This window comes from Bos indicus x Bos taurus, chromosome 6 (assembly GCF_003369695.1).
Source record: "Bos indicus x Bos taurus breed Angus x Brahman F1 hybrid chromosome 6, Bos_hybrid_MaternalHap_v2.0, whole genome shotgun sequence".
Lineage (NCBI taxonomy): Eukaryota > Metazoa > Chordata > Mammalia > Artiodactyla > Bovidae > Bos > Bos indicus x Bos taurus.
Genome location: NC_040081.1, coordinates 108,357,343 through 108,501,521, shown reverse-complemented (window position 1 = coordinate 108,501,521; position 144,179 = coordinate 108,357,343). Strand labels below are relative to the sequence as shown.

Below are 144,179 nucleotides of genomic sequence, written 5' to 3'. Positions count from 1 at the left end.
CCGAAATAAAGGATTTAGAACTTGGACTTCATCTTTTAACCAGCCTGGGATCACTGAGGGTTTTAATCAGAAATGGGACAAGATCATACTTATATTTTAGAAAGATACTTTTTACAATTTTATTTATTTATTTTTGGCTGTGCAGGGTCTTCATTGCTGTGTGAGCTTTTCTGTAGCTGCGGTGAGCAGGGGCTACTCTTCATTGCAGTTTCCGGGATTTCTCATCGCGGTGGCTTCTTCTGTCATGGAGCACGGGCTCTAGGGTGAATGGGCTTCATCAGTGGCAGTTCTCAGGCTCTAGAGCACAGGCTCGATAGCTGTGGTGCACATGTTCAGTTGCTCCACAGCATGTGAGATCTTCCCAGACCAGGGACTGAGCCCATGTCTCCTGTATTGGCAGGCAGATTCTTTACCATTGAGCCGTCAAGGAAGCCTAGAAAGATAATTTTGTTGGCAGTGTGGATGCCTTAATAGAATAGAATTTAAAAGTTGCACTGGGTAATAAAGCAATGAATATTACATGTCAGGCATTGTACCAGGTTCTAGACTTGGAGGCACAAGGTAGAGAGAACTGTAAGAACGAAGAATAGCAGCCCCTAACCTCAAGACCACTGCAGAGTGGCTATGGAGGGAGACATACACAACGACAAAAGACAAATCAGGACTATACACTAAGTCAGGGCACGAGTTAAAGTAGGAACAAAATGCTGGAAGAATGCAAAGATGAAAACGGTTAATATGTGTCGCATTTCTGCATTTTCTTCCTGTGTTCTGCCAGTATCCTATAAGAAGGCAAGAGGTGGAAAGAGGAAATAGGCTCTGTGCAAAAAGCTGAAGGGAGGATGAGAAGTGGGAAACATCAGACCCAGGGATCACCACCCTTCCATGTAGGTCCACAGAAGACATCATTAATGAACTCCTCCTTCTGGACCCACAGAGACATCATCAATGAGCTCCCTCATACAGGCCAAAAGGTATCATTAATGAACTCCCCCTCTAGGCGCACAGGAATGATCAATGAGCTTCTCCATCCAGGCCACAGGTGTCATCAATGAGCTCCTCCATCCAGGCCCATGGGTGTCATCAATGAACTCCTCCATCCATGCCCACAGAAGACAATATCAGTGAATTCCTCTATCTAGGCCCACAGATATCGTCAATGAGATCCCCCATCCAGGCTCACAGGAGACATCATCAATGAACTCCTCCATCCAGGCTCACACATGTCATCAATGAACTCTTCCATCCAAGGTCACAGGAATCATCAATGAGTTCCTCCATCCAGGTTCACAGAGGACATCATCAATGAACTCCTCCATCCAGGTCCACATAGGACATCATCAATGAGCTCCTCCATCCATGCCCACAGAAAACAATATCAGTGAATTCCTCTATCCAGGCCCACAGGTATTGTCAATGAGATCCTCTATCCAGGCCCACAGGAGACATCATCAATGAACTCCTCCATCCAGGCTCACACATGTCATCAATGAACCCTTCCATCCAGGGTCACTGGAATCATCAATAAGTTCCTCCATCCAGGTTCACAGAGGACATCATCAATGAACTCTTCCATCCAGGTCTACAGGTATCATCAATGAGTTCCTACATCCAGGCCCACAAGAATCATCAAGGCACTCCTCCATTCAGGCCCACAGGTATAATCAATGAACTCCTCTATCCAGGTCCACAGAGGACATCATCAAGCATCTGCACCTTCTCAAACCAGGTTGGTTTCCAAATTAAAGCTATTCTTCCCTTGCCCCTAGAGGGCTCAGACTTCTGATGTGAGGTGAACGGTTACAAGGGTAGGCTACATTAGAATGAGAAAGAAAACAGGTTTCCATCTTCAATTTATCCTGGTGCTGTTCCAGGTAAGCACAAACTATAATGTACTTGATCATATTTTCATTTCAGTATTTGTGACTGGTCTGTTCATGTTTTCTGTTCTTTCCTGATTCATGCTTGGAAGGTTGTACTTCTCTAAGAATTTGTCCTTTCTTCTAGGTTGTCCATTTTACTGACATATACTTACTGGTAGTAGTCTCTTACAATTCTTTGTATTTCTGTGGTGTCAGTTGTAACTTCTTTTTCATTGGAAAGTACTTGAAAAATGCTGTTTCGATCATGGGTGAGAAAAATAATTGCCCTTTCTCTGTCCCAAGCAGGACAGCCAAGCAGATGTCCACAGTGCCACTTACTGGTCATGGGCAGTGACCGTGCCCAAGGCCTAACAGCTTAAAAACTGCACAATCATCTGAGGCTGACTGTGTATGGGAAAAGATGGGGGAATGATATTTTGATTAAAGAGTGCTGATATAAAGCCACTTTCAAATCCTTTCTGCCCTCATGTAACTTCTATGGGTATAATATACAGTGTGTTCATTTCCTCAGGTTTGTCCAACTCTTAGCGACCCTATGGACTATAGCCCACCAGGCTCCTCTGTCCACAGGATTTCCGAGGCAAGAAAATTGGAGTGGGTTGCCATTTCCTCCTCAGGGTATCTTCCAGACACAGGGATCAAACTCCTGCCACCCGCATCCCCTGTATTACAGGCCGATTCTTTACTGCTGAGCCACTAGGGAAACCCAGATGTGATCGTAATGGACTTCCCCTGGCAACTGCCTCCTCTAGAAACCTCCAGGAACTATAATTGGCCGGAGAAGAGAAAGAAGCTCCCGTTGTAACCCTTCAGGAGCTGCCTATGTAGTCCTTCTGGCATATTTGTGAAGTTGGCATGAACATCTCCATTGAATAGATGAGAAGAACAAAGGACGGATTATTTTGGTAACTTTTGCACAGAAGCCCAGCTCTTTGACAAGACCAGGATGTGAACTCAGGTCTGTTCATCCAAAAGGATGCTCCAGCCTCTGCACCTTGAACTCTTCGCATGGATAGAGCCACACTTTAGTAAGTTCTGTCCAGGAGGCCTGGCCAGAATGCTGGGCCCACTGACCTTCACTTAAACCTGTTCCAGGCAGCAGAAATAAGGCCAGCAGGAGAACTTCACACAGTTGGCCCCTCTGTGCAGGAAAGAAGCGGGAAAATCCAGACGTAGCCCTTGGGAGCAAGCAAAGGAAGCCAAGGTGTCTTTTATCAATAATCTCCTTCAACTTAACCCAAAAAACCCACATTATAGTTTGTTATGATTCTGGCAGGTTGAGACTAACATTGGCTTTTTGTTTTTTTAATAACATCACAGGCTCAAGTAATACTTTGTGGCAGAACTGAAGTCAGCCAGGATAATCCTGTTTGGTTAATGCCCTTATCTGCATGGACTGGGTGAACGCGGCCTGCTGAAAAGATTGATGAAAGGTCTGCCAATGTAAGGGAGTGCCATCTCATCCTTTCATTTACAATCATGTTCCGCAGAAAGAAAATGAAGCTTTAAAAAGAGAGATTTTCTTATATGCCTTATCATCCTTCCCTGCTGTCAAAAACAGACTTTGGTCCAAAAAAAGGATGGCCCAGTTGGAAGCATAAGAGAAGTAACAGTTTGTTCAATGGTTTTGAGCTATAGTGAGTTCAGGTCAGATGATTTCAGCAAAATTGAAGGGGTTCCTTCCCTATGCTTTTCTCTCAAGTTACCTTTAACTGTAACAGATTTTCATCTTATATGTTAATTCTAGAATTTTTAACTACCCCCCCATTCCTACCCCAATTCCCATGAAGATGAAACTCCACTCGTGTCTTCAAGAGAAGTGGATGGATTTGAGAGTTCTGCAGAAGTAGATTCCAGGACTTGGTAGAGGATGAGATGTTAGGAGGAAGAGGATAGACTCTATGATGACTCCCAGGACTCTCTACAGAGTTCTTCCTCTTCTCATTAGTGTATCAAGAAGAAGCAATAGCTCCAGTTCTACACAGGAAATTGCCCTCAAAAAAAAAAAAAAGCCATTTCCCCTTGTTGGTCCAGAAGCTAAAAATACACAAATCTTCACACAGTCAACTAAAGGAAGAACAATATGAACATGAGTTTGCAGCAGAAAAATATATGGATAGAGTCCTGACTTACAGCGGGAAGACTCAACAAAAGATAGCCCACTGGACTTCCAGGTCATTCCAATCCCAGGTATTTCTTAGTTAGAAAAACTTGTGCAGATAAAGGTAAAAGTTGTGGATAAGCACTTGGTTTAACTTCTTTTTGCTTTGATGTACTCAGTGTGTTTGCAACTTTGAGAATTCTCAAGTATTTCTTACTATATACACCTCCTCGTTCTGCACGAGTGTACTCAGTCTTGTCCAGCACTTTATAACCCCATGGACTGTAGCCTTCCAGGCTCCTGTGTCCATGGGATTCTCCAGGCAAGAATACTGGAGTGGGTTGCCGTTTCCTTCTCCAGGGTATCTTCCCAACTCAGGGATCAAACCCAAGTCTCCTGTATCACTTGCACTGCAGGCAGATTCTTTACCTGCTGAACCAGGAGGTTCAATACATATGCTTCTTTGTCCGTCCTAAAAGTAACCTCCCTATATAGGTTTTTTCTTTTGTTTATAAAAGCAGACACCAACGCACAGTTTAAAATTCACGCAAAAAAAAAAAAAGTGTCAGTTTTTTCTTTTCAACTTTGGCTATTATAAAAGAGTTAACGAAAGTTTAACATGTGCCTATAATGTGAAGCCCTGATATAAGCAGATAGGTTAGGGAGTCCCCAAAGAGAAAGAACCAGGAATAACTTTCTTGACATAGGAGAACCCATTTTTGCCTCTGTCATTTTCTGATCTAAACTTGGCCACAGCGCTTGCCCTTGAGCAGGTCTCAGTAATCAATGATCTTAAGGAAAACAAAAGAATGCAGGGACAGAGAAAAGGCAGTCAAACAATAGTGCAGTGATAAAGCAGAGTCCTGTTTCCTCTTCAAGGGATATACATAGTAATATATTTTTGAGTTCTTCAGTAACAAAGGCCCCCATGCAGGTGGCAGACATGATGATATTGACCCTCCAGACTTTAATCAGCTAAAGCTTGGATTCTGTCCACCTTTACTCAGATTCTAGCTGACTTCTCCTCTGCTCAAGCCCTTTCATGAATATGCATGTATACTTAGCTTAAAATTTCCCCAGTGTTGCTTTGGGAAAAATTTTCCCCAATTTTGCTTTGGGAAAAAAATCTCCAGTGTTCTCTTTGCTGCCAACTAATGCTGCCAAAACCTTGGCTCTCTATGCTCCAATGACAAACAGAAATATGGAGACAGCGTTATGGAGGAAACAGAGCAGCTTTATTGCTTTGCCAGGAAAAGGGGGAACACAGTAGGCTAGCACCTCAAGAACTGTGTGCCCCTCCCTGGTTAGTATCATTCTCCTCCACATGCCCCTCCTATCCAGGCTGGTACATAACATTGAGCAGAGTTCCATGTGCTACACAATAGGTCTTTGTTGGTTATCCATTTTAAATATAGTAGTGTGCACATGATTTTCCCAAAGTCCCCAACTATCCCTTCTCACAATCCTTCCCCTTGGCACCCATAAGTTCATTTTCTAAGTCTGTGAGTCTCTTTCTATTTGTAAATAAGTTCATTTGTATCATTTCTTTTTAGATTCTACATATAAAGGGTGTCATATAATATTTCTCCTCTGTTTGACTTACTTCACTCAGTATGACACTCAGTATGACACTCTCTAAGTCCATCCACGTCACTGCAAATGGTATAATTTCATTCTTTTTAATGGCTGAGTGATATTCCATTGTATATATGTACCACATCTTCTTTATCCGTTCCTCTGTCAATGGACATTCAGGTTGCTTCCATGTCTTGGCTATTGTAAACAGTGCTGCAATGAACATTGGGGTGCTTGTAATTCTTGGGGCCATGTTTCTCTCTGGATCTATGCCCAGGAGTGGGATTGCAGGGTCATGTGGTAACTCAATTTTTTATTTTTTTTTCAGGAACCTGCTTGCTGTTCTCCATAGTGGCTGTACCAATTTACATTCCCACCAAGAGTGCAAGAGAGTTCCATTCTCTCCTTACCCTCCCCAGCATTTTTTGTTGGTGGATTTTTTTTTTTATGATAGCCATTATGACCAGTGTGAGGTAATATCTCATTGTAGGTTTGATTTGCATTTCTCTAATAACTAAAGATGTTGAACATCTTTTCATGTGCCTATTGGCCATCTGTATATCCTCTTTGGAGAAATGTCTATTCAGTTCTTTTGTACAATTTTTGAGTGGGTTGTTTGTTTTGATGCTATTAAGCATCACAAGCTGTAAATTTTGGAGACTAATCCCTTATGGGCCACATCATTTGCAAATATTTTCTCCCAATCTATGGGTTGCCTTTTTGCTTTGTTTATTGTTTGCTTTGTTGTTCAAAAGCGTTTGAGTTGAAGTAGGTTCCATTTGTTTATTTTTGCTCTTATTTCCATTATTGTAGGAGATGGATCTAAAAAGATGTTGCTGTGATTTATGTCAGAGAGGGTTCTGCTTGTGTTTTCCTCTAGGAGTTTTGCAGTGTCTGGTCTCACATTTAGGTCTTTAATCCATTTGGAGCTTATTTTTGTGCATGGAATTAAAGAATAATCCAATTTGATTTTTTTCCATGTGGCTGTCCAGTTTTCCCAGCACCATGTGTTGAAGAGACTGGTCAATTAATCTATGACAAAGGAGGCGAGACTATACAATATTGGAAAGATAGTATTTTAAAATTCTTAATAAAACATTTTACATTCTGTCTCTCTTTTTCTTTCATTCTAAGTCCTCAAAATCCAGTATGTGTTTTCTGTTCATAGAACCTCTCAAATCAGACTAGCCACACTTAGGAGTTCAGTAGCCACATGTGGGTAGCCACCACATCAGTCAGGGCTTGTAGTTCTAAGCACTATGCTAAATACTTTGCAAGTATTATTTATTTAAATGTCATGACGACCTGAAAGAAGATAGCCTGTGTTCGCATTTTTCAGATGAAGAAACTGAGGCTTCAAAAGTTACATAAATTACCTAAGGAAAAGGAGCTAATGATTGGCACAGCCAGAAATCAGATATTTTTGATAGGATCCTATGCTCTTAATTTGTATACTACATTGCCACCCAACCTGGATACATGGATGGGTGGATGAATGTACAGTTCCTCTGAGGTCATTCTTTGGATTCTTGGTTTTGTATTTGCTTTTTTCCTAGTCACTCCCTCCCAACAAGCAAGTACATGTACATACATATACACAGACACACACACACAAGCATACCTATGTATACACACATACACATACACTTATATTCTGGACCAATACTTTTCAACCGTTCTCAAATTAGTTACTACCTGAATCAAAATTACATGGACTCAGATTCCCCAAATCCACCCCACATGATTCTCTTCTAGTAGACTATGAAATGTTCATGAATCCACACTATTTGTTTCCCAGATCTGTGATTTGGATGCCCACTAAAGCAGTGTTCACAACCTTGGCTAATATTAGAGTCACTTTGAGCTTTAAAAGCGCCATATTTGGGCTCCATCCACAAACGCTCTGATATAACCAGGTTGAGATAGGACCTGAGCAGCAATTATTTTAAATGGACAGCTGAGGTAGAAAATTCTGCATTGAAGTTTGAGATCTACTCTCATCACGCTTCTGTGTTCCTGGCCAGTCTGGATAATTATGCATAATAATGTTGAGAAGAATCCAGAGAAATGAATTTAAAGTTTTGTGCGTCCAGGTGTCCAGGTGGTCAGTTAGGACAATGAGCCAAACTGGAAGTAACAGCCTTTATTCACTCTGCAACAATGCGAGCAAGAGGCGGAAAAGGGATTCTGGCTCCCCAGTGCTCCGTTTTCCCCCAGAATGGCACCAGACGAGGGCCAGGCAGATACAGCACAGACGGAGCACTGATTAAAAGGCTCCTGACATGTGGGCCAGAGGGATGTAGGGGGTTGGTGTGTGGCTGGAGATATAAAGGTATTGAGTCAAAGTGGAGAAAGGAGGCCCTGCCAAGGCCCCCATAAGAAGGCCTCTGAATGGAAGTGCCTGCCTAGGAATGCAAATATGCATTTATGAGAATGGAAGTCTGGGTCAGAGGGAGAGTCCTGATCCTTGACTGCTTCTCCCTCCAGAAAACAGCATTGCAGGTCTGGGGTGAGGAGGGCAGCTTTCCCTACTTCCATGAGGTCTGCCAGGTAAAGCCTTGCAATTGCCTCTGGTCGAGCCCATAAGTTCACTAGTAGGATTCTGGCAAGGAACCAGACCCCTCAAAAGCATCTATTATGCTTAGAGCTGTGTTGAACATCATGAGTCAATCTATATGACCTGAATTCTCTATGTAGATCTGTTCTGAAAAGCAAGCCAGCTCCTGGCCACTGTATGTTAGGTGAAGTTAGCCATGTACCATCATTGCATTCCACTCTACTACATCATGCCTCAGATCCTCAGGTTTCAGCTCCTTCAGCCAGTCCAACTACTCGTTAGGGATTTGTGTCAGTTGAAAATGACAGGAAACCAATGTAAACTGGCTGAAACCATAAATAAATAAATCACTTGTTACAAGCTGCTAAGTGGTCAGACCAAAGAAAGGGCTGACCTTAAGCGTGGTAAGATATGCAAATTCAAATATGGAGATACAATGATTCAGGAATCGTTCCTTCAAATGCTCTTTCATTCTGCTTTCCATTATGGGCCATCGTCCTCAGGAAGGTCTTTAATGCACAAAGCATTGAAGATAGCCACCAACCATTCCAGGCTTCGCCTTGCTCACCCAGTGCTCTGTGAGAATGCTGCTCCTAACCCACCAGTGAGCACAGCAGATTCAGGCAAAGACCACGATTGGCTCTTCTAGGGTCACATCCACAATACAGGAGACCCCAATTCGATTCCTGGGTTGGGAAGTTCCCTTGAAGAAGATCATGGCTACCCACTCCAGTATTCTTAGAGGTCCCTGGTGGCTCAGAGGGTAATGAATCTGCCTGCAACGTGGGAGACCTGGGTTCGTTCCCTGGGTTGGGGAGATCCCCTAGAGAAGGGCATGATGACCCACTCCAGTATTCTTGCCTGGAGAATTCCATGGACAGAGGAGCCTGGGAGGCTATACAGTAGATGGGGCCACAAAGAGTCAGACACGACTGAGCGACTAAGCACACAGCACAGCACAGGGTCACATAGCCATCCCTGGACCAATCAATATGACAAAGAAGTCAGAGTGACATGATTTTCAGCCCCACCAGAAACACACAGAAAGAGGAAAGAGAGTTCCTGGAAGGAAGCGATATGCTCCTGGCAGAGTATATAAAAGAAGACCAACTAAACTGCATGCTATTGAAGCTTGATGTGAGGAGATAACTTTGAAAATGTGTTTTTAAAAAACTGCTATGTTTGCTGATCCTGTGTTCTTGAGGAGCATAAACCACTTCAGAAAAAAAATAAAGTTTTCAAAGAAAAATGTTTCTTTTCCCAGAAAGTTTTAACAGGAATCAAGTCATTGACCCAAAAGAATGGTGAGAAAAAAGGGAAGCTTCTCACTGGGGACTGACTGTAGGAAAGACCTAGGCACTGGGTCTGGCATTTCAAAGAGACCACTTCATCAAAGCCTCAGAAGCCCAATTCTGCAGCATGAGAAAACTAGCATAAAATTACATGAGGTACCTGCCCCAGAATCCAGAGCTAGTAAGTGTCAGAGCAGCTTTTGCACCCCAAGTCCACCCTCTCATGAAACACTGTGTTGTTTTCCTGTGTTGTTTTGGTAGTGTAATCAGCTGGCTGTATTTCCACCACACAATTACATGTGTCATTTCATTTGACCTTCACAAAAGCCAGTTAAAAAAAAATAAGGCAGGCATAAGTGTTTGGCAATGTCTCCTTGAGGTCAAGCCCTAGAGAAATAATTGTAGTTCTAGCCATCAGGGGAAGAGGATTTAAGAGCATCCACAAGGAATTCCTGGTACAGTTGGCCCTCCACACCTGCATGTTTCATGCACTGTGATGCAAAATATGAAGGAAAAAAATAAAATTCCAGAAAGATCCAAAAAGCAAAAGTTGAATTGGTCACATGCCAGAAGCTATGTGGGCTTCCCAGGTGGCTCAGTGGTAAAGAATCTGCCTGCCAATGCAGGAGACTCAGGAGATGTATTTTCCATCCCTGGGCCAGAAAGATCCCCAGTGACAGGAAATGGTACCCACTCCAGTATTCTTGCCTGGGAAATCCCATGAACAGAGGAGCTTGGCGGACTACAGTATATGGGGTTGGAAAGAGTTGATTCAAACATTATTTAGCAACTGAGCATGCCTGCGTGCAGAAGCTGTTTACATTGTACATGACTGTTTACAAAGCAGTTGCATTTTATTAGGTATTACAAGTAATCTAGAGACAGTTTAAAGTACACAGGAAGATTACACGGGTTATATGCAAGTACTATGCAATTTTTTATAAGGGACTTGAGAGTCAGCCAATTTTTATATCCCCTGGGGGTCCCAGAACCTACTACCACAGATACCAAGGGACAGATATCTTGTACCTCTGAACATCACACCAGCCATTCGGGAGACAGGGTAGTGCCATTTCCAGCTTCTCACACCTCCTAAAACAACAGGAACCTAGAGTTTCCCTCACTCCCTACTCACCTCCCATAGAATCTTTCTGTAGGAAACCAAGGGGACTGAACCCAGCCCAGGGCTATTTGCATTCCTAAGCACAATAGTCGATCACAGCTGGACAAGTTCAAACTGCCTATAAAACCAAACTACTTTGATCTACTGCATTAATAGTGGGCTTCCCAGGTGGCACTAGTGGTAAAGAACCTGCCTGCCAACTCAGGAGACGCAAGTGATGGGGATTCGATCCCCGGGTCAGGAAGGTCCAATGGAGGAGGGCCTGGCAACCCACTCCAATATCCTTGCCTGGAAATCCCATGGACAGAGGAGCTTGGCAAGCTATAATAATCAGTAGAGTAGCAAGAGTCAGACATGCCTCATTGACTAAACAACAGCAACCACATGATGACTTGAATCCTGTCTAATGTATCGATAATTTCCAGCACACAGTTGGTGTCACTGTTAAGCTCTTTCTCTTTCCCACCTGGACAGTTCAGTTCAAATGTAATGAACGAAATGGAAGCAAACTTGAACAAGAAGCCAGAACATTTGTATTCCAGCCCTCTTCTCCCTGTGCTACTCATTTCCTCCGTGACCTTGTTAAGGTGATGTAGGCTCAATGTTTCTTGGATTGCTCATTCCTCAAATGAGAATAATAATGCCAGTCTCACTTGCCTCCAGACTATTGTGGGGATTAAATAAATGAATGTTCATGAATTCATTGTGAAAAGTCTAAAGAGCTATCCAAATATTAGGGACCACTTTGGGCCGTAGCCCTCATCAATAATCTCTGGGACAGCCTTTAGGGAGCAAGAATGCTGGCAGAAAGAATACAAAGTGGCTGTTTCCTTTTGCAAGGTCACCGCTGTGCTACAGACATTGACAAGCCTGGAGAAAATAGAGGTCGAATACTAGAAAAATCCTTCATGCAACAGAAGATTTTTGTCAGCAGAGCTGAGCAGAATGCCAAGTCACAGACGGTTCCCTAAAAGCATGGTTAACTTCCTGATCAACCTTTTGAAGCACTTTAGGAAAGTCATCCCAAACCCTAGACTCCCAGAAATTCAGAATCAGAAGACAACCTCAGAGAAGCCATGAGTCCAAATGCTTCATTTTCCAGGTGGGGAAACTTGGGCCCAGATTCACCCAGCTACTTTAAATCCACATTTCTTTCTCCTATACCAAAAATTTCTTTGTGATATAAATTAGGAATGAGAATCCTGGAGAAGGGAATGGCAACTCACTCCAGTATTCTTGCCTAGAAAACCCATGGACAGAGGAGCCTGGGGGGCTATAGTTCATGGGGTCATGACTGAGCACAGAAATAAAAAACTGTCCAAATCTCCAAACATCTCATTTAACTAGATTCTTTACTACACAGAGCCCTTCAGCCTGGACTCCAGAGAGGGTTGAACCTCCGTAAGATTCAGAAATCAGGAAGAAACATGGACAGGATATGGAAGCCCCAGAGACAGCATAATTATAAAATTAGTGCAGCATTTGAGGCACTTCAGATTAAAGTCACCACAGAAATGCCCAACTTTTCATGAAATTACTAAAAGGAAAAAAGTATTTCACATTATATTACAGCTTGTGAGGTTTCCATTAAATTTCAAAGCTGCCGTGTTAAGAGTTTGGGCTTTTCTGAAATGACTAATTCCAGAGCTTCAACTTTTTTGTGGTAATTTTAATAGGACCCTGTAAATGTTTCCCTTCAGGCTGGAAGCAGGGTTTCATCACAGAAGAGGTATCACCAGAACCAGGAAGGCCCTAGCCTAGGAGTCTTGTGATTCCATTAGGAGGCAGGAAGTTTCTATTCCTTTATTCCTTGGAACACTATAATCCCGTCAGAACACTGAGAGAGTTGTGCTCAGTCAAACAAACGAAGGTAGCTCACAGACAGCGTGCTTGTAAACACATGTCCTCACACAACTAGTATGAAATTGAAGCTGGGGCCCCTCTTCCCATCTGCAAAGGAGACACTTACAGCAGCTCCTAACCAGACTTTATTTTCATGGGCTCAAAATCACTGCAGACAGTAACTGCAGCCATGAAATTAAAAGATGCTTGTTCCTTGGAAGAAAAGCTATGGCAAATTTAGACAGCAGATTAAAAAGTAGAGATATTACTTTCCCAACAAAGGTCTGTATAGTTAAAGCTATGTTATAGTTAAAGCTGAGCACTGAAGAACTGATGCTTTTGAGCTGTGGTGTTGGAGAAAGCTCTTGAGAGTCCCTTGGACTGCAAGGAGACCAAACCAGTCGATCCTAAAGAAAATCAGCCCTGAATATTCATTGGAGGGACTGATGCTGAAGCTGAAGCTCCAATACTTTGGCTACCGGATGCTAAGAACTGACTTATTGGAAAAGACCCTGATGCTGGGAAAGATTGAAGGCAGGAGGAGAAGGGGACGACAGAGGATGAGATGGTTGGATGGCATCACTGACTCAATGGACATGAGTTTGAGTAAATTCCAGGAGCTGGTGATGAACAGGGAGGCCTGGCGTGCTGCAGTCCATGGGTTCGCAAAGAGTTGGACATGATTGAGTGACTGAACTGAACTGAACATGTCTCTGGGCTTCCCTGGTAGCTCAGCAGTAAAGAACTCGTCTGCCCAATGCAGGAGATACAGGTTCTATCCCTAGTTTGGGAATATACCGTGAAGAAGGGCATGGCAACCCACTCCAGTATTCTCGCCTGTGAAATCCCATGGACAGAGGAGCCTAGCGGGCTACAGTCCGTGGGGCTGCCAAGAGTCAGACATGACAGCAGCTGAGCATGCACGCATGTAACCAGTCTTAGGCCTGGCTAATCGTTAGAGATAAGGGCCAAGCTTTCATAAATGGGTACCCTTTGATACATTCTCTTATAATTTGAATTGTGCTCCCTCTCCCCAAAAATATATTGGAATGCTGACCCCCAGAACCGTATAATGTGACCTTATTTTGAAACAGTGTCCTAATAAGAAGAGGTGACAGACACATACACAAGGAAAACACCTCATGACAATGGAGGCAAAGATGGCAGTAATTATCCACAGCCAATGAATGTCAAGGTTCACACTCAACCCTAGAAGCCAAGAGCGGGGCATGGAGCTGACAGTCCCCTGGAGTCTTCAGAGAAAGCCCGGCCCCACTGACACCTTGATCTTGAACTTCCAGCCTCTGGAACTGTGAGGGGGTAAATTTCTGTTGTTTTCTGTTTCTTGGATGCCCCAGGTCTTGTGCTGTGCTGTGCTAAGTCGCTTCATTGCAACACCATGCGCTGCAACACCAGCTCCTCTGTCCTTGGGATTCTCCTGGCAAGAGTACTGGAGTGGGTTCCTGACACAGAGATCACACCCACGTCTCTTACATCTCTTGCGTCGGCAGGCAGGTTCTTTACCACCAGCACCACCCGGGAAGGCCTGCCCCAGGTCTTAGTTAATTTAAACTTTCCCTGGTGGCTCAGAGGGTAAAGAGTCTGCCTGCAATGTGGGAGACCCGGGTCTGATTCCTAGATTGTGATTCTCATCCCCTGGAAAAGGGAATGGCTGCCCATTCCAGTATTCTTGCCTGGAAGATTCCATGGACAGAGGAGCCTGGAAGGCTATAGTCCGTGATTATAACTTATAAGTTACAGTGAGTGATTAACACTTTATCTTTCTCAGGTCTTAGTTGCAGCATGTGGGATCTATTAATAGTTCCCCAACCAGGGATTGAACCCCAACCGCCTGCATTGGGAGCTCGGAGTCTTAGCCACTGGACCAGGGAAGTCCCTTTTGGTTGTTTTAAATCATCTAGTTTGTGATACTTTGATCTGACAGCCCTAGAAAGCAAGAAACACCTTCCAAGTTCAAGGAGGACAAAAACCTGAGTCTGGGACAAGAAAGTGCTTCCCTGGTGGCTCAGCTGGTAAAGAATCTTCCTGCAATACGGGAGGCTTGGGTTCGATCCCTGGGACAAGAAAATGCAGAGAGAAAGGAACAAGAAGAACTGGGCAAATGTTCAGGGCCTCCCTGGCCTGGAGAGCTGGGCCTTCCTCAACTCATTTGAAAAAATGAAAAAACGGTCTGTCCTGTTATGCAGCTGTGGAGGAAAAACAGAGCAGGAAGGCCACCTTTACTGCTGACCTGGCGTCATAAAAATAATTAGCAAATTGCCACAAGGTGCTTCCGGAAGGTGATTCAGACGTCACCTCTGTTCAGCCTGAAAGAGAACGAGCGACCGGCCAGCCTGCCAATGCATCATTTTGGAGGAAACGGCTGTGTTTATTAGCAGATATTACTCTAAATTGTTCTCCACAGCACAGAACATCGTTTCTGCACCGGGGACATCCGTACTTGGCTGGCAGAGAACACTCTCAGGTGTGGGAAGAAGGTCATGTCGGTCCTCTGAAGTGGACGTGGCAGTTCCGACCAGGTTCCAAAGCTGCCGGTCAGCCCACAGGGACCAGGAAGCCCTGTCATGCAGCTTCCCAGAAACAGGCTTTTGTCCAGGAAGTTCAGCGTACACAGGGCGCAGACCTCAAAGTCAGAAACTGTAGAGCTTTGTGGGCAGGTGAGCATCTAGGAAAGGAAAACTTCAGCGCTTTGCTCTAAGTACATTTAGTAAGACATTCTCAAACTTGGTCTCCAGCTCCTCATCAGGTTCTAATAATGAAGGCTCAAGGCCCTTATTCCACAATTTAAACCAAAGTATGCTCTATTTTGGGGTTTCTCCATGGTAAAGAATCTGCCTGTCAGTGCAGGAGCCATGGGAGATGAGGGTTCAATCCCTGGGTCAGGAAGATCCCCTGGAGCAGGAAATGGCAAACCACTCCAGTATTCTTGCCTGGAAAGTCCCATGGACAGAGAAGCCTGGTGGGCTACAGTCCACAGAATCAAAGAGTCAGACACAACTGAGCAACTGAGCACGTGTGAAGCTTTATTGTATGTATATATGCAAGAGATCATCTTAGAGCTCTCACTTTCATTTTCTATTATTCATTGAGAAGATAAACATTGACTTTGAACCTGGAAACAATCGATCCAGGTGGGCAAGGTAAGTAACAGTCTTTGCCACTGTTTGTTACCCCCTTCACATTCCAGGCACTGTGCCTAACTCTTCAGCTTTGTGATATCTTCTTTCATCCTTGCCCAAGCCTCTGAGTCAGGACCTATGAATATTCCTCAGTACCCAATGAGGTCCATGGTTTCCGTGGATTATCTACCCAGCATCCCACAAGTCAGGGCAAAGGTGTGATTCAAGCAGAGGTCTGTTTGCCCTCAAAGCCTGTGCAACATATCCTGTCTCATCTTTGCAATGGAAAACAATTCCAAAGCCTGAGTTATGATTCCAACACTCTGTCTCTCCCTGGACCCCAGAGACGTTCTCTCTCTACCTTTCCCAGGGCAGTAGGATTGTAAACTGTCAAGTGTCATCCTCAAACAATGAACAAGCTTATCTTTGCCTTATCTGGCAATACTTGGCAAGTGGCCAGCAGGTACTTTTTCTGCTTCAGGAGAATTTTGAGCAAAGCAGGTGTGGGAAGGGACAATCAGGGAGTGAGCCACAAAAGTCAGGCAACAGGAGCAAGCAGTTGGAAGTTATGGTGCCACTGACAGCAAGGGGGAAAGGCACAGAATGAAGCAGATTCTCCACTGGTGTGAGAACAGGAGAAGAGGGAAGGAAGTCTCTAGACAAAGATGGTGATTAAATCAACACGAGCAGGGTACAGAACTATCTTTTTCTCCCTTGTGAGAGCCTCTGACCCACAGAGGGACAAATAAACTGAACAAAAAGTAACTCATTTAGGATTGGTGATCTCCCCTGCTCCCTTTTGGGACATATAAAAGGTCTCGTTTGTCTGCTTTTAAATTTAAAAATAAGGAATTTCCACATGTGGTTAAACAAGGGCTTCCCCAGTGGTTCAGCACTAAAGAATCCACCTGCAATGCAGGAGATGCAAGAGACACGGGTTCGATCCCTGGGTGGAGAAGATAGCCTGGAGGAGGGCATGGCAACCCACTCCAATATTTTTGCCTGAAGAATTCCATGGACAGAGGAACCTGGTGGGTTACATCCAAAGGGTCACAGAGAGGTGGACACTACTGAAGCTAGTAAGCATGCACGCATGGTTAGGGACTGCGGTACAGCACAGACTGGGGTAGCATGGAACACATGTATACCTGTGGCGGGTTCATTTTGATATTTGGCAAAACTAATACAATTTGTAAAGTTTAAAAATAAAATTAAAAAAAATAAAGTCTTTATTGAATCTGAAAAAAAAAAAAGGAGTCAAATTTTCAACACACATCAAAACTACAAAGAGGTATCACCTTACGCTGGTCAGAATGGTCATTATTAAAACATCCAAAAATAATTTAAGTGCTAGAGACAGTATGGAGAAAAGGGAACTCTCCTACGCTGTTGGTGAGAGTGTAAATTGGTACAGCCACTATGGAGAACAGTATGGAGGATCTTTAAAAAAAACTAAAAATAGAATTACCGTGTGACCCAGCAATATCACTCCTGGGCATATATCTGCAGAAAACTGTAATTCAAAACATACATACACCCCAATATTCATAGCACTATTTACAATAGCCAAGACATGGAAGCAATCTAAGTGTTGATTGACAGATGAACGAATAAAGAATATGTGATACAATATACAACTGAAGATTACTCAGCCATAAAAAAGAATGAAATAACACCATCTTTAGCAACATGAGATTATCATACTAAGTGAAGTAAATCAGACAAAGACAAATATCGTATGATATTACTTACATGTGGAAACTAAATTATGATACAAATGAATTTATTTACAAAACAGAAGGAGACTCACAGACTTAGGAAACAAACTTAAAGGGATTCCCAGGTGATCCAGTGGTTAAGACTCTGCGCTTTCACTGCTGAGGGTGTGGGTTCAATCCCTGGTCAGGGAACTGAGATCCCACAAGCTGCCAGTGCAGCAAAAAAAGAAAGGAAAAAAAAAAGAGAGAGAGAGCAAGAGAAAGAAAACAAACTTACAATTACCAAAGGGGAAGGGGGAGGGATAAATTTGTAGTTTCAAATTAGCAGATATGAACTACTGTATATAAAAATAGACAAGCAAATTCCTACTGTATAGCACAAGGAACTATATTCATATTGTAATAAAATACAATGCAAAATAATATATGTATACATATATGTATGTGTGAATATATGTGTACATATATGTATGTGTGTATATATGTACGTATAACAAATCACTTTGCTATACAACAGACATATAACACTGTAAATTAACTGCACTTCAATTTTTTAGAAGTCATATTTTCAAGATTATCTAATGCCATGATACAAAGCTCCCAAGAGAGGGTAAAGCATAAATATCAGGAATCCTGACTTTATATGTGTGCTCTTATATATGTGCCTCTACAATAGATCCTATTTCTTTAAAAAATATGTAATTTCCATGGATTTAAATGGAAAAAAGACTGGAAAGAAATATACCCAAATTGTCACTGGTGGTCATCTCTGCGTGAAGAGATAGTAGTTGATTTTTATTTTTCTTCTTTACAGCTTTCTGCAATTTAAAATATATTCTACAAGGGCCATATACTATTTTATAATGAGACAAAATAATATTTGCTTTTGACAAAACTTGAGTAAGAATAATGATGAGTGAAGAGCAAAAGTCAAGTTTCCATTTGACTCTACTTCTAATCCCTCCCCTAACCCTATGCCCCAGTGTCCTCACCCTGCAAAGACAGAGGTTGCCCTTAATATATTGGGTTCAATGCTTCTGTTATACATTGTAGCCAACTTGTGAAGGTAGGAGAGAGCCAGAGAAATATGCAAGCCATTGAAGGCAATCAGAGATAGAGAGGAGTGAAACAGAGACGAAACAGAAAGCTGAGAAGAGAGGGAAACAGACAAAGCAAATGTGACGCAGATGATTTTTGAGTTGATTTTAAGTCACAGCCTTCTGTTCATGAGGCCGCTGTTTAAAAGTCATAGTCCTTTGAAGCTTTGATTATTCACAGATCTTCATCTGCTTTAATTAGCAAACCTCTAAACATCTCACAGGAGGATTTCATCACACCAGGATAGAAGTTAATCTCTATGTTAAAGCAGAATGTGATGCAATCAAACTGGAATCTGGCTTTAGCGCCACAGGCTTGAAATGACTCACCCTTGAAATAAAGCAATTATTCCTGTTATCTGCCCACTTCACCTTTAGCCTCTGGTCTAGGTGGAAAACAATTCAGTTAAAAATGGTACTGTTTAACTCCATCCCATCAAAACACTCACATGCCCTTTCTCTCCAGAATCCCAGGCGCTAGTGATCTGGGGACAAAACTTCCTCCCATGGGCATCCAGGGCCCCAGTGTTCTGAGCACAAAGAGGGAACCAGTTGCTTTCACTCTGCTGAGAAAATCGGTATCTCCATTTTCTTTAACTGTCCTGGGCTTCAGAGAATCCTGCTGTTTGAAGCACAGAACATAGTCAATAAATGCCTTAACTCTAGGATGGTCATATCAGTCAAGTGCAGAGAACTTCATGAAATATCAGACAGCCATAAAAGAAAAAGTGTGGGGACAAGTTGTGGCAGATCTTTGTTGAAGCCACAGAATGGCTGGACATTTGTACTTCCCTGGTGGCTCAGAGGGTAAAGCGTCTGCCTACAATACGGGAGACCTGGGTTCAATCCCTGGGTCAGGAAGATCCTCTGGAGAAGGAAATGGCAACCCACTCCAGTACCCTTGCCTGGAAAATCCCACGGACGGAAGAGTGTGGTAGACTACAGTCCACGGGGTCGCAAAGAGTTGGACACGACTGAGTGACTTCACTTTCACTTTGTACTGCTGGAAGATATTTTTTCCATTTCTTACAACTACACACCGGGCTTCCCTGATGGCTCAGCCAGTAAAGAATCCGCCTGCAATGTGGGAGATCTGGGTTCAATCCCTGGGCTGGGAAGATCCCCTGGAGAAGGGAAAGGCTACCCACTTCAGTATTTTGGCCTGGAGAATTCCATGGACTGCATAGTCTATGGGGTCGCCAAGAGTCAGACACGACTGAGCAGCATTCACTTTCTTTCACGCAGATATGGTGTCTCATAAAGGAAGCCAGATGAAAACCTATACATATGTCTGACTCCCCAGAATAAACTTAGAGGCAAAATTAATCAATAATGACCAAAGGCAGAATTGTGACCAACCATCCTGGTTTGCCCAGTTCTAACAGTGACAGTTCCAGGCAAAGTGTGACAATTTGTCACCTTGAAGATGACCCCAGAAGAGGAGGCTACAGACTAGGAAGAGACACAAGGGAAACTCCTAGAGCACTAGGAGTGGAGAATTTGACTAGGGAGGAGGTTGGCTGTGTTGTTTCGCTGTTTAGTCACTAAGTCATCTCCAATTCTTTGCGACCCTCTGGACTGTAGCCCACCAGGCTCCTCAGTCCATGGGATTTTCCAGGCAAGAGTACTGGAGTGGGTTGCCATTTCCTCCTCCAGGGGATCTTCCTGACCCAGGGATGGAACCCAAGTCTCCTGCATTGCAAGCAGATTCTTTACTTACTTCTGAGCCAGCAGGGAAGCTCACACAGCTGTTACAAGTGTGGAAATCATTATGCTCAGCACCAAAGATTGGAGCATTTGATGCAATTTACGGTATTAATACTTTCTCTGTGCTTCGTTTAAAAAAAAATTCTGATGATATACATATTTAATTAATTAAGATAAAAATAAAACAATTATATAAATATGTATATTGTCGACTAAAAAAGATGTACAACTTGAGAGTTGCGAGTTAAATTTTATTTGGGGCAAGATGAGGACTGCAGCCTAGGAGGCAGCATCTCAGATAGCTCTGAGATGCTGCTCCAAAGCAGAAGTGAGGAAAAGTCAATATATAAGGTTTTGGTGAAGGGGGAGTTCAGTGCCTTGAAGCACTCATTTTACAAAAGGTTTTCGTTAGTCATGAGGATCTGATATCACCATGAAGCGATTTAGTGCTTCTCTAGATATGAAGAGATGCAAGAATGGAGATCATAGAATCTGTTCCTAAAAACATCCAACTATCTAAATCAGTCTTGAATATTCATTGGAAGCACTCATGCTGAAACTGAAACTCCAATACTTTGGCCACCTGATGTGAAGAACTGACACATCTGAAAAGACCCTGATGCTGGGAAAGATTGAAGGTAGGAGGAGAAGGGGACGACAGAGGATGAAATTGTTGGGTGGCATCACTGACCCAATGGACATGAGTTTGAGTAAACTCTGGGAGTTGGTGATGGACAGGGAAGCCTGAAGTGCTGCAGTCCATGGGGTCGCAGAGTCAAACACGACTGAGTGACAGAACTGAACTGATCTAGAGACCTGTCCCACCAGATTCCCTGGAGCACAGAGGGCCTCACTCCATTCTGAACTCCCTCAGGGGGTGTTTCAGGTCAACAGCTATAGGAGCATGGGGTTCAATCTCCAAAGAGACAAATGGCAAACACCTTTGTTGTTCAGTCACTGGCAATGCTCTTGGCAAGTGCCAATTTGTAGCTGACAATATTTAAAAGATATCTAGAAGAAGATCATGAAGCATCCTCGACAAGCCTGCACACAGTGGGGGGTGTTGATGACTTGGACCCAACTTCTCAGTTTCTCTTTCAATGCTTCACGGTCAAGCAGTTTGGAGGTGGTCTGGGAGGACGCTGAGTCCACCACCCCAAATTGCTGGCATTCTTATTAAAGGTAACTTTCCTTTCTGCCACCCCCTCCCCGCTCCCCCCAAAAATGATCTGGACTAGAAAGGAGAGCAGTTGGAAAAGTGAAGCGGTCACCAGTGCAGGAGACAGCACCCAAACGGGGTATTTCCCTCCCAGGCTCCCTATAGGTTCCTTCATCCCCTCTCTTCTTTGTCTCCCCTCACATCTGACCACTGGACCCCAGGCTCTGGGACCACATCTGTCCTTAAGGAAGGGAGAGGGTGGTCGAAGGAGCCAGAATTCAGCAATGCAACCTGGCGGCAGCACACCCCCACCCAGCCTCAGAGGCTGCACCCCATCCAATCAGGGAATCCTGAGCCGCCTGATCTAGGCAACACTCACTTGCTCTGTCCCCTTTCTCTCCGGCTTTGGTCAGCTTCTCGTAGACCTGGTTCCCACCTCTGCCCAGCCTCATCAGCCACACAATATGTTTGGCTCTTTCAAGCCAGCATCACCTCTGGAAACATTTGGAAGAAGCTGAACTTGATCTCCAGACCCAATGTGTCTAACCCTTTCCTGCACTATCACAGCCATTGCTTCTACCACAAGAGAAATTTCCTGTGGCCTTGAGAATCCAGTCTCCAGCCTTCTTCTTCCTTCAGAGAATTAGGGCAGCAGTGGTGAGAAACTGGGCTTCCCCGTTCTCTCAGCAGTAACGAGTCCACCTGCAGCGCAGGAGATGCAGGAAACATGGCTTCAATCCCTGGGTCGGGAAGATTCCCTGGAGGGCACAGCAACCTGCTCCAGTATTCTTGCCTGGAGAATTCTATGGACAGAGACAACAGTCCACAGGGTCACAAAAAGTCAGACCCAAATGAAGTGACTGACCATGCATGCACGGTGAAGCCACTACTTGGCATACACACCTCCTATCCACCCTTCCCTACCCTCAGCAGACATCACTAATCAATGCTGATTTTCCTCTTTGGATGAGGTCTTGGACTCCTCATTAGTCAAGTTCTTCATGTGAGATTCATGGATAAGAGAAAAGGAAACCTATCTGCTATCCCCACACGGGGTTCTGAGTTCACAGAGGGACTTAATTAGTTCTGTACTTGATCAGAGAAGCCAAAAGCATAGATGGTACCTGTATTCTAGTCAGTCTATCTGCTCCTCAGAAATGGCCTGGGCCTCCCAAATACTTTCAAACAGTTTGGCCACCCCTCTGAGCAATAGGTCTGTCTGGGGTAGGTTTGTGATCCTGCGGTCTTATCACTGCAAGTCTGATCTGCTCCACTACCCAGTTCATGTTAATTTGCCAATAAGACACGGGCAGAATATTTCTTCTTCTCCCTTTTTACTTTTTTGAAATTATTTATATTATTTTTATTGATGTGCTGATATCAATAAAATGCACCCACCTTAGGTGTTCAACTTGATGAATTTTGCCAGTTCTACACCTCCAATGCATTCACCACCCAAAACAACGCACAGAACATTTTTCATCTGAAGTTCCCTTGCTAGTGGGACAGTTCTCATCGCAGAGAAGAGCCAGCAAAAAGTTATCTGTTTCCTCTACGTGGATGGGGTCAGATTCCTAGCTGGCTTGTTAAATTGCACTCTAGCAAAGGACTACTCCAGCTCCAGCTATAACTTCAAACAGCGCCTTGTAATTTTCTCTCTAAAACAAAGAAAACTCCATTTCGTTTCTGTCCCTGAACTATTGAGTTTTATCTCCCCAGGCTTCGTTGACCTTCCAAAGGTTTTTTATATGTTTTCTTATGTCCTGGTTCCTCCACTTATCTTATTTATTGAAGTACCAGTTTTTCAGAATAGACTGTGCAAGTCCTTTTATAGCAGCGGACCACAATCTTATATATTAGATGTCTGGTGGGAGGGCTGTAAACTCAGGAGATGGTGGTAGGTATGGTGCTCGGACTTGCTGTAATATTTTTTTCTGTCTCTCTCCCTGTAATATCACACATTATTAGAGTCTAAACCTTGACATCCATCTGGTTCTCAACCTGTGGGATAGGCAATGTGTTCCATAACCTTTCCACACTACTCCAAATTTTTATCAAATTTTTCAACCCCAGAGAAAGGAAACGTGTTTGTTAGAAATGCGGCAAAGACTTATGAACTGGCTCCCACTATTAATAAGGCAGAGTCATTCTGCCAGGTAATGAAGGATGTGTCAGGTTCTGTTGTTCTAGATATTTGTCAGTCTCTGCACCCAAGCAAGGTACAAATAAAACATTTCCAGGTATTTCCATGTACTAGCCAGCAGTGACCTCGACAGCGTAATTGTGAAAGTCATCCACTTGATTCATCAGAAAGGAAGCAGATGTAGCCAAACGTGTGCAGTAGAGAGCCATGAGGTCTTGTCCCTGCCACTTCCTCCTACTACGGCGATATTGTTCAGACCCTCACTGCTTCTTGCCTGGATTATTTCATCAGCCTCCTAACTGGTCCCCTGCCACCAGTCTCACCCGACCTTCAGCCTCAATCCCAGTGAGAGCATCAGCTTTCTCAGTCATTCTCTGATTAAACAGCTTTCTGGGTAATTCTGCAATGAATTCCCTATGCCTGGGGAATGATGTCCACACTCCAATATGCTCCTCAAGGATCTCCATGGAGTAACTCACTCTGCTCCTGCCTCTGAAGCTGAATCTGGCCCCTGTACCGTGACACCGAATTAAATCTCAGAGACAGGGTTTTGGATAAAATAGAAAAGAATTGCCAAATAAAGGGGGCCACAGCCAGCTAATGCCCTCCAAACTGAATCAACCTGGGGGGTTAGTGAGGAGTTTTATAGTAGCAGTTCAAAGAGGACATGATCAGCTTGTGGACATTCTTCTGGTGGGTTGGTGGTGAGGTAAGTGCAAGTCAGCACCATCAACCTCTGGTTCCAACTGGTCTGGGGTCTGCATACTTGTGGGTAGCTTCTAATTACTTTCTCCTACCTGGTGGGGGTTGCAGTATCTGCAGAACAGCTCAAAGGCATTCCTGTGTGTCTCCCTTGATAGGGAACCAGGACCCTGCCCTGGGCTGCACTGATGTTTCCCTTGACTGTTCCTCCCTGGTCTCTGCACCACCTTCCTTCCCTAATTAGCTTCCATTTGAACTTGCTCTTCAGAATTCAGGGAAGGGCGTGGAGGCTAAATGAAGGTTATATCCTGTCTTCAAGAAACAGGGACACAGAAAGGCTTTTGTCCCCAGGAGCCCCACAAGGTCCTGCTCCATATCACCTCCGCACCACTCTTCTGTGCACACCCAGGTGTTCCCTCCTGCCCTTCTACAGACCATGTCCAGCCCAACTCATAGTTATTCTACAGCATCATGAATTAGCTTAGTATTATACCCTCCAAAACTCTTTCCAAGCACTTCTGAATAGATCGCATCTCCTCCTCTGCACCCCTGTAACCCTCCATCATAACATCTTCAGTGTTTCTGCCTCCCCTAACTCCAGAGACACCATCCCCATCAAACACCATAAGAACAAGACTCCCCCTGCCTTGTGGAAGATGGGGGCACTGAGCCTTCGCTTCTAAATCAGCTGTTTACCTGTCTGTCTCCCACCACCCTCACATCCAGCATAGCGAGCTTCCATTTATCACTATGACGACAACTCTCTTTCAGAGAAGCCCTCCTCTGCCTGTGAAGTCCTCAGGTTCTCTCTGGATCCACCCATTCTTTTTTTTTTTAATATGTTTGTGTGTGTGTGTGTGTGTTTTAGTCACTCAGTCATGTCTGATTCTTTGTGGCCCCATGGATTGTAGCCTGCCAGGTTCTTCTGTCCATGGGATTCTCCAGGCAAGAATACTGGAGTGGGTTGCCATTCCCTTCTCCAGGAGATCTTCCTCACCCGGGTCTCCTGCATTGGCAGGCAGATTCTTTACATCTGAGCCACCAAGGAAGCCTTATTTTTAATTGGATGATAATTGCTTTACAATGTTGTATTGGTTTTTGCCTGAAACCAAACATGAATCAGCCATCAGTGTACATGTGTTCCCTCCCCCTTCATCCTTCCTCCCACTTCCCACCCCAACCCCACCCCTCTAGGTTGTCCCAGAACTCCAAGTTGAGCTCCTCATGTTGTACAGCAACTTCCCATTAGATATCTATTCTACATATGGTGATGTCTATATTTCAGTGTTACTCTCTCAATCACTCCACCCTCTCCTGCCCTACTGTGTCCAAGAATCTGTTCTCTATGTCTGAATCTCTATTCCTGCCTTACAAATAGGTTTATCAATACCATTTTTCTAGATTTCATATATATGTGTTAATATATGATAAGAGGCTCTAGGTTTATCCTCCTCACTACAACTGACTCAAATTCCTCCCTTTTTATAGCTGAGTAATAGTTCATCAAATACTTGTACCACCAGTTCTTTATCCATTCACCTGTCAATGGACATCTAGGTTGCTTCCACATCCTGGCTGTTGTAAATAGTGATGTAATGAACATTGGGGTACATGTGTCTTTTTCAATTACAGTTTTCTCAGGATATATGCCCAGTAGTGGGATTGTTGGACGATATGGTAGTTACATTCCTAGTTTTTAAAGAAATCTCCATACTGTTCTCCATAGTGGCTGTATTAATTTCCATTCCCACAGAGCAAGAAGGTTCCCTTTCCTCAGCATCCTCTCCAGAATTTATTGCTTGTAGATTTTTTGATGGTGGCCATTCTCACTGGTACGAGGTGATAGCTCTTTGTAGTTTAGATTTGCATTTCTTTAATAATAAGCAATGTTGAACATTTTTTTCATATGTTTATTAACCATCTCTATGTCTTCTTTGAACAAATGTCTGGTATTTAGGTCTTCTGCCCATTTTTTTATTAGGTTGTTTGTTTTTCTGATACTGAGCTGCGTGAACTGCTTGTATATTTTGGCGATTAATACTTGGTTGCTTCACTTGCAATTATTTTCTCCCATTCTGACAGTTGTCTTTTCATCTTGTTTATGGTTTCCATTGCTATGCAAAGGCTTTTATGCTTAATTATGTCCCTTTTGCTTATTTTGTTTTTATTTTCATTACTCTAGGAGATGGGTCATAGAGGACCTTGCTGTGATTTATGTAAAAGAGTGTTTTGCCTGTTTTCCTCTAAGAGTTTTACAGTTTCTGGTCTTATATTTAGGTCTTTAATCCATTTTGAGCTTATCTTTCTGTATGGTGTTAGGAAGTGTTCTATTTCATTCTTTTACATGGAGCTATCCAGTTTTCCCAGCACTATTTATTCAATAGAGTATCTTTTCCCCATTGTATATTCTTACCTCCTTTGTCAAAGATAAGGTGCCTACCCATTCTTTTGAAACTGTTTACTCCATGAAACGAACCCATTTTGCAGCCACTATGCTTTGGGATCTGAAAGTGTTCATTTTTTCCAGTAGTTTTTAAGTTCAATTTTGCTTGAATCAGCATCATTGATTTCCACTGGGCCGTATCTGACAAAAACAGGAAGGACCGCTCCCCAACCTGCCCCAATTTCCAAAACTTGACTCTGGCCAGAGTCCCAGTCCTCAGTCACCAAGGAGAAGAATCCAGCCCCACAGAATGTACACAGGAAGAGTGTGGGAATCCTGGCCTCTGTAGCCTCTAAATCTGCTCCTTGCAGACAGGGGTTGTGCCTTTAATTTCTTTAAAACATTCTGTCCCCAAGTTTGCTGAATTATAAGTCGTGCATAGTACACACTCATTCAACACTTTATAGGTGAATGCACTTATAAGTTAATGAATAATTTGAAGCTAAGAAAAATAGTTATCTCTAGTTGAGAGACAGGCATGCTCTAAAACAATAAAAGTTAAACCAGAAGTCTATTTTGAAACAAAGACTCCCTGAGATGTTCCATTGATTTTATTATTGTACATTTTCTACAAACCTGAGATGAGTTGCTTGCTAAAACCCTGGATGAAGTCATCTCACACATATCCATTTTGGTACCCACACTCAACCTAGAGACAGTCTTTTCTGGCAGGGAGCATCCTCCACAGAGACACAAAGATAGCAAAGCCTGCCAAAAGTATATGCTAAAGACGACGGACCACGGGAAAGGAGAGGATGGGAACAGTGGGGCAGAAGGAGGCTTTTTTTTTTTTCTTTCATTTTTAATCAATTTTCATTGGAATAGAGTTGCTTTAAAAGTGAATGTGAAAGTCGCTCAGTTATGTCCGACTCTTCGAGACCCTGTGGACTGGTCCGTGGAATTCTCCAGGCCAGAATACTGGAGCGGGTAGTCTTTCCCTTCTCCAGGGGATCTTCCCAACCCAGGGATCGAACTAGGTCTCCCACATTGCAGGCGGATTCTTTACCAGCTGAGATACAAGTTGCTTCCCCAAGAGTTGCTTTACAGTGTTACATTAGTTTCTGCTTCACAGCAAAGTGAACCAGCTATACATATTCATAGATCCCCTATTTTTTTTTTAATTTCCTTCCCATTTAGGTCACCACAGAGCACTGAGTAGAGGTCCCTAAGTAGGTTCTCATTAGTTAAGTATTTTATATATAGCATCAATGGTGTATCTGGTATGAATTGGGAAGCTGTTGTTTTATGTCTGACGGTAGAAGACAGCCATTCTCCCCTCTGGACCTTGGTCTTACAGCAATTTTGAGTCTGCCCCTTACTGGGAGAGGCCACAGCCCTTACAGAATCAATCTGCCTGACTAAATTTTTCTTCATTAAAAAAAAAAAATTTTTCTCTTTTTTCTCTTTTGAAACCCCTAATGGCAGAATGAAATAATTCGACTCTTGCTTTGGAGTTCACGCTCTGCCAAGTAATTACAGGCTGCTCAGATGTCTGCCCGTGGATCTTAGTTTGGTCAGATTTCAGATCATATTCCATTCTTAATCTTTCATCATAAATCAATTCTTCTGGCCTTTTAATCACTCTTGTTGCTGTGTTCTGAACTGGTTCCAGGGCAATAAATCAATTAGGAAGTGTTTGTAAAGTGCTTTAGAAGACAAAAAAATGTGGCCGAGTGCAGCCAGTTACCGAAACCGGGCAGTTGAATCTGTTGTTCCAGGCGTGGCCTGTGTAAGGGGAGGCACGTGTTTCTACTAAATTTCGCTGTAATCTTCCCGAGGTGGACTGATTCATTCCCCCTTTAATATTTCACTTATTTCCTAGAGGCAAAAAACACACCGTATTTCTTCGAGATATTTGTTTGAGTTGAAGGATAAGGTCAGCTTTATCTTTATAGCAAGAGAGACTGCATTTGCATATGAGAACTTTCTGATAGTGAAAAAAGAAAACAAAGAAATGGTCAAAAGGACACGGTGGAGATTCTGTCGATGGAGATCTTCCAGAAAACAAACAAGCAAATAGAACTCTTCAGTTAAGACCAGGGGTAGCAAATAGACTTCAGGTTAAGTTGACTTCTTTCTTTTATGTTTTTTAAATAATTTTATTGATGGATTGATTGGCTGTGCTGGATCTTCACTGCTTCAAGAACTTTCCTCTAGTTGCAGCTGGTAGGAGCTACTCTTTAGTTGTGCTGTGTGGGTTTCTTATTGCAGTAGCTTCTTTTGTTTTATAGAACAGACTCTAGGGCACATGGGCCTCAGGAATTGTGGCTTCCAGGCTCTAGAGTACAGGCTCGATAGTTATGGCACATGGGCTTTAGTTGTGGGATCCTCCCGGATCAGGGATCAAACCCACATCTCCTGCATTGGCAGGGGGATTCTCCACCACTGAGCCACCAGGGAAGCCCCTAAGTTGACTTCTGATCAGCTCCAGTCAGTTGGTAGCAGCTGCCTGTAAAAATAGTTTTTAAAGAATGTGGAAGCCACGTCCAGGCTCAGAGGAAAAGCATTGTGATCAGGATCATTGCGATCCTCTTGAGTACAGAGGAGACAGGCGAGAGACATGTGTGTTACCTATCTGCCACTAGACGTTAGAGAACCTGAAGGCAACATTTAGAGGTATGATCTGGCACAGGACAGGTGTCCTTCCACTTTATAAGATCTTGCATTTTTATTAAAACAGCCTCGTCAGATCAGATCAGATCAGATCAGTCGCTCAGTCGTGTCTGACTCTTTGCGACCCCATGAATCGCAGCACTCCAGGCCTCCCTGTCCATCACAAACTCCCGGAGTTCACTGAGACTCACGTCCATCGAGTCAGTGATGCCATCCAGCCATCTCATCCTCTGTCGTGCCCTTCTCCTCCTGCCCCCAATCCCTCCCAGCTTCAGAGTCTTTCCCAATGAGTCAACTCTTTGCATGAGGTGGCCAAAGTACTGGAGTTTCAGCTTTAGCATCATTCCTTCCAAAGAAATCCCAGGGCTGATCTCCTTCAGAATGGACTGGTTGGATCTCCTTGCAGTCCAAGGGACTCTCAAGAGTCTTCTCCAACACCACAGTTCAAAAGCATCAATTCTTCTGTGCTCAGCCTTCTTCACAGTCCAACTCTCACATTCGTACATAACCACAGGAAAACCCATAGCCTTGACTAGACAGACCTTTGTTGGCAAAGTAATGTCTCTGCTTTTCAATATGCTATCTAGGTTGGTCATAACTTTCCTTCCAAGGAGTAAGCATCTTTTAATTTCATGGCTGCAGTCACCATCTGTAGTGATTTTGGAGCCCAGAAAAATCAAGTCTGACACTGTTTCCACTGCTTCCCCATCTATTTCCCATAAACTGATGGGACCAGATGCCTTGATCTTCATTTTCTGAATGTTGAGCTTTAAGCCAACTTTTTCACTCTCCACTTTCACTTTCATCAAGAGGCTTTTGAGTTCCTCTTCACTTTCTGCCATAAGGGTGGTGTCATCTGCATATCCGAGGTTATTGATATTTCTCCTGGCAATCTTGATTCCAGCTTGTGCTTCTTCCAGTCCAGCGTTTCTCCTGATGTACTCTGCATGTAAGTTAAATAAACAGGGTGACAATATACAGCCTTGACGTACTCCTTTTCCTATTTGGAAGCAGTCTGTTGTTCCATGTCCAGTTCTAACTGTTGCTTCCTGACCTGCATACAAATTTCTCAAGAGGCAGGTCAGGTGGTCTGGTATTCCCATCTCTTTCAGAATTGTCCACAGTTTATTGTGATCCACACAGTCAAAGGCTTTGGCATAGTCAGTAAAGAAGAAATAGATGTTTTTCTGGAACTCTCTTGCTTTTTCCATGATCCAGCAGATGTTGGCAATTTGATCTCTGGTTCCTCTGCCTTTTCTAAAACCAGCTTGAACATCAGGAAGTTCACGGTTCACATATTGCTGAAGCCTGGCTTGGAGAATTTTGAGCATTACTTTACTAGCGTGTGAGATGAGTGCAATTGTATGGTAGTTTGAGCATTCTTTGGCATTGCCTTTCGTTGGGATTGGAATGAAAACTGACCTTTTCCAGTCCTGTGGCCACTGCTGAGTTTTCCAAATTTGCTGGCATATTGAGTGCAGCACTTTCACAGCATCATCTTTCAGGATTTGGAATAGCTCAACTGGAATTCCATCACCTCCACTAGCTTTGTTCATAGTGATGCTTTCTAAGGCCCACCTGACTTCACATTCCAGGATGTCTGGCTCTAGGTCAGTGATCACACCATCGTGATTATCTGGGTTGGGAAGATCTTTTTTGTACAGTTCTTCTGTGTATTCTTGCCACCTCTTCTTAATATCTTCTGCTTCTGTTAGGTCCATACCATTTCTGTCCTTTATCAAGCCCATCTTTGCATGAAATGTTCCTTTGGTATCTCTGATTTTCTTGAAGAGATCTGTAGTCTTTCCCATTCTGTTGTTTTCCTCTATTTCTTTGCACTGATCGCTGAAGAAGGCTTTCTTATCTCTTCTTGCTATTCTTTGGAACTCTGCATTCAGATGTTTATATCTTTCCTTTTCTCCTTTGGTTTTTGCTTCTCTTCTTTTCACAGCTATAGTATGCTCTATACTGCATAGAGATGTATCAGCCAACACAAACTGCATTCATACTGGGAATAGAGATGGATGCTAACCTTAAGGTGGTGAGAACAAAATGTATTCCATGTGCATCACACCTTCAGTTTACAAACCTTCACATCTATACTTTCTTATTTTACACTCAGTTTTCAATGAGCATGTATTGCACCTACTGGGTGCCAGTTAACATACTATGAGCTGGATGGAATTGGTAAGTTGAAAATAAAATACAGTCTCTGGCAGTCCAATGATTAGGACCCTCTAATTGTAGTGACTCCAAGTTCAATTCCTGGTCAGGGATCTAAGATCCCACAAGCTGTGTGGTGCTTCCAAAATAAATAAATAATAACACACATTCCTTGCCTCTTGGGGTTTATAGTCTCATGGAGGATAAGACAGATGAAAAGGTAGGTATGGACTCCATTTTGAAGATGAAAAAGCATGTGTTAGTCACTCAGTCATGTCCAGCTCTTTGTGACCTGATGGACTTAGAGTCCATCAGGCTCCTCTGTCCCTGGGATTCTCCAGGCAAGAATACTGGAGTGGGTTACTATTCCCTTCAGGGGATTTTCTCAATCCAGGGATTAAACCCCAGTCTCCTACATTGCAGGTAGATTCTTTATCATCTGAGCCACCAGAGTAGTTGATGCTCAAATAACAATATAAAACTTATCCTGGGAAAAGAAAAAAAAAAAGATGCGGAAGGACCAGGACTGCAACTGAAAGTTCCCAGTAAACTTTTCTCTCCGTTGAGCCCTGGAATCCTGCTCCATTATTTTACATAGCCCCTTGATCTCAGAACTAGGCATCTTCCTGCATCCACTTCTGTGATGCTCCTGAGGCCCACGTGTCCTCTGGACGGTGCTGACCTTCTGGGATCCCATCTGACCCTATGAGGGATTCCTCAGGATGCCTCTGATGGGTCCTTCAGAGGATGGAGCCCTGGGTCTGGAATGGAGAATTAGGACTTCACAAGCAGCATGGAGGTGAGCCAGACTTCAGACAGCAGGTCAGATCCAAGGTGGAGAAGAAAGGGAACAGCATTGCACTGGAGGGAGGTGGGAGAAAGAGTAAGAAGAAATGGCGTGTGAAGGTAGAAAATCATAAAACAAACATGGCTTTAGGGAGCAATGAGTAAATGGGTTTGGTTAATCCAAAGAAAAAGGAAAATATCTATTTAGCACCTATGTGCCACAGGCACTGAAAAATTTCATTTAACCCTCACGACATCTGACTGAATAAGGAAGGATGGCATTGGGACAGCATCTTCCCATGGTACGGACAGGGTAACTGATACTCATCATGTTGGGCAATTCACCCAAGGTCACAGACAAGGAAGTAGCAGAGCCAGGTTCACGCCCAGGTCTTTCCATCTCCATATCCAAACAGAGTCCCTTCTGCTCAAGTGTGCCAGAGAGTCAACACACAGGAGGGTACGATTTTTAGAAAGCATGAAAACAGACATCAAGATTGGGCTGCAGAGAAGAAAAACTGCCTTTAAGAGCTTGCCACTCTTGTTGTTACCTGCTCTTGCCTCATACATGATGTATCCAGGGGACGATGAAAGACAACCCTTTGTCAAGGAATTCAAGCCTTTTGTCTGCCACGAAAAGGAAGCCTGGACTGTTTCTACTTTGAAAGTGAAAGTGTAGTCGCTCAGTCTTGTCCAGCTCTTTACAACACCATGGACTGCTTGTAGCCCACCAGCCTCCTCTGTCCATGGGATTCTCCAGGCAAGAATACTGGCGTGGGTTGCCATGCCCTTCTCCAGGTGATCTTCCCAACCCAGAGATTGAACCAGGGTCTTCCACATTGCACACAAATTCTTTACCATCTAAGACACCAGAGAAGCTAGCTATGTTGGGAGATGTTGAAAACCTCAAATTGGTCACAGTCCTCTCTTCTCAGCGGCATTTTCTCTACAGCCATTGTTCTGTGCCTGCCCTTTTGCCTCTTGCTGAAGATACAACTCATTGGCTTCTCAATATGGACCCCCCTCTCCCTTATCTTTCCCACAGAACCTCAACAGCACTCATTCACATTCACCCGCCATTGAAGGCCATGTGCAGCAGAGCAGGCAGGATGTACCCCCAACCTCAGCAGGTGACTACTGCTGAGTCAAAGCTGGTCCTTGTGGTCCCATTTTCCTTACCAGTGTGGACTTGGGCATGAGCATGTAATGTGATAGGGTGACTGAGACATGAGGATGAGTTTACTAACAAGCTTGGTCGGGAGGCTTTTACTCATAAGTGGATGCAGAAAGAAATGGGCTTTACTTCCTCCAGATACTTTTCTGTCTGTGATGCCTGGAACTGTGGCAGCCACATTGCAAACACGAGGGGGCCAGACTCAGGACAGGCCATCTTCACCAATTTAACAGTATTCCTCTCACCTGCTTTTGTTTGTCAGGTGACATGTATATACAGAAGAAGAGTCACTTCCCTGGTTGTCTAGGGGCTAAGACCTCACTCTCCCAATGCAAGGGATCTGGGTCAGGGAAGTGGATCCTACATCCTGCAACTAAGACTTCACACACCATGACTAAAGATCATGTGTGCCACAGCTATGACCTGGCACAGAAAAATACAAATAAATATTTTTTAAAAAATAAAATGAATGAACAGAGAGTCTATTATACAGGGTGAATTAACTCAGAAAGAGAAAGACGAATCTCCTATATTAACTCATACATATGGAATCTAGAAAGATGGGACTGATGGGCCTGGCTCAGGGCAGCAGTGGAGACGCAGACATGGAGAACAGACTTGTGGACACAGTGGGAAAGAGAGGGTGGGATGGACTGAGAGGAGCATTGAAACATACGCATTACCATATGTAAAATTAGACAGCCAGTGGGCATTGGCTGTACGACTCAGGGAACTCAAATCAGGTGCTCGGTGACAACCTAGAGTGGTGGGATGGGGTGAGAGGTGGGAAGGAGATTCAAGAGTGAAGAGACATACCTATTCCTACCGCTGATTCATGTTGATGCATGGCAGAGAGCAATACTGTATTGTAAAGCAATTATCCTCCAATTAAAAATAAATACATTTTACAAAATAAAATGATAGTTCACAGTGCTGATTCACTGTGTGCATGACAGAGTATTTGGGTTTCTTGGGGGTTTTGACAAATAAGAGGTTCTAAAAATGGCATTTGGGCCATGGAGGAATGGGACAGAAAGAAAAGAAGGATCACTTTAGCTTTTAAATGGGTACCATATAATGTCCTTTGACAAGAAGGAAAAAATAACAGAATTTTTAAATATCTTTTGGTTGTTGAACTACACTTCTTGATTATAACAGCACTCAGAAACTAGACCACAATGATCATAATTTCAATTAATACAAAAGCCAGCCTAAAGGAAATGAGTCATGACCCAGGAGGCAGCTATTATTCGAACATTTGTTGATTTTGTGCAAACTCTTCCCCCTAGAACAAGGATTGGCAAACAACAACCCTAGGGCCAAATCAAGCATGCTGCCTGATTTTGTAAATAAAGTTTTGTTGGAACCCAGCCAAATCCATTTGTTTACATACTGTCTGTGGCTGATTTTGTGCTAAAATGTCAGAGCTGAGTAATTGCGACAGAGGCTGCAGGGCTCACAGAACCGAAAATAACTTTCTATCTGGTTCTTTACAGAAAGTTTGCTACGCCTGATCTAGAAGAAAGAAAACTGACCTGATGGGCTGAGTATACAAAGAAACACTGGCCTGACCACATATAAAAATGACCACACGAACTCATGTGAATTCTGACACACCATCTATAGCAATCAGCCTAGGAAGCCAACCTGTTACCAACAGTAACCAGCTCAGGAAGCCACCTGTTAATTGTAAGTCAGACTTACTGGATGTCAATCCACAACTTCAAGCAACTTGTGCAAGAAATCAAACAAGAAGTTCTGTGATTCTCAGTCCCAAACAGCTAGGACTTGATTAATATTGAGACAGTCTGAGCATGAGTTGGAAAAGAACTTCCAGACACAGAGCAGTTGAGAAGGGAGCAAGTTTATTAAGAACAAAGAGCAGAGATAATGTGGGCACTGCAAGCATTGTGGGCTGACACCTCCTGACAGGCCGGGCAGAGTGGACCATTTTCATGCATTAGTAGCCAATGTTTATAGCCTCAAAACTATAAATTCCTGCTGGAAGATTGGCATTAGGTGATTGGTTAGGGTGCTATTGGGTGAGTACAGGGGTGGGGCATTTTTGCCTAATTTGAAGTCATGAAACTTTCTGGTGATGATCACAGGAGCTTTTGGCAACCATCACAGAGGGACGCAGTCAGTTTCAGAGGAGACCTTGGCTCTGGGCTCCGCTTCTGTGGCCTTGGTACAAGGTCTCACACCTGTGGCCTTGGGACAGGACTCAACAAATAATAATTGACAGCTTGCCTAAATTTTGTTCCTGTTTCCAACTTAGGATGAATCAGAGACAGTTAAATCTTCACCTCTAACTAATCACACAGGATGTACCACTTCCAGTTACCCTGACAACAACTTACTCATGCTTCAGCCTCCAATTAGGTGTGTATGAAGCCTTCCCTTTTTCCAAAATAAACTTTGTATACTCCCCTGCCTGCTTTCAGTCTCTGCCTAAATGCAAGACATAGATCCCTTTGCTAGAGTAAGTTCAGAAAAAATAGCCTTTGTTTTTCTCATTTTTGTTTGATCTCCATTTGTTTCCACAGAATTTGGAGAGCATGAGTGCTGATTCTGGATCCGCCATTCATTTCATACATGATATTGGATGGTGGCTGCGTGGTAAAGAATCCGCCTGCCAATGCAGGGCACTTGGGTTCAGTCCCTGGGTTGGGAAGATCCCCTGGAGCAGGAAAGGGCAACCCCCTGGAGAATTCTTGCCTGGGAAATCCCATGGACAGAGGAGCCTGGTGGGCTACAGTCCATGGGGTTGTAAAAGAGTCAGACACTACTTTGCAACTAAAAAACAATATTGAATAACTCAACTCACCTATAAGAAAGAAATAGAGGAAAAAATAAGAAAGGAAGAAAAAGAAAGAGAGAAAGGGAGAGAAAAAGAAAGACAGTAAAATGAAAGAAGGAAGGGAGAAAGAAAGAAAGTGGCGCAGTGCCTGCCCATAGTAAACCACAGGCTACCTACTCTTTCAGGGTGATTACTGCTACACTATTAATAGAAATAGGTGGAAAAGACTGCAGTAGTTCTAAGGAGTGACAGACTGTATCTGGGTCATTTATTGAGTAATTGTCTGACATTGATTAATTGATAATCACTGTTATATTTGAACACTATTAATATAGTCATTAGGAAATTATCCTTCCCCTAAATTCACAAATTTCTCCCTTTTCAAGCAGAACTGTAAGCCACTCACTTCAAAATACAGATTAGTCATTTGTTTGAAAATCCAATTTCACAAATGGCTTATCTGCTAAAGTAATTTTTTAATGGATCTTGATTCAAACCTTGATTCAAACCGTTTTTATCTAAGGTTTCCATTAGTAGAATCATTTGAGTTTGTCTAGTTTGTTTCACGCATGCTTAGAAATGTCCACAAATGATACCCTTCAGTGTTTTCTGTAGAATACTTACTTGATTTGTGGTATGCAAAAAAAATTAATTGTACAGAACTTTCACTGAGATTTCACTGAGTGCCTTAAGTGATACTGGGGTGGCCAAAAAGTATCATTTTATAGAAAAACACAAACCAACTTTTTGGCCAACCAATACTATCAGTTTTCTTGTCTATGAGCATTCTACAAATGTCTTTGTAAGTCTGAAAATGTTCGTTGTTTAAAAAAGCCTTTTAAAGTTTTCATTTGTTAAAAAGGCAGTATACAATATGGAATCTGGAAAAATGGTCCTGATAAAGCTATTTGTAAGGCAGCAATGGGGACAGAGTGGGGGGAGGAGAGGGTGGCACAATGGAGAGGGTGGCACTGAGACATAGTCACTGCCATCCGTAGAATAGCCAGCCAGTGGGGATGCGCTGTTTTATGCAGGGAGCTCAAGCTCAGTGACAATCTAGAGGGGCGGGATGGGGTGGGAGCGGGGAGGGAGCTTGAGGACGGAGGGGACTTATGTATACCTATGTCTGATTCATGTTGCTGTATGGCAGAAACCAACACAATATTGTAAAGCAATTATCCTCCCGTTAAAACTAAATTTAAAAAAAAATTTTTAAAGCAATATATGAATATTTATTTGAATTTTTCAGCTTTAACCTGAATGTTATGGGACATATAAGCAAAGCCCATATTGTAAAATCTGTGATGTACCAAATTCTTTTATATGCAATTGAAAGGTACACAGGACAGTGTGGGGGACCTGGTGTCCAGTCTGGAATCTACCCCTGACTGTCTGAGTAAGCTCCGGAAAATAACATCACATCTTTGGATCAGTTCCTGACCTGTAGGGTATTACTAAGGTTCATTTCAAGACTAGAAAGCTATCATCGGTGAGCTCCAAGAATTTTAAGAAGTATTAGTGGAAAATGACACTTCCCAGATGTTCAACTGGGTGGCTTCCATGCTGGAAGAGGCCGCAGCTTGTGAAGTTTCAGTAACTTTCACTCAAGTAGCACTGGATTCAAAGTGGAATCTAGAAAGATTCTATCCAGGTGGTAATCCCAAGCAGAACAATACATTGTTAGCATTATCAGCAGAGACCAGGGTAACTGAAAATACCAGTGAGAAGGTCTTGACTCCACCATTCATACATCAAAGGCTAACTTAGATTATGGGGATCTGGGGATGAGTAAGACACAGGCCCTGGTGGCTCAGACAATAAAGAATTCCCCTGCAATGTGGGAGACCTGGGTTCGATCCCTGAGTCAGGAAGATCCCCTGGAGTAAGGGGATGGCCATCCACTCCAGTATTCTTGCCTGGAGAATCCCATGGACAGAGGAGCCTGGTAGGCTACAATCTATGGGGTCCCAAAGAAGCTGACACAGCTGAGCAACTAACACTTTCACACTTTCCAAACATAGCCCCTCCAGATGCCCACAAAAAGTGAGAAGAAAAATTGTTTGCAAATAAATAGAGACCATTCATTTGTCCTTGATCTCATTTTACCACCCATTTGGAAAATAAATGGGTGTATTCTTGTTATTGTGGCCCCTGGTGACTCAGATGGTAAAGAATCTGCCCTCAGTGTGGGAGACCCAGGTTTGATCCCTGGGTCAGGAAGATCCCCTGGAGTAAGGAAATGGCTGCCCACTCCAGTATTCTTGCCTGGAGAATCCCACGGACAAAGGAGCCAGGTGAGTTGCAGTCCATAGGGTCACAAAGAGTTGGACACAACTAAAGTGACTTAGCACACAGCACGAAGCTTAAACAGTTTGCATGAGACCATGATTCAAACTAAGCAGCCCGACTCTACTGTTAGCACTAAACTGTATTCTGTACAACATTTGCGGGTGATAGAGGTGATGTATACCCCTGCTTTAACCGTAACAGCCTAGTTCACATTAAAATTCATAGTCATATATATCGTAATATACAGTTAATAGAGAATTATAGCTTTAAACCACAAGGGATGCAGACATTTTCATTCCCCACAAGACGCCAACAAAACAGTGTAAGGTTTGTCTAGTAGTGTACAGTGATCTAAATTAATAACAATGAAACAAAACAAGCTGCCATTTCTATTTAACATGTATGAATAGCAGCAGGTGAAAAGCACAACCAACAGACTGCCCTGCTGATACATAATGACTAGTCGTCCTTCCAGAATATCGGGGGTGTGCCAGCTGCCTGGACGCAGCCATGCATGGGAGCTTTGTGATGAGGCTGTCTGACTTCCTGCTGAATACCAATTCCAGCCTCCCCCAAACTCCAGGACTGGCTAGTTTCAACTTCTAAAGGTTAAAATGTAACACCCCTTAAAGTGTTGGTCGCTCAGTCACGTCTAACTCTTTGGGACCCCATGGACTGTAGCCTGCCAGGCTCCTTTGTCCATGGGATTCTCAATACCCCTTAAAGACTCACTTAAAAGACAGAAGTACATGGTGCTAATTGTGCAAAGGAAAGGAAGGGGAAGAATGAAAAAAAAAAAAAAAAACAAGGAATTTTGCACTATTCCCCCAACAAGAACTGAAGGATTTCTCCAAACTTTTAAAAAATCTGGTGCAGTGGGAATTAGGTTAGGGGGAGTTCACTGATGGTCTAGTGGTTAGGATTCAGTTCTTTCACTGCCATAGCACAGGTTCAATCCCTGATTGGGGAACTGGAATCACCTGTGCAGCACAGCCAAAAAAAAAAAAAAAAAACCATTGAATAAAATCTTGGGAAGGAATGATAAATTAAGAAATATATATTGGGAGTAACATATACGCAGTACCATATAAAATAGATAAACAATAAGGACCTACTAGGTGTTCTTGCCTGGAGAATCCCAGGGACGGGGGAGCCTGGTGGGCTGCTGTCTATGGGGTCACACAGAGTCAGACATGACTGAACCGACTTAGCAGCAGCAGCAGCAGCAGCAGCATATAACACAGGAAACTATACTCAGTTTTTTGTAATAACCTATATGAGAAAAGAATCTAACAAAGAATATGCATGCATATTCTCTTATGTATAACAAAATCACCTTTCTGTACACCTGAAACTAATACCACATTGCAAATCAACTATTTCTTCAATTAAAATAAATAAATAAATAATTGTGCCCGAAATATAGGGTACAATTCTGATCAAGTTTGTTTTTTTCCTTCTCGTTGGAGCTCATTAACTCTATGAGGCCATGGTCACCCCTAAAAGAGAAATTCCATCTGACTTTGTCTTAAGATCCTGTCACTTCAACTTCCCTAACCAAGTAGCAATTCATTATTAAAACCAAAGTGGAAATTATTTAGTCGCCGGCAGTGTGAGACAATATGATCAGTTCAGTTCAGTTCAGTTCATTTCAGTCGCTCAGTCGTGTCCGACTCTTTGTGACCTCATGAATGGCAGCACACCAGGCCTCCCTGTCCATCACCAACACCCAGAGTTTACCCAAACTCATGTCCATAGAGTCAGTGATGCCATCCAATCATCTCATCCTCTGTCATCCCCTTCTCCACCTGCCCCCAATCCCTCCCAGCATCAGGGTCTTTTCCAATGAGTCAACTCTTCGCATGAGGTGGTCAAAGTACTGGAGTCTCAGCTTCAGCATCAGTCCTTCCAATGAACACCCAGGACCGATCTCCTTTAGGATGGACTGGTTGGATCTCCTTGCAGTCCAAGGGACTCTCAAGAGTCTTCTCCAACACCACAGTTCAAAAGCATCAATTCTTCGGTGCTCAACTTTCTTCACAGTCCAACTCTCACATCCATACATGACCACTGGAAAAACCATAGCCTTGATTAGATGGACATTTGTTGGCAAAGTAATGTCTCTGCTTTTTAATATGCTATCTCGGTTGGTCATAACTTTCCTTACAAGGAGTAAGCGTCTTTTAATTTCATGGCTGCAGTCACCATCTGTAGTGATTTTGGAGCCCAAAAAAATTAAATCTGGCATTGTTTCACTGTTTCCCCATCTATTTCCCATGAAGTGGTGGGACCAGATGCCATGATCTTCGTTTTTTGAATGTTGAGCTTTAAGCCAACTTTTTCACTCTCCTCTTTCACTTTCATCAAGAAGCTCTATAGATCCTCTTCACTTTCTGCCATAAGGGTGGTGTCATCTGCATATCTGAGGTTATTGATATTTCTCCTGGCAATCTTGATTCCAGCCTGTGCTTCTTCCAGCCCAGCATTTCTCATGATGTACTCTGCATAGAAGTTAAATAAGCAGGGTGACAATATACAGCCTTGACGTACTCCTTTTCCTATTTAGAACCAGTCTGTTGTTCCATGTCCAGTTCTTTCTACCTGTCTAGTTGCTTTCTACCTGCATATAGGTTTTTCAAGAGGCAGGTCAGGTGGTCTGGTATTCCCATCTCTTTCAGAATTTTCCAGTTTATTGTGATCCACACAGTCAAAGGCTTTGGCATAGTCAATAAAGAAGAAATAGATGTTTTTCTGGAACTCTCTTGCTTTTTCCATGATCCAGTGGATGTTGGCAATTTGATCTCTGGTTCCTCTGCCTTTTCTAAAACCAGCTTGAACATCTGGAAGTTCGCGGTTCACATATTGCTGAAGCCTGGCTTGGAGAATTTTGAGCATTACTTTACTAGCATGTGAGATGAGTGCAACTGTGCGGTAGTTTGAGCATTCTTTGGCATTGCCTTTCTTTGGGATTGGAATGAAAACTGACCTTTTCCAGTCCTGTGGCCACTGCTGAGTTTTCCAAATTTACTGACATATTGAGTGAAACACTTTCACAGCATCATCTTTCAGAATTTGAAATAGCTCAACTTAAATCCCATCACCTCCACTAGCTTTGTTCGTAGTGATGCTTTCTAAGGCCCACTTGACTTCACATTCTAGGATGTCTGGCTCTAGGTGAGTGATCACACCATCGTGATTACCTGGGTCATGAAGAGCTTTTTTGTACAGTTCTTCTGTGTATCCTTGCCACCTCTTCTTAATATCTTCTGCTTCTGTTAGGTCCATACCATTTCTGTCCTTTATCGAGCCCTTTAAATGATCAGTAAAGCAAGACAAAAATGGATCAAGCTTTCCCACTTTCAGCCAAATAAAGCTTGTGGCAGATATCTGGGGATATCCTAGCTCTGAGTAACTTCATAACCTGGGCAAGAAAGACATCCAGCCACTGTACTTGAAAATTCACATGGCTCTTATTGTTGAGGTCCTTTAATGGACCAGAACCTGGTGGTCTGGAGTCAAATGATAAGAAAGTAAAGGAGAGAGAAAGAGGCTGATATCCCTTGGTTTATGCAGAAAGCCAATAAAGCCCCTGCACGGGTCTTGCTCTGTTCACAAAGGCCTCAGGCACCCTCTTGATGGGGTGAAGACAAAGAATGCCTTCTTGAGAGAGTCTTAGAAGCCCGGGCAGGAAAGTGAACTCTGAGAGCCTCTGCGCTCCAGGGGATCAGCCTGAAAAAGAGAGAGAGGGAGAGAGAGAGAGAGAAAGACACGGGGACCGGAGCTCTGATGGAGAAAAGGTGTTTTAATTAACTTGGTGTGGGCATATATACTGTCTTACAAGGTAGTTATTCTCAGCAAAGATAAAGATTAAAATTCCATACTTACAAGACTTAGCCAATCCATATTACAGAGAGAGTTGTAAACAATCACTTTTACCATATGGTTCACAAGAAGGAAGAGGGTACTTATCGCCGTATAGAAAAACTAATGAAGGAAATGCCTGGATTCCTCAGCCCCCGGGAGACGCTTGTCTCTCCTCTTAATTCCTGAGTATTCAGGAATTAATAAGGAACAGAGAATTCCTGACAGATCCAAAACAGCACACAGGAAGCCTCCTGTTAAGTGCTTCCTGACATCTTATGACACCTTTAAGGACAGAACTTCTGTGCATCTTTACTTATCTCCTTACCCTATGTTCTGCTGGCCTGTTTTCCCTCTCAGGCCCTCAGATTTCCATAAGCATATCTGTCTTTTTTTTTTTTTTTAAGAATTTTTGGGGGGTGTGTGCTTGTGAAACATTGGGATCTTAGTTCCCTAACCAGGGATCGAATCCGAGTCTCCCACATGGCAAGCACAGAGTCTTAACCATTGGACCACCAGGGAAGTCCCCTGTCTTTTTTTTTTTTAATACAAATTATGTCCTGACTCAATAGGTTATTGGAGAAGGAAATGGCAAGCCATTCCAGCATTCTTGCTGGAAAAATCCCAAGGACAGAAGAGCCTGGCAGGCTACAGTTCATGGGGTCACAAAGAGTTGGACAAGACCGAATCAACTGAGCGCAGATGCACAATACTTTATACCTTTCATTTCAGCATGTGTCAGTATTAAACCCCATCCCAAGTCTTGGTGACTCTAAAACATCACACCTACCACCTTTTGTCATTAGTTTCTTTTATTTCTCATAATCTTCCCATTTGTATGGAGATCCTGAAACCATAATCCTCAGCCTCCTTGAAACTTATTCTTTCCTCCAAGTCCCCAGACACATCCTGCACCTCCCATTCTCTCTGAGTCACACTTATTATCCTCCAAAGCAGTTATTTTCATGAATGGTTCTCCCTCCGCTTCTATGATAGTGTTCTAGGGCTGCCTTAACAGAGTTTCACAAACCCAGCAGCTTTATATAACAGAAGTGTATTGTCTCATGGTTCTGGAGGTGAGAAGTACACAGTCAGGAGGTCTGTAAGGCTGGTTCCTTGGCAGGCTATGGAGCAGAGTCTGTCCCATGCCTCTCTCCTGGCTTCTGGTACTACCGGCATTCCTTGGCTTGCAGAAGCATCACTCCAGTCTCTGTCTCCATCTTCACATAGCCACCTTTTCCCTCTGTGTCTCTCTGTGTCTACAAATGGCCTTCCTCTAAGGTTATGGTTCGTTAGATGTATGAATAACTCAGTATGTGTTATTCACTTACTCATGTCCAACTCTTTTGATCCCACGGACTGTAGCCAGCCAGGCTCCTCTCCCTTGGAATCCTCCAGGCAAGAATACTGGAGTGGGTTGCCATTTCCTGCTGCGGGGGATCTTCCTGACTCAGGGATCAAACCCAGGTCTCCAGCGTTGCAGGCAGTTTCTTTACCATCTGAGCCACCAGGGAAGCTTCTCAGTATGGCCTCACCTTAACTAAATACATCTGCAACCATACTATTTCCAAGTAAAGTAACACTCACAGGTACCAGGGTTAAGACTTCCACATGCCTTTTTGAGGAGATACAATTCAACCCCACAACACAATTGATATTCACTTTGCATCCTGAGCTTCAGTCAGCTGCTAGGGTATTGCAAAGCACGCAGTCTAACTCTTTGTGACCCCAGTGACTGTAACCCACCAGGCTCCTCTGTCTGTGGAATTTTCCAGTCAAGAATACTGAAGTGGGTTGCTTTTCCTCCTCCAGGAGATCTCCCCAACCCAGGGATTGAACCTGGGTCTCTTGTGTCTCCTGCATTGGCAGGCAGATTCTTCACCACTGCGACATCTGGGGAGACCAAAAGGAAAGAGTCACTCAGTCAAGCTTGACTCTTTGTGATCACATGGACTGTAGCCTGCCAGGTTCTGCTAGGTTCCTTCCATGGAATTGCACTTGGGAACAAATAACCTGTTCTTCATGCTCAAGAATAAAGCCAACCCAAAGAATCCCTTGGCAGTCTTTGGCAGTCCAGTGGCTAGGACTTGGTGCTTTCACTGCCATGGCCAAGGTTCAATCCTTGGTTGGAGAACTAAGACCCCACAAGCCACAAGCCATGGCCAAAATAAATAAATAATTTTTCCCCATGCTTGTTTTCTCTGTCTGAGCTTTTTCATCATATGTTTTGACATTTGTCAATACTTTAGAAACTTTTCAGCCATTTCTCTCTCTCTCGTGCACACACACACATGTAATTTGGAATAAGACATAATCTATCATTAGGGAAAATGAGTGGCTTATAACAAAAATAACAACAACAATTTTGTTGTTATAACAAAAATAACAACAATAAGCCAAGACAATGGACTGATGACCTGGAGTTGCACAGACAAAAATGAAAGAGAAATAAAAACTTCCTCAGACTAAAACTGAGTGACTAAATTGTCAACAAGTCGACTCCACAAGAAATTATTTCCTGTTGATGAAAACAAAATAATGTAAGTATAAAATATAAATGTTCTCAAATGGATAATTTTTTAAAATACCGTGGACTCCCTGTCTCCCAGGCCAACCAGGATAGCAAGAAGGACAATTAAGGATGAAAACAAAAACTACACCTGGGGAAAAAGAGTAGCTGAGTTTGCTCAGTGAGCTGCATATGGTGGGCAGCATTTAGGGTAGGCATTGTAGGCTTCATTCCACGTATTCAAAGCTATGGTTTTTCCAGTAGTCATGTACAGATGCAAGAGTTGAACCATAAAGAAGGCTGAGCACCAAGAAATTGATGCTTTCAAATTGTGGTGCTGGAGAAGACTCTTGATTCCCTTGGACTACAAGAAGATCAAACCAGTCAATTCTCAAGGAAATCAACTCTGACTGTTCACTGCAAGGACTGAAGCTGAGGCTCCAAATCTTTGGCCTCCCAATGTGAAGAGCTGACTCATTGACAAAGATCCTGATGCTGGGAAAGACTGAAGGCAGAAGGAGAAGGGGATGACAGAGGATGAGATGGTTAAACAGCATCACCCACTCAATTGGCTTCCCTCACAGCTCAGTTGGTAAAGAATCTACCTACAATGCAGGAGACTTGGGTTCAATTCCTGAGTCAGGAAGATCCCCTGGAAAAAAGATAGGTTACCCACTCCAGTATTCTTGGGCTTCCCTTGTGGCTCAGCTGGTAAAGAATCTGCCTGCAATGCGGGAGGCCTGGGTTTGATCCCTGGGTTGGGAAGATGCCCTGGAGAAGGAAAAGGCTACCCACTCCAGTATTCTGGCCCAGAGAATTCCAAGAACTGTAAAGTCCATAAGGTCACAAAGAGTCAGACACGCGGAGTGACTTTCACTTTCATTTTCATTCAATGGACATGAATTTGAGCAAACTCTGAGAGATAGTGAAAGACAGAGGAGACTGTCACACTGCAGTCCATGGGGCTGCAAAGAGTCAGACTAGACTTAGTGACAGAATAATAACAAAATGTAGGCTTCCCAGGTGGCTCTATGGTAAAGAATCTGCCTACCAATGCAGGAGACTTGGGTTCACTCCCTGGGTTGGGAAGATCCCCTGGAGAAGGAAAGGCAACCCACTCCAGTATTCTTGCCTAGGAAATCCCATGGAAAGAGGAACCTGGTGGGCTACAGCCCATGGGGTCGCAAAAGAATTGGACACGATAGAGCACATATGTTATCTGTAGCCATCAGGAAGTAAATAAAAGGCTTGGCAACTCTAAAAAAAAATAACCATCCTTGTCGCCTCTTTAGCTCAGGATGCCTTTCTCATTATTCAACCCAATCTATACAGCTGACCTGACCTCTCCCTAATCTGCTACTCCCTCCCAAGAGCAAAATGTGTATCTAGACTGACTCCACTCTGTATAACAGGCTGTAAGTTCATCCACCTCACCAGAACTGACTCAAATGCATTCCTTTTTGTGGCTGAGTAGTACTCTGTGACCAGAGAAGGCAATGGCAACCCACTCCAGTACTCTTGCCTGGAAAATCTCATGGATGGAAGAGGCTGGTAGGCTGCAGTCCGTGGGGTTGCTAGGAGTCAGACACAACTGAGCAACTTCACTTTCACTTTTCACTTTCATGCATTGGAGAAGGAAATGACAACCCACTCCACTGTTCTTGCCTGGAGAATCCCAGGGACGGGGGAGCCTGGTGGGCTGCAGTCTATGGGGTTGCACAGAGTCGGACACGAATGAAGCGACTTAGCAGCAGCAGCAGTACTCTGTGACAATCTAGAGGGTTGCTCTGGGGTGAAGGGTGAGGGGGGCAGATTCAAGAGCAAGGGGACATATGTGTACTTAATGGCTGACTCAGGCTGTTGTGTGGCAGAAGTCAACACAATACTGTAAAGCAATTATCGTCCAATTAAAAATGAAATTTTAAGAAATGTCTCTCTGGAAACAATGAAACCTTGCTCATGCTCTCAGGCTCTCCATCTTTATGGAGACCTTTCCCTGATGCCCTGATGATGTTATTCTTCCACACATAACCAGGAGGAATTGACAGCAAGGGTCCTTGGCCACGCACCAAATATACCCATCATGAAGGCAGTCCTGTTCTGTGTGGCCAGGGTGGTAAGACTAGTCATCGAATTATCATGGATATCAAAGTGTTTAAAATGTTTGTCAACTATGCCCCAATATAAAATTAAAAAAAATTTTTTTTTTAAGTTTAAAATAAAAGCTTTAGCAGTGTTCAAGATGGGGGAAAAAATCTGGCTTGATGTCTGTGTGATGAACTGCATGGTGTCTTTTGCAAAGTCATACACTGAAGCACTAACTTGCCCCCCAGGACTTCAGTTTGAGACTGTATTTGGAGAAAGGGCCTTTCAGTTCAGTTCAGTCACTCAGTCGTGTCTGACTGTTTGTGATCCATGAATCGCAGCATGCCAGGCCTCCCTGTCCATCACCAACTCCCAGAGTCCACCCAAACCCATATCCATTGAGTCGGTGATGCCATCCAACCATCTCATCCTCTGTCATCCCCTTCTCCTCCTGCCCTCAATCTTTTCCAGAATCAGGGTCTTTTCAAATGAGTCAGTTCTTCACATTGGGTGGCCAAAGAATTGGAGTTTCAGCTTCAAAATCAGTCCTACCAATGAGCACCCAGGACTGATCTCCTTTAGAATGGACTGGTTGGATATTCTTGCAGTCCAAGGGACTCTCAAGAGTCTTTTCCAACACCACAGTTCAAAAACATCAATTCTTCAGCACTCAGCTTTCTTTATAGTCCAACTCTCACATCCATACATGACTACTGGAAAAACCATAGCCTTGACTAGACGGACCTTCGTTGACAAAGTAATGTCTCTGCTTTTTAATATGCCTTTAAAGGGCCTTTAAAGAAGTGATTAAGTTAAAACAAGGTTCTTGAATGGACCCCCAACAAATTTGACTACAGTTCTTATAAGAAGAGGAAATTTGGAGGCACAAAGAGACACAAAGGTTGCAGGCACACAGAGAAAAGGCTACATGAGAACACAGAGAGAAGACGGGCATCCACAAACCAGGACCCAAACGGACCACACTTTCATCTTGAATATCCAGCCTCCAGAATGGTGAGAAAATAAATTTCTATTGTTTAAGCCACTCAGTCTAAGGTATTTTGGGGTTTTTCTTTCCCATCTACCTTTATTGAAGTTAAATTTTTTCAATTGTATATAAAGTGTATAATGTGATGTGTTTATATATGTATACACTGTGAAATGATTTTCGCACTCAAGCCAATTATGCTCAGAGTTATTCTTGTGTATGTGTGATGAGAATACTCAAGATTTATTCTCTTAGAAAATTTCATGTATACAGAACCATGTCATTAACTGTGGACACCACACCGCACGGTGTGATGGTGCAGTTTAGTTGCTCAGTCATGTCTAGACTCTTTGTGGCCCATGGAATGTAGGCTGCCAGGCTCCTCTGTCCATGGGATTTTTCCAGACAAGAATACTGGGGTGAGTTACCCTTTCTTCCTCCAGGGGATCTTCCCCACCCAGAGAATGAACCTGTGTCTCCTGGATTGCAGGTGGATTCTTTACCAACTGAACCATCAGGGATTTATACTATATATTCAGTTCAGTTCAGTTCAGTCACTCAGTCGTGTCCGACTCTGTGCAACCCCATGAATCGCAGCACGCCAGGCTTCCCTGTCTATCACCAACTCCCAGAGTTCACTATACATTAGATCTCCAGAATTTATCCTGCATAACTGACACTTTGTATCCATTGAGGAGTATCTCCCTTTTTCTCCCATATCCTAGACCCTGGCAACAACCCATTTTATTCTCTGCCTCTATAAATTTAACAGTTTTAGTTTCCACATATTAGTGAGATCATGTACTATTTGTCTTTCTGTTACTGGCTTATTTCACTTAGCATAATGTTCTCCAGATTCATCCATATTATCACTAATATCAAGATTTCTTTCTTGTTTAAGGTTGAATAATATTCCAATGTGTGTGTGTATATATGTAACATGAGAATGTATCAATTCAGTTGCTTAGTTGTGTCCAACTCTTTTGTGTCCCCATGGACTGCAGCAGGCCAGGCTTCCCTGTCCATTACCAACTCCCAGAGCTTGCTCAAACTCATGATCATCGAGTCAGTGATGTTATCTAACCATCTCAACCTCTGTCATCCCCTTCTCCTCCTGTCTTCAATCTTTCCCAGCATCAGGGTCTTTTCCAATGGCTCAGTTCTTTGCGTTAGGTGGCCAAAGTATTGGAGTTTCAGATTCAGTAGCAGTCCTTCCAGTGAATATTCAGGACTGATTTCCTTTAGGATGGACTGGTTGGATCTCCTTGCAGTCCAATGGACTTTCAAGAGTCTTCTCCAACACCACAGTTCAAAAGCATCAATTCTTTGGTGCTCAGCTTTCTTTATAGTCCAACTCTCACATTCATATATAACTACTGAAAAAACCATAGCTTTGACTAGATGGACTTCTGTAGGCAAAGTAATGTCTCTGCTTTTTAATATGCTGTCTAGGTTGATAATACCTTTTCTTCCAAGGAGCAAATGTCTTTTAATCTCATGCCTGCAGTCACAATCTGAAGTGATTTTGGAGCCCAAGAAAATAAAGTCTCTCACTGCTTCCATTGTTTCCCCATCTGTTTGCCATGAAGTGATGAGACCAGATGCCATGATCTCAATTTTCTGAATGTTGAGTTTTAAGTCAACTTTTTCACTCTCCTCTTTCACTTTCATCAAGAGGCTCTTTAGTTCTTCACTTTCTGCCATAAGGATGGTGTCATCTGCATATCCAAGGTTATTGATATTTTTCCTGGTGATCTTGATTCCAGCTTGTGCTTCATCCAGCCCAGCATTTCTCATGATGTACTCTGCATATAAGTTAAATAAGCAGGGTGACAATATACAGTCTTGACATACTCCTTTTCTGATTTGGAACCACCCTGTTGTTCCATGTCCAGTTCTAACTGTTGCTTCCTGATCTGCATACAGATTTCTCAGGAGGCATATCAGGTGGTCTGGTATTCCTTTCTCTTGAAGAATTTTCCAGTTTGCTGTGATCCACACAAAGGCTTTGGAGTAGTCAATAAAATAGAAGTAGATGTTTTTCTGCAACTCTCTTGCTTTTATACTTGAAATATATATACATACACATATACATATATATATATACACACACACAATGATATGTGACATATATATACGTGTGTGTGTGTGTGTGTGTCACATTTTCTTTATCCATTCATCCATCAACAGACGCTTAGATTATTTTCCTATCTTGACTATTGCACTGCCACAATGAACATGGAGGGACAGGTCTTTACTCAAGATACTAATTTCATTTTCTTTTAATATATTAACCTAGAAATGAAATTGCTGGATTATACATGGTAGTTCTACTTTTTTTTTTTGTAATCACAATGCAATATTCAATTCAGACAACCATTATGTTCACAAAAAGGAAATTTTATATATTGTTTGAAAGTGAAAATGTTAGTTGCTCAATCATGTCCGACTCTTGGAAACTCCATGGACTTTTGCCCACAGGGCACCTCTGTTCATGGAATTCTCCAGGCAAGAATACTGGAATGGGTTGTCATTTCCTTCTCCAGGGGATCTTCCCGACCCAGGAATTGAACCCATGTCTCCCCTCTTGCAGGCAGATTCTTTACCCTCTGAGCCACCAGGGAAGCCCCAATGCTTCTATTAACCTATAGGTATTCTTTTAATATTTCTCTTTTGTTTTACTTCATGAGATTGTATATTATGTGTATTTATATTAAATAATGTGAAACAAACTGGAGTTGGTGCCTAAAGCTCAGGGCTAAGACTGTATTTGTCATCCATATAACAAAGTTTCTTCTAACTCTTAATTAAACTCAGATTCTTTTTCTCTCTATTTTTAATTTTTTGAGACATCTTCCCACTGTTTTCCAGAGGGACTCTACCAATTTACATTCCCACCAACAGTGCAGCGGGCTCCCTTTTCTCCACATCCTTGCCAGTTCTTGTTATCTCTTGTCTTTTTGATAATGGCCATTGTAACAGGTGTGAGGTGATAGTTCATTGTGGTCTTGATATGTACTTCCTTGATGACTAGTCATGCTGAGCACCTTTCCATATACTTGTTGGCCATTTGTATGTCTTCTTTGGAGAAATGTTTATCCATATCCTTCATCCATTTTTTAACCAGGTTATGTGCTTTTCTGCTGCTGAGTTGTTTGTGCACATGCTTAGTCATTCAGTCATGTCTGACTCTTTGCATCCCTTTAGACAGTAGCCTGCCAGGCTCCTCTGTCCATGGGATTTTCTTGGCAAGAATACTGGAGTGGGTTGCCATTTCCTACTCCAGGGGATCTTCCCAACCGAGGGATCAAAGCTGAGTCTCCTGTGTCTCCTGCAATGCAGGTGGATTCTTTATCCACTGAGCCATCAGGGAAGTTATTTGAGTTCCTTATATATTTTGTGGCTTAACCGCTTATCAGATTCATGCACTTGCCTTTCTTCTTCATCTATCAAAATCCAAACATCTTTCAAAGGTTGGCCAAAATTCTACCTCCTTGATGAAAACTTCCACTAAGCATCATTTGTCCCTCCTCTGTCACATCCCAGTGACCTGGAAACAGAACCTGAATCCCTCTCAACCTGCCTTTTCCCTGTCGCTAAGCACAAGGCCACACACATACAAATTCTTTTTGCACTGAAGCAAAGTGAACGAAAAGCTACAGCTTGGCACAGAGATGGGGGAGGGCCAAGACTTTGTCTCCTTAGGAAAGAGCTTTATGTATGAACATTTGGCAAAATACAAAACAGGAAACCTTTACAACTTGAATTTCAAATCCAACTGTATTCATAGAAATGAGAGCCTACCCTCTAAGAAACACATACCCCTAAGGCAAGAAAAGGAAAAAAAAAAACCTCATCCCCCAGTACCTCTTGAGGGAAAAGAGGGGTTAATGGGTTCTAGAGGAGAACCCTGGAGGGGTGGGGGAGTGACTGGAGGGAGGAGCGGGAGGAGGGGGCTGTCGAGGAGGGACCGGGAGTCAGCTGGGGGTGCGGGGAGCCCACAGGCTCACAGTGCTGAGGTCCTAAGGCCGAAATGGCTTTGGATGGTAATGCAATGAAAAATGGCACAAACTGTATGTGTTGTCAGAGACAAGTTGCAGGAGTCTATGCACTGCCCACAACACACACCAGGGCACTGGGGACCCATCCATGAGGCAGTTACGCGCCTGCATTATGGATGACGAGAGAAACCCCAAGACCACGGGGTCTGCCTTCAAATCGCAGCCCCAGTGTTTGCTGACAGGTGATTGGGACAAGTTATTTAACCTATCTGGACTTCAGTTTACCTTTACTCAGAAACACAATCATATAGTGTTAAGTGTTACTCGCTCAGTCATGTCTGACTCTTTGCGACCACATGGACTGTAGCCCACCAGGCTCCTCTGTCCATGGGATTTCCTAGACAAGAGTGGATGGCCATTCCCTTCTCCAGGGGATCTTCCTGACCCAGGGATCAAACCCAGGGGTCTTCTGCATTGCAGGCAGGCTCTTTACCACTAGTGCCTGCTGTTGCTGCTGCTAAGTCGCTTCAGTCGTGTCCAACTCTGTGCAACCTTATAGACAGCAGCCCACCAGGCTCCCCATTCCTGCGATTCTCCAGACAAAAACATTGGAATGGGTTACCATTTCCTTCTCCAATGCATGAAAGTAAAAAGTGAAAGTGAAGTTGCTCAGTCGTGCCCGACGCTTAGCGACCCCATGGACTGCAGCCTACCAGGCTCCTCTGTCCATGGGATTTTCCAGGCAAGAGTACTGGAGTGGGGTGCCATTGCCTTCTCTGCCAGTGCCTGCTAGCATGTGTGATATTCTAGAAAGCATTCTTTTGGTAACCTACTTATCTACAAAATTGTTGTCTGGCCTCCCCAATAGATCTTTTTTTTTTTAATTTAATTTATATTTGTGCCTGTACTGGGTCTTCTTTGCTGCACACAGACTTTCTCTAGTTGCATCGAGCAGGGGCTAATTCTAGCTGCAGTGTTCAGGTCTCTCATTGCGGTGGCTTCTTTTGCTGCAGAGCGTGGGCTGTAAGGCCCACAGGCTTCAGTAGTTGTGGGGCACAGGCTTAGCTGCCCCTTAGTTGTGGTATGTGGAATCTTCCCTGACCAGGAATGGACCCTGTGTCCCCTTATTGGCAAGCGGATTCTTAACCACTGGACTACCAGGGAAGTCCCCAGTTAGATCTTAATCTACAAGGTGAGGCCTGAGTTATCCTCCCTCTAAGTGCTTAATGAATAAACGATTTAGTGAGTGAATCGGTCAAAAGGCAACCACCACGTTCATTCGACTCATCACTTCATATCTCAAGCACATATTTGTAGGACACAGTGCCTTATCTAAACATGAGGCATGAAGAAATAGTGACAGAGGGAAAAAATAGAGTGATTTGTCCACCCAGGAATGTGGGTGAGGAGCAAGTTGGCTCCAAGCCAGGCACCATGCAAGGCCTGTTGATCCAGCCTTCTGGAACATTCAGAGCGAATATATGCTCAATGCCTGCTCTGGACCATGTCCTGCGCTTCCCAGGCCCATCCACGAGGGAGAGCTGTCTTTAATCCTTGACTACATCCCTCTTTGATCATCTCAATGCATCTGCAGGAAAGCAAGATGCACAGCAAGGAGGGCGCAGGGGACCGTGACGCCCACCCGACAGAGCGCCCACAGCTCGCTTGAAGCTGTTCTCCTGCAACACCGGATTTCCTCACACATGACTGTCGTAGTGAGAGTTAACGTGTCCTCAGGACAAGGACCTCTGGGTTCAGTTTCTCCTGCAAGCCACACTTTTTTTGGTTCCGGGTAAGGGGGGGTGAGGTGGGGGAGCGTGTTGATAAGCAATATCGTAATCAGGACTCGCCGGCCATGACTTACCGTTCATTTCCTAATCGGTCATCACATTTTGTTCAAGCTTAGTGCTGACCTATTGCGTTTAACGCCACATTCCGCAGCAAAAAAAAAAAAAAAAACTACTGCTGCGTCTACTGAGGGGAAACCAGCCAGCTTTTGTTGCTGCTCCTGCAGCAAGTTGAAAAAACAGAGATGTTAAGGATCTTCCCGCTTGTTATCTAGCGGTTTTGCCTCCCCTTCCTCTACCCTTTTTCCCGCCCTGATACCAAGACAACCTGAGTTACTTACAGCAGCCCTTTGTCTATACTATCATCCAGCCGCCCCCAACCCTACACACACACCCTGCACACAGATTATCAGCCAACAGAGCGCCGGGTGACCTTGAGCCAGTCCCGTCCCTCTGAGCTTCCTTCTCATCAACTATAAAACAAGAAAACTGGGTTAGATGATCCCTTTCTGTTCTGAAATTGCCCAATTCCGATTTTCCCATGATTCTCTAATGATGCAAAGTCATCGGTAGCCTAAGATCGAAGACACTTTAGAAATAATCTGTCCAACATCTCCATATTTTACTTTCAAACCCTTTCATCACTTTTGCTACACGTACATGCCAGGTACCCTATATGGGCTCAACTATTTTTAGGTTAACTTTTTAATCAAAATGTATTTCAAAGGATACGTTTTACTTCTGTAAACAGAAAATCATAATCATTTGCCATAAACAGAATTATAACTAAGAAGTCAACCTAAAAATATTCTAGCTGCCTGCTGTTGTCGCCACAGGGACCTCAATCTGCTGTTTGCTCCTCTCTGTTGAAACGCAACATAGCAAGTGTTAAAACATGGGAAAGAGGGGACTTCCCTGGCTGTCCAGTGGTTAAGACTCCACACGTCCACTGTAGGGAGTGCAGGTTCAATCCCTGCTCAGGGAACTAAGACCCCACATGCAACAGCAGTGAGGCCAAAAAAAATAAAATAAACCATGCAGAAGCCATGCTTACCCCCAAGGAGGCCTTCTCCTTATCCTACTTAGCACTGGTCACAAGTCTCCAGGAGAGCTGGTGTTACTAAAACAGAGGATGGACGCCACCCAAGACTATTCCAAAGACCTTCACTACGGGTAAAATGCACTTCACCACTGTCCTTTGTTTGCTATTGTAATTAGTCCATCCAAAGCTGACTCAATCAACAGATTCGAGTTTGAGCAAACTCTGGGAGATAGTGAAGGACAGGGAGGCCTGGCTTGCTGCAGTCCATGGGGCCGCAGAGGTGCACGACTGAGCGACTGAACAGCAACAACAACAACTGCTCCAAACCGTCCATTTCTGCATCTTCACCATCACCTTCAACTGCGGGCATTTTCCAGGAAGTTGGGATGACAAAGCAGGAGCACTTAGAAACCGTGTTAACCGGGATCGTGTACCCCTCTCACAGTGAGGCCAAACTGCAACATTAGAGTTCAGAGTCGAGAATGCTTCACTGCAGGGCGAGCAAGTAGAGCGGATGACTCAGGCCCTAGAGAGCCTCGAGCTCCCTGCAGGTGTTTAGCAAAGCATTTCTGAAAGCTGGGTGAGGGAAGAGGGTTGCAGAGTAAGAGATCAGACCGTGCACAGTTCTCTGATTGACAGATGGTAAGGGAACAGGTGGTGTCACAGGGGTTAACTTTATCAGTCCTTAGGCTCCACGAGCCCCAGGGCTTGACCTGTGCTCAAAGTCATCAAGTAGTTAACCTCTTCCAGTTGTCACACCTGCAAAACAACTTAGGAAATTTGCATCGAATACTATTATCTAGTGCTTAGGAGAGAAGTTAAATCGAAGGATATGGAGGAAGGCCCCAAAGGGTCCTGCTACCATGGTTTTCATTACAAACACACACACACACACACAAACTATTCCAGAACAATTTGGAAACACTGCAGTTACCCTCACCCCCACTGTAAGGGGCGCAGGTACAGTCCCTGGTCAGGGAACTAAGACCCCTCGCATGCCACAGCAGCATGCCAAAACAATAAAAAATAAATAAAAACCTGCAAAAGCCATGCTTACCCCCAGGGAGATCTTCTCCTTGTCCCACTCGGCATGGGCAAGGGCCACCAGTCTCCAGGGGAGCTGGTGTTACTCAACACAAGACTTCCCCAAGTTCACAGCATCACACAGCTCAAGGAATCTCCGGCCTTGGGCCGTCTAATGTTGCTGCCTTTGCCGAAGGAACCTCTGCCCGGGTACAACAAAGACCATTGTCCGCTGAACACAGGGGAGCTCCTGAGGTTTCCCCTTCTCCCTTTGGTCTCCTTCCAGACACTGTGTGGAAGGGATGGTGCACGCTCATGTCAGAGTCAAGTACAGAGCCCTAGGGAAGACGGTGGGGGATGGGGGGAGCAGAGAGAGAGCCGAAGGGCCAGCACTGCCTTTGAAGAAGGAAACAGAACAAACTCCATCTTGAAATCAGGACTCCATCTTGGGCTGGACTGTGGACTTTGAGCTCTATACTCAGTATCTATGGAAGCGACATACCAACAGGAAAACCAGGCCCCCAGAAGGGAGAGCCCCAGGGCTCGTACCTAGACTCTCCCATCGCCTAAAAGAATACCCTAATTATCTGTGTAACCGCATAGAATCAATCATGCATTATGGTCATAAATCATGGTATGACCACAGGCCTTCTGATAATTGTCCACTGTTAACTACCTAGGCTCAAGGCAGATGAATCACGGGTTAACTTTGATTGTATCTTTCTTTTCCTATGTTCAGACTAGCTTCAGAGAATTTGGGGAGATGGGTTTGAGCACATACACTTAGGGTATACAAGGTTTTCACAAAAACTGGTCAGAGTCTTTGGCTAAGAGGAGACTCTGCCCTGGGCCTGCCGTTGTAATAAACAGTACTCCACTATCTGCACTGTCCTTCTGAGTGAGTTTGTTTGCCAGAACGCGTGGCTACAACACCTTCGGTCTGCTTAGGATGGTGCAGGGAAAAAACATGTCAGTTGCCCAGCTTTGGATGCAATCTGCCTCCCACTTCTATCTTTTTACAGCAACATGAATTTGGGCAAGTTGTTCATCACCTATGAGCTTTCATTTCCTTTTCAAAATGGCTCATGCACATTCTCGTTGTAGTGAATGTGAGAACTCACCCCAGGAACACTCCCAGCCAGGCACACAGGTAACCACTCAGCCAGGGCTTAGGCTCGTCCCCTTTTAGCTTTCTTGTTTCCCCACAACGTCAGCACTATTTATGGAAGTCCAAAATTCTCTCTTTTTATTTGTTTGTTTTGCCTTCCAAATTCCGAGTCTTATCTGCAAAGTAAAAGAGAGAGGGAGAGAGAGATGGCTGCGAATTTTCACAATCTAAGGGTCTTTTTCTATGACTTGATTATGGAAAGAGATGGATGGGAGCTGAGTGCAATGACAGAAGGGGAGAAAGACAAGAGAGAAGAAAAACCACCCCAGCAAACCCAATCACCAACCCCTTTTGAATAATCATTAAGCAGCCTATTGGAAGCTTCAAGTCCCCGAAAGATGTGGGGGCTGAGAGAGTAACAACACAAACCTAGAAAATGTGGTACATTTTATCGTAGATTTGCATTAGATAAATCTTGGTTGGTTTTGCCTCAGGCTGTGGAAATGGGGAAAAGCACAAAGGAAAACAGGGAAACACTGCCCCCTGCTGCCTTTGTGGTAAATCGCAGCATAGACGCAAAAAAATTTCCAAGATCAAGTAAAAACACACACGCCCACAATGTTTGCAAAGGAATCACTATGACCAACCTAGACAGCATATTAAAAAGCTGAGACATTACTTTACCAACAATGGTCCGTCTAGTCAAAGCTACGGTTTTTCCAGTAGTCATGTATGGATGTGAGACTTGGACTATAAAGAAAGCTGAGCGCCGAAGAACTGATGCTTTTGAACTGTGGTGTTGGAGAAGACTCTTGAGAGTCCCTTGGACTGCAAGAAGATCCAACCAGTCCATCCTAAAGGAAATCAGTCCTGAATATTCATTGGAAGGACTGATACTGAAACTGAAACTCCAATACTTCACCCACCAGTGGCAAAGAGCTGACTCATTTGAAAATACCCTGATGCTGGGAAAGATTGAAGGCAGGAGGAAAAGGGGGCGACAGAGGATGAGATGGTTGGATGGCATCAGTGATGCGATGGACATGAGTTTGAGTAGGCTCCAGGAGTTGGTGATGGACAGGGAAGCCTGGGGTGCTGCAGTCCATAGGGTCTCAAAGAGTCGGCCATGACTGAGCAACTGAACCGAACTGATGCACAGATATTTGACTTTGTGGAATGCATTTTCCCATGCAAAGCTGCCTTCAAAGTTTTTACAAATGATCAAAGAACAGAGACATGTTCTCCAATGATCGTGTTCTTCACTGGGCTTCGGTTTCATTTATCTGGACAGAAAATACTTTGATGTGATTTTTAAAAGAAAATGATATAAAAGTTATAAACCGAAAAAAATTCACTTTGTTTTGCCCTCCTAAACCATACCTAGATACTTTCATTAGATTTTCGTATAAATACAAGCAAACGTGACTGTATAATTTTTCCCCTTTCTTTCTCATGCAGTAATTAACTATTCAGTATTTTCCTGCTTTTGTCACATGTCTCAGAGATCTTTTCATTTCAGGATAGAGTAAGTTTCCTTGTTTTTTTCTTCACTGACTATTTTACATGTAGAAAGAACACATTGCCAGTTTTGAAACCCTCTACATTGATTACCTTCTTGCAAAATGTGAATAATTTAAAATTCTCAATATAAAAGTAGCCTCCTTCAGCCCACACTTTGCCACAGACAAACACTATCTGTGGCCTTTTGTAATAACCTTGCCTCCTGGCCGTATTTTTCACTCTGGCCCTCCTGGTGATTAAAATCTCTCACCTTGGTATCCACTGCATTCCACAGCTGAACAGACCTCCGTCATCACTGAACTTTAGAAGCTGGTACTCAGAATTAAAAGGGCTTAATGTCACCAAGAATTCTATTAAAACACCCAGGGTGAAGGGGAAAAAAAAAAAGCCTTCCGCTTCAGCTGAAATGTTCTTGTAAAGGGCAAAATGGAAAATACAAACACCACTGCCTTTTTCCTCCTGGATGCCACAACCATCAGCACCTCCTGAAAATGGCAGGGCTGCCAGCTCTTGATGGAAGCCAGGTCCGGCTTTTTGTATGCGAAATGGTTAGAAAACAGTGTCTTCCACGGCAGCTAGCAAGCCAGTGATATTGTCAAAGGAAAACCCAATTATCCGGAGCAAACACTGACCATACAATTAAATTATACCAGTCAGGAAACCATTTGATCTTCTACCACTGGACTTTTCCAGAAACTTCACCCTGAATCAGTCTGAGCCATTCATCTGCCACCCAGCTTCCCCCAACAAGTCTGTAGTAGCTACATCAGGGCTGCCCCATCACCTTGGTCCACCCTACAGGTCACCTGTAGCATCACAGGAAGTTCCCACGCTCACAGGGATATTACCATCAAGGACCTGTTTCTGTTTCTCTCTGCCTGAGGGGTTTTTCTAACTACACAAGTAAAATAGGCCTTCAGAAGTTCAGGCACGCGGGGCAGGACCAAAGTGCCAGGGAATTAAAGTTCCCAAAAGCAACCCTCGATCAATGAGAGACAGGAGTTGGTAGATAAATATGCAGTCCTCTTGCCTCTTGTGGGGGCACTTAGAGTCTCAAAGGACACAAGTGTGATTGTATCCCAAGTACCGATAACAGTGATCCACTCATTAACACTTTCCTTGTTGGCTTTTTTCCCTTCCCTACTCTTTTCGCCTTCTTCCAGTGATCACTTGCTATGACAGTGACCAGGAGACAGAATACACCGTGACTTAACCAGAGGAAGTGTAACACAAAGAACCATTATCTGTGATAAAGGGTAACTGTATAAGGCACCCTATGGCTTAGGCTGAGCACCCACAGGCAAAGATGGGGGGCATTCAGGCGTCTTTGGGAAAGCCCACAGGATAGTAGAGAAGGCTGTGGCTCTGGCTAGGCTGGAGCTGGTCTGGAGGGGCTGCAAGCAAGAAAACACCCTCCAGAGTCCTTTTGGGGGAGGAGTCAAGCACCACCTGATCTGTGGGGATGTGGAGCCTGCGGGTCAGTGGGGACACGAGTCCTTCAGAGCACGTGAGCTGTGCTTCTGACTCTAGTTTCCAGACCGAGAGGGTTGCACAAAGGTTATCCACACACCGAGGCTGCAAAGTTGCAGAAGGACCACATTTTGACCCATGGGCAGATTCCGCTGAATGCCCCCGCACCCATAACTGAGCCCCACACAGCACAAAAATGGCAGGAGACCCTCCCCCTCCAGCAACAACCCTCCAGCCTCCTTGTCTGAGAAAGCTCGGCAACAAGTTCCTGTTAAAGAAGAAATAGTTAAAAGAAAATTCCTTTATCAGCAGTGAAGTTGTTCAGTCGTGTCCGACTCTTTGTGATCCCATGGACTGTAGCCTACCAGGCTCCTCCTCCATCCATGGAATTTTCCAGGCAAGAGTACTGGAGTGGGTTGCCATTTCCTTCTCCAGGGGATCTTCCCCCACATATTGAAGGGTGCATCAGGACTGAGAGGCAATAAGTCGATCACAAAAACCTCTCCCAAAGAGAATGTTTGCAACCAAATCTTTATTTCAGGATCTGCTTTTGAAAGCATCGGCATCAAGAGAACGAAGAGCAAACCTGATTCTGTCTTGTCTCTGTGTGACTTCAACAAAGGGCCCTAACAGCTCAAGTCCTCATTTTCTCAGGTGTAAAGTGGAGAAGGGGACGACAGAGGATGAGATGGTTGGATGGCATCACCGACTCGATGGACATGAGTTTGAGAAAGCTCCAGGAGCTAGTGATGGACAGGGAAGCCTGGTGTGCTGCAGTCCATGGGGTCGCAAAGAGTCGGACACGACTGAGCGACTGAATTGAACTGAAAGTGGAGGTGATAATAAACAATTCCCGCCTCATGGGGTGTTGGTAAAATGAGAAAACTCGACCTTTCACTGTGCACCCGTCACAAATTTCATTCTCTTTCTTCATTCTTTTCACATCAGCTGCAGCTCCAAAGTTCCTTCTTTCACTCTTGAAGTATGGGGCTAAGTTGTCAGAATGCTCTGAGCTACTTAGGCCAAGATACTTTGTCCTTAACTGTGTCTTAAGCTGTGGTAGGAGGTGATTAGAAGGATGCTTTGCTCTGGAAAAGGATGATTTGAAGCTTTGGAAACAAAGGATAAAGACAAATGTTTCTCTGCAGAGGAAAGTTCAAATGGAGAAATTCTCCCAGAATACAATACACCATTTTCTGCGGGCACTTAGATAAATGAGCTTTAAAGGAGTAATATACTCTCTACTGGGCTTCCCTGATGGCTCAGTAGTTAAGAATCTGCCTGTCAATGCAGAAGACACAGGTTTGATGCTTCATCCAGGACAATCCCCTGGAGAAGGAAATTGCAACCCCCTCCAGCATTGTCACCTGGAGAACCCCACGGACAGAGGAGCCTGGGGCTACAGTCTATGGAGTTGCAAAGAGTTGGACATGACTTAGCAGCTGAATAACAACAAATAATAGCTACATATATTGAGATCTCACTATGTGCCAGGAATGTATAGAAATAACCCTGCTGAATCCTCACACCAAGTCTCTAAGGGAAATGCTATTTTTAATCCCAATTTTTGCAAAAGATGAAACAGAGGCTCAGAAAGATGAAGCCATTTGCCTAAAAGCAGAGCCAGAATTTGAACCCAAATCTGTTTGACTCGAAGCTCAAGCTGTACCTGCTGTGGATGGATGGGTTCCTGATTTAGACTAAAGAGTCAGGAGATTGCACTTCATGATTAAGTCCCTGTGAGAATTGGGAAGAAGTTCCTCCTTTTTCAAGAAAGGGATTCGCTCATCTGTAAAATGAGGGAGTCGAGTTAGACCCGTGATTCTCATGGGAGTGATACCATCCTCAAGGATATCGTGGAAATTTACCGGACTAGTTGGCACTATGGTGAGAGGATGCACAAAGGGATTTCAGGGTTGAGCACCAAGAAGAGCAGACATCCTAAACGATGCTTGAGAGAATCCTGTCCAATGAAGAATAGGCTTCATGTCCTGTCTATCCCACAAAAGATTCTTCTTGTTGAAAAGGTTATCTCAACCTAGACCCCAACACCATTTCATATACAAAAATAAGTCATTCTTACTCACTTTTAATATACACTAAATTTTTCAGTGCACCACCACAAAAGATCCCACATGTCGCAACTGAGACCAGACAGAGCCAAATACACTAATTGATGGTTTCACTCGGGTATTTAGATGATCCAGGTGTAATCAAAATTCATCAAGCTGGGCACAAGATGACCACACTTTGACAAATCTTAAAGTATCCAAAGTTGACCTCATTTTTCAGAAAGAAGTTCAATTTTAACACCCCAGTTTAAAAAGTTAGTAGCTGCAAACAAAAGCCGCTGAGGTCAGACAGATTTGAGTTTAGATCTCATTGCCAGCATTTTCTATATAGTAAGAAAATTACTCAGCCTATCTGAGCCTCCATGTTCTCACGTGTAAAATGAGAATAATAATTCACGAGAGGGCTCCAGACATAACATATGTAGAAGTGCTAGCATTGCTCTTAGGCTTCTCCAGGAATTTCACACTCCATTAGCTCTGACTTCCCCAAAGCAGGGCTTGTGTCAGCGACGTTCATGTCCCCTTCTGCCCCCTCCCGAGCCCAAGGACATGGCTAATCAACTATGACACTCTTCCTACTGACCCTTAAAATCCATCTCCACACAGCTCTGCCTGAAGCAGTGCTCTCCGTGAGAGCTAGCGTATGAAATAAAACCTAGTTGCTAACCTGACCGGCATCACATTCATCTTTGCCTTGTCTGGAGCATCTTGTACAAAGACTGGTCAAGCTTGTAAAAAATGGGAAAAGAATCGATATTTAGTTATTATAGCTTCTAAAACTGAACACACTCAACCAGGTGTTTTGTTTGATTTTTTTTAAGCAACACTTTATTATTATGTGTTGTTTGTTTTCTGTTTTTTGACCACAGGTATGTTCCACTCCAGTACTCTTGCCTGGCAAATCCTATGGATGGAGGAGCCTGGTGGGCTGCAGTCTATGGGGTTGCTAAGAGTCGGGCATGACTGAGTGACTTCACTTTCACTTTTCACTTTCATGCATTGGAGAAGGAAATGGCAACCCGCTCCAGTGCTCTTGCCTGGAGAATCCCAGGGACGGGGGAGCCTGGTGGGCTGCTGTCTATGGGGTCGCACAGAGTCGGGCATGACTGAAGCGACTTAGCAGCAGCAGCAGCATGTGGGATTTTAGTTCCCCCACCAGGGATCGAACCCATGCCTCCTGCATTGTAAATGCAGAATCTTAACCACTGGACCACCAGGGAAGTCTCTGGTCTGGTGTTTTAATAGTACCTCTTAAACTCCTACATGAAAGAACCACAATTCTTGAGTAATCAAAGAGATTAAGAACCAAACTAATTTAGGCAAGGAATACCAACCCACAGATCAGAGGTGGCTAAACTAGGTTCAAACCCAGGTCTGCCCATCTAATGCCCAAGGTCTGTCTACCATAGCACGCCATACTTCATCAACTTGGACATGCAATGCACATCTAACATCAGAAAACAGATAACTGTGGATGAATTATCCAGAATCCAGAACGCGAAAGAAGAACGCGTTATACTGTTAGGAGTGAGTTAAAAAGAGAATATAAAAAAGTGATCTCATGTCAAAAAGTAAATAAAAATAAGTGAAGTCAGATGGTTTAAAAGCAGCAAGACAGAACCTACAGTGTGCAAGACTAACAATTTACTGGCTGCTAATTCTGCAGATGTGCTTTTTTCAAGCATGGGCCCGTTAGGTACTCCACGAATGGAACAGATCGCCTTCGCTAATCCCATGAGGAGCAGCAGCCCACTCTCTGCAGTCCTGCTTGTTCTCTTGCTTTCAGTTTGGTCTGCTTTCCTGCTGGTTTCGTGTATCTCATCAGAGACCAGAAGCGGGAAAACAGAGCTGTCCTCTGACAAAACAGAAGTCTTCCTGGAGAACCAGGCGGAACCGCCACTGTCCAGCCATGCCCCTCCAGCATCCGTTCTCCGATCCTTCTCTCTATTAATAGAAGCTGCCAGCATCTTTTCCCGGTCAGAGCACCCCAACTTCCACACATCTCCTCCACACCCATCAGACCACTCCACACAAGACAGGCATTGCAGCCCATCTTGCTGAAAATAGTCTTCCTTCTTCCTCCAAAGCAGCAGATGGCATCATAAATAATACAGCTTCAACAACTTTTCTTTCCTCCAGATTTTAGCTCAATATAAGGAATCATTTTCCCACCACCACAACTTCCCAAAGAGGGTGAGTTAACCCCTTCAGGCAATGGTGTGTCTGATCCCCAAGGGATCTCTTGAGAAGATATCCTTGGGAGATTCCAGTCTCAGAGGAGAAATTGCACTGGCTGCCCACTAATGCCCCCTGCCTACTCTAGAGTTCTCTGATTCGACAGGGATCTTGAGGCCTTTGGTGGCAAGGAGGAAATTCGAGGCAGTTCTTGAGGCCTTTGGTGGCAAGGAGGAAATTCGAGGCAGTTCTGTGAGAAGCATCTTTGACTCCAGCACAGAGATCATCAAGCTCTCTGTGCAAAGAGCTGGCTGGCACAGGCTTTAGGCTTTCCAAGTCCTATGTTGTTTATTGAGATGACTCAATTCTGCAATATCAGGAAAGCATCCATAGATGGTCTGTAAACAAATGAGTGTGGTAACATTCCAACAAGACTTCATTTACAAAATAGGTGGCCATTAAGTCTTAGCTTATTTCAAAATAAAAAGGTAAAAACAGAAATTGGCAGCAGGCTAGATTTGACCTATTGCCTATAGCTGCATGTTCATACTCAATCGTGTCCAACTCTTTGGGACCCCGTGGACTGTAGCCCACCAGGCTCCTCTGTCCATGGGATTTTCTAGGCAAGAATACTGGAGTGGGTTATTTCCTACTCCAGGGGATCTTCCTGACCCTGGAATCAAGCCCACATCTCCTGAATTGACAAGCAGATTCTTTACCAGTACTGCCACTTGGGCTATAGTTGGCTAATACTTATTCTAGAGGAAACTTATCCACCTGAACCTCCTCTCCCTTCCTGCTTCATCCAGTCAACCACTGAGCCAAGTCAGCACCATTCCCAGAATACGTCTCATGACCATCCACAAGAGAGGCAAGGCCAGCCTCTTAGGTAACCAAGCCCACATCAGCCATAGCAAGCAACTGCAGCAAGACCCCAAATCGACCTTCCTTTGACAGACAAGCATACATTTCTTAAAACGTCAGCAGGCACTAAAACCCTGGGGTAGAAGTGTTTAGCCTTCCAAACAAGAGAATTCTTGTAGGTTTACGGGAGCTCATTGCAAGCCTCCTCACTTGCAGATTCCTGAGAAATGGGCAGCAGACCCAAGGAACCACATGAGACTCAAGATCCAGGACTGTACTCTCCTAAAAGGTCAGGTAAGTACCAGATAGCTTCCATATTTGCAAGTGAAAGTTGCTCAGTCGTGTCCAACTCTTTGCGACCCCAAGTCCATGGATTTCTCCAGGCCAGAATACTGGAGTGGGTAGCCTTTCCCTTTTCCAGGGGATCTTCCCAACCCAGGGATTGAACCCAGGTCTCCCACATTGCAAGTGGATTCGTTACCAGCTAAGCCACAAGGGAAGCCCAAGAATACTGGAGTGGGTAGCCTATCCCTTCTCCAGGGGATCTTCCCAACCCAGGAATCAAACTGGTCTCTCTTGCATTGCAGGTGGATTCTTTATCAACTGAGCTATCAGGGAAACTTCCATATTTAGGGCATTGGATTTGCCACGTTGGATAACATGGCTCAAACCAGGCCTTCCTCAATTTTCTCCTAACCCCTTGCAGACATTTGGGTCTATTTGGAGCAGAAGTGAAAGTGAAGTCGCTCAGTCGTGTCCGACTCTTTGCGACCCGTGGACTGTAGCCCACAAAGCTCCTCTGTCCATGGGATTCTCCAGGCAAGAATACTGAAGTGGGTTGCCATTGAGAAGGAAAGCTCAAAAACCAACTCAAACCAACTTCTGACCAAAAGTTGCTTTCTTGAATTCTTGCAATAGAAGGGAAAGACAGCAAGTAACACTTGGGCCCACAGCTCTGCATTTAAGAGGACAGGCTTAAAAAAAAAAAAAGAGGACAGGCTGTATTACTGAAATTATCTTACTGGCAAACTGGCGATAGGGGTGAGAACCTGGGACGCCTGAGTTGTATTGGTCAGGGCTCTGGAACCCTACACTGACTACTGTAAGAAGACAGGAAGAAGAGCAGGGATAACTTGGTCCTGGGGTACCCACCATTAAGGGGCAACTCTGCTTAGATGCTGATGAGCGTAACAGAAACAGGGGTAATAATAACCCATTATTAATAGCTTTTTCTACATTTCATCTCACTTGTCATTCTCAGCCACCCTGCAAGGTTGCCATTCATATCTACTATCTGTCCATGCCATGGGCTTCCCAGAGGAGTTTAAATTCTAGAATTAGCTGAAACTAAGAAGGCTACTATCTTGGGGCTTCCCTGGTGGCTCAGTGGTAAAGAATCCATCTGCCAACTCAGGAGACATGGGTTTGATCCCTGATCAGGGAAGATCCCACGTGCCACAGAGTAACTAAGCCCATGAGCCACAGCTACTAAGCCTGCGCTCTAGAGCCTGGGAGCCACAGCTACTGAGCCTGCACTCTAGAGCCTGGGAGTCACAGCTACTGAGCCCATGGGGCCCTAGAGCCTGTGCTCCATAACGAGAGAAGACACCGCAATGAGAAGCCCGTTCACCACCACTATGGAGTGATCCCCACTTGCCACAACTAGAGAAAAAGCCTGCTCAGCAATGAAGACCCAGCACAGCCAAAAGTAAACAAATAAATATTTATTTAAAAAAGAAAAGAAAAGAAAACTACCATCTTGGTTATTTTGTGGGCTCCAGGGTGAAAATCTGAATTTACTTTTGAGGCAAGTTGTCCTTTATCTTGGAAACAATTGTTTCAATAGTTCCCTTGAGTTACACATGTGCAAAGTAAGTGCATTCCCACCCACTGGTTTGGGGAAAGGGACTTTTTTTTTTAGTAGAGATGGGCTTTGAAAGGGCCTGAGTTTAAAAGAGGCTGATAAGGAAATCGATAGCGAATCCTTTCTCATGGACTGCTTACATATGTGAACCTACATGGTGGGCCAAGGAGCCTTCTGGGAGAAAGGAGTCCGTATTTATCTACTTCTTGTATTTATTAGAACATGTCTGTGGACCTACCTGCGGCCAGATGGTGGGAAGAAAAAGAAGGACCTCCAAGAGGAAATTCATCAAGAAGGAGGAGTATGACCAGGCAACTGGGCAAACTTTGACAGAGCAGCTTGTTCTGGGCAGTGAGTGGATGCTGTTCAATTCATGATACTGCTCTTGGGTGATGGGCTGTGCCTTATGGTTGCTTTTGATATGAAATGAAAGAGTAGACCTCTGATTGGCCACATCCCCAGCTACCCGGGCCAATTGGAGAGAAGAGTATTCGTGACCAAGGGTAGCCCAGGAGAAGAGGCATCGCCCACTGTTCTCTGTCGAACCACAGCAAGAGCTGACATTTATCCTGACTACAGGTTCTGCCCAGCTTCAGTGGGGGCCAAGGACCCCAAGTATTGTTCTTCTCACCTGAAGAGCAGCGACAAAGGTTCTTAGGCTTCCCAGGAAAGGCTGCTGAAGACAAAGGGTGGGTGTCAAAGAGACTGCACTGCCTGCTAATCTGAACAGGTGAAGGACAGCATGCACAAAGTGGCTGTTGGCCAAGAGACTCATTTTGTGTTTGTGTGAGCTGTTGAGGTCTGGGACTTGCAGGTTCTGAGCATGTGAGCCCGCTGAGGCTTAGAGAGTTTTCATAACAGGATCTCGACCCTTCTGAACCCTCCTCACTGCACATAGAATCCCCCAGGAAGTTCCAAAACAGCCCGGTTGAATTGGTCTTTTGGATTAGAGCCAAGGAAGCAACTATTTTTGAGAAGTTCTGTAGGTGAATCTAATGTGTTAGCAGTTGTAAAGTACAGGACTAGCCCAAGACAGATGGATGATAGAAAGACAGAGAGAGAGAGAGAGATAAGATAGATAGATAGTAGATAAGATAGATAGATATCCCCATTTTGTGGATGAGGAAGCTGAAGGTTAGAAATTCAAGTAAGTACCCCAAGGTCATTCAACGGATAAGCCTCAGAAGTGAGTGAAGTCGCTCAGTCGTGTCCGACTCTTTGCGACCCTGTGGACTGTAGCCCACCAGGCTCCTCCATCCATGGGATTCTCCAGGCAAGAATACTGGAGTGGGTTGCCATTTCCTTCTCCAAACATATATCAGAAACATATGTCAAATCTAAGTCTGTCTGATTGCTGACGCAATATTGCTGAAGCCATATTGACGCCACTGTATCTTGTGGCCTTAAGGATTCTGGAGAATGAGGATAAGGGAACCAAGACAGACAAAAGAGGGCAGAAAGAATCCCTGGGTTTCCACCAGGGGTTAAGAATCCGCCTTGCAATGCAGGGGACACCGGTTCAATCCCTGGTATGGGAAGATCCCACATGCCCTGGAGCAACTAAGCCCATGCGCCCCAACTCCTGAGGCCGCACGCTGGGGCCCTCGATCCTGCTCCACAACAAGAAACCACACACCACAACTGGGGAGGAGCCCCTGCTCACCTCAACGAGACTAATGCATCGCTGCACGTTAGCAGTGCGCAGCGGTGAAGAGAAAAGCCGTGTGCTGCAGTAAAGACCCAGCACAGCCAAAAAAATAACAAAGAATCCCCCAAAGACTTCAGCTTCTTACCAGGTAAAAACACCCTTGCAGTGAATCAAAAGATTTTGCACAGAGTCACAAAATTTCTTCTTTATGTCAATGAAAAGCCATCCAGGCCAAATCAACATGTTTCAAGAGAGGTTTCTCTCTCCCACTTCTTTCTGGCCAAGAAACTTGTCAAGTTCGATGCACTTGAGGCATCACTGGGAGGCAGGCACTGAATGAAAAGGAGAAAATGTGTGTAGCTGGTGTGGCTTGGATGACAAGGGAATCTCAGCTCTGAGGGGCTCCCAGCCTTATCTAGCACAGGCAGGAGGAGAGCGCCACCTTGTGGGGGGAGTTGGTGGAAGCCAGGCTGGTTAAGGGCTCTGGACCAGAGATGTGAGGTCTAGACTCTAGAAGTTGAAGCTCCAGTACGTTGGCCAACTCAGGAAAAGCCCCTGATGCTGGAAAAGATTGAGGGCAGGAGGAGAAGGGGGAGACAGAGGATCAGATGGTTGGATAGCATCACCAATTCAATGGACATGAATTTGAGCAAGCTTCAGGAGATGGTGGAAGATATAGGAGCCTGGGATGCTGCTGTCGATGGGGTCACAAAGAGTCAGACACAACTGAGCAACTGAACAACAGCAATAACAGCAAAGGGGGCAGGAGTCCTTTGAGTGTCTGTGAATACCTAGTAAGTAATAACACTCTTAATTAGAGCTATTGTTTATTGGGGAGAAGGAAATGGCAACCCACTCCAGCATTCTTGCTTAGAGAATCCCGTGGACAGAGGAGCCTGGTGGGCTGCTGTCCATAGGGTCGCACAGAGTTGGACATGACCAAAGAGACTTAGCATGTATGCAAGCATTGGAGAAGGAAATGGCAACCCACCCCAGTGTTCTTGCCTGGAGAATCCCAGGGACGGAGGAGCCTGGTGGGCTGCTGTCTATGGGGTCACACAGAGTTGGACACGACTTAGCAGCAGCAGCAGCATTGTTTATTGAAGGCTTAGAATGCACCAAGTTCTAAGCAGAGCCTTTCCTCAGTACTCTTGTCCATCAGGTATAACTTGCACACTATGAGGTTGAGATATTATCCTTGTTATAGCCATGAGGAAAGGGGTCCAGAGTTGTGGATAACTGACCAGCCCAAGTCACAGAGCAAGTAGTAAGGGATCCGGGATTGAACTGACGGGAAATAACAGTGGACTGCGTTTCTGCTAGGGGTCTGTTTGACTACAGATCTCTTGCCAGTAGTATGAGAAGGAAACATGCAGGCAGGAACACAGATGCCAGCACAAACCTGTCCTGGAAACTGTCCCACTGTTTCTCCACATCCTCTTGTTCTGTAACTAGGCAGGACAAAACAGGAGCCAGAAGGGCGCTTGCAGTGGTGTACAGCTGAGTGTTTAAAAACTGGCTATATGGGGTATGAAAGCCCTGATTTGTGGCTTTTGCCAATTTCTCTGGTATAAACACTCCCTCTGTGGCCAATTTCAAGCTACCAACTTGGCACCAACTACTCCACAAATTTCCTGAAAATTTAACATGAGCTTATTTAGACTGGTTCCAGTACATCCATGGAATCAATTTCATTCTAAGAGAATGAGGCTCATTGGCTAGACATCAGGACTTCCCCCGTCCTCCAGCCCAAAATGATCTGGAGGGTTTCAGCATCCTTCAGTGATCTCATTCAGGATTTTTCTCTCCAGGGCTACTGCATTGTTTACTTCAGCTTGGCAGACATACAATCAGGTTGTATGTTTGGCGTGAATCATAGACACTAATGATTTGCACCTCTGGGCTTGGATAAACAGAAGACTCTAATAAGAGACATCCTAAACCAGAATAACAGATTTTGTGAATCTTGACAAACAGGAGAAAAGTTTCCATTCTGGTTAGGATTGGGTTCAATTAGGGAAAGAACAAATTAGGACTTCCCGAGTGGTCCAGTGGTTAAGACTCCATGCTTCCACTGCAAGGGTCATGGGTTTGATCCCTGGTTAGGGAACCAAGATCTCACATGCCACATGGAACAGACAAAAAAAGTAGCAAATTAAAACTTAAAAATTAAAAAGCAAAGCAGAGTGGGAATGGAGATGAACTACACATATATATCTTGGGGGAGTAAAGAGAGGTCACAATGAATCACAGAATACCTTTAAAAATTAATATAAAATAAAACAGATAGCAATGGAATTGCAATAAAAGAAAATATGATGACTGGGGACCAGATCGCCCTTCAGGTTCAGAATTGCTTAAGTGGAGTTTGGTCTTCCTTGTGAGGAGCACGGTAGAGTGCTTAAATGCCTAACATTTGGGTGGAAATCTGTGGCATTGGCCAAGTTACTTAACATTTCTCAGGCTCAGTTTCCTTGTCTATGGAATGATGATACTAATGATACTGTCAAAGCAGTTTTGGGGATGAACTGAGTATAAACATTTATCCACATTTCATTTCAAGCTTGTTGCCAACAGGAAAGACTTTAAAAAAAAAAAAAAAAGCTAATTCAAAGATTTTTCTTTGGGGGAAAAACTAAAGTGACTTAAACACCACTCAACTAAAGTTTTAGAAGAGGAATGTCATTTGAAGGTTATTAGGAAGTCATGCAACTTGAAGAACCATGCACCTTTGAGTATCTGATCAAGGGTTACCGGGCCCACCTAAACAGCAAGAGCAGAGTGGAGTCGATCTAACTTCCCAGAAGGAAGCTTAATTTCTTTCAAGTCCATCAGAAAAATAGTCCGGAGCTCTATTAGGAATCCTAGATCCTTCCCAAAGAGGCTGAAAATCACACCAGCCCACAAAATTCTGCCCCGGTTGAGGTTTGGAATGATTTCCTGTCACAGTGACCATCACCTAGGGTGGTGTGAGGATTAAATAAAACAGTAACAGCAGCTAACACACTCAGTGTTTTTCCCGTGCCAGAACCAGTGGTAAACATATTACATCCCTTATGAAATCATGTTATCTGCCAATTCAAAATTTTCCACAAGCTTTTGATTGCACTTAGGACAAAACACATTTCCTCTCTTCCTGGTCAAAGCCCCACATGATCTGATTCCATCTGTGACTCAGATCATATCAGTCATTCAGTCTTGTCTGACTCTTTGCGACCCCATGAATCGCAGCACGCCAGGCCTTCCTGTCCATCACCAACTCCCGGAGTTCACTGAGACTCACGTCCATTGAGTTAGAGATGCCATCCAGCCATCTCATCCTCTGTCGTCCCCTTCTCCTCCTGCCCCCAATCCCTCCCAGCATCAGAGTCTTTTCCAATGAGTCAACTCTTCTCATGAGGTGGCCAGAGTACTGGAGTTTCAGCTTTAGCATCATTCCTTCCAAAGAAATCCCAGGGCTGATCTCCTTCAGAATGGACTGGTTGGATCTCCTTGCAGTCCAAGGGACTCTCAAGAGTCTTCTCAAACACGTGTTCAAAAGCATCAATTCTTCGGCGCTCAGCCTTCTTCACAGTCCAACTCCCACATCCATACATGACCACAGGAAAAACCATAGCCTTGACTAGACGAACCTTTGTTGGCAAAGTAATGTCTCTGCTTTTGAATATGCTATCTAGGTTGGTCATAACTTTCCTTCCAAGGAGTAAGCGTCTTTTAATTTCATGGCTGTAGTCACCATCTGCAGTGATTTTGGAGCCCAGAAAAAGAAAGTCTGACACTGTTTCCACTGTTTCCCCATCTATTTCCCATGAAGTGATGGGACCGGATGCCATGATCTTTGTTTTCTGAACGTTGAGCTTTAAGCCAACTTTGTCACTCTCCACTTTCACTTTCATCAAGAGGCTTTTGAGTTCCTCTTCACTTTCTGCCATAAGGGTGGTGTCATCTGCATATCTGAGGTTATTGATATTTCTCCCAGCAATCTTGATTCCAGTTTGTGTTTCTTCCAGCCCAGCGTTTCTCATGATGTACTCTGCATGTAAGTTAAATAAACAGGGTGACAATATACAGCCTTGACGAACTCCTTTTCCTATTTGGAAGCAGTCTGTTGTTCCATGTCCAGTTCTAACTCTTGCTTCCTGACCTGCATACAAATTTCTCAAGAGGCAGATCAGGTGGTCTGGTATTCCCATCTCTTTCAGAATTGTCCACAGTTTATTGTGATCCACACAGTCAAAGGCTTTGGCATAGTCAGTAAAGCAGAAATAGATGTTTTTCTGGAGCTCTCTTGCTTTTTCCATGATCCAGCAGATGTTGGCAATTTGATCTCTGGTTCCTCTGCCTTTTCTAAAACCAGCTTGAACATCTGGAAGTTCATGGTTCACATATTGCTGAAGCCTGGCTTGGAGAATTTTGAGCATTACTTTACTAGCATGTGAGATGAGTGCAATTGTGCAGTAGTTTGAGCATTCTTTGGCATTGCCTTTCTTTGGGATTGGAATGAAAACTGACCTTTTCCAGTCCTGTGGCCACTGCTGAGTTTTCCACACTTGCTGGCATATTGAGTGCAGCACTTTCACATCATCTTTCAGGATTTGGAATAGTTCAACTGGAATTCCATCACCTCCACTAGCTTTGTTCGTAGTGATGCTTTCTAAGGCCCACTTGACTTCACATTCCAAGATGTCTGGCTCTAGGTCAGTGATCACACCATCGTGATTATCTGGGTCGTGAAGATCTTTTTTGTACAGTTCTTCTGTGTATTCTTGCCATCTCTTCTTAATATCTTCTGCTTCTGTTAGGTCCATACCATTTCTGTCCTTTATCAAGCTCATCTTTGCCTGAAATGTTCCTTTGGTATCTCTGATTTTCTTGAAGAGATCTGTAGTCTTTCCCATTCTGTTGTTTTCCTCTATTTCTTTGCACTGATCGCTGACGAAGGCTTTCTTATCTCTTCTTGCTATTCTTTGGCACTCTGCATTCAGATGTTTATATCTTTCCTTTTCTCCTTTGCTTTTTGCTTCTCTTCTTTTCACAGCTATTTGTAAGGCCTCCTTAGACAGTCTTTTTGCTTTTTTGCATTTCTTTTCCATGGGGATGGTCTTGATCCCTGTCTCCTGTACAATGTCACGAACCTCATTCCATAGTTCATCAGGCACTCTATCTATCAGATCGAGGCCCTTAAATCTATTTCTCACTTCCACTGTATAATCATAAGGGATTTGATTTAGGTCATACCTGAATGGTCTAGTGGTTTTCCCTATTTTCTTCAATTTAAGTCTGAATTTGGCAATAAGGAGTTCATGGTCTGAGCCACAATCAGATCCTGGTCTTGTTTTTGCTAACTGTATAGAGCTTCTCCATCTTTGGCTGCAAAGAATATAATCAATCTGATTTTGGTGTTGACCATCTGGTGATGTCCATGTATAGAGTCTTCTCTTGTGTTGTTGGAAGAGGGTGTTTGTTATGACTGGTGCATTTTCTTGGCAAAACTCTATTAGTCTTTGCCCTGCTTCATTCCATACTTCAATGCCAAATTTGCCTGCTACTCCAGGTGTTTCTTGACTACTCTCTCCCAATATCCTCCAGCTCCAATGACCATATTTCTGTTCCTCAAATGCATCACACTGATTCCTGCCTGAGGACTCCAGCATTAGCTGTTCTCCCTGCACCAGCTACTCCTTATTTCCTCATGGCTGGCTTCACTGTGACATTCAGATCTGAGAATGACCTTCCCTAACCTGTGAGCTGCTGTCCAGTCAACCTCACTCTATCCCTCTACTTCATCTTAGGCAGAATACTTATCTTTGCTTGATATGTTAGTCATGCATTTGTTTGTTGATCACCTAGTTCCACTAGAATGGAAGAGCTGATGGCAAGGTTTCATCTATCCAGCTCACCTGCATCCTTTCCCACACCCAGAACATTTCCTGGCACATTGGAAAACTCAGCAGTGGCCACAGGACTGGAAAAGGTCAGTTTTCATTCCAATCCCAAAGAAAGGCAATGCCAAAGAATGCTCAAACTACCACACAATTGCACTTCTATCTCATACACTAGTAAAGTAATGCTCAAAATTCTCCAAGCCAAGCTTCAGCAATACATGAACTGTGAACTAGCTGATGTTCAAGCTGGTTTTAGAAAAGGCAGAGGAACCAGAGATCAAATTGCCAACATCCGCTGGATCATGGAAAAAGCAAGAGAGTTCCAGAAAAAAACATCTATTTCTGCTTTATTGACTATGCCAAAGCCTTTGACTGTGTGGATCACAATAATTGTGGACAATTCTGAAAGAGATGGGAACACCAGACCACCTGACCTGCCTCTTGAGAAAGCTGTATGCAGGTCAGGAAGCAAGAGTTAGAACTGGACATGGAACAACAGACTGGATCCAAATAGGAAAAGGAGTTCGTCGAGGCTGTATATTGTCACTCTGCTTATTTAACTTCTATGCAGAGTACATTGTGAAAAACGCTGGGCTGGAGGAAGCACAGGCTGGAATCAAGATTGCTGAGAGAAATATCAAAAACCTCAGATATGCAGATGACACCACCCTTATGGAAGAAAGGGAAGAAGAACTAAAGAGCTTCTTGATGAAGGTGCAAGAAAAGAGTGAAAAAGTTGGCTTAAAACTTAACATTCAGAAATCTAAGATCACGGCATCCACTCCCATCACTTCATAGCAAATAGATGGGGAAACAGTAGAAACAGTGTCAGACTTTCTTTTTCTGGGCTCCAAAATCACTGCAGATGGTGACTACAGCCATGAAATTAAAAGACGCTTACTTCTTGGAAGGAAAGTTATGACCAACCTAGACAGTATATTGAAAAGCAGAGACATTATTTTGTCAACAAAGGTCTATCTAGTTAAGGCTATGGTTTTTCCAGTGGTCATGTATGGATGTGAGTGGACTATAAGGAAAGCTGAGTGCTGAAGAATTGATGCTTTTGAGCCGTGGTGTTGGAGAAGAGTCTTGAGAGTCCCTTGGACTGTAAGGAGATCCAACCAGTCCATTCTGAAGGAGATCAGCCCTGGGTGTTCATTGGAAGGACTAATGCTGAAGCTGCAACTCCAATACTTCAGCCACCTGATACAAACAGTTGACTCATTTGAAAAGACCCTCATGCTGGGAAAGATTGAGGGCAGGAGGAGAAGGGGATGACAGAGGATGAGATGGTTGGATGGCATCACTGACTCAATGGGCATGGTTTGGGTGAACTCCAGGAGTTGGTGATGGACAGGGATGCCTGGCATGCTGCAGTTCATGGGGTCGCAAAGAGTCGGACACGACTGAGAGACTGAACTGAACTGAACCGAGTAGGAGCCCAAGCTTGTTGCCAGTAGGAAAGATTTTTAGAAAGAGAAGCTAATTCAAAGACTTTCTTTGGAGGAGAAACCAAAAGTGACTTAAACACCACTCAACTAAAGTTTTAGAAGAGGAATGCCTGGTTTAAAAGTCATTGGGAAATCACGTGGCTTAAAGAGCACTGTCCCTTTGAATATCTGGTTAAGGAATGAGTTTAGTTCAGTCACTCAGTCGTGTCGAACTCTTTGCAACCCCATGAACTGCAGCACACCAGGCTTCCCTGTCCATCACCAACTCCCAGAGTTTACTCAAATTCATGTCCATAGAGTCAGTGATGTCATCCAACCATCTCTCCTCTGTCATCCCCTTCTCCTCCCGCCTTCAATCTTTCCCGGCATCAGTGTCTTTTCCAGTGAGTCAGTCTTCGCATCAGGTGGCCAAAGTATTGGAGTTTCAGCTTCAGTCTCAGTCCTTCCAATGAATATTCAGCACTGATTTCCTTTAAGATGAACTGGTTGGATCTCCTTGCAGTGAATGAATGAATGTTCTCTATCAATCTTCCCTAAAACCCTACGGCAGGTCTATTACTCTTTGTATTTTACAAATAAAACAACAAGGCACAGAGAAGCTGATGGATTTGTCCAGAATCCTGAAGCGAGAAAACAGCAAAGCTGGAATACAAACCCAGCTGTGGCTCCAAATGCCCCACATTCTATCTCTTGATCATCATGCCTGCAAACACAAGCTTCTTCCCTCACCCTTCCTGTTTTTCTTTTTCTGGATTCACCCCGTAGCACATAGGATTCCCTCACCAGGAGTCTAACCTGCGTCCCTTGCCTTGCAAGGCAGATTTTTAATCACTGGACCACCAGGGAAGTCGTGGGCATCATTCTTGAGTCAGATCTTTCTAATAAAAAAGCTCCCACTTTTGAAATCAAGGAGGACTCTGCAGGGGCTCTCTTTCCATGTCTTGTTTCTTTTTTGTAGAGAAAAGGTCTAGGCCTCCTAGACCTTCCCTGAGTTCCAAAGGGCAGATTCAAATGGTAACCAACTAGGGACTGGACAGAATGCCGAAACAACGGAGGAGCAGTCAAGAAACAATGGTGTAGCGATAAAGCTGGGTCCTGGCTCCTCTCCAAGGAGTATACATAAAATATACCCTTGAGTTCTCTCGCAGGAACTAAGCCCCCCACCCCGACCCCAAATGGAGGATGATAGCTATAGGCTAAGCCCAAGATTCCTGGAACAACACCCTGTTAACCTCAGCACCAGCCAATCAGTAGAAAGTCTTTTAAACAACATTTCCATTTATTTATTTACGGGCTGTGCTGGGTCTTCACTGATATGCCAGGGCTTTCTCTAGTTGTGGTGTGTGGGCCTCTCATTGCAGTGGCTTCTCTTGTTGTAGAGCATGGGCTCTAGGCACGGGGGCTTCAGTGGTTGTAGCCGGGGGCTCAGTACTTGTGGTGCACAGGCTCAGTTGCTTCATGGCATGCGGGATCGTCCTGGACCAGGGATCAAACCCACGTCCCCTGCACTGGCAGGACAACCAGGGAAGCCCCCTCACCCCAAATTTTGCCTATAAACCTCTTCCCTGAAAACCATCAGGGAGTTTAGGTTTTTTGAACTCAAGCCACTCATCCTTCTTGCTTGGCCCTTGCAATAAACCTTTCTTTGCTCCACAGTCTGATGTTTCCATTTGTCTGGCCTCACCTTGCATTGGGCACATGAACTTGGCATTTGGCAACACTTTTAAAGAATTGTCCCCACCGGATCCATGGTCTCCCTGATGTAACGAGACATGAATATGAAAAAAAGCAAGCCATTTGGCTTGAAGAATATCAGATTTGTATTGATGTTTTGATGTAGGCCAGCGTGGATTAGTAGTAAGGGTCAAGCCAATCAGTTTACGAAGAGGGTGTGCGTGCTCAGTTGGGTCCAACTCTTTGCAACCGCATAGACTGCACCTGCCAGGCTCCTCTGTCCATGGGATTTTCCATGCAAGAGCACTGCAGTGGGTTGCCATTTCCTTCTCTAGGGGATCTTCCTGACCCAGGAATCAAACCCACGTCTCTTGCACCTCCTTCATTGGCAGGCATATTCTTTACCACTGAGCCACGTAGGAAGTGCACCAAGGGGGCACATGATGACAAATACTGGTATTCACCAGGCTTCCAAGCACATGCCATCATTTTTCACAATCCCTTTCCATTTGGGTCCCTCCTCATCATCGCAACAAGGTATATTCCATATTAAGCTATAGGACTTTGAATTTGTGGTATTTGTTTCACACAATCGAACAATGGATAAGAATAAGTACAGCTGGGCCTCAGGAACAAGTGGAGTATTGCAGAAACCAGTCCTCGAGAAACCAAGCACCACACCCGGAGAGTTGGAGAACTCAGGTTTATTACACTAGTGGGTCCAGAGGAGTTAACTCTCCAAGCTCTGAGCCCTGAACAAAGGGGTTACAGAGTTTATATACACGGACAGCCATGATTAAGCGGGTTTGTGAGTTTGCAGGGGCTGGGCGATTGCAAAGAGCAGGACAAGGGTGAGTGAGATAAACTCCAGTTCAGAGTATTATGAATTTCCACTTTCTGAGACTACGCGATCTACGTGATCCAGACCTTACGAAGAGCAAGCTGAGTTACGGAGGCAGAAGGAGCAGGAGGTTATGTAAAATTTTAACCTTTCCCCTTCAGGAGGACAGAGCATCTCTTACCCATGCTTTGCTCTGCAGGTCGTCAGATTTTTTTTTTTTTTTCTTCTGCAGACTGGCTCTATCCATACGGCAGAGTGCCTGGTGGTTGACGGCTCCAGACATCTGCTTACGATGTGGCCACCGAGAAGGAGACCTCAAAAACTTCAGGCATAGGTCTAGTCAACTACAAATGGGCACTTGCCAAGGGCATTTGCCATCTGCCTCTTCCAGAGATTGAGCCCTGTTCTGCTGCAGCTGTTGACCTTCGACACACCCCGAAGGGAGTTCAGCATGGAGAGTGAGACACTCTGCTCCAAGAAAACTGGTGGAACAGGTCTTTAGATAGTTAGATATTTTCAGAAACTGATTTCTTGACCCCAATCCTTGCATTATCCCCCGTCCAGAAAAGCACTAAATCCCTTCATGGTGACACCAGTTCCTTGTGGCTAGCAGAAAACCTTTGGTTAAGATGAGTGTTTGATTGCGTGAACTCCCCCTTCACCAAAATCACATATATCGACCTTCCCCCTCTACCTCTTTGGAGCAGTCTCTCCGAGCTCTCTGAGGTGCTGTCTTCCGGGCTACAGTCCTCATTTTGCCCCAAATAAAACTTAACTCACACTCTCAGTGTTGTGCATCTTCTTTTAGTCAACATTCTAATTGACGCAGCTAATATCAAGGGTTTATTTCTAGACGATTACCTGTTGTCAGTAAACTGTGTTGCCCTCATTTTCTACAAGGAACCTGTGGAGTTTAAACTTAAAATGTAGCCAAGAAAATTTGAGTAACCTCTGAGACAGGCACATCCAGAACGGTTCCTCAGCAACACCTCAATTTGTTCACCACAGTGTGGGGTCCTGTCTTCTGTTCTGCAGGGTCAGAAGTTGGCTCTCAGTACACGAAGAATGGACCTGAATCCCACATAGTTTCACCATTAACCAAGCTCTTAGAGTTTTATGCATAAAAGTCATTCATGAATCAACAGATGAATGGATAAAGAAGTTGTGGTACACATATACAACGGAATATTACTCAGCCAAAGAAAGGGACAGATATGAGTCAGCTGAACTGAGTTGGATGAACCTAGAGCCTTTTCAGAGTGAAGTAAGTCAGAAAGAGAAAAACAAATGCATCTATTAACACATATATATGGAATCCAGAAAGACGGTACTGATGAACCTTGTTTACAGAGCAGGAAGAGAGACAGAGACACACAGAACAGACTTGTGGACACAGCAGAGGAAGGAGAGGGTGGGATGAATCGAGAGAGTAGAATTGAAACATCACTGTGTGTGAAATAGACAGCTACTGTGTTATATAACACAGGGAGCTCAACCTCACGCTCTGTGACAACCAAGAGAGGTGGGATGGGGCAGCTAAGAGAGAGGTTCAAGAGGGAGGGAATATGTGTATACTTATGGCTGAATCATCTTGTTGTATGGCAGAAACCAACACAACATAGTAAAGCAACTATCTTCCAATTAAAAATAAATTAAAAAAAAATATTCCTGGGAAGTGTTATAAGCACAAAGTGAAGAGCTTACTATATTTGCTGATCAGCAATTTTTCTTCCTAGAGGCAAAGTTAAATATAAAGCCAGATTTGACTCAAAGGTTGTCTAATGATCACAGAGTCAGAAGAGGAATGAATTAGATGATCTCAATGGCGAGTACCCTTTAGCAAATGCATGCTTTCTGTAGAAACAAGGTCAGTTCTAGACACTTTGGATCCGTCACTTTCATAGATGATATTCCAGCCATTTCCCCTCTGAAAAGATTCTTTATTCAGAGGTAGAGTGCTTTCATCACTTAGGTATACAATTTTTTGGTTATAATCACTGTTTTCTCATTCCTCTCAGAATTTCTACCCAGAAGACCTAGATTGGAATTAGGTGATTCAGATAATATTACATCGTTTCTACAGATCTTATTTCATTTGTACTTTTTTCTAATTTCATTCCAGGAGGTGTGACTTTCAGTGTTCAGGGAGCCAACTATTATTTAGAATATTCATGAAATGCACACACAAACCCCTTAAGGCTATTATTTAAATTAAAACAACAATATTGAAGACTAACTCTTCTAAATGCAAAATTCCTTTCCATTTTTATAAGCATGTAAAGGAGTACCTTTTATTTCAAGCCATTTGATAAACTGCCATTCCAGTTGTCAAAACAGCTAGCAATTCAGTAACTTTAATAGACAACGGCTGCTTAACTTCATAATAAATCTTACTTTTATATATTTTGTTGCTATAGCTGCTAGAAGTTTAAATCTTGAAAGCAAAGAAATACGAAAAAAGTAATGTTACCTGCATAAAAAGTAATGTTACCTTCTGAAAACAAAAACACATTAAAACTAGAAAACATGGAATAAAAATGGGACAAAAAGGTCAACAATCACATAAGGGGGCTACAAATGGCCTTCAGAGTTTCCCAAACCTTGATGAGAAAATTTGTATTTTAGAATTTTGTCTAAGTATACCTGTCATGGAGAAGAAAATGGCAACCCACTACAGTACTCTTGCCTGGAGAATCCCATGGACAGAGGAGCCTGGTGGGCTACAGTCCTTGAGGTCGAAAAGAGTCAGACACGACCGAGCAACTGAGCCTGCTCGTACACATTCCTGCCATACCTCCTCCCCCAAAGAGATAAGCAGTTTCTTCACGCTGTAGCAAATCTGCCTGTACATTCACAGACAGTTCAGATAATTGATGGGCTCCATCCCTGGTCGCTCAGCAGTAAAGAATCCGCCTTTTAATATAGGAGACACAGATTCGATCCCTGGGTCGAAAAGATCCCACTGCAGTATTCTTGCCTGGAAAACCCCCATGGACAGAGGAGTCTGGCAGGCTACAGTCCACAGGGTCTCAAAGAGTCAGACACAACTGAGCAACTGAGCACTGACTGACTGGGCTACGTCACAGAACATTTCTGACAAAAATGAAATAAATATATGATACTAACTCAATGAGCATTTAGTGAGCACATCTTGTGCACCCTGCTGCTGCTGCTAAGTCTCTTCAGTCGTGTCCGACTCTGTGCGACCCCATAGACGGCGGCCCACCAGGCTACCCTGGGATTCTCCAGGCAAGAACACTGGAGTGGGTTGCCATTTCCTTCTCCAATGCATGAAAGGGAAAAGTGAAAGTGAAGTCGCTCAGTCCTGTCCGACCCTCAGCGACCCCATGGTCTGCAGCCCACCAGGCTCCTCTGTCCATGGGATTTTCCAGGCACGAGTACTGGAGTGGGGTGCCATTGCCTTCTCCATGTGCACCCAGTACCATATAATAAAGGCAAACTTGGACACTTTTCTTTAACATGCTCCTTCCTCAGTATGCAGAATTTCCCCTCTCTTTGTCCAAATTCCACCTGCTCTTTTTATTTATTTATTTAGTATCTGATTGGCTGTGCTGGATCTTAGTTGCAGCACATGGGGTCTAGTCCCCTGGCCAAAGACTGAACCCAGGCCCCCTGCATTGGGAGCACAGAGTTTTAGCCACTGGCCCACCAGGGAAGTCTCTCCACTCATTCTCAATAATCCGTTTCATCTGGGCAGCATATGACGAACTGTCCTGTGACAAAATGATATATGTCCTTGTATTTGTGTGAGTTGGCTTGGCCGTACAACAGCCCTGTGAACTAGGCATTATCTCCATTGTTCAGAGAAGCAACTTGTTATCTAGTGACAGGCAGAAGTTCTTGAATACAGGCTTCCCAACTCTGAAGGGTCACAATCACACCTTTGCTGCCTCCTTTTATTCCAGGAGTTGGCAAACCTTTTCTATAAAAAGCCAGATGGTAAATCTTCTCAGTGCTGCAAGCCATGCAGTTGTTGTCTCAGCCCTGGCCTTGCAGCAAAAGCAGACACAGACCATGGGCCGGGGCGGGGGGTGGGGGGAGGAGTGAGGGGGTGGGGGGTGGGGGAGTCGGGGGGTGGGGGGTGGGGGGGAGCAAACTGAATGGGGTTTAAATAAAACTTTATTTCTAAAAACAGGTAAAACAGATAAAGGCCTGTGGGACATAGTCTAGTTCCTTGTTTTTCAAATGGTGATCCATGGGCATTTGTTAACTATTGAAGAGATCAAACCAGTCAATCTTTAAGGAAATCAACACTGAATATTCACTGCAAGCACTGTTGCTGAAGCTGAAGCTCCAATACTTTGACCTCCTGATGCGAGGAGCCGACTCATTGGAAAAGACCCTGATGCTGGCAAAGATTGATGGCAAAAAAGAAGGGGCAGCAGAGGGTAAGATGGTTGGATGGCATCACCAACTCATCGGGCATGTATTTGAGCAAACTCCAAGAGAGTGAAGTACAGGGAAGCCTGGTGTGCTGCAGTCCATGGGGACATGACTTAGCAACTGAACAACAGGCCCTGGCCTACACCTATCAAAAGTGAGGTTCTGAGGGTCGGGGCAGCAGTTTTAAAAGTCCTCCCAGAGAGACATTAATGCTCACTAAAGTTTGAACTGTGGTGTTGGAGAAAATTCTTGAGAGTCCGTTGGACTGCAAGGAGATCAAACCAGTCAATCCTAAAGGAAATCAGTCTTGAATGTTCATTGGAAGGACTGATGCTAAGGCTGAAACTTCAATACTTCGGCCACCTGATGTGAAGAACTGACTCATTTGAAAAGAGCCTGATGATGGGAAAGATTGAAGGCAGGAGAAGAAGGGGACGACAGAGGATGAGATGGTTGGATGGCATCTTGACTTGATGGACATGAGTTTGAGTAAGCTCTGGGAGTTGGTGATGGACAGGGAAGCCTGGCATGCTGTCGCAAAGAGTTGGACATGACTGAGCAACTGAACTGAAAGTTTGAGAGCCACTGCTAACCGTCCTGATGATTCATACAGGACTCTCCCACACCGAGTATGAATAACTAAGGTGATCAGTATGTCCCATTTCACCAGAAAATTTCTCTCCCCCTCTTCCCCCAAATCACTCACACTCTACCCCCAAATCGTGAATTTTCTGCTCCTCTGGGTTTCCTGCTCCAAAGTCCCAGAGGCTTCTGTAATCCAATCCTCATTCTTTGTTGTCATTATTGCTATCTTGCTGTCCCAAACCCATCTCCTGTCCTCCCACCTGCTAGAACTCAGTTGCCCTCTTAATCCTGCAGCTCATCCAGGTACTCCTGGCCACTCCTAGCCTGGCAGGGAATGAGGGGCTTTCCAACCTCTGCTGAATGATGCCCCCAAACTGTCCTTCCTCCTCTCCACCTTGCCATCCACCTGTGCCACTCTCACTTCCAAGTGTTTCTGGTGAATTTGAGGTTCCTGGTGTCTTGTTGCAGAGGATTCAGTCAGAGACAAAGTGATAGGTAAGACGTGGATTTATTTAGAGAGACACACACTCCACAGACTTCCCAGGTGGTGTGAGTGGTAAAGAGTCCACCTGTCAGATGCAGGGGACACAAGAGACACGAGTTCAATCCCTAGGTCAGGAAGATCCCCTGGAGGAGAAAATGGCAACCCACTCCAGTATTCTTGCCTGGAAAATTTCATGGAAAAAGGAGCCTGGAGGGCTACTGTCCACGGGGTCGCAAAGAGTCAGAAATGACTGAACACAGATACACACCCAAACACACACACACACAAATCCACAAACAAAGTTTGGGCCATCTCAAAAGGTAAGAGCAGCCTCAAAATATGGTGTGGTTAGTTTTTACAGGCTAGGTGATTTCATAGGCTAATGAGTGGGTTATTCCAATTATTTGGAGGAATAGGCAAAGATTGGGCCACCACCCACTTTGGGGCATTTTGCTGTTAGTCTCAGAACTGTCCTGGCCCTGGTGGATGTGTCACTTAGCTTATGTCAGTGTATTACAAGGGGCATTTGATTTGGTTCATGGCCCACTGGAAGGTGAATAGTCCACCATCCTGGATCTGATTGGTTCTAACCAATTTTTTTTTTTTTTTTTGCTTGATCAAGTCTTACTTGCAGCACACAGGATCCTCATTGCATCATGCCCAATCTTTCACTGCAGGTACATGGACTCTCCAGCTGTGGCATAGGCACCCAGTTGTTCCCCAGTATGTGGGATCTTAGTTGCCTGACCAGGGATCAATGTGCCCCCTTCATTGCAGTAGGGATTCTTAACTGCTGGACAAGAGAATTCCCTCTAACCAAGATTTTTCAAGTCCTAAGGCTATATCATTCTATTAAAGAGTGTGCCCTGCCTCCTTCCCTCCTGTTTCACAAGTCATGACAATTCAAGTTCTTTCAGAAGAAAAAAAAAAAAGAATTCTCCATCAAATTAACACTTGATAATGCTCTTCCCAACTATTAATGTTACTCCACCTTCACTGAGTATTATATACTGCAACAGAAATAAAAGATTAGCTGTGACCACAGGGTTCACTCTGGAAAGACAAATATTAATGATACATATCATCCTCTCTGCTTCCTTTTACAAAAACCATCAATGGGAGTGTTTTGAATCCCACCTTAAAATGTGTTTTGTTATCATTGAAAAAGGTGTTGCCTTAAAAACTAGTCATGACCTAGAAGTTGAGGGTTACGTCTTATTTGGTGGGAATTTTTAGGGCTTCAGGCCTGGGAGATAGCATCTTAAGTGACCCTGAGGGAACTGTTCTGAGGAGGTAGGGGGAGCAGATAGCTTATGTGAAAGTTTGCAATCAGGGGTAGGTAGTCTGAACATCAAAATATTCTAATTAAGGAAAACCAGGTATTTCAAGTTAAGGAATTTAGTGCTTTTCTGTGTATGTGTAGAGGCAAGAGTCTGGGCTCACTGAAATCATTCCTTTCATGTGTACCTCACCTGTCTGGGACCAGTATCCTGTCTTCACATCCTGAGTTTCCTTACCTCAGGGCTCACCATAGGGAGTGGCTACAGTGTGGTGACTGTTACATAGCAGGTATTCTTCTCTTTCCTGAATTCCCTTAGGGCTGCACTCACTGACAACTGTGACACCCTTGTTTACTGATATGGCAGGAAATAGTCCGTTTCACAGCCCCTCTCCATGGCCCGAAATTTGACCAATATTTGAGAGTTTGTTTGTCCCACGGCACTGGGAGGCTCATCCCAGATCAGGTGAAAGTTCTCAAGCTTTCAAGATTTCAACTGAACTTTGAGCTGATGGAAAGTCATTTAGGAAATGATATTCACTGGCCTTTTGATCATGGAAGAAGGCAAGACCTGGGGCCTAGCTGGGAGTGGGGCCTGGGGATGTGAGGGCAAGGGAACAAGCCAGTCTGCCGAATAAGTAGGTAGACTCCGTGGGGTTAGGAGATCACCACTGTAAGCAATGTCTGACTTTCACAGGATTAGCCCCTAGAAACAGGGTTTGGGGGATTGGGTAGGGGTATGTAGCGGGGCCGGCTAAACTGTAAAAAAGAGAAGAAACCACAGGTGTTGGATAGTAGGCAGCCATCTGGTGCCCAAGGATACAAAGGACTGCCCAATAACCCACCATGGTTCCTCTCTTTCCCAAAGTGTTTGCAAAATCTGTTTAACTGTCACCTGAGCATCAGACATGGGAAACCAAACGAAAGCTCAGTCATACTCAGGGATTTGATTCTAGTTGAGATGCTCTGAATTCAGACATACATACAGTGGGGTAGGAGAGCAATTGCAAATTATTCTGAAGACCTCACCAAGAGGTCATATACCCCCCACTATTATCAAAAATTATATTACTGTTTCTAAAGAAATTGTAATAGTAGAGAACAAAACAACAAGGCCATTGGTAAGAAATGATCTTTTTTTTTTTTTTTAAAGATTTTAAGATCTTTTTAAGATTTTTAAAATCTTTTTTTTTTTTAAGATTTACATGTCACTCCACTTCCACTTCATGTATTCACAGTACTCATCCCTAGGACCTATCTTCAAGTGGAAAGAAAAGCAGGCTGGAACAGCTAAGACAGTACAGTCAGTGACCCTGATTCTTTCCAATGTAACTAGAATGTTTTCCAAGGCTAAAAAATTGTTCAAAGTTACGCTGTATCCAGTATGTGTGTACCCAGTGCAATACAAATATTCTTATTTCTTTTAGATTAAGTGTGTTACTCAATAAGATAGCTAACATACATTTTATAAGACCAAATGTGAATTATCTATTTAAACTATAGTTAATTCTCACTTTATTATATTATAGAATATTTAGCATTTTCTATACTCTGTATGCGGAGAAGGCAATGGCAACCCACTCCAGTACTCTTGCCTGGAAAATCCCATGGACAGAGGAGCCTGGTGGGCTGCAGTCTATGGGGTCGCTAAGAGTTGGACATGACTGAGCGACTTCACTTTCACTTTTTACTTTCATGCACTGGACAAGGAAATGGCAACCCACTCCAGTGTTCTTGCCTGGAGAATCCCAGGGATGGGGGAGCCTGGTGGGCTGCCGTATCTGGGGTCGCACAGAGTCGGACACGACTGAAGCAACTTAGCAGCAGCAGCAGCATACTCTGTATGGGCTTCCCTGGTAGCTCAGGGGTAAAGAATCTGCCTGCTAAGCAGGAGATATGGATTTGATCCCTGGGTCAGGAAGATCTCCTGGAAAAGAGAATGGCAACCCACTTCAGTATTCTTGCCTGGAGAATCCCATGGACACAGGAGACTGGCTGGCTACAGTACATGGGGTTACAAGAGTCAGACAGACTTAGCCATTAAACAACAAGTCTTCATTATACTCCTCAAAATGAACATTTTATTTGAATTGAAACAATGAAGTCAAACTGTTTCTGACAGAAAGTAAATCCAATGGGGCTGATTTGGCTAGTCTGATGATGAAAACAGTTACTAGGTTATAATAACAAATATTTCCTATATTTGACAGTTTCAACTTTAATGAACTGTTTTATTAGCTGCAAAGTTCTGACAAAAACAAAACTGAACCACCTGTAACCAAAAAAAAAAGCATTTTATCCAGAACTACTTATGCAAATGAGCCATGTTTAGATATTTCCCAGTTTGACTATTATCAGGTTAAACAAGGCACATACATCTCATTTCTTAAAAATGTCTAATTCATAGTCACTTCATGTCACTTTTTGTTTTTTGTTTTTTTTAACTGCTTGCTGCTTTTTAAACTGCTTGTCATTTGATGTATTGATAAAGCCTATCTGGTATATTTTCCAGAAACTGAAAAAATGGACAAAATAAGGACTAGGTAACCCTTTGGCAAGTTGGGTGGTTTTCAAGTCTTGACTTTCAGCAAAATTGAAATAGGGCCTAACTGAAAAAGCTCGCAAAGATCATCAAATTTAATTTGTTGAGATCAAGAACTGAGTGATACCACTATAATAAAACTTTGTTTCCAGGTACAGTACATGTTTATATGAACTCAATTTCTCAGGTCACACAGCTACAGAAACTAGAAATATGAAGAAAACTGTTGCTCAGTCCTTCCCATTCTAGCAGTAAGACATATTCATCCATAGACTTATGGGTTTTAAAAAGCAACAATATCCATTTCACCAAAAGATGTACTTTCCCATAACTTTAACATTTTATCAACTAATTATAAACATGTACAATATTCACTTTGCTTTCAGTTCAGTCGCTCAGTCATGTCCGACTCTTTGCGACCCCATGAACCGCAGCACACCAGGCCTCCCTGTCCATCACCAACTCCCGGAGTTCACCCAAACCCATGTGTCTCATCCACTGAGTCGGTGATGCCATCCAACCATCACATCCTCTGTCGTCCTTTTCTCCTTCTGCACTCCATCACATACTAATAATTATTTTAAAGATTAAAAGACTCAGTCCAGAATCAGTTGGTTTGCTATGTAACCTTGGACTATTAATCTTTCTCGGATCTCAGTTTCCTGATGTGCAAATGAGTGATAGTAGTTTCGTGCTAGTTTAGAGCTAGTTTATTTTGGGGGGCTCCAAAATCACTGCAGATGGTGCCTACAGCCATGAAAGTATAAGACACTTACTCCTTGGAAGGAAAGTAATGACCAACATAGACAGCATACTAAAAAGCAGAGACATTACTTTGTCAACAAAGGTCCGTCAAGGCTATGGTTTTTCCAGTAGTCATGTATAGATATGAGAATTGGACTATAAAGAAAGCTGGGTGCTGAAGAATTGATGCTTTTGAACCGGGGTGTTGGAGAAGACTCTTGAGAGTCCCTTGGACTGCAAGGAGATACAACCAGTCCATCCTAAAGATCAGTCCTGGGTGTTCATTGGAAGGACTGATGGTGAAGCTGCAACTCCAATACTTTGGCCACTTGATGAGGAGGAAATGGCAACCCACTCCAGTACTCTTGCCTGGAAAATCCCGTGGACGGAGGAGCGTGGTAGGCTACAGTCCATGGGGTCGCAAAGAGTCGGCACGACGGAGCAACTTCACTTTCACTTTGATGAGAAAAAGTGACTCATTTGAAAAGACCCTGGTGCTGGGAAAGATTGAAGGCGGGAGAAGCGGACGACAGTGGATGAGATGGTTGGATGGCATCACCGACTTGACGGACATGAGTTTCAGTAAACTCCGGGAGTTGATGATGGACAGGGAGGCCTGGCGTGCTGCGGTCCATGGGGTCACAAAGAGTCGGACACGACTGAGCGACTGAACAGAACTGAGAGCTAGTTTACCGCTGTTCCGAAGACTGGGTGAATTCATGCATCTAAAGTAAATGCCACGCCTGGCACCTAGCGAGCGTGCTTTATAAGTATTACCAAATGATCAAACTAATCAAAAGTAACACCCGGAGGGGAAGGGGTCTGTCTTCCCGCGTAGCAGGGAGGCGCTGGAGGGATCGGTTTCTTGGCCACAGATCCAACGGAGGATGCTCCAGGGAAAAAGGGGATGGGGCGGGCAGCTGGGAGGTCACAGGCTGAGAACGAGGAGGTCTGGGAGAGTTAAGAGTAAGCAGTTCTACCCACGCGTTTGCACGGGAATGTCTACGGATCTCAACCGCTCTGGAAAACAGGAACAAGAGCGTCAGGCCTGAAAGCCACCGCGATTGGAACCCGTCCTAGGTTTCGCTCCCCGCCCCTGGCCGGCCCGGCCCCGCGTGCCGGTGCCCAATCGGCCCTCGGGCCCCGGGGCGTTGCGCCAGTCGAACGCCCGACCGCCCAGGACTCCAGACCTAGGCCCCAGGCGGCCGCCCGCTGCTCGCTGCCGGAGAAGCCGGGCTTCAGGCCGCCGCCTCCCACGCAGCCCAGCCTGGCGAGGGTGCCCGCGCCCCGCGAAGACCGGAACTGGCCCCTCGCGGCCGCCGTAGACGCACCTCTGTTGCCATTGTCACCGCTTCCCCCGACCCTCCTTCCTCCTTCCTCCCCCACCGGAGTTCCCTTTCACTTCCGGGGTCGCTCTGGATCCGTTGGTTCCGTAACAACATCCCGTTGGCTTCCCTCAGGCGGCGGGACCCGTGCAGCGCCGCCTCCTAGGAGCGCCGCCCGCCCGGGGCTCACCGCGCTCCTCTCCGGGCCCAGGCCGCCATGGCCACCAACCCGCAGCCACAGCCACCTCCTCCCGCGCCGCCGCCTCCCCCGCCGCAGCCGCAGCCGCCGCCGCCGCCGCCTGGCCCAGGGACTGGCCCAGGCGCGGGCGGGGCCGGGGGAGCGGGCGCCGGCGCCGGGGACCCGCAGCTCGTGGCCATGATCGTGAACCATCTCAAGAGCCAGGGGCTCTTCGACCAGTTCCGCAGGGACTGCTTGGCCGACGTGGACACCAAGGTGCGGGGCGCGCGGGGGAGCTGCGGGCGGGCGGGGACCGGGGACCGGGGACGATCCCGCGGGCCGCCGCCTTGCCGGGCAGGCCATCGGTGGCCCGCCATCGGTCGGTGGGCCGGCGGCTGCCTCGGCGTCCCCAGCCCCGGGGCCGCTCTGGAGCGCTCCGCCTCCCCACCCCGGAGTTCCCTGCGCAGCCGCTTCCTCTCTGAGGGGCCGCTCCGTGCCCGGCGCTGTTCGTGGCTCGCTGTGTTCATTCATTCGCTCAGCCTTTCGTTGGCTTAACAGACTAGCCAAGCATCTCCTACGTTCCAGGCACTGCTTAGGTGCTGGGAATATAGGGGTGAGCCACACCAAGTTACTGTTCTTTTGGAGACTCGTCTGTACTAAGGCTAACGGCGCTTTCACCTGTGATTTCCACTCACCGCCCCCCACCTCCGCCCCCCGGTTTACTTCGTGTCCCAAGTTATTTTTGCCGTCTCTCTTGAAGATTGCTGGTAAGGGTCAGGTCTTTGTCCTTCGGAGAAAGGACTAAGTGGTGATGAATCGAATTGTTTGCAGTGTTGCAATGCTGGACTTGGTGAGGGGCGCAGAGCTGGTCGATGGAAAGGTGAGGTACGGAGATGGGGCTTTGTTTCCCCCCAGGGACTCTGATTTAATCGCTCAGGCCAAGTCCTGTCTCTAAAGTGAGAAGGGAGGAGGGGTGAGAGGGGAGAGGTAGAGGAAACTGAGGAAAAGACGGAGGCGAGGTGACGGCAGGTACTGAAGTGGAAGAAGGACAGGACAGAAGAATGAGTTGGGAGAGTACGGGGTTTATGGGGAAAGGTTCCCTGTACAAAAAGAGCGGGGCTGGGAAGGAAAAGGGAGTATGTACCAAGTGCCAAAGTGAAGAGGGTTTGGCAGGAGCGGGTCAGCTTGGGTGGTTCTGCAAAGGCTGAGTAGAGAAAACGGGAAGGTGCATTTAGTAGATGGATGGAAACCTAGTAGGTCTAGAAGCAAGTGAAGCAGGAAGCTTTGGTTGGAAACTGTTGGGGGAAAACTTTTTTTTTAACTGAGATCTGGTTTGGTTCATTGGTTCAGAGTTTCAGTGGGGTCAGGGTTTTTCCATAGCATGTTCAGCTCTTCTAAAGAAGCTTGTTTCTTTGAGGAAAGGGCTTTGAGGTGAAGCACACACCATTCCCTTGTCTCCTCTGGGGAAACCTTTCTGACAGTCTGGGGACATCTTCCCTTTTAAGAACTCTGGCCCACCTTGTAGACCAGAAATAGAAGGTGCCTTTTGGGGGTGTTGGAGTTTCTGAACCACATGAAATTCAGTTTTCTTGGGGATATTTATTTATGTAGGTAGTATGTAGTTTGCTCACTTCATTTTAGGGAATATGCACAAGTTAGGGAATATGCACAAGCCTGTTTGACAATGATGCCAGTTGACTTTCTTCCTCCCTCTCTCCCTTCCTTCCATACTTTTTTTTTCCACAGGACATGGGGAAGTAAATGTTACCCAACTATCAAAAAGTAAAGCTGGTCTGTTTTTTTTTTTGGCAAGTAGAGATTTCACTTTGCTGTCCTTAGAAACCTACAAATCCATGTGTCATCATTTGTGTATGCAGATGAAAATTCAAATACACCAGCAGTTGGGGGTGGGGAGCTATACTATTTAAGGCTCAACTTTTTCTGCATCCACATTCCCTCCGAATATTGTTGTTGTGCCTGTAATGTTCCTGCCAGAGCCTCTCAAAGTAGACTCCTAAAAGATTTCTTGGGGCGAAAGAAGGAAGCACCATTGGTTTGACAATCTGATGATAACTAGGACAGGTACACAGGTTCACATGAACATGCAGCCCAAGATCCGGCTAATGCTGGGGCTCCTCTGCTGTGGTCTCCAGATCCGGGAGCCAGGCTTCAAAGCCATTCCGACCCCTGTGCACCGAGTAGCACGTGAGGAGGAAAAATCAAGGCAGGCTCACCTCTAGGGACTCGGCAGGTGCTCCCTGACCAAGTGACTGTGGCCCCTTTCACTCCAGGCCGTAAAGGCCAATTTTTGGATACTTCCTCGGCTGGAAATGGCTCCTCGTTGCCATAATTATTGTCTCTTTTCAGATTTAAAAGAAAAATCAGAGACAGAAATAATGTAAGTTTATTCACCCAACAAATACTTACACACCAGGCATTGTTTTAGGTACCAGGGACACAGCAGTGAACAGAAAGTCCCTGCTGATGTGAAGCTCGAAGCCCATCAGAGAAAGTAAATCTCACTCGTGAGAGGTTCTGTGGGAGAGAGAAAGCAGGATGAAGGTGGAAAGGGTTGGTGGTGTGTTTTGCGTAAGTTATTCAGGGAAGATTGAATGAGATGACATTTGAGCCATCGCTGAAGGAGCTCTCCAGCTGTGGGGGGCTGAGCATGCCAACTGGGGAGCACAGCAAGTGCAGGAGGCCTAAGGCAGAACCTGCTGAGGGAGAAAGGGCTAGGAGCTGAGGTAGGAGCCCCCCGCCACCCTCCCTTTACAGAGCTGCCGGAGCCCTGGTGAGTTTGGCGCTCACTGGAGCTGAGACGCCCCTGGCAGGTGTTAGAGCAGAAGAGGGATGCTATCTGCTTCCACCTCAGACGGCTTGACCTCGTGGAGTCATTCACAGTCCCCCCTTACTTCATCGTGATGTGGTTTGGACAGTGAACGACATGGTCCCCTTAACTTTAGAAGATCGGCGCTCTCTGCACCATGGAAAACAGACTTCAGGCAGCAGGGGGAGACTAGATGCAGGCCAGTCGGCAACTGTGATCTAGGCAGGAGAGGAGAATGCTCCGGACAGGAGTGGTAGCAGTGGAGGGCATGGGAGGTGCTCAGGTTCTGGCTGCATTCTGAGGCTAATGCCGGCGGGATTTCCTGCGGGTTCGGGTGAGGGGTGGAAGAGAAGGAGTCATGATGATGTGAAGGCTTTTGGCCAGGAGCACTGGGAAAAGGACATAGCTCTTCCCGGAAGAGTAATGGAGCCCAAAATATTATCGTAGTCACTAGGCTTTTTTACCTAAACGAGAACTTAGAAACCAAGGGATTTAACTTTTATAGTTCAAATTGAAGGTTGTTTTATGGGCAAGTAGAGTGCTAATGGAGAAGACAATGGCACCCCACTCCAGTACTCTTGCCTGGAAAATCCCATGGACGGAGGAGCCTGGTAGGCTGCAGTCCATGGGGTCACTAAGAGTCAGACACGACTGAGCGACTTCACTTTCACTTTTCACTTTCATGCATTGGACAAGGAAATGGCAACCCACTCCAGTGTTCTTACCTGGAGAATCCCAGGGACGGCAGAGCCTGGTGGGCTGCCGTCTATGGGGTCGCACAGAGTCGGACATGACTGACATGACTTAGCAGCAGCATTCTCAATGAAGGCTCATTTCCTGTCTGCTCTTCTCCATTTCTTCCCTTCAAATCATCTAAAAGTAACACTTCTTATGTTCTAGTCCCTTGTCTATAATTAGGTATATCTGTCTTTGTATTCATCTATAAACATTTTGTTTTAGATAAATGGTATTTGAATGAGTCTTGTTTTATCCTGAAGCAGGAGGATAATACAGGGTTGTCAAACTATGAAACTTTGTTGCCATATTGATGCCCTAAGAAATGTTAACACTGCTAAAGATACAAGGATTCCTGAGACTATGGATATAGGGTTGATATTGTGTAGCAGTGAGGTTTTTAACATTGATATCTCTTTCTTTCTCTCTAGCCTGCCTATCAGAATCTGAGACAGCGTGTTGACAACTTTGTTGCAAACCACTTAGCAACTCATACATGGAGTCCCCACCTCAACAAGAACCAGCTTAGAAACAATATTCGACAGCAAGTGCTCAAGTAAGTCAGAATTGCAGCGTTCCTAGGAAGGTTTGAGACTGTCCCAGTGTGCCTTGCCTGAAAGCAGAGACATTTGCAGAAGTTTGTTCACCTTGTGATGATTTTGTCAGGTCTGGTGTGGCTACTTCATACAATGATACAGTGTAATTTTAGAGTAGACTCTAAATCGCCTCACATTTCCCTCATAAATTTGACAGTCTGATTGTTCCCATAGACCTTTGGAAATATTGAAGGAATGACTGCTGCTGCTGCTAAGTCGCTTCAGTCGTGTCCGACTCTGTGCGACCCCGTAGACAGTAGCCCACTAGGCTCCTCTGTTCCTGGGATTCTCCAGGCAAGAACACTGGAGTGAAAGGAATGACTATGTGACTTCAAAAAAAAAGCCCTCTAGATCTGCCGTGAATAGATGGCAAATGCCAGATTGGTTAGTGTGTCACATACGGTTACGTTTACAGTTACTTTTTGGCCCTGAGAGAGTAGGCTTTATTATTCCTGGTTTACAAATAAAGACATTAAAGATGACTGAAATGGAAGCATTTTCTCCTGATTTGAGACCATGTCTTCTATGTTCTGGTACAACTGCTTGCTTTTTTCCTTTTCTTTTTCCTGGCTGAGTGTGCTGTCAGGTCTTAGCTCCCTGGTCAGCAGTTAAGCCTGGCCCTAGCAGTCTGTCGGATCTTAGCTCCCCGGTCAGCAGTTAAGCCTGGCCCTAGCAGGCTGTCAGGTCTTGGCTCCCCGGTCAGCACTTAAGCCTGGCCCTGGCCGTGAAAGCGCTGCGTCCTAACCCCTGGGCCACCAGGGGCTCTCCTGGTTTGTGTTTGTTTTGGTTTTGTTTTTAATTTAACTGTGATTTTGCTTGTGGGTTTTAGTGACAATATAACCAGAAAGGGAGTGGTGGTGCATTTGGGCCTGTCAGGGTCCTTTTCTTGGCAAACACGAAGAGAGTGAGAAAAGCCGGAATGTTTAGATGGCCCTAAAAAGATCATATTTGTTCCCCCAAAGAGCAGATTTACAATATTGTTCATGAATATAAGTATTCACCAAGATTAGAAGACTTGAACCCTCTCTCCCTGCCTCACACCCTAGAAAAGCTGACCACTTTATTTTAAAAATGCTTTATTCTTCCTGCCTTGACAAATATTTATGTCCAAGTTCATCTACTGGGACGAAATGTGGCTTTTTAAACAGGTAAACAAATCTGATTTATAGCTGTGTGCTGGGTGCTTAGTCCCTCAGTCGTGTCTGACTCTTCGAGACCTCATGGACTGTAGCCTGCCAGGCTCCTCTGTCCATGGGGATTCTCTAGGCAAGAATGCTGGAGTGGGTTGCCATGCCCTCCTCCAGGGGATCTTCCCAACCCAGGGATCGAACCCAGATCTTCTGCATTCCAGGCGGATCTTTACCGCCTGAGCCACCAGGAAGCATAATTTATAGCTGTTGCCCCTCAATTCCCTCTTGTCCCTCAGGAACCTTGCAAACCTACCTAGTGTATTGCTCCCTTGATAGTTCACCCACAGGAAGCCCCACAAATAAAACTTTACACTCTGATTCAAAGACCCATTTAGCCGCAGGTAATCCTAGAAACCAGGAACCTGGGGCTCAGACTGCGTGTCCTAGAAAATAAGAGAAGGGAAGAGGGAAATTTGACAGTAGGTTTGTTGTCTACATTTTAAAAGATATTCAGGAACCTGTGAAAGAGTCCAGGTGAGATCACAAGATGCCATTAGAGGGCTGCATCTGATAGCTTCTGGGGAGAAGTCAAGGCCTTTCCTGTTGGGCAGCAGGCCTAGGGGCTTCCTCATTTCCAGACCTTCAGGAGAACAGTAACCAAAATAGGGGGTAGAGCGCTACGGGTCAAGTTGGAGGCTAGGGGTCGGTCGGGGGCCAAGGGTAGGCCGGGTTGGGGGGTGGGGGCAGGAGGCTTACAGACATTACCCACAGTTACAGAGCACCAGCCCGCAACAGTGTGCATAGCTGCCTCCTTTTTCACAAAGAATAACATTGTTTTAAAAGCGTGTTTGGAAAGGGGAGGGTCTTAGATTCTTTTTGTCTTTTTCTTCATATGTTAAGAGACTAAATGGAAGGCACATTTCTTGAAATTGACTTCTTGGCACGCAAAACCTTTACAGCCGGGAAGCGGTCATTTGTTCTGTTCTTTAAAGAGAGCTAAACTCAGTCTTGCCCATGTAAAATCAAGCACTTAAAATTGTTGTACCAACATATGACGTTTTCACAGAACCTTGTTTGGTGAGGGATTGCTGGACGCTGCAGTAGGGGGTGCTTGTGACTGTCGGCAGTTAACACTAGAGCAGTCTGCCTGTGGGTGACGAGGACCCTCCTCTGTGGACTAGAGTGGGCCAATTGTCATCTCTTGGGTAGTTTAGGCATTGCTCTTACTGGGAAATCTGGACATTTTCTTCTAGCTACTTTACTTATTTTTAATTGAACTGTTCTTTCATTTAAATTACATTAGTAAACTTATGTCTCTTAAATAACATTTCTAAGTTACTCTAAAGAAAGAGTAACTTTTAGTTGTGTCTAACTAATGGTATAGGGCCTCCCTGGTGGCTCAGTGTGTAAGAATCCGCCTGCCAGTGCAGGAGATGTGGGTTTGATCCCTGGGTCAGGAAGATCCCCTTGAGAAGGAAATGGCAACCCACTTCAGTATTCCTCCCAGGAAATCCCATGGACAGAGGAGCATGGCGTCTACAGTTCATGGGATTGCAACAGAGTCAGACGCGATTTAACAACTAAACGACGACAACTACCAATGGTATAGGAACGTATTTGCACCTGTAAATACAATTTCAGATCGTTTTTTTTGCATATACTTTGAGAAATACTCACTTGTCTCAGATTGAACTGTTTACAATTGCCATTTTCATAAGACAAGATAGTTCAATATCTGCAATTTTGCATGGTTCAGTAACCAATCTGCCAGCTCAGTAGTTTAAAAAAAGTTTTACTCTGTTTATGCATTCATTTGTACAACAGAACCTTAAAATGCAAGGGAGCTCAGAAGTGATGACCTGAACTGTACACTGTTTAAAGGAAGACAAGAAAGTAGCTTTAACCAAGACAGTGCCAGCTGCTGGCATTTTGGCTTTGCCCTTGAACCTGGAGCTATGACCTCTCCCCTCCTCTGGTGAGGCAGCCCCGGCTGCACCCACACGTCACTGGAATGAACCCACGAGGAACAGTGTGCTTGTTAGCGTGGGCCTCCGTTTCTGAGATCAGAGCGGGCCTCTGAGAGAGCGAGGACCTAAGTACACGGAGGCCGGCGTGTGGGCCTCAGGGAAAGAGACTGAGGCAGCCACCTGAAGGGTGTGTTTCATTTCGTGCCTTTGTGCTTGCACCTTAGAACGTTTTTCAGATGACTTGTCCTCGCCTCTTTTCCACCTGCCACATTTTAAAGACACCTCCAAGATGTAACAGTGTTCAGAGGATTAGCTTTTTTTTTTTTTAATAGTCTTAGAACTTTAGAAAGCAGGTTACCTACTTTGTGCAGTGGTGTCTCATTTTTCTCTATGGCCCACATAAATGGAATTGTAGTATCTCAGGGCTGCGAGGTGCCTCGGGAAAGGCGAATCGCATCCATCCTCCACTCCAGACAGCACGGCACTCAGACATAGCCCTGCAGGGCGTAGAGAGAGACACCTCAGCCCTGTGCAGGGACAGCCAGAGGCCTCAAACTGCTGTCCCAACACTGTCCAGGGAACTGTGACTGCTCAGGTTCTCTGTTAGAAAGAAACAAGGTTGAAGTGCGATTCTTCAAATAAATGCATGTCCTCCTATTTTGTTCAGAGGCCTCTGCGGTTTTCTTCGTGTTTCAGGCTTTGTTGGCCCTTTGCTCCTCTGTCTCTTACGTGTGATATTTCTTTGAACACTTTGTTCCCTTCTCTTCTCTGGAAATCAGGACTCAGGTTAAATGTCTTCTCCTTTGTAAAGCATTTGCAAATCATCTCAGGGATGGCTAATAATGATAATATTCTTTTCTCATAGTGCATTGTATGTCCTAGCAGCTGTCACGTTGTATTTTGTGTCTCTCACCCCCAGCAGAACAGAGACCAGGTGTGATTTGCAGTGGCTCAGTAGCTAGTGTGGTGCCTGTTGTGTATAAGGCACTTAGAACGTGATTGTAGAATGAATAAATCATTTAGTCTTTAAAGCAAGAAGATAATAAGATGGCCAAAAGTTTTAAGCTTTGTTTTTGTTCTTCTAAAGTTTTCCTTTTTTTTTCTTTTTTGTAAGTTTGGGGAAATTGCACTTTGTGTGCATTCTTCAGTGTTCGTGGGCACACTAATACTTAAAACAGACTTATATCTTTCTGTTTAAAAAAAAAGTTGTAGAATCTATAGGTTTATTTTGTACCCAGAATTCCGCTTTAATGGTCATTTATCCCTGTCTGCCATGGGCAGGATTGAGGTAAGAGAAGCGTCACCTACAAGCCTGGCCTTTAGATAACGTGCTCTGTCTAGTTCTAAAGGTATTTTGTTTTGCTCTTGTTCTGTCTGCTTTAGTATCTCCACTGGTGACACAGTGGAGATGTGACATATTTTATGTAGTTTTTTTTTTTGCAGTATCCTTTGTTAAATGCCACTGTAGTGTGAAACTTATTTTCTATTGTGTATTTTTCTTGTAACCCAAGGAGAGTGGAGAGGGGGCAGTTGAAGAACATATATGTAATTGATACAGCTTTACTTAAAAGGAGTTTGTTTAATACTACATTAATTTTTGTTTTTGTTTTTCACCTTTCTGTAAATTATCCTGTGTTTCAGATCAGGAATGTTGGAGTCTGGTATTGACCGAATTATTTCTCAGGTTGTGGATCCGAAGATCAACCACACATTCAGACCTCAGGTGGAGAAAGCTGTGCACGAGTTTCTGGCCACGCTCAGTCATAAGGAGGACACGAGCGGCAGCACAGCCCCCGAGGATGAGAAACCAGACTCCTCCACCATCACACAAGGTGCTTTGCTTTCATTCTTGGTCAGTCCCGTTGCTTTTCTTCTTACGCTGATTACCAAGTTAGGGGTATTTAGTTCATTAAAATATTTCTCTTTTTGGCCACTCTCATGAAATTGTAGTTATTTTAATTATCACCCAGATTCTTGAACTGGCATAACAGTTTTTTTTTTTTTTTTTTTTTAATAATAGTTACTTTAATAATGTAGTGGATGGGTGTGTGTGTGTTTCAGTAGAGGCAATAATTACAGTAATTAGAGAACATGTTCTTTTTCTGGGAACTAGACTGTTCTCACGTTTGCATAATGCCTGAGTCTGTGTTACAGAGGTAGAGAATTTAGAGTGTGTTGAGTCTCAGCACCAGTGCCTGAAAGACTGAAAGTGTATGTGCGTGTGTCACGTAACACTGACAGTGGCAGGCGGCCTTGAGTCTGCAGAGGGCTTTACCTTCTGCACAAATTTATTCTAAAACATGTCTTTCCCTCCAAGGTGTCCCTGCCCCCGGGCCCAGTGCAAACGTGGCCAGTGATGCCATGTCCATCTTGGAAACCATCACTTCTCTCAACCAAGAAGCTAGTGCTGCCAGGGCTTCAACAGAGATGTCGAATGCCAAGACCAGTGAGAGAATGTCCAAAAAAACCCCGTCTCAGGCAAGCACTGACACTAGTGCTGAGAAAGAGAGGACTTCAGAGGACACAGCTGATAAAGAAAAACCTACAGCCGACTCTGCAGGGGAAGGGCAGGAAGCTGCCCCTCGCTCTGAAGAACTTAGTGATCCCCCTTGTCCAGCTGAAGAAATGAAGAATCACACAAGAGAAAGTACTAGTTCAGTTCTGCTAAATAAGGATGCTCAACAAGAAAGCAGTGACCAAAAAAGCAAATCAGCAGATAAAGGTGAAAAGAAGCCAGACAGCAATGAAAAGGCAGAAAGAAAGAAAGAGAAGAAGGAAAAGACTGAAAAGAAAACTGATCACTCAAAAAGGAGCGAAGATGTACAAAGAGTAAAAGATGAAAAACAAGCAAAGGATAAAGAAGTAGAATGTTCAAAACTTCCTTTGGAAAAAACCAATAGTAAAGCTAAAACCAGTGAAGGAACAAAAGAAGGTAAAAACTTGGAAAAGTCTACAACAGTTTAAAGAACACGGTGTCCTTGAGGGCACATCACACTTGCCTTCAAAGTTTTATAACTATATTTGCTACTTGTGTTTTAAAATCCTGAAAACTCATATTCTCTTTGCTAAAAGATGAGCATTAAGCATTTGTATATTTCCTTTCATTCTCATGTGCCAGTTGACAATGCAAATGAACAGAGACACTCTAAGCCTTATAAATTTAACTCATAATTTATTCACGTACATTATTCCAAGCCAGTTAATTGTTGTATATCCTAATCTTTAAAATACTAGTGAATAATTCATTTACATAAGATTTGCTTTTTATATATCATTCACATCATGGATTATCAGTGTTATTCATTTTATAGGCTAACCGTGCTTTCTGTTTGCTGAAAATAGCTCTACCTTGTTTGATATTGGTTACTAATGGTGAGAGATTATTTCTGAAGTTGAAGTTCTTTGAGCAGTTAAAGCAGAAAAATGTTAATGTAATTTAGGAAGCTTGTGCTGTTTTTGTTCTTACCACAAGACAATTTGTTTTCTGTGTTTCATTTTCTTGTAGATATCTCTATGATAGATTCTGATGTGGATGGACTTACAGACATCACAGTTAGCTCCGTCCACACCAGTGACCTTTCATCTTTTGAAGAAGACACTGAGGAGGAGGCTGTGATGTCTGAGAGCATGGAAGAAGGAGAGATTACATCAGATGGTAAAGCATTTTACTTAGTAAAGCCTCTGGGAAGCTTCCTGTTGAGCAGTGTTTGTAAGTTCAGATGGCTGTGTCGTGAAAGGCAGTGTGGCGCCGTGGCAGGAGCTTGGGACTCTTAGTTGGAAGATTTGTTTCTGAGTCCCAGCTCCAAGACTGTCTATCTGAGTGAGCTTGGTAAGTTACTAAACCTCAACAAGTCTAGGTTCTCCTTCTCTTACCTCCACTCCCTAGGATTCTTAGAAGACTTGGATGAGATCCTGTTTGAACATGCCATGTTTTGGTAGTGTTTGGAGGGACAGTCCACAAGACTGCCCTCATTTCTGGGACCAATTGCAAATTCAAGATCCCAAGACCACTCTCAGGTTTGGTAATTCACTAGAAGGACTCATTGAAAGCTATTAAACTCATGGTTATGGTTTCTTTCAGCTAAGGGACACATTAAAATCAGCCAAGGGAAGAGGCAGTAGGCTATATAGTCTGTCACCAGGAGTCACGTAGCTAGTGAGCACAGCACCATTTCAAACCCAGTCCGGGCTTCTAACTAATACCTTACATTGCTCTTTAACATGTGATTAAATATTTTTTATGATTTTTTGAAAAGTCAAAAATGTTGAACGTTATTTGCAATTGCCTGCAGATAGCATCTGGTAAATTTGCCACTGACTCTTGGATTGAACCCACCTGCCAATGCAGGAGACGTAAGAGACATGGGTTCAATCCTTGGATCAGGAAGATCCCCTGGAGGAGGGCATAGTAACCCACTCCAGTATTCTTGCCTGGAGAATCCCATGGACAGAGGAGCCTGGTGGGCTACAGTCCATGGGGTTGCACAGAGTCGGACACAACTGAAGCGACTTAACACATACTTGAATTAGAATATCTGTAGAGAAAATCACAGGCAAGAAAAAAGTAGAAAGTTTTAATGCTGTAGGTGTATGAATATTTTTCAGTTGCTCCCATTTTTCATTATTTTCTTAGTATCCATTAAAAAAACTGAATTAGCAGCCTCCGAAATGCAAGGGTAGCACTCCTCACTCTTCATAATTACCCTCATGAGGTCGTTTCTGAGCACCGACGGAAGGAGAATGCTCTTATCCTGTGAACATTCCACTTTCTCTGACCAAACGGAAATCTTATTTCTAGATGCTGTATTGGATCTGTTCAAGGTTTTTCCTGGACAGGGCTAGATTTTCTGTGTATGGGATCCAAAGTAAGAAAACTGCTCTTTTGAGAGTACAAAGCAATACTTAGTAGCACTCACTGCTTCTTGCTGTGCATGGGGAACTTTTCTCCCTTCCTAGGGCAGAAGGGTTTTACTGTATACTTGCTGTAGGGCCAGTTATTGGTTCTTGCCCCTTCCATAAACGAAAGACCATAAATGGTCACTAAAATCTCAAGTTTAAAGTGTGGCTTGAAGGGAATTTGTTCAACTTGATACTGGTAAAGTATTCATGCCAAGTCTGTTGATATACAAATGAGGATTAACTATTTGTCCAGGAAACATAAGTAACTCTTAAGGTCTAATTTTTCTTTTTGATATGTGAGAAGCTGAAAGAAAGAAACAGTATGTGAATCAGGAGGATGTCCCTGGTGGTCCATTGGTTAAGACTCTGCCCTTCCTGTTCAGGGGGCATGAGTTTGATCCCTGCCCTGAGAAATTCTGCATGCCATGCGGCACGGCCAAAGAAGCAAACAAAAAAAAAAATTTAAATAAATAAAGATATGAATGATAGCCTTTAAAATTTTCTGAATTTTCACATACTGATATTTCTCCTGTTGGACCTACAAATACCCTTAAACTACTTTGATACAGCTTTTGCCACTTGATGTTGATGTTAATTGCTGATTGACAGAAATGCTCTTCTTTCTACTGACTTTCTTCCAGATGAAGAGAAGAACAAGCAAAACAAAACAAAAACTCAAACCAGTGATCCCAGTGAAGGAAAAGCAAAAAATGTGCGGCATGCTTATGTTCACAAACCATATCTTTACTCAAAGTATTATAGTGATTCTGATGACGAACTTACTGTGGAACAACGGCGGCAGTCTATTGTAAGTCAGATTTGAGCTCTTGTTATGTTAACCTATTAAATCAGGTTGGCATACTTGACTAGTCTGTTCACAGGCTACTGGTGAGCATTTGAAACGGTGACTTATAGGTTCCACCTTCAGGAACCTTGTCATTTAGGCAGAATAGATAAAAACGTGATGGAGCTGTTCATATCATCATGATTGGTGAAAAACTGCTAACACCCTCGGTGTTTCATAGTATGGAAATGTTTGACCCGAGTATGGATCCAGCCATAAAGAGAGATGGCATCAGCCATTAACATATTATTAAGAGGGAAGCATAGTCGTCCACATATTTCCTTCATTTAATAGTACTTCTAAGATGTACCACTGAATTATTAACAGCTTTTTAGAGAAACTGCTACCTCATTGTATGTATACATCAGTTTTAATAAGTTGGCTTACAATTTCAGAAACATTAAAATATGAAAAGTTGTGCATCAAAGAATAAGGAAATACTACTTCATAAAAAATGATTTGAAGGAAGCGCACCAAAATGTTAATAGTAGCCTCTCTCTTAAGAGATTAGTTGATCAGGAGTTATGCTCATGCTTAGAGTATTTGACACTTTGAGGCTTTGAATTCTGGGCAGGAAAGAGATGGTAGAGTAACACAATGACTGGATCCTCCCTGGTTTAAAATACAACTACAGGAAGTCCCACATCCAAACCCTGGGTCCTAAGAGTATAGCCAGCAAGTAACATTTGTTGTAGGACCACCCTGTCACTGGAATCTGCATTTCATCTTTCTTTGAGAAAATCAGATAATTATAAAGACCTACCTCTACACGTGATGCTCATAGACATTTTTATAGGTAGCCTTTTAATTGGAATAACAGTTTATTAAACCACCGTTTCCCCAAATGATACCTTGAAATTGATGGCATTCTGAAAGTTAGTAAGGGAAAAATGTCACCTTCTGTCTCTTTTGAAACCCATGCGCACACATAGATGTGTTTATAGTGGTATGTAGGCACTTTTACAGAGCCCATTAATCTGTAAGGACATCTGAAGGGCAAGCATATTTTTTTTCAGGGTGTTTTTGCTCTTACTTGAGAATCTGTCAGCATAATTATGAATATTTTGTGGTTTTAGGCTAAAGAAAAAGAAGAGAGACTTTTAAGAAGGCAAATTAATAGAGAAAAACTTGAAGAAAAACGAAAACAGAAAGCAGAAAAGACAAAGTATTCAAAAGCTAAGAGTCAAGGTATAAGAGATCTTAACATTTAATATTTTAAGCTATGTACTTACCCCATTGACTTCTAGATATTAAGATAGCTTGTGAGGTATGATTATAAAATAAAGTGATAAAAATTGTATCTTAGATTTTTAAAACTATGTATTTTAAGATGTTTAAGATTTCCTTTTTAATCTGATGTATTTAGTCACATGTTTATTATATTTCTATATCTAAGTTAAACATTCTATCACATACCAGATTATACAACTCACATAATAGCAGTTTATTTTCCAGTGATTATGGAATGAATTATCACTGAAAAATTTATTGTTAACCTGTGAGTCCTCAAGCCTTGCAGTGATATTAATGGAATTCATCTATACTTTATGTTAACTAAAATGTCGAACATTTATCTGGAATATTTCATTGGACAGAATTGAACTTCCTCTGGACACTGATCTTGTTTGATGTAAAATACACACATGTACATATATGAGCACTTAAGATAAAAAATATAAGACTTCTCCATCTACATAAAATATTTTTATTCCAATACAACTTAGAGATATTGAAGCCATTTTTTATTTTTACAGTGATTAGAAAATCTTAATGAAGAATAAAGATTACACTGTTTATAAAACTGTGTTCTGAAACATAGTTTGTTGATTGCTTCTTCCCCAGGCAAAAGTAGTGTGGACTTAGAAGAATCATCAACAAAAGGTTTGGAACCCAAAGCCCCCAGAATTAAAGAAGTCCTTAAAGAACGGAAAGTTTTAGAGAAAAAGGTAGCCTTAAGCAAAAAGAGGAAAAAGGACTCCAGGTACGTATTTATTTGGCCACATTCACATTATAATATTCTCTCAACAAGCTTTCAGAAGAGAGGCATTGAAAATGACAGGAAAGAGTCAGACCTTGAGTGTGTATATTATTCCGTGTTTATGAAATAACATGGAATAGGGTTTTCTTTTCAGTATCATAATTCATTATGTTAATATCTATGATATTTCAAAACAGTGTGTACTAATCTTTTTCTTTTGTGGGGGTGGGAGCAGACTTTATTTGATAATCTCATGGAACCATTGGACTCTTTGCCCAGAGAAATGCAAGTGCATAAGCACACAGTTGTCCATAGTCTCAGAGAGTGTGTAGACCCTCTGAAGCACTCAGGAGCCGTTCCCCTTCTGGACATTCAGTTACCTCTTACTGACGGCGCTGCCTCCATTCTCTAGTCTTTCCACACACTTCACTAGTATCTCATGCTTCTCCCCGTAAACCAGCATTCCAAGCCAAACATTGTTTTTAGCACCTCATGATCATGGTTAATTCTGTAAGAATTACAAAGCTGAAGAGACTGAAGGTGGCTGTGTAGGCGTGGGCTATAGCATTGCTGTACCGGCAACATGCAGTTCTGTAAGTTTATCTTAGACTTGAAGGTAACTACGTCAGTGATTTTAGCTGAGTCAATCTGCAGAACTAAGTGAGAGAAGGAGGCTCTCATTTTTCTTACAGACTTCAGCCTTCTCTATCTGAATAAATAGAACTACTCTGTTTATTCAGAAGATAAGACTTTCAAAATGAAATTGTAGCCCATGTCATATTCTTCTTCAAGCGACAAATCACAAATTTTTGTTTCAAGAATACTTTCCTCTAGGACCAAGAGTGGTCCACTTCACATTCGGGATTTAGCTCTTCACTGTCAACCAAGAATAGGATTTAATTTGAAGTGCACAAGTCTCTAGGTACAAATTAAGTGTTTTATAGTGAAGAAAAGCTAAGCTTTTTAAAAAATCTTCCTGAGAAATTTAAATCACATTTTTTGGTCCAAAGTTCTTATTTCACATTTTGCCCCACCTAGGAACATTGATGAGAATTCTAAAAAGAAACAGCAATCTGAAGAAGATTCCAGAGAAACACTCAAAACAAGTGAGGTATGTCTTAATTAGTAAAACCCCACTTTAAATGCTCTTCTGTTAAGCCATTCAGTTATTTGTAGTAAAACTTAGAATACAGTCTGGTTTTTTTTTTTTTTCTACCTTGAATAGAAAGTCTGTCACATTCAACATTCCAACACCCCCATCCTATTATGGCCTAAATTCTTCATTTTGGCAAGTTGATTCTTAAGATCTTTTATCTGGATAATAGTTACTTTTCTTCTCCTCTCTCTTCCCCCAACTCCCCCACTTCTTGTTTCTTAAATTGACGATAATAAAATAGCCAGGAATAATAATGAAAAAGAAAAGGAGGAAAAAGCTAAAATCCTTCCACTAACAAATTATCATTGTCTTCCATTTCTCACCCACATATGTCCATAATTTTGTAGAGCAAATGTAACCTTGCATAGTGTTTTTAACATCCCCCCCATACTCATTTCACTGTAACTTCCTAATTAATACATTCTGATAATTATATAGCTTACATTGAATGAATATACTGTAATTTAAGCATTTTCTTATAGTTGAGCACTTGGACTGTTTTCTAAGATGTGATCATTTTAAATAGTAAAAATATGTAGATAAAAATACCCTCAAAATGTTCAGTAAGTACATTTTTTCTCCTTTTTACTTGTGATAAACTTGTTTTCACTGGGTTTTAATCTTTCTGTATACTTTTATATTTATAATTCTATAGCTGAACTATTGAATATCTTAACACTTCTAAAGGAAGCAGTAATAGTTTAGTAATTATTTATTCATAGCCTGTAAATATTCTTGATGTCTTTATGTAGAAATTAGAGTCATTTAGTATATTCTGATATTCTAATGTCATATTATTAATATTTAACTTTTTTAATGAGAAATCCCTTTGGAAAATGATCTTATAAGATTGTATTCACATTAATTGGTTAGAACTTATTGTAAAATTAGGTTGATGGCATCCCTGTTAGTTCTTTATTTGTGGAATTTAATTTCAAAGTAAGATCTTGCTATGTCCCAGTCCCTATAGTAATAGTGTATTAATCTTCATGTTAAAGTGTAAAAAAGGTGCAGTGATAAACTGACCCAGAGACACAAAGGGCTTTCTGAGGACTTCAGCCCATTGTTTGAATAAGAATAATTATAACTAGTTCATGAGTCCTTATTATAAAGTGTCATTGGTCATTAACATTAGTCCAGTCAGCGCCAGACTGTGGGTCAGGAGGAAGGTTTGGCTGCTTTGGTGTATTGGTATCTTCCCTTGGGTATGAACATGTGCATCAGATGTATATGATATGATTACTATTAGTTACCATGAGTTTCTATGTGCATTTGAAGCTTCCTAAATAAACTGTCTTACAGGTAACCTAAATTCATGAAGTTCCCATTGATAATTTGTATTTCTAAATTAAAATGTAAGAAAACTTTATTTCATTATAAAATTTTTAATTGCCTTCATTAGGTATTAAGTCTTTGGACTAAAAAGAACTAATGTCATTCTTTCAGCTTCTATTTATTAGTGACCACTGGGCATTAGTGGGCTTTAGCAATTTAAAGTCTGAGAATGCCTCCAAATGCCTGGACGCATCTCAGGAGAAAGAACTACTCTCTATAAAGATGCTGCTATATAGTGGGAAGAGTATTAGACCCAGAATGAAATTATCTGAACTCGTTGCAAGATGTCACATTATTGAACCATCCTGAGTTTCAGGTTCCTGATGCATAGAAATAAGTTAATAATACCTACCAGCTATTGGCAGAGGTGAAATAAGTAAGGTGTAGCATGTGGTAAAGAATTCACCTGGCAATGCAGGAGACGCGGGTTCGATCCCTGGGTCAGGAAGATTGCCTGGAGAAGGAAATGGCACACCACTCCAGTATTCTTGCCTGGGAAATCCCATGGACAGGGGAGCCTGGCAGGCTACAGTAAATGGGGTCACAAAGAGTCGCATGGCTTAGGAACTTAAACAACAACAACAAGCATGTTACAACGTTCAACATACTAAATGCACCCAAATTTTAGATTTGAATATAAAAACTAGATCTTATATTTTAACTTTTATTTTCTTACAGCATTGTGAAAAGGAAAAAGCATCTTCTTCAAAGGATCTAAAGCATGTCCATGCAAAGAGTGAACCAAGTAAACCTGCTCGAAGACTTTCAGAGTCTTTGCATCCAGCTGATGAAAACAAAAACGAATCCAAAATAGAAAGGGAACACAAAAGACGGACTTCTACCCCTGTTGTGGTGGAAGGGGTGCAGGAAGAGACTGACACGAGGGACGGAAAAAGGCCACTGGAACGCTCAGAAAGTGGCACAGAAGAACCCCAGAAACAGAAGAGCACGCTTAAAAACGAAAAGCATCTAAAGAAAGATGATTCAGAAACACCACATTTAAAAAGCCTGCCTAAGAAAGAGGCGAAATCCTCCAAGGAGAAGCCTGAAAAGGAGAAAACTCTGTCAGAAGACAAACCGTCTACAAAACACAAGTACAGAGGTGACAGTGCTCATAAAGCAGGAGATGAGCCCGAGCCTCACTCTTCCGAGAGAGGCTCGAGAGATGAAAACGTTCAGAAGACGAGTCAACAAGCAAAACTGTCGTCAGATGATAAAGCTGAACGAAGAGGTAAACACCGGAATGAAAGGAAGTTGTCAGTTTTGGGCAAAGATGGTAAACCAGTTTCTGAGTATATTATAAAAAGTGACGAGAATGTTCGTAAAGAAAATAAGAAAGAGAGACACGGGTCAGCAGACAAAACCAAGGCAGAGCACAAATCAAGAAGATCAAGTGATTCTAAAATTCAGAAGGACTCTCTGAGCTCCAGGCAACATGGAAGCACAGTACAGAGAAGAAGCGAAAGTTACTCCGAGGATAAATGTGATAATGACTTGACTAACACAGATAGTAATTCAAAACCAGAGGAGGCGATTCACAAGGAGAGGCGAAGAACCAAGAGCTTGTTGGAAGATAAACTTGTGTTGAAGTCTAAGTCCAGAAGCCAAGGCAAACAGTTGAAAGCATCTGAAACAGAATCACAAGAAAATACCACAAAACTGGCAACCACTCCAAAACCAGAGAAGGAGAAGAACACTGAAGAAGGTGAGCCAGACAGACAGCGGAAGTCCAGAGTTGAAGACAGACCTTCTGAGGAAAGCGGTGTGGAGCCCACGTCAGAGAGTGTGGCCCCTTCAGCGCATAGTGTGCAGAGAGAGTCTAGTCACAGAGCAAAGTTGCCACTAGCAAAGGAGAGGTGCAAGGCTGAGAAAGAGTCAGGCTCCACCAGACTCGAGAGAAAGCTGTCAGACGGGCACAAAAGCAGGAGCTTAAAGCACAGTAGTAAGGACGTGAAAAAGAAGGAAGACAACAAAACAGAGGACAAGGATGGAAAAGAAGTTGACGGCAGTCATGAGAAGCCCAGAGGAAGTAGTTCAGTCGTAGAGAAGAAGTTAAGTAGAAGGTTGTGTGAAAATCGAAGAGGCAGCGTATCCCAAGAAATGGCTAAAGGAGAAGAAAAACCAGCAGCAAACCCTTCAGGTGCTCCCAGTAGTTCCTCCCTTCAGAGACCCAAAAAAAGTGGTGATCCTGCCCTGATGCCCGAACAAGAGCCAATGGAAATTGATCCCGAGCCAGCCATGGAAAATGCAGTGGAAGTCCGCAAAACCCAAGACGGCAGCAGTAGCTCTCAGCAAGAACTTGACTCAGAAAATGTTACAAAACAAAAAACTACCGCTGCAGTCCTAAAGGAGGAGTTACAGACTCCCATGGGAGAGTCAAAACCAGCATCTCCGGCCTGTAAATCGGGGCGTGGAACAGGAGCTGTTGGTAATTCCGAAAAGCACGCTGACCACAGAAGCACCCTGACCAAGAAAATGCATCTCCAAAGCTCTGTGTCCAAACCTAACTCCGAGGAAAAGGAGTCTGCTCAACAAGAAACTCAGGAAATGAATGTAGACTCCGAAATGAGTCACTGTTTGTTACCCCGTGCCCCATCAGAAAGTGACAGGGCACAGAAGAATTTGAAAAACACCACCAGGCCCACCGAAGAACGCCTTGCTCCAGGAGACCCCACTCTTAAACATTCCACAAAGGTAGATCCCGCCCCGTCCTTAGGCTCCATGACTGCTGGGCCTCAGAAACAGTCCCACGATTCAGGGGTGCTTCCTTTAGTTGACAGAAGAAGTGGGTCAGAAGGTACCACAGCCAGCACCTCGCTCATCCACCACTCTGAAATCCCTAAGCAAAGCTGGACTGATGAGGAATCAGAAGTCCCTAGGACAAGTGACAGCAGAAAAGGCAATGCCGTTTCCACAGTAGATACACCAGCAGAAGCCAGCGTGGAGAGCAGAAGACACATTCCAGAAGGTGCACAGGCCTTCATACTGCACAGCAGACAAGGGAAAGTAGACACGCCTGTTGGCAGTGAGTCAGGGGACAGGACAGTGGAAAAGGAGAACACTGACAAAGAAGGTGGCTCGATGGATGTGGATGGGAAAGGAAGTAACTCAAGTTCGAAGCAGACAGTTAGGGCTTCTGTAGAAAATGGCCACAAGGTTGGTGTTGCTGTTGATCAGGTGGTAGGCATGAGTACAAAAACAGATACTATTGGACTTAAGCAGAGCAGAGGCCCAGCTGAAGTTGAAAACATACCAGCCGATGCTGACAGAAGGCACGGACACAGTGAGGTGGACACCAGTGCTGAGAGCAATGCCGTGTCCTCTGTTCTACATCAAAGGAGCGGGAAAGCTGAGATTCCGACAGCCAGGCCTAGTAGAGGAGAAAAGGCTTCCATCGCCAGCAGCACTGAGGGGAAGGACAGTGGTGTTCCCCTAAACCTGGTGAAGGCGGGGACTGCCACAACCACATCTGCAGAGACGGTGGAGGGTGGGGTGGCCATGCCTTGCACAAGCATCGAGGCAGACGAAGGCCTCACAACGGGCACGTGCTCCGAAAACCACCCTCTTCACGTCGGGGAGGAAGCCAGAGAAGGCACCATCTTTGCTGCAGCCGAGGAAGGTGGGGGTGTCGTCACAGAAGGATTTGCAGAAAGCGAAACGTTCCTCACAAGCACCAAAGAGGGAGAAAGTGGGGAATGCGCCCTGGCCGAGCCTGAAGAAAGAGCAGCTGACCCCGTGACGGCCCCCACGGGGACCACCGAGGCTGACGCCAGGAGCGCAGCGACCGAGGAGAAGGATGACGCTGTGACCAGCGCGGGTTCTGAGGGCAAGTGCGATGGGTCTTCAGGTGGAGACTCGGAACTCGTGGAAGGAACGGTCAGGTTTATCAGTGAGGTTGAGAGCGACGGAGCAGTAACAAGTGCGGGGATGGACATCAGGGAGGGGTCCCTAAGCAACGAAGAGTTGGATGGATTCCAGAGAAGCCCACCGAGAGCAGGGCCCAAGAAGGAAAGCGAGGGGACGGTGACGTGCACAGGGGCAGGGGGTAGAAGAGACGGCAGTGTCCTGTGCTCCGCAGCTGGGGTGGAGCCTCAGGAGGAGCGCAGGGTGACGGGGGCCCCTGGGGGCCCCATAGACACCCCCACCCCCACGGCAGCCAGCGCCGCCCAGGAGGAAAGCGGTTCTGTGATGGACGGCCCGGAGGGTGAAAGTGCCGTCACCAGCACCGGGATAACCGAGGAGGACGGGGAAGGCCTGGCGAGCTGCACAGGTTCAGAGGAGAGCAGGGAAGGCTTCGCCCTGAGTTCCGAATCCGAAGAAAACGAAGAGAGTGCCATGGATAGCACGGTAGCCAAAGACCCCACTGATGCGCCTGTGGTGGCCCCCGGCCCCTGCGACGATGAGGGCGTGGTGACCAGCACGGGCGCCAAGGAGGACGAGGATGAAGGGGAGGGCGTGGTGACCAGCACGGGCCGGGGGAATGAGGTCGGGCACGCGTCCACGTGCACAGGGATGGAAGAGGAGAGCGAAGGGATGTCGGTCTGCGAGAGCGCAGGCGGAGACGCTCAGCTTGGCCCTGTGGCAGGGCGTGTGGACGCCGAGGCCGGTGGCACCGTCCCGCATGCGTACGAGAGTACCGTGGACAGCGTGAGCGGCGCTGAGAAGGACACTAAAGACGCAGAGATCTGCTCCAGCGCCAAAGGGGTCGTGGAGAGCAGCGTGAGCAGCGGGGCTGCAGGGGAGGGCATGGCGGCTCCCGCTTCTGAAGGTCGCCAGGGGCCCATGACCAGCGCAGCTTTAGACCGCAGGGACGGTGAGCTCAGCAGAAACGAAAAAGCCGACGATACCACGCCCTCCACTGGCCTGGTGGGGGACAGTTACGAGGCCCTCGTGTCCGCTGCTGTGCCAGAACATGAGCCTCCTCACACGTCACCGGGCGAAAAAGATGAGGGTGACATCACCTCCGTAGAGAACGAAGACTGTGATGGCCTTGCGGCCGCCACGGCCATTGACAGTGTCGCCAACCAGGCTGGTGTGGCTGGGGGTTCAGGTGAAGGGAAGGGCTTGGTGATCTCCACCAGCACAACAGACGATCTCACCCCACAGCTCAGCACTGTGGTAGACATGAGGGCTGGCCATTCAAGCGCCTTGAGACCTGAAGAGAGCGCGGAGGGCCCCAGAGTGAACATGGAGGAGTTCGAGGCCCCCATGCCCAGCGCAGCATCAGGTGACGGGAGCCAACTCACGGCTGCGAGAAACGAGGAGAAAGACGAGTGTGCCATGATTTCCACAAGCATCGGGGAGGAATTCGAAGTGCCCATTTCCAGCGCGACAGCCCTCCATGGTGCCCAGAGTCCGCAGCCCGTGGCAGCCGTGGAAGACAGAGCCAAAGCGCTGGCCCTGGTGAGCGCCGATGACTTTGAGGGGCCCACGCCCAGTGCGCCTGCGCAAGCCGAGAGCCCCCTTGCTTCAACCAGCAAGGAGGAGAAGGACGAATGTGCGCTCATTTCCACCAGCATCGCAGAAGATTGCGAAGCCTCTGTGTGCGGTGTGTCTAGGGAAAGGGAACATGAGCAACCCGTCCTGGAAGAGAAGGACGGCAGCGCTATCATCTCCACAAGCTCAGGAGAGGACTGCGAGGGCCCCGTGTCCAGTGCTGTCGCTCGAGAGGATGCCCAGGCCTCGGTCAGGCCGGCGGAAGAGGCGAGCGACATGGCCATGATTTCCACCAGCACCTCGGAAGGCTGTGAGGCGGTCATGGCCGGCGCCGTCCCGCAGGAGGAGGAGCTGCCCGCGGGCACTGGCACAGAGGACGTGAGCGATGCCGCTATCATCTCCACCAGCACGGCCGAATGCCTGCTGGCCCCTGCTGGTCTCGACAGGCATGAAGAGGTTCATTTGAGTGCAGACAGCCCCAAAGGAAAGGATGCCCCATCAGCCACGATGATGAGCAAGCCTGAGGCCCCTCTGTCCAGCCTAATGGCCGAGGACAAGTGTCAGTGTCCTGGGCCCTCCACAGGGGGAAAAGAAGTGGGCCCTGTGGTGGCAGGGGGCACTGGGGAAGAGCATGACCGGGTGTCGGTCAGTATGCTTTCTGCAGGTGTCGGGATTGTGGCAGAGAGCGAGAGGCTTGGCAAGGACTGTGCAGACAGAGTTCAGAGAGAAGATGAAAGGCCTGAGGCAGGGACATCAGGGGGCAGCACGCCAGCGAGATGCCCAGCAGGGGGGAGTGGGGACTCGCCTGTCAACCCGCAAGGACTAGAGCAGGCTCCCGAGGGCACCATCAGTGTGCGCTGTTTGACAGCAGTCAATCCTGGTGCTAAAAAAGCTGATGACCAGTGGGGTCCTGAGGGGCACTTGAAAACCACCACCGCTGAATGTATTAATGGCCAGGAGTCAGAAATGGCTCCTTCCCACACAGCAGCCCTTCCCACCGCCTACAATGTAGCTCTCTCAGCTGCTAAACAGGAGCAGAACTTGACGAGCAGGAGTGACCACCGTGGCCAGTGCACTGTCCCAGCATCCACTAAGAAAACAGGAGAAGATAACAGTGTGACCAAATCCTGCCAGCAAGAAGGTCTTCAAGTCACTGTTTCTTCTGAAGAAAATTTGCGTGATCGAGGTGAGACTCTTAAGTGCAAATTTTTGTGTTTTATAAAGATAATTGTATGTAGAGGATATTTAAGATGGTTTTGGTTCTGAAAGTGAAAGTGAAGTCGCTCAGTCGTGTCCTACTCTTTGCAACCCCATGGACCCTAGCCCACCAGGCTCCTCCATCCATGGGATTTTCCAGGCAAGAACACTGGAGTGGATTGCCATTTCCATCTCCAGGAGATCTTCTTGTCCCAGGGATTGAACCTGGGTCTCCCACATTGTAGGCGGACACTTTACCGTCTGAGCCACCAGGGAGGTTTTGGTTTTAGAATATAGCAAAATCACTGTCATCCAAGTTGAGAGCCAGGCTTCTCTAAAATCACGTTTAAATGGTTAGTCTTAGACCCACTTCTCATGTGCGACGTGGGCAGTTAGGAGGCTTCCAGCTGTCTCATCGGCTGGACAAGTGTAGTCCACAGGACTGTTGCAAGTTACTAAACATCTTTGGCCTTCAGGCTTCTTAGTAGTCAAAATGAAGGCACCTTACAGCAGTGTATGAGATGAGCATTTTTTTTAATCACCTCATTTTACAAATGAACGTTCGAAGAGTTTAAATAACTTGCATGGTACTTGGATGCCTCTTAGGAAAAAAAAAATCACATCTGAGCCTCAGCTTTCTGTTGTGTCAGAAGGGGATGATAGCACAAAACAAGCCCCGTCCCAGCCCTCATGTGACTTATTACAGGTTCCAGGTACGTGTCAGTTTAGTCTAGCTGGCTGCTTCTCATTGAGGAAGCACATTATGTTTTATTTAGCAGCGTTTATTGTTCATGTGGGCTAGTTTCTGGCTTAGTATTTGAAGAAGAATCGTGTTCCCTCCTGCTAGATTCCAGAGAGTGCCGGTCTTATTGGAAACTTGTTGGTACTTTTCAAAGCTGTAAGCTTGGAGCTCAGTCATTGATTACCACTCACCCACCCACTTCAGACATGTTATACCAGGTACCACTGTGGATTCAGAGATGATGGGAAGATGGTTGTGAATCCAGCCACATATTGTGTTTAGGCTGTGACACGGCACTGTGACAGGTGCTTAGGACAGGCTTAACAGGATGCTATGAGAACTCGAAGGGGGTACGTGGGCTGGACAGGAAGCGAGCAGGGATGCTGTCTTCCTCGCAACTCTGTGTAAATGGGAGCAAGCTGCACTTTTAAGCTGAAATATCACCTAAGTGCTACTCTGGAGGCTGAGGCCAGTAGATTTAGTCCTGTTTCTTATAGGGACTTAGGAGACACTAAGAGATGTTCCAAGGATTGAAATAAATGACTTAAAATTTTTCTGTTGACTTTAACTTAGGGTGAGTTGAATGTTCTGGAAGTTTCTATGACTCAGCCATTGCTACAGTCTGTTATTCCTCCTGCCTCCTGCCTCTCCTTCCCTCTGAAGGAGCAGAAATAGAAGGACTTTTAGCAAGGAATAAGCCCACAGCCTCCTGGAGAAAGGAAGGGTTTTCTTGGGAGGCGTCCATGTGGGCAAGTGAGAGGAACAAGTCTCAGGACAGAGGAGAGAAGGAAAGAAAGGGATAGGTTTGAGTCTACCAGGGAAAATTCTGTTCCCTTTTTATCTGTTTCACAGTTTTTAACTTTATGTTCAACTTTGCTGTGTTAGCACAAGCAAGTAAAATGAGTCTGTTCACAAATCACCATCTTTATTAGGAATATGTCTCAGTGGCCTTGAATGTTTTCTTTTAGGGACAAGCTTGATACAGATATCTATAGAAAAATACTTGGAAATAAGACGTCCTCACAAATGATAGAGTATCATTCTTCGTGGCCAGCCAGCATAACAGCCAGAAACATTTTTATACACATCCCATCCCCCCGAAATGAGTGAATGACCCCTTGCCTTTTATCTGAGAATTTTCGGGCGTATTCCCCTTTATTGTTTTCTACTGACAGGAAACTAAACATGACGGAGGAGGGCATAGCGTGTCTAGATGACAGCTAGACAACATCCTGTTACCTTTTGACTCAAGGTGTATTTTGCAAGCAAATTCTTAAACTGATTGAATGATTTGCATTTCTTTAGGCAGAAAAGAGTCTCCATCAAATGCTGTGGGAAGATTGGGACTGAAAACCAACTTGAAACCTGAGGTATGGCTGATCATTCAGTTATGCTGAACTGTCAGTGGTGTGTGTACCTTTTCACCATGTACAGATACATGTACACGAGCAGAATGCAGCCCCAGCTCTCACTGTACCAAAGCTATTTCAGTTCTGTTACTGACACGTCGTGTGAGGGAAGAGTTCAGAACCTGAATAGTCTCAGCTGATAGCACCATCATCAATTCCATCCACTCAAACCAGAAAGCCAAGGGTCACCCTCAGTCACCCCACGTTTCATCTATTGCTGGTTCTCATAGTTTCCATTCCCAAAATGTACCTTGAGTCCACCTATTTCTGTTTCTACGGCTACCACCTAGTCTAAGCCTCTACCCCGGTAGGTAGTGTCCCCATTCTGCTTCCTCTCCAGCCCCTCCTCCAGTCTTCACTCAGCCCTGAGAGTTAGCTTGAAAAACATAAATTAGGTCATGTCATTGCTCTGCTTGAAATTTCCAATGACTTCTCATTGGATTTAGAATAAAATCTAGTTTGGGAGGAGGTTTTCTTGTTCCTCTGTCACAGCCTGTGTGCTCTACACAGTTTAGTCTCCGTACCCCCTTCCAGCCTGATCTCCTGGCGCCTCCGAGTCCACGTGACAAGATAGTGGCAAACATGGGGGCTGTGAACGCAGTGCAGAGGAGCCTCGACTCACAGCAGGGCCAGTGGGTGGAGGGGGGCGGCTTGCAGGAGGACTTTGGAGTGGACTTCTGCAAACAGTGGAAGTGTACCCGAGGACACAGAAAGGGAAGAGCCATTCGTGAGTCCTGGGCATTGCAGTGTTTCAGGGGTGAGCTGCGCTGAAACCTCAAGCCTCTTGAAGAAATGAGACCAGATCAGGAAGGGCTTGTGTGTTGTACTCAGCATTTTACTTTAGCGCAATAGGAGAGCCATTGATGGATGAAATACGAGATTAGTTTCACCTTTTTGTTCCTAAAGGTTGACAGGATGCTGAGTGTTTTGTTTAATTCCCTTCAGGTAAATTAAACTTACCTTCTTATTTCAAAAACCTCATAACCTTGTTATGGTGCCTTGGACTTTTTAGGTATTTGTGCCATCAGAAGAAGAGAAAAATCATGAAATGCCAGCACCACCAGCAAGTCCAAGTGGGAGAAAGCTGAGTGGAACAGGTAAACTCCTTTTAGCGGTTGTTCACATTCTTTTTTCCTTACATGTGGGTTTATCTTTTATCACCACTTAAAATTTATAGCTAATATGTAATAAAACATTGACAGGCTATATGGATTTACCTATCATTTTTTAACATAGATTAGAGAAAAAACTCTTTGCTATTTCATTTTTAACTTATACTTTTTCTTCATGAAGCGTTAACATCAGTCAGAATCACGTAAGGTTGTGTTTAAATCTGATGCCTCTGAATAACTGTGTCCAAACCAGCTGCCTTGGAGCAGACCCTTGCTCTTGCCCACAAGCGTGTCTCTGTGGCCCTCCCTGTCCTTCCAGATGCCATCACAAGCGCATTTCCAGAAGGCTAGTCTTCGCCCGTCTGCCCACTTCTTTTAACCTCATGCTCTTGACCCCTGGGCTCTGGCCGTTGCTGCGTCACTGAAGCTCCTCCCCACTTGCAGAGCCTCTTCTCAGTCTCTCTCTGCACCAGTCTTCAGTGTCCACTAAAGGTGTGAAGGGAAGGTCTCAGCCTCAGACAGAGTTAGGACAGCAGCTCTCAAACACTTCGGTCTCAGGACCACTTTACACATGACCTCGTCTAAATCTGACCACCCACCAGAGACCCTCACTACAACACCATCACATTGGGGATTACATTTTTAATATATGGGGTGGGTGGCAGTATATTCAGTGTGAAGGGGACACAAACATCCAGTCTGTAGCATGCAAAACACTGAAAAGTTCAGGCAAAGCATGATCCAGGAGCAGAGACATCTTTCAAAGGCCCAATTTCTTACCTTCTCTCTTAATCCCCAGCAGAAGTAATCGCTTTCCCACCCTTGGCCTCTAGGAAGATACCTTGTGCTGTCATTCGTGGGCGAAGTGCTGAGACTTGTGATTCAGTTTCGGTGCCTGAGTTACATTCTCTAGAATTCTTTTTTAAACTCGGCCATATGTTATGGGCGTCCTTCTTTGTCAGCATATGCAGATCAGCTGCATTTGTTTCAGTAGTGGTCTGCAGCACACGGTCCCCCTGTTGTTGGGTCTCTTAGTGCCCCCCTGTGTGTGTAGTTTTTACTGTTACAAGTAACGCTGCAGGGAGCTTCCATATGTGTATAATCATGTACTTTTCCAATTTTTTTTGAAAAAGTGAACCGAGAGGTCAAAGAACACACACGTTTAAATTTTCACTTCAAGCGCTTGCTATTCCCCCTAATTTGGAGATAAATATTGAAGAACAAGTAGGTGTGTATTTGGTGGACCAGGCAAAGAGAAAGGCAGTGTGTGAGGAGTAGTGTGTATAAATCCTCAACCAGGGCTATCTGGGCTGTCAGGGTGGGGACCTTCCAAAGCAAACCTTCTGAAAGGGCAGCCTTCAAAGTACGTGACCACAGGAACCTTATAAGCAGAAATACCAGGGCTTCCTGGAAGACCACCCCAAGACCTGGTAAGCCACTCGTCCTGACATGTTAAAACCCTAACGATGAATAATCTTCCCAAAACTTGGATAGATGGTAGTTAAAATTCCTGTGTATATGTTACAGTACACATAATTAATATCCCATTTGTTAATTGTCAAGAAGGTAACATTTTTGGATTCTGAAGTTCTTTGTTCCCAGAGTTGTATTTCAGACTGTGTTTAGGTACAGTTCAATAAGAGATCTACTTACGTAAAAGGAAGTTGTTTAAAAGAAAAATGTGTGTTCTGTCATTGTTGAGTAGAAACAGTAGGCTTGTACTTGAGGCTTCCAAAGAATATAAATAGCCCTTTGCTGTTTGAGGGGATAGGCTCTAACTCTTCATTTGATGGGATTATTTTTAAATGAACCAGTGTTACCCTGTCACCTAACAGTTATAGCACAGGCCTTCCCCACCTTCCTTCCAAGCCTCAGATTGCTGACATGGTTAAATCACTGTAGTGATCCAATGGATTGCTGCCTTTACTCTAAAAATGCAGGGAACGGTATTTTGTTGTTTTTCTGGTCGTGTGACAGAACATAGATGGTATTGATAGAAAATAATTGGTCCAAAATGTATAATTCACAAAGGCACTTAGGCCCCTTAGTGACATAGCCCCACTTAACTAAAAAGCTCTCAATTGGTTTCTCTGTTGTTCATAACCAGTTTTCAGTTTCCTTATTTCTCATTTTTGTCTTTGAACAGTTGAACTGCAGAGGGAGCCTTCGCTGGCGATTGACTCACCAAATGTAAGTCACCGTAATTGTTTGGATTTTGTTGTTATCACTTGGGATTATTTTGGTTTGAGGTTTTGAAAGTGATTACATTTAGGGGAGGGGCTGGCCACATGTTTCTTTAGGAGATGAGGCCATTTGTAGTGTGCGCTCCATTGAAGTTCAACCTACTCACATCTTTAATTTCATGTTCAGCTTTATCCACTGATGTCAGGAAACTTAGTTGCTTTTCTCAGAAAAAAGGAGTCACTCTGAATTCAGCAGCCCTGTGTTCTAGTGGCTTTTTAGGCCAATATCATGAGACAGAACCAAGGAAATAGAAGAAGGTCCAGATCCCTCAGACTCGGGAGCTCCCCTGGTAATCTTAATGAAATTCTTTGAAGAATTGGGAGCTTTCTATTTTTTATTACTGTAATGGGACTGCAAATTGGACTGTGGTGTTTTAAATTATCCTGGTGCCGTAGACCAAACTGACTTTAAGAACTTCACTGTGTATCTTTAGAAAGTGTTTGTGAGTGTACTAAATTGCAATTGCCATAAATGCATATTTTTTCCTAGCTGTGGCTCTCATAATCCCTTTTGTCTTTGAAGGATTTTTTTTTTTTTTTTTTGGTCTGTCTTAATGCATAGAGAAGTGTACATTTTGTAAAATGCTTGTGAATCACAGATAGTCACATTCTTTCCAGTGTCACTAGAAGACTCAGAAGAGCCCTGCTTCCCACCAAACACCCATGGTGTCAGGGGGCTTACCTCCCTCTGTTGAGACATCCCAGGCTGTATCTAGACCCTCACACCCAGTCTGCTGAGTGAAGGAGAAGAGCCCCACTTGGTTCTGTTCGGGTTTACCCTCCAAGAGCTCAAAGGATTCGAAATGTGGCTGTATCTCCAGGCCTGCCCCACCGTGTGCTGCGTTCTGCCTTGTTTCCCTGACGCCCCCAGCAGCTGCCTTTTTCCTTTCTGAGAGTGTCTGTCCTTTCCAAACAGGAAATTCTGCAGCTGGGGCTTAGAATGTTGTAGGATATTCTGGGGGCTTCCCAGGTGGCACTAGTGTGGTAAAGAACTCAACTGCCAGTGCAGGAGACATGAGAAACTCAGGTTCAGTCCCTGGATGGGGAAGATCCCTGGAGAAGGGAATGGCAACCCACTCTAGTGTCCTTGCCTGGAGAACCCCATGGACAGAGGAGCCCGGCGGGCACAGTCTATGTGGTCGCAGAGAGTGGGATACGACTAAAGTGACTGAGTGTGCATGAGAGATATTCAGAGGCTTTCCCTCAAAAAAAAGTAAAATTGACAAGGCTTGCCTGAGGGAAACCTTATAACAGATTGACAAAATCCCTCAACATTTTTTAAAAAGAAAATCATGAAGGATCATTGGATGGGAAGAGAATTTCTAAAGTTTTTTCTCTCTTTATTTCTTACTCTTACCATAACTGCTTTAACGACAAGGAGAATAAACTACAATAGGATGCTAATTTGTTAAACTGAAACTTCTTCAAAAAGAAGGTGTCCTCTGCTCTTGAACTGGGTGAAATTTAAAAGAACACGTTCGCCAGTCCCTTTAAGTGTTCTTCAAACAGCCAGAGTATTTTCTAGATATTCAAGATTTTTAAGAATATCTATAAATAGCCTTTTCTGTTGTGTGTTTAGGTCGAAAATGCAGGCTCAGAAACAACTGAAATTCATGGGAAATTTTATAGCAAAGAAGGTAAGTTAATAAATTTCGTAGTATAATTTTAATATTAATTGTAATTGTCATTTGTCAAGTGCCTTTTATGTGGCAGGCCCTGTGCTAATTATAATTACTTGGCAAATTTTTAATCATGTAACTCATATAATCCAGTAAAGTGAGTGTTCACAGCATCACACCTGTAGTTGAGGTAACAGACATAGAGAGTGGGCCAGTGGCTCGTTCAAGGTCATGAACCTTATAAATGGTCCCTGGACTTAAATAACAATTACAGTTTGCCAGGAACCTCACAATGGGTTTGTCCAGTGTGACTACAAAATGTATAGTCCTCTGTGGTTTGCTTATAGGGGAGGTTCTGTGCTGCGTAAACTGTGCTGCCTTCCGACAAGCAGCCTCAGTGTGATAGCAGACCAGGGCCCTCACACTTAACGTGCTCATTGCCCGGGAGTCAGGCCTTACTCCATGCAAGCTGGAGAGACTGCCAGCTCCAGAGGGATAATTCTGTTCTGAGAACAAAGTACAGAGTTGTATTTATTCCTACTGATTTTGTTCGTTCCCTGTTCCAAGAATGGGGAAAGCGGTCTTAATCCCCTGTACAGTTATTTTTTATTTGTATTGCTTCTTCTGTTAGTGGACATTTAGTGTGCAAGTGTGACTTGTCCACGACTTCCAGAGAGAGCTGCATGCATGGTGTGCTGTGTTCCTTGGACACTTGCTCATGCTCTGCTGCTCAGGAGCTGGGGGAAAGTGGCCTTGAGGTCTGCCGTGTAAATGCCAGTGAGTCTGTCCCCTCCTTGAACCCCGCTCACTCATTCTAGAAATAGAAATCATGGAACTTAACCTGACGTAGTTGTGTAAGGATCACACCACAATCACTTGTCAAGTGCCTTCCTCTTTTCCTTTCCCATTCTACACATGTGCCTAAAGTAAGTATTGGAGTGAATACTTAAGGGGGTTTGTTTTTTCTTTTTTCTTTTGTATTTCTTACTCAGAGATATCCAATGGTGGAAAAGACAACACAGAAGCCATAAGATGTCATAGCGCTGAAGCAAATCCTAAAGAGGTGGGTTTTTGTAGGAAACTCAAGCACTTCATGTTTTACGAATAGTGCTTTCTCTTGTGCAAAGGGCTTTTAGCTCTCTGTATAGATGAGAAATTAAATGTATTAATAGGTATTAAGAGTTCTCTGTGTCTGTGTTACTTGTTTATGCTTTTGTAAGATTAGGTAATTTAGCAGGTTGCAGGATTATTTGGACATGTCCATACTGTTTTCTAACCCAAGTAAGGCGGTAGGTGTTGCAAGAGGGCATCAGGGGGCAGACACACTGAAACCATACTCACAGGAAACTAGCCAATCTATCACACGGGCCACAGCCTTGTCTAACTCAATGAAACTAAGCCATGCCCGTGGGGCCACCCAAGACAGGCGGGTCATGGTGGAGAGCTCTGACAGAATGTGGTCCACTGGAGAAGGGAATGGCAAACCACTTCAGTATTCTTGCCTTGAGAACCCCATGAACAGTATGAAAAGGCAAAATGATAGGGTACTGAAAGAGGAACTCCCCAGGTCGGTAGGTGCCCAATATGCTACTGGAGATCAGTGGAGAAATAACTCCAGAAAGAATGAAGGGCAAAAATAATGCCCAGTTGTGGATGTGACTGGTGATAGAAGTAAGGTCCAATGCTGTAAGGAGCAATATTGCATAGGAACCTGGAATGTCAGGTCCATGAATCAAGGCAAATTGGAAGTGGTCAAACAGGAGATGGCAAGAGTGAACGTCGACATTCTAGGAATCAGCGAACTAAAATGGACTGGAATGGGTGAATTTAACTCAGATGACCATTATATCTACTACTGTGGGCAGGAATCCCTTAGAAGAAATGGAATAGCCATCATGGTCAACAGAAGAGTCTGAAATGCACTACTTGGATACAGTCTCAAAAATGACAGAATGATCTCTGTTCATTTCCAAGGCAAACCATTCAATATCACAGTAATCCAAGTCTATGCCCCAACCAGTAATACTGAAGAAGCTGAAGTGGAACGGTTCTATAAAGACCTACAAGACCTTTTAGAACTAACACCCAAAAAAGATGTCCTTTTCATTATAGGGGACTGGAATGCAAAAGTAGGAAGTCAAGAAACACCTGGAGTAACAGGCATATTTGGCCTTGGAGTACAGAATGAAGCAGGGCAAAGGCTAATCGAGTTTTGCCAAGAGAACACACTGGTCATAGCAAACACCCTCTTCCAGCAACACAAGAGAAGACTCTACCCATGGACATCACCAGATGGTCCACACCAAAATCAGATTGATTATATTCTTTGCAGCCAAAGATGGAGAAGCTCTATACAGTCAGCAGAAATAAGACCGGGAACTCTCTGTGGCTCAGATCATGAACTCCTTATTGCCAAATTCAGACTTAAATTGAAGTAAGTAGGGAAAACCACTAGACCATTCAGTTCAGTTCAGTCACTGAGTCGTGTCTGACTCTTTGCGACCCCATGAATCGCAGCACGCCAGGCCTCCTTGTCCATCACCAACTCCTGCAGTTCACTCACACTCAATGTCCATCGAGTCGGTGATGCCATCCAGCCATCTCATCCTCTGTCGTCCCCTTTTCCTCCTGTCGCCAATCCCTCCCAGCATCAGAGTTTTTCCAGTGAGTCAGCTCTTCGCAAGAGGTGGCCAAAGTGCTGGAGTTTCAGCTTTAGCATCATTCCTTCCAAGGAACACCCAGGACTGATCTCCTTTAGAATGGACTGGTTGGATCTCCTTGCAGTCCAAGGGACTCTCAGGAGTCTTTTCCAACACCACAGTTCAAAAGCATCAATTCTTTGGCCCTCAGCTTTCTTCACAGTCCAACTCTCACATCCATATATGACCACTGGAAAAACCATAGCCTTGACTAGATGGACCTTTGTTGGCAAAGTAATGTCTCTGTTTTTCAATATGCTATCTAGGTTGGCCATAACTTTTCTTCCAAGGAGTAAGCGTCTTTTAATATCATGGCTGCAATCACCATCTGCAGTGATTTTGGAGCCCAAAAAAATAAAGTCTGACACTGTTTCCACTGTTTCCCCATCTATTTCCCATGAAGTGATGGGAGCATATGCCATGATCTTCGTTTTCTGAATCTTGAGCTTTAAGCTAACTTTTTCACTCTCCACTTTCACTTTCATCAAGAGGCTCTTTTGTTCCTCTTCACTTTCTTCCATAAGGGTGGTGTCATCTGCATATCTGAGGTTATTGATATTTCTCCCGGCAATCTTGATTCCAGCTTTTGCTTCTTCCAGCCCAGCATTTCTCATGATGTACTCTGCATGTAAGTTAAATAACCAGGGTGACAATATACAGCCTTGACGTACTTCTTTTCCTATTTGAAACCAGTCTGTTGTTCCATGTCCAGTTCAGGTATGACCTAAATCAAATCCCTTATGATTATACGGTGGAAGTGAGAAATAGATTTAAGGGACTAGATATGATAGATAGAGTGCCTGATGAACTATGGATGGAGGTTGTGACATTGTACAGGAGACAGGGATCAAGACCATCCCCATGGAAAAGAAATGCAAAAAAGCAAAAAGACTGTCTAAGGAGGCCTTACAAATAGCTGTGAAAAGAAGAGAAGCAAAAAGCAAAGGAGAAAAAGAAAGATATAAACATCTGAATGCAGAGTTCCAAAGAATAGCAAGGAGAGATAAGAAAGCCTTCCTCAGCAATCAATGCAAAGAAATAGAGGAAAGCAACAGAATGGGAAAGACTAGAGATCTCTTCAAGAAAATCAGAGATACCAAAGGAACATTTCATGCAAAGATGGGCTCAATAAAGGACAGAAATGATATGGACCTAACAGAAGCAGAAGATACTAAGAAGAGATGGCAAGAATACACAGAAGAACTGTACAAAAAAGATCTTCACGACCCAGATAATCCTGATGGTGTGATCACTGACCTAGAGCCAGACATCCTAGAATGTGAAGTCAAGTGGGCCTCAGAAAGCATCACTACGAACAAAGCTAGTGGAGGTGATGGCATTCCAGTTGAGCTATTCCAAATCCTGGAAGGTGATGCTGTGAAAGTGCTGCACTCAATATGCCAGCAAATTTGGAAAACTCAGCAGTGGCCACAGGACTGGAAAAGGTCAGTTTTCATTCCAATCCCAAAGAAAGGCAATGCCAAAGAATGCTCAAACTACCATACAATTGCACTCATCTCACAGGCTAGTAAAGTAATGCTTAAAATTCTCCAAGCCAGGCTTCAGCAATACATGAACTGTGAACTTCCAGATGTTCAAGCTGATTTAGAAAAGGCAGAGGAACTAGAGAGCAAATTGCCAATATCCGCTGGGTCATGGAAAAAGCAAGAGTTCCAGGAAAACATCTATTTCTGCCTTTTTGACTTTGCCAAAGCCTTTGACTGGGTAGATCACAATAAACTGTGGAAAATTCTGAAAGAGATGGGCATACCAGGCCACCTGATCTGCCTCAAGAAACCTATATGCAGGTCAGGAAGCAACAGTTAGAACTGGACATGGAACAACAGATTGGTTCCAAATAGGAAAGGGAGTACGTTAAGGCTGTATATTGTCACCCTGCTTATTTAACTTATATGCAGAGTACATCATGAGAAACGCTGGGCTGGAGGAAGCACAAGCTGGAATCAAGATTGCTGGGAGAAATATCAATAAGCTCAGATATGCAGACACCACCACCCTTATGGAAGAAAGTGAAGAGGAACTCAAAAGCCTCTTGATGAAAGTGAAAGAGAAGAGTGAAAAAGTTGGCTTAAAGCTCAACATGCAGAAAACAAGATCATGGCATCTGGTCCCATCACTTCATGGGAAATAGATGGGGAAACAGTGGAAACAGTGTCAGACTTTATTTTTTTGGGCTCCAAAATCACTGCAGATGGTGATTGCAGCCATGAAATTAAAAGACGCTTACTCCTTGGAAGGAAAGTTATGACCAACCTAAATAGCATATTAAAAAGCAGAGACATTACTTTGCCAACAAAGGTCCATCTAGTCAAGGCTATGATTTTTCCAGTGGTCATGTATGGATGTGATAGTTCGACTGTGAAGAAAGCTGAGCGCCGAAGAATTGATGGTTTTGAACTGTGGTGTTGGAGAAGACTCTTGAGAGTCCCTTGGACTGCAAGGAGATTCAAGCAGTCCATTCTAAAGGAGATCAGTCCTAGGTGTTCTTTGGAAGGACTGATGCTAAAGCTGAAACTCCAGTACTTTGGCCACCTCATTCGAAGAGTTGACTCATTGGAAAAGACTGTGATGCTGCAAGGGATTGGGGGCAAGAGGAGAAGGGGATGACAGAGGATAAGATGGCTGGATGGCATCACTGACTCGATGGACGTGAGTCTCAGTGAACTCCGGGAGCTGGTGATGGACAGGGAGGCCTGGAGTGCTGCGATTCATGGGGTCGCAAAGAGTCGGACCCAACTGAGCGACTGAACTGAACTGAGCTGAAGTGATACTGTTTTCTTATATACTTCCTTTCATCAGCCTTTTAATGAGCCACCAAGAGAGCAGAAAAATGCTGCCAATTAATTTATGACGTGCCATCAATTGCAAAACATAGATTGACTTCAAAGGTGGTAAAATGAGGATATTTTTAACATATTTTAGAATTGTTGAAGTACATTATGAAATGAAAAATAGATTTGGATATTTTTTATGGGTTTATATTCAAATCTTTAAAAAGACTCAAGCTTACGAAATGAGTCTAGTCTGAATCTAGATGACAGAAGTATCATTCTAGATTTTTAAAAAATTTGTCTCAAGGACTAGAAACTAATACAGTGTGCTCCCATTTAAGTAGAATTGGTTCCAGGTTCTGCTGCCTTTAATACAGTCACTCTTAATTCCAGGTTGAAGAGGAAGAAAGGCACATACCTAAAAGAAAAACAAAGAAGCAGTACCTCTCTTCAGAAGATGAACTAGGTATCTAGAATATACATGTTCCTGTTTTAAATGTCTCTGAAAATCATATAATTTCCACATCCAAATAGTGGGCCAGTAGCATAGAAAATTCTTGAGGGTAGGAATCGTTTATAACTGTTGAGTCTCGTGTGTTTCCCGACCAGCCTGACCCCTCCAGGGTCTTTTCTGGACTTGATCTAGAAGCTAGATTGTTCCCGGCGAAGACCCAGCCCTTGGAAATCACAGAAACCCAGGCTCCCTCTGTCACCTGGGCTCCAGGTGCCACTGAGTTCCTTATTTTATGTCATAAACAGAGGCCTCACACAGAGCTAGTGAAGCACTCTAGTAACATGCCTGTAATAATAACCCTTCTGTGCTTCATGCTGTTGATTTTCTCTCAGTCTGTAACAATGCCAGCCCATAGAATTTGCACTGAGGTGGAAATGTTCCGTATTTGTTTTGTCTACTGGCAGCTACAAGGCGCACGACTGTTGAGCACTTGAATGTAGTCACTGTGAATGAAAGGCTGAGTTTTTCATTGTATTTGAATTTTTAATTAAATTTCAGGAGCCATTGTGGCTAGTGGCTCCCATTTTGGACAGTGCAGAGACTTTTATAGTTTAATACCTGACATAAAATGCAAACTCATTAAATAACAAATAATATGTGAGGAAAAAATGGATAGTTACATACTTTACTTTTTTGGTTGGGAACATGTTTTGTAATTATTGAGTTCATACCAAACCTAGGTACTATCTCTAGTACTTCATACACATTCCCAATCACTATGTGAGTCAGATATTATTGCCATTTTGTAAATATAGAAATAAAGATTTTGAGAAATTGTGACTTTTTCTCTACCAAGTAAATCTGATTCCCAAGATCATGGTCTTCATCACTAAGCCATACCACTTAGAGAGTAAGTTGTTCAGGAAGTTAAAAAGTATGTCTAGAAACTCTATGCCCTAAGCCCTCTCCACAGAACCTGCTGTTTTGTTGGAGTCATTTAAGCATTTGTAGATTTTTTATTTTTCGGCTTTGCTAGGGCCCAGGCCAGTGCCCAGTGCTCGTGTCACATGACATTATAAATACATTTAGGATCGCTTTGGCTTCACTGTATCATAAGCCTAAGAAAGAAGTCTCAAACTGTCTTGAAATAGAACTGTGCATTTCATTTTTCATTTAGCTTTTATTCCTTTGTGATTCTGTTTAAACTGATTTTCAGACGATACCCCAGATGTCCTGGATTCCAAAATAGAAACAGCACAGAGGCAGTGTTCTGGAACTGAGCCACAAGATACAAAGGTATTTTTTCCACATATTAAATTTAAGTTTTAGGGGTAGCCTGTTTACATCACTGTGTGTATGTATTCTGTGTATTTATTGCAAAAGGTGTATAGTTTTTAGACTCTCTCAAAGAAAAATGTTACACTTTATAATCATAAACTGCAAGATTCTATTACTGTCACAGTTTAGGTATAATCATTGCTTAGGTTCTTTTTCAGTGGTATTATTGACTTCTTTAGACTTTGAGGTCCTTTGTTCCCAAGTATAATAAGCTTTATTACAGATATACTTGTATCAGAGCAGTGAAATACAGTGATACATGTGATGTAAATTTGTAATACACGGGCTTCTCTTTGCCTCACCTCCAGCCCCTAATACACAGACTGTCCGAGGGTGCGGCTCACTCATCGTCCTTTTTCCTGTGGTCTTATTTTCGTCTTGTGTCTTGGGGAAGTAACTCACAAATATTTATTTCTGTTCTTATCCTGTCTTTTGTTCTAGGCCAGGTTTCTCCTCTTCTAGACATTCTTACATTACTGAGACTCAGTGCTTACTGACTGTTCCAGTCTGCTCTATCTTCTCTTTCTCCCTCTTTTCCTAATCTGTTTCTTTCCAGCTTGTTCCAAAAGTATTAAGTCAGCTTCCAAAAATATCTTCAGCTGACTGCCAGCCCACTGAAGCCAGTTTATAGTCTCCTTTCCCCCGTAACTGATGTACTAAATAAAAAGCAGTAAAGGAAGTTTAACAACCGAAGAGGTGAAGTCATACGTTGTCAGGAATTTCAGCTGGTCATGGCCAAGGAGAGAAACAGGTTTTCAAAAGCCCACTCCTTCCCCTGACCTATTGAGAACAAAAATCTTGAGACAATACTCCTTAATTTGGAGCAAGGCAGATTAAAGGGTAGCTTTTAAGTTTTTCTTAAACTTCACGTAGGGCTTCCCTGGTGGCTCAGACAGTAAAAGACCTGCCTGCAATGCGGGAGACCTGGGTTCCATCCCTGGGTTGGGAAGATCCCTTGGAGAAGGGAATGGCAACCCACTCAGTATTCTTGCCTGGAGAATTCCATGGACGGAGGAGCCTGGTGGGCTACAGTCCATGGGGTCGCAAAGAGTCGGACACGACTGAGCGACTTTCACTTCACTTTTAACTTCATGTAAGGTTTTTAATGTTAAGTTTAAATATATTCTGACTTAATTATTTTTATTTAAAAATTCCATGTATAAAACGGTCCTCTGATTTTAAATTTAGTTTGTATAATTTTGTGTATACATTATATTAATACTGTAGTATAAACAACTGGTTATTTCATGCTCAAAACTTTTTTGCAACTAAGGACAGATAATATAACCATTGATAGACCATTTATCTAAACCAGCCCAGTTGGACACCAGAAGTTCTCTTTGGCTCCTTCTCCTTTATCCCTTTCTTCTGGTCCCTCCCCTCGACCAACAAAGAGAAAAATATCTCTTGGAAATTCCTTTAAGTTCTTTCTTTGGAGCTTCTCTTGAAAAGTCCAGGGTCAGCAAAAAGAGCAGTTTCTGTTTTGCAGGAAAATAATGGCCTTGTTGCTTTATAACCTTATCTTGTGTTTTTCTGCCTTCAGAATTTGAATCCTTTTGTATAGTCTGCCAAGCAGCAAAATAGTTACTTTAAAAAAAAAAGTCCAACAAACAGGCTAGGAAATTACTTTTGAAGTAATTATATTGAAATGGGTATGAGAAGGGAGCTTCTTGTCCTGTTCAACTTCTCCATAGGAAGAGAACTCTGGAGATTTGGAAGAGTTATCTAAAGCAAGTTCTAAGATAGACAGCACTGCTTCAAGGGCCATGGAAGAAAAAGGTGAGTAAGACATCTCCTCAGTTAAACTGTTTTGAAAGAGACTAATCCTTCAAAGCAGTCAGCACCTCTCTCACCAGGCTTCGCCAGCTGAAACTGTGGTTTGCTGGTCTTTCTTCCCTCCATATAGCACAGTGGTCGTGCTGAGTATAACAGGGCTTGGAGATTGTTTTTAGTCAAGGTCCTGTTCTACATTAAGTGTGCTGCTTATTGGTTAACCAGACTCTGGCTTATGAACTTTAGTGTGTCCACCTGAGAACGGAGTCTGTGTGCATGCGGGTGACTTAGGTCACCTTGGTGGGTGTCCTGGCGCTGAGGCTGAGTGTGGCCCCGGCAGTGAACGAGCTCTGCTCTTTCTGCAGACGAATCCAGCAGCAGTGAAGCTGCCGGTGAAAAGACAGAGCAGAATGACGATGACACCGTAAAATCTCAGGTAGAGATGTTTTTCATATTTATTTGTTCAGGTTTTTTCAAGTACTGAAAACAGAGTGCATCAGTGTGCTCTTACCCAGAGTTGTTCTTAAATGCTTGTGAAGTAGCTCTTTTTTTAGTACCGCGGACAGCATTTCACGCAGAGCACTTTATCAGTGTCATTTTGATGTATTTTGTCCTCAGTGTCTTCATCTTCTCCCAACATTTGTATGAGACCTCCTTCTGTCAGCCCCATGGGTTCAGCCCAGATCTGTACCTCAGTGTCCATGTCCCTTCCTGACCGGGAAGCTTCGCACAGCCAAGCCAGGCTCCAGCTCAGCGCAGAGAACGGGGCTGCCGAGCCCTGGGGTCCCACGGGATGAAACGGGAGCAGCGGCAGGCTGTGCGGAGCGCCGGCCGCGGGTGCCAGCCAGGACCCAGCCTGACGGGGCGAGGTCAGGGACTCCTGAGAGGCTGCAGGAGAGGCAGACCTCCAGTTCTGCCACTCCAGGCCCCTCGGGATTTGCAGAGGACGCAGTGACCTGAGGTGCAGGCCCATAAATCAGGGGAGACAAGCTGTGCCCCAGCCAGATCCTCTAGATAGCCGTCGCCAAGTTTGCCTGTCTTGATACAGCTTTTTAATAGTTATGTTTGTCCTCACTGGCCTCCTTTATGTTTTGTAAGGGATGGCATTTGATCACAAGTGACTAGGAATAAATGCACACGAAGTGGACGCGCATGTTTATTACAAGAGTAAAAGCCGTCATTGAGCACTCCCAGTACCTCATTATCTCATAGTCCTCAGGGCTCTGTGAATTCAAACCGCAGTTACAGGTGTTTCTCCTGTGAGGCGACTGCACTGAGAAAAATGAACCACTGAGCCCCAGGTCACGTGTTTTCTTAAGAGACAGAGCTGGGATTTGAACCCTCTTGGGAGGGAACTCTAAATTCCATTTTGAGAAAGCAACCTATTTGTGTAATAGATGATAGAACTTTTTTATTCCCTTTTTTTTCCCCCCTTTCCCCCTTAGGAAGATCAGCCAGTAATTATTAAAAGGAAAAGAGGAAGACCTCGTAAACACCCTGTAGAAACATCATTAAAAACAAGTAGGTATTGGTGTGCTTTCAGTTCACACACAAGATATTTTCAAACTGATTTTCTAAGTGGGATTTCTATTTCCTGTTTTTCAGAAGATGACTGCAAAACAGATGCTGGCCTTGTCACTGTAAGTAACTGCGAAAGATGAGAACTCTTCAACTGGCTGTTCTTGACCTGAAAGAGTACACTGCAATATTAGTATTTTCAACTAGCTTTTTTTTTTTAAATATTTGAAAAGCTTTAAAGAAACTTTTTAAAATAAAACCTCAAATAACCATTCAGATAGTATTTTAATTAGTAATAACGTCATATAAACATAATTATATTCATTGTAATTTAGTTTGACTCTATCCTCACCTGTCACATCAGCTGTATAAAAATTATCTAGGGACTTATTTTCTTGTCATCCTTGATTAAAACATAGAAAATACCTGTTTTATGTGATTTTTAGATAACAGCTTCTTTATGGAACCCTCCAAAGTGTCTGTCTTACTACTTTGAATGGAGTTCCTTTTTTATTAGAATGGACACTAATTTCAGTGCAGGAAAGTTTGTAGTAATACTTGATCTTTTTTACCGTTCTTTATCTTTGACCCTGAAGTATGTACCCAACAAAATTATTGCACCAAGACTTCAATGCATGAGTTTCAGTGATAGCATTATTAAGAGAACAGACATGTCTTCACTGACGACTTGCTCCCAGATGCTGTGACACGGGGCCAGTCACATGACCCTCTCCAGATTCCCATTTCCCTGGATATGAAGAAATCATTACCTCACTAGAATTCTTACAAGACAGCTAAACCAAAGAGCCACATATAAAGGTGTGAGTGCCTTTACCAGCACACAGAAGATGGTTTGCCGGTTTGGGGGATGTTAACAGCAGCCCTCTGTCACCTCCAGTGCTCACAGCAGCAGTAGCATGACGGGAAGAGGCGTGTGGCAGCCCTAATCCTTGTGGAAAGACCCGTGAGTTCAGATTCGTAGCCATCCATGTTTGAAAGTGAAAAGTGAAAGTGAAGTCGCTCAGTTGTGTTTGACTTTTTGCGACCCTGTGGACTGTAGCCCTCCAGGCTCCTCCATGGGATTCTCCAGGCAAAAATACTGGAGTGGGTTGCCATTTCCTTCTCCAGGGATCTTCCCGACCCAGGGATCGAACCCAGGTCTCCCGCATTGTAGGCAGAGAGGCTTTAACCTCTGAGCCACCAGGGAAGCCGTATCCATATTTTCTGGGTGTATTTAATCCACTTCAGGAAGTAGATTACAGATATTCTATCTACATAATAAACAGAGGTCCTGAACCTTCTTCACATTGTTGATTGACTTCCTGTGTGATGATGACAAACCAGTGACTTCTCTTTTTTCCTTGTTTAAACTTAGGTAGAACAGTCTCCACCTGGCGGCAAGCTGAAAGTCATGCAAACGGGTGTGTGCCTGAAAGCATTGCTCTGTGTGTGACCTAAGGAAGGGGGCGGCCCGGGGGGAACCGCAGGCTGGGGAGGGTTTAGGATGTCCTTGTTTCTCAATGAAGTGAGTGGCTTCCTTGGTAAAAGCAGCTGCCCTTGTAGCCATGAGAGATTCTAGTAGCTGGTTTTTCCTGTGATCTGAGTCATTCTTGTCTTTGTCAGTCCAGGAAGCCTCAAAGAGGAGGGGGGCGGCATGGCCACGTCCAGACCCTACTTTCCTGGACTTGTTTAAGGGAAAAACAGATGAACCTGGGGACTGAGAGCTCTTATCAGGAAGATAAGATTTCAGCCCAAGAGCCTGTTGTTTTCAGCAGAAGAATTTTGAAAGCAGCTGGTACTGCTTACAGAGCTAGGATGCAAGAGATAATAAAGTTGCTTCGATGAGGTATTTTTGTCCTCAGTCCAGAGAGAAAAAAATATTCCAAAATGTTGATAATGATTAGCTCTGTGCTGTGCTTAGTCGCTCAGTCATGTCTGACTGTTTGTGACCCCATGAACTGTAGCCTGCCAGGCTCCTCTCTCCATGGGGATTCTCCAGGCAAGAATACTGGAGTGGGCTGCCAGGCCTTCCTCCAGGGGATCTTCCCAACCCAGGGATTGAACCCAGGTCTCCCACGTTGCAGGCAGATTCTTTACCGTCTGAGCCACCTTGGTGAGATAATAGGAAGATTTCATGTTTTCACTAGTGCCTACATTTTCCAGAATTTTTACCATGTGTATATTTTAATTTCATGGTTTAAATTTTTCTTTTTACATACAAGCAGAAAGAGACATTGGTGGACTTTAAGTGTTGATTAGGGAAAAAAAAAGAACATGACAGCTATTTTGGATCAAATAAATAGCATGGTGATATCATGAAATATATATTCTGATCAGCAAGATAAGAGCAAATGTGTAATTTGAGAATTTTTCCACATTTAGCTATGTGTGGGATCTTATGATCATACTTTACTTTTTCTTATCTCTTTGAAAGTTAAGGTTTTCTTTTTAACAAAAAAAAAAGAATGTTTTGTTTTTAACCATCTTTTTATCCATAATTGTATTTTTAAATCCGCACAAGGAGAAATCTCCATAAGTTAAATGCCCTTTAAAGACTCTATTTTAAGCTGCGTGATTGTTTTAATGCTGTTGCTCAGCAGTAGTTTTCTGAATCTGGGTACAATGACCAGTTTAAGACTAGATTCTTCTTTGTGGGCCTTTTTCTGGGTTTTTAACTCTGGCATCGTTTGTATAGTGAACTTTCAGAAATGGCAGCTATACAGTCTTCGTTACTGATAAGTTCGCCTCTGAGCTGTTGAGTTGTCTAGTCAACATGTTCATAATTTTGGCGTCTAAGTGCATTGAAATAAATTTCACTTTTCTTACCAGATACATTCTCAGAAAATGGTAACGTCTACAGGAAACCAATACATAAAGAATAGGTATACAGAACCTAAGATAGACTTATCCAGTATACTTTTCTAGATCCCATCATGGAAGTGTATGGTCCTAAGAATCCAGTCCCCACCCCACGTGCTGCTTGCGGAACTCTGAGCAAAGCACCTGCCAACCTGCTCAGGCCTCGTTCTCCTCCCTGTCAAACGGCGCCTGTGCTCTGTGTTGTTGTTCAGTCCCTACCTCACGTCTGACTCTGCAGCCCCACGTACTGCAGCACTCCAAGCTTCCCGTCTCAAGGTCATGTCCATTGTGTTAGTGACAACATCCAACCGTCTCATCCTCTGTGGTCCCCTTCTCCTCCTGCCCTCAATCCTTCCCAGCATCAGGGTCTTTTCAAATGAGTCAGCTCTTCACATCAGGTGGCCAAAGGATTGGAGTTTCAGCCTCAGTATCAGTCCTTCTAATGAATATTCAGGGTTGATTTCCTTTAGGATGGACTGGTTGGATCTCCTTGCAGTCCAAGGGACTCTCAAGAGTCTTCTCCAACACCACAATTCAAAAGCATCAATTCTTCGGCCCTCAGCCTTCTTAATGGTCCAACTTACATCTGTACATGACTCTGGAAAAACTATTTAGAGAGCTGTGTTACGATTTGAGTGAAGTCTGTAATCCTGAACTGCAGCTCCTGCTATGTCGGGGGCTCCCTGGATACCCTCTTCCTCCTCCCTTTCCAGATTCAGATATTTGAGCTGAAAGAGAGAGACCATGAAGGCGTTCTAACCCAACTCCTTCTCACTGATAAAAAACCAAGGCTCTAGGAATTTAAGTAATTGGCCCAGATCACATAGCTTATTCACGCCAGGTCTGAGATGCAAACTTGGGTGTCCTGACTTCGATTCTGATGTGTTCTCTGCTTAGGTTTTCCATCTCAATCTTTGTTTGGCTGATACAAAAAAGCAATGATGAATTGTGTAACGATACCTTAATTAGCACTAATTAGGTACATTCACAGACAACAAACTGTTGAAATTTAATTTGACACTAATAAACTATTAATGTAGAAATCTTTCTTTTCTTAAAGATGAAACCAATAAAGAAACACCTAACCTTCAAGAACGAAGTGGAAGCAACGTAAGTGTTAATTTTCTGATCAAGACATGTCCTATAGAAATAAAACTTAGTAAATGCTCAAGTGACCATCCTTTCCACTTTAACTTTATTTCTTCTAGGATGATAGTGAAGAAAAATCTGTGGCAAGTGTGCGTCGGAGAGGAAGAAAGCCCAAGCGTTCGCTCACTCTGTCAGATGATGCTGGTATGTTACTGGCAAGGTCTTACATGTCAGAGTCACCTTTTTAAGACTTTTTCTTTGGATGAGGAAAAATCCAGTGGGGTCCAGCTAGTATTAATGCTACATAAATATGTGTGAAATGGCTGTAATCCCGTGTCAGAAATGGCACATTCCAGATGCTTTTCTGAGCACATGTGAATTTTTCGCAAATGCTGGCTGTGAACCGCCTAAGTAAACTATCCCAAATGTGTTTGAGATTAAGTTAAACAGTTGTGAATTGCAAGTGCTGAAACAAAAAGGAAGTGGAAAACCACTTCTTCTGCCTCCAAGTCCCTAATATCCTTTGTTCTAAACTCTGCGACTCTGTCCTCTGGAAGTGTCTTTGGGAATTGTACAGTCCAGATGTTTCCCTTCTGTCTGAACAGAATCCTCAGAGCCAGAGCGCAAACGTCAGAAATCAGTTTCTGAAGCGACTGAGGACAAGAAAGACCAGGAGTCTGAGGAGGAGGAGGAGGAGGACGAGGACGAGGAGCCATCCGGAGCCACCACAAGGTCCAGCACCAGATCAGAGGCTCAGAGGTAATGGGGCCACGAGGAGCTTCCAGAACCTTCCCCCAGCTCTCCATCAGACCACAGCGAGGGCTCCATCTCTTTGCCTCACTCGTGCCACAGAGTGAGCCCTCTCCTTGCACAAAACGCAAGCCCCAGCAGAGAGAGAGCACGTGTTCCCAGCCCTCTGACATCTCAGTTCCCCCCCGGGGAAACCCGTTCTCCATCTTAAACCATTTTCCAGGAGCCCTTTAGAATCATTGCCAGGCTTCGATGCCTGTTTTGTGGAACCTATTCGGTTCCTTTATGAATACTTATCAAGTACAGTTAGATCTCAGAGGCCTGCTGAGCACGGTCGGTGGAAACGGACGCATACAGCATGATCCGCGTGCGCAGCGTGCTTAGCTGCGGTGAGGGAGAAGGCTCGGACCCGTCCCCATCGTCGGTGCCCCTCCCAGCACCATGTCATGGGTCCGTCACAGGAGACCATCCGAGTGCCCCATTCTCCACGCACATGGCTGGGGATGTCCTACGCTTCCCACGGGGCATGCTCCCAAGCCCTCACGTAGCCGGAAGCCTCTGGAGAAAAGAAGGCCGGGCTCACGTGAGTCTGGGGAGTGCCCGTGAGTTCCCTCTCCTTCTGAGCCAGTGTCCACTGTAACGCACTAGTCGTGGTCCTGAGGAAGGAAGCCTGTCCAACTTTGTCAGTTTTACTTTGCCAGCCCCCTCCCTGTGTCATTATACCTGGTAGCATCAATCAGGGTACCTTTCCTACAGCACAGTTTGAGAAATGTGTTATCACTTTATAGTTTTGTAACTTCTGAAGCATGAATATTTTCCATCTTTAATGTGATTCACAAGCTGTTAATCTTAGTATCATCTTCTATAATTTCATTATCCAAGATTAGAAAGTTGAGGAATATTAATTTCAAGAGTATCACTTATTAACATCTGTCACTGCAGTATAGTAGTTCTGATGTGTTTATTTATTTGCCTGCCTTTTTTTAAATTTAATTGGAGGCTAATTACTGTATTGTAGTGGTTTTTGCCATACATTGACACTTACGTGTTTATGTAAAGATTTAAAATCAGCCAATTTCTAATTTCTCTAAAATTGGACATCATTAGCTATCTGTGCCCTGGTCAGATTTTTAGAGCCAAAAGACGTTAGGAGCTCACAGGGCTAAAGGTAAGGTTTTCCAGGTAGGGCAGCTTGGATGACTAGAAATCAGAAAACCAAGATAACCTGCTGACTGAGAAGTGCAGCTCACCATGCACCGAGAGGGTGGGGGCACGTCTAGATGCCGACCCCCAGCACCACCGTGCCCTCCTGAGCATCACGGGGAGATCACCCAGTGGAGTCGGGCCCGATGCGGGCCGCCAAGGCACCTTCCAGTGAGCATCTGCAGTAGCTGAGACGTGTGCCTTTTCAAATCCATTCTTCAAAAGTAAATTATGTTATGGTTCTGTGATCACCCGGATTATCGATGCTTCTCCTCCGTGCACTGCAGCAGCCTGTGGTCTCCACGTGGGCTCTTCTCACCTCAGATGCCTCGGCGCCAGTGCTTTGGCTCTAGGGCTATGGCGCCTGTGTCATCTCCCAGGTTCTCAGGGTCGCCTGGGGTCTCTATGGGCCCATCAGGGTCTCGATCACGGTGCCCCAGCTGCTCTGGAAGAGTCTTTCTGCTTCTGCGTGTTACCTTGGGTGGGAAAGATTTTCTTCCGTGTGCAGTGGGCACTGGCCTCCCCATAGCTTCTGCTCTCAGAGCCTCCTGTACAGCTTTCGCTTAAACACCGGAGGGCAGCTTCCCGGTCTCCTCTTGCACTGGGCCCCCTCGTCCTCCTGTTTGTTCTCATCAGTTTATCTATTGATTATTCTCTTTAAGAAGCAAATGTAGACTCCAGGTGTGTGCTGACGGATCCAGAAGAGGACTGTCCGCCTTGTTTCCTAGAGACCAAGCTCAGCCTGCATCCAGCTTGCTGGGCTCCCCCAGCCTGGGCTGCACAGCAGCTCAGCGCATCCCTTGTCCTTTGAGGCACCCCTTCTTTCACCTGCTGCCTGTGCGGGCCCCACTGCTTAGACCCGGTCACCGGGCCTTCACACTGTGCTTTCATCCATCTGGTCCACCTTCTGCCCTGGTGAGCACTTTGGGATCTCACTTTATCAGCCAGTATGTTTTCTGTTGATCACAGGTTCATCTTTCTCTCAGTCATGGTCAAGTATCCACATGGTAAAAGCAGAGCTGGAGTCAGGGAAGCAGAGTTAGTCTTGGTGACATGAAGTTCTGCTCATCAGCCAAGACCCAGAGAACCAGGCATTTTCCTACTTTTTGTCCCCACCTCTGCCCTGCCCACGAGGAGCCTCACCCTTTCTAGTCTCAGGGGCTGGGGCGTTCAGTGCTGCCATCGCCCAGGGTTTCTGTCAGCTGTTTCAGAAAGAAGCATGGAGAGCTGTCTATACACGCAGCATCCAAACTTGGGAGCCCAGGAGTAGTTTCTACTAGATATCACCAAAACTTAGCAAAAGAAAAATTATCTGCCAGTGAAGAAGTTAGTAAATTTCCCCCCATTAGGAAGGAAAGTCCCTGCTGACACTTGAAGTCATCTCTAGCCCCCTGAAGCTTTTTGTGGTGCACTGATACTTTCTCCCTAAGTTTAAGAGTCTTGCCGCACAGCTATCTTTGGGGGTCCTCGGCTTGCCAAGTGGAAACCTACTCTAGACAGAGCGGGAAGGACTCCCAGAGGGAGCCTCAGTCCTCCCTGCCTCACAGCACTCCTGCACTGGCTTTATCCTGTGCTCCTTGCCATCAGCTCCTGCCCCCCAGGACCAAAGGCACGCCTTGTTTCTCCCCAGCTGGGCACAGCGCCGGGTGCTGGATTAAAGCAGTGCAGCGTGGTTGAGTGGGTTACAGCCCAGAGCCAGCTCTCTTTTGCACAGACCACTGGAGAGGCGATGAGGTAGCAGAAGGACACCCGCCTGAGGTACAGCCGTGGGCCAGCGGGCACCTTCATGCCGCCCGAGTCACCTTCCCGCATCCTGCAGTTTGTGCCAGTTTTTCCTTGAGGAGCACCCTCGCCACCAGCCCCCCCATCACCAGATCCTTCCGTCCTGCACACACACGCCCTGCCTGCTTCCGCCCGGCCACATCCCCGTCCTCTGCCCTTCCGGCCCAGTGTGTGTGGTGTGCAGTGGCATGTGCCATTGCTTTGGGGGTGTTCATTTTGTCTTCCTCCCTGGTCTGTAAGCTTCTTCCTTGAGGTCAGGGACTTGACTTACCTTCCGTACATGATAGCATCAAAAAATAAGACTTCCCAATATACAATGGCTGTTTAGGTACGTTGAATCACATTAGGTCTTCACAGCATACGCGTGTGTGTGTGTGTGCACGCACACTATTATTCCCCCATGATAGAAAGAGAAGCAAACTGGAGTGCCAGGCACCTTTCACGTGGATTCTCTCCCATTATTCCTCAGTAAATAAAACATAGTATTTATCTTTATTGTGTATTTGAGGAGAAGAATCTCACAAAGGTCTGGTTCATTATTTCTCAAACTCAAGTGTGCAGGCCAGTCACAGAGGCTCTTGCTGAGACGCAGGCTCCACTTCTGTAGTGTTGGGGCAAGGCCTGAGAGTCTGCATTGCTGATGAGCTCCCAGGTGCTGCCAGGGCTTCTGGGCACAGGCCACCCTCTGGGCGGGAAGAGAGGGCCTGCCTGGCTGACCTCACGCCCCTGGGCAGAAGCCGCTGCGCCAAGCTTCTGTTCTCCACTGCATGGCGTCAGCACTGTGCTGGCAACACACCCACTCCTGGGTAAACAGCTGGTCACTCTGGCTGGTGGCTCTCCCCAGACACGGCTTGAAATGGGATATTGACAAGCAACTGCTTGAACTGCATGGTATACAACAGTACCTGACTCAACTTTATCTGAGTCAGTTTGAGCGTATTTACCTCTGCTGTCAAAGGAACAGTGAGCAGACAGGTCTTCACATCAGTGAAGTCCCATTTCTCCATCTCCTGTCATTTTAGTTATCCAAGCATCTTCATTCTTTGGTATAACATTTATTGCTCGTGTACACAGATCGGGCTTTGTACTAGGCCTTGGAGAGAGGAAAATGAATAACCTCCGCAGCTGCCCTGGAGAAACATCCTGTCTTAACTGGGAGGACGTGTGTGTAGCTGGTTTTCAAACTCTCTTTACAGCAGGCGGCTCACAGGAAGATTGTCTTTTGCAATACTGCCTCCGTCACTGAAACAAAATTTTCATGCCCAAACTGAATAGACATGACATCAATGGTATTTTCTATTGTGTTCTATTAATACTTTGTTTTAAAATAAAGGCTGTAACCTGTAATTTGAAAAACCCTAGTGGACAAACGAACAACCAGAAGTGTACTGGTGGAGACAGAAAGTGCTGTCTGCGGGTTCCCAAAGGGCAGGTTGCTCTGTGATGAGAAAGAGTTCCCAGAAGGAATTGTTCTTGAACTGAGGCTCCAGAATGAAGTTTGCTAGATAGGAGGTGTGGGGTATTTTTAAAAATTGCGTGTGTGCTCAGTTGCTTCAGTCGTGTCCGACTCTTTGTGACCCCATGGACTGTAGCCCGCCAGGCTCCTCTGTCCGTGGGGATTCTCCAGGCAGGAATACTGGAGTGGATTGCCATGCCCTTCTTCAGGGGATCTTCCCGACCCAGGGATCGAACCTGTGTCTACTGTGTCTCCTGCCCTGCGGGTGGATTCTTTACTACTGAGTCATGGGGAAGCCAAAAAAAATTACCTGCCCAAGCAGACAATGTGAAAGAACACTGTGCGTTAGGAAACAAGGCTGCTTTGTCAGGGCTGCAGTCCAGGAGGGCATCCCGGGCAGGTGGTAAGGGACTCTGTTGGGCTCCGGATGGTTCTGTGCTGAAGGCATCAGAGAGCCTGAGGATGGAGATAAACGAGATCGTGACGTGGACGTGATTAACTTGACATTTCCGACAAGTCATTCTGCAGGCAGGACAGAGAACAGCCTGGGCTGGGCTGCTAGCCGGGAGACGGGATGGAGAGCTCTTCTTGAGTTCCCACACCCTCTCTAAGACTGCCAGCTCTCCTCTGGGAGCATCCTGCGAGCACCGGTGTTCGTGTGCTCAGATCATGCCATCCTGCTGTGTTCATAATTGTTTCACGTGGGACTGGCTGTTGATGTCTCTTCTGTATAGATACCAGAACTAGGTGCTCGAGAAGAAAGTGGACTTGACCTGGGTCAGCACCCACCCAGAACCTCAGCTGGGGCTTCCTGACTCCTCCTCATGGCCTGTTAGGAGTGAGGCTGTCGGTAGACAGCAGTCAGCACAGGCTCTTCCAGGGTCCCCTTTTCCCGTGTAGCCCTTATCCAGCTTTCCTCTTCTTGGCTCTCAAGTTCAAAAACCTTCCAGTGTTTGAAGATCTCCCAAATAATTTGAAGCAGGTCCTTTTCGTCGAGTCTTAATCACAGCCTTGACCTCTGTTTCCTGCAGATCAAAGGCACAGCTCTCCCCTTCTGCCAAGCGCAAAAGAGAAGCCAGCCCCCCCGGGGCACGCACCAGAGGCCAGCAGAGGGTGGAGGAGATCCTGGTGAAGAAGGCAAAGCGGTAACGGGGCCGCGGCCACCCCGGCCGGTCCCCAGGGGCCACGGGGCCGAGGAGAGGGGCGCGCCTCGGGGCCACGGGCCGCAGCATTTAACCGGGGGAAGGCCGTGCATGTGTGCCAAGTACCTAGGTGTTACGTTCTAAGCAGCTTTATAAACTGTTGTTCATAGAGGTATTATGTACATTAATTTCAGATAAAGGAAAATAAGTTTACTTTGTATCTGAACTCAAAACAAAGTAGTTGTATATTTTAACATTCGAAATTGGGATTTCCGGATGTGACACGTCACTCATGTAAACCCTTCCAGCCCATCAGACACCAGGCTGCCCACTGGTAATCTGTGTACAGTATATAAACATGTAAAAATAGGTTGTATTTTACTCTATGTATGATGCTAATCAATGAACACTTTATTTATTTTACAGAGAAACTTATCTGTGAACTTTACTATATATCTGTTTATTTTATTTTATTATTATTGTTTTTTTAATAAAAAAAAAGGGGGTTTTAAATGCTATGCAGTCATCAGTAGAGATGTTTTAGGACTCTGCCTCCCCCGTAAATATCTGAATCTCATCTGGCAGGAAATACAGACGCTTCTCGCATGTATCCGAGTAAAGTAGGTTAGCTCAAGAAAGGGTCTCCATTGCTTTTCCTTTCACAGTTGTGACTGTTTTTTAAGAATGTAACTCGTTTGTAGGTGATGCTCGAATCTGTGACTTTACTACCAGCCCCTCCGGCGTCGGGGGTTCTGGGTCCGTCACCGCAGCAGAAACCCCCCTGTCGGTACCCATGTCTCTCTGTGTTACTGCACATTCTTCCCACAGTGTCTTTTTCAGTGAAGAGAAACGCATTGAAGATTAGGTCACCCCTGTCTGTTGAGCTTCAGGATTATATGTTGTTTTATACACAGTTATTTCAAGATAGAACCTGGCTTTATTGCCAGATTCTTTTTTAAACATGTTTTAACTCCCATATGAGCAAACTGTCCAACTTAAGTTTTTCATAAAATTAAACTTTTCTTAAGATCAAATTTGTCTCTAGCAATGATGTGATGAGTTGCCAAATAATTGAGATTATTTTAAAGTGTTTTGTTCATATTCTTGTTTTATAATTAAAATTTACATTCAATGTGTGTGAATTTTTTTTTGACTCTTAATGTAAGGTGGATATTTCTGTCATTTTACATTGTTTCTTACTGAGATTTTATATATAAATTATAAAATGTTTCCCAAAACTTGAGTGTTAAGATTTTTTTTTTCCCGATTTTAAAATGTCTCCCTGTGAAAGCTGTTTCATCTCTTTAAATAATTGGTCTTATTTATTCCATTTTCACATTCAGACTTGAGTTGGCGATGGCCTCTCTCAGTAGAGTTAATGTTATATCTGGAAGGGGCTTCAGAGACAAGGAACATGATATGTTTGAATTTAACCAAAGCTCAAAATTCTAAAGTGATCTGTCTTAAAGTTAGTTAAGGGTAAGAAGCCAGACCAGGTTGCAAGACTCCATACTCCTAGGTGAACCATCTTGGCACTCGATGGTCCTAGGTTGGTTCACCAGAATTGCTTATCCAAGGTGTTCTCCACATGTTACTCAGTTTAGGACCGCCCGCCCTGGGCACAGCCTTACCAGACGGCATAGCTGGGGTGTAAGGGGGTGCAGCTGTTTTACCAAAGCTGAAAGCAAACATCAGCGCTGCATAAGGACTTGTCTGCTGGAGAACTCAGCTGGGCCGCTTCAGCCCCAGCAGTTCCGCAGCCCGTGTAGGGGAGCGGTCACCCTGAGAGGCACTAGAGATACACGCAAGTGGTTCTTGGCATCGTGATGTTTGGCAGCACTGGTCCACATTTGTAGAAAGGAGGAGGTCTGAAGTGCCGAGTGTCCTGCAAGACACAGGACAGCCCCCGACCCCACAGCCCGAGATGCCAGGGGCTGCCCCCTGAGCGCCCCCTGAGAAGCACAGCACACCACTGCAAACTCACGTTTCCCTGGTCTCAGCTTAGTGACGACCACCATGCCTCCCTGCTCCTCCATAAAGAACGTGAACAGTGGCCCATCTGAGGAGCTGACATGAGGCTGGGCCCATCCGGCGAGGCGTCCCAAAGGGGCAGTGTGTCCCAGAGTGAAAGTGACGTGGCCAATTCCCCTGCAGCGGAAGCTGGGCCTTGCCACCCTGCTTCAGGCCTCCTTCCTTGGGGTGATTCTGCTAGACCGCCATCACATGGACCCCTTCGAGACTAGACACTACCAGCTCTGGCGTGCCAAGGCCACCCATTAGAAACCGCCATCTGGTGATCTCGCGGTGACAGCCAAGCTGGGACAGCCCTCCTGTCTTCTAACCCCAGGTCTGGGTTCTTTTCTGCCAAGCCCCACGGGAGGG

The 144,179-nt window shown here is 44.4% G+C and overlaps 1 protein-coding gene across 2 annotated transcripts; it reads left to right on the top strand.

The window, feature by feature from the left end:
- The first annotated feature begins 89,625 nt into the window (after positions 1-89,625).
- Positions 89,626-143,035, top strand: BOD1L1 (biorientation of chromosomes in cell division 1 like 1). 2 transcript variants are annotated; one of them, XM_027545052.1, is made up of 26 exons: positions 89,626-89,993; positions 93,711-93,835; positions 98,614-98,804; positions 99,290-99,904; positions 100,478-100,627; positions 102,513-102,679; positions 103,792-103,903; positions 104,558-104,696; positions 105,732-105,804; positions 107,863-113,806; positions 115,865-115,929; positions 116,981-117,065; positions 119,227-119,270; positions 120,903-120,960; positions 121,935-122,005; positions 126,827-126,899; positions 128,104-128,183; positions 129,920-130,004; positions 130,364-130,434; positions 131,444-131,519; positions 131,604-131,638; positions 132,892-132,937; positions 135,436-135,485; positions 135,584-135,668; positions 136,070-136,223; positions 141,687-143,035. In XM_027545052.1, the coding sequence occupies exons 1-26, from the start codon at positions 89,757-89,759 to the stop codon at positions 141,802-141,804; spliced, it is 8,949 nt and encodes a 2,982-aa protein (XP_027400853.1). In that variant the 5' UTR covers positions 89,626-89,756; the 3' UTR covers positions 141,805-143,035. The 2 variants fall into 2 exon arrangements, with proteins under 2 accessions (XP_027400853.1, XP_027400854.1); XM_027545053.1 differs by lacking the exons at positions 130,364-130,434; positions 131,444-131,519; positions 131,604-131,638; ... (3 more) ...; positions 136,070-136,223; positions 141,687-143,035 and having other exon boundaries at positions 129,769-129,992.
- Positions 143,036-144,179: the final 1,144 nt, after the last annotated feature.

Coding starts and splice junctions, on each gene's coding strand:
- BOD1L1 (XM_027545052.1), top strand. CDS start 89,757: ATGGCCACCAACCCGCAGCCACAGCCACCTCCTCCCGCGCCGCCGCCT. Junction 100,628..102,512: donor AGGAGAGATTACATCAGATG/GTAAAGCATTTT, acceptor ACTTTCTTCCAG/ATGAAGAGAAGAACAAGCAA. Junction 130,435..131,443: donor ATGACACCGTAAAATCTCAG/GTAGAGATGTTT, acceptor TTTCCCCCTTAG/GAAGATCAGCCAGTAATTAT.